This window comes from Pteropus medius, unplaced genomic scaffold (genome assembly GCF_902729225.1).
Source record: "Pteropus medius unplaced genomic scaffold, Ma_sr-lr_union100, whole genome shotgun sequence".
Taxonomy (NCBI): domain Eukaryota; kingdom Metazoa; phylum Chordata; class Mammalia; order Chiroptera; family Pteropodidae; genus Pteropus; species Pteropus medius.
The window spans coordinates 14,755,280-14,865,505 of record NW_024354499.1 but is presented as its reverse complement, the minus strand read 5'-3'; the positions used below and the strand labels follow the sequence as shown (position 1 = coordinate 14,865,505).

Here is a 110,226-nt window from a genome sequence, read left to right as displayed (position 1 = left end):
CCTAATCTTGGATATCACACACAATGACTTTGGCCACTTTCTATTCAAGAGAAGCAAATCACGAAGTACAGCATGCACTTAGGAGGACTTCACCTTTAATGAAAGAAGGAGCGTCAAAGAATTCGTAAACCTGTATAAAACCAGCACAGGGCACACCCAGGAAGTTGTACACATACCCCTTCTGCTCACACCCCATTAGCTAGAACTCAGTCACATGACCACACATAGTCCACGGGGAGCTGGGATATATTGTCTTTACTATAGTGGCTGTACATCCAACTAAAAATCGGTGATCTATTATTGTGGGAGAGAAATGTGGAAAGGATAAAGTCGCTACTTCAGAAGAAGCAAAAATGAAGATATGTTAGGAGGGGGAAAAATCCTGTCGAATATGATTTACATTCTAGGAGAGGGAAAACATGTTTTTCATCATTGGCATACTTTACGATGCTCATGACATATGGGTGAGTGAAAAACACAGGTTGAATAACAGCATGATCCCATTTAAGACAATTTATATACACATATCTCAATGGGTGTGGAGGCAGAGGGGCGACCGGGGTGGTGTTTGCCAACACAATAACGGTGGTTATCTCCAGGTGGTTGAGTTATTGACAATCTTTTTCATACTTTTCTATGTCATTTTTCTATATCGTCTACTGTTTCTTCAAAAACAGAAAAAGCTATAAAAAATATTTCTTTCTATGCTTCTAATCAACCCACCTCCCCCAGCTGGTCTAGAGAAGGAGGGTGGGTGAGGAATTCCTGAGCACGCTGCAGGAAGTCTTGCTGGGGAATCTCCCAGCTCTGAGGCAAGCCAAGCACAGGGCGGGCAGGAGGGGTAAGGCCAGGGGCCTGGTTAGACAGTCAGGATGTGCCAGTTGACACAATGTCATGGCACAAAATCACAGCTGGGACCATGGTCAGGGGAGGAGCGTGCCAGGAAGCATGAGAACAGAGGTCAGAGGCTGGAGAGTCAGGCCAAAAGCCAGAATGGCCAAGGTAAGGTGCCTGAAGGGATGTGCAAAGTCATATCTGGAACGAGGACAGTGTTTCTTGTTCCAACAAGCCCCAAGTTCCAGGAGGAAAAGAGATTCCAGAAAGTGATGCTCGGTGTCAGTGATAGGAGTCAGTGCAGGTTGAAAAGACCCCAGGTGCCTCAGCCAGGGCATAGGTGGGCAAGAACAACCAACTGGACTATAGCTCCAATGCAACCAGGAGGTCACCTGGGAACACGTCACTGACCCAGCAAGTTAGGCATCTGAGGGGCTGGTGCTGACTGCACTGCCTTCTGCCCAGGGAGGCTAGGTGAATGAGTTTGATCTTGCCTGCTAGTTCTGATCTGTGACTAGTAGCTCTCTGGACTACTGGATTAAGAAAGATTCTAAGGCCAAGTCTGGACTTAGGAAGAACCACTGAAGTGATTGATTAGTGATGTCTGTCAAGACACAGAGACTAGGGTTGTAGCCTGAGTGCCATCATTCCAGCAGCTCAGCCTTTTCCACTAGTGCTTCACCTCGCCTTCTTTGCTTGCTTCTCATAGTAAGAAAAAAATTACCCACAGTCCCTCCTTTTCATTTTGGTTGATTTACTGCTAGAGTTTCTATATACAGAGAGCCTTTTGTATAGCTGTCATCAAAAAGTACATCCTAATTGTAAATGCTTTTTCCACTTGACATTATAGCATAAAGATTTTCCTATGATTGTTTTTAATATCTTTTTTTAAAGTAACACCAGTTTACTGTAAAAAATAGAGAACCAACAGGGAAAAAAAAACATTAAAACATCTTTAGTTCCAAAACACATGAGGGACCCCATGGCATGTCAGGCAGTGGCGAATAGGGTGTTCACTCTAGAGCAGTAGCTCCAGAACCTTCATAAATATCAGAATTATCTGGGATTTTTTTTTAAAATGAAGATTCCCTCTACGAACTTGTAAGAAAAGATCAGTTCCTCGCCCCATCTCCCCACCCCCCAAAAATTCACGGAAATAGAAACTCAAGTGGTCGATAAACAAGAAAACTGCTCTTCTCTAATTAGTCAAGAAAATTAAAATTAAAATGAGATGCCTTCTCCCTCCTCCAGCACACTGGCAAGAACTGAATTGTGATGACATCCAGCACAAGTGGAGAAAACGGGCATAAGTTGCTATAACCTCTTGGAAATATAATCTAGAGTTGTTTATTAAAATTAAAAAAAACGTGTATTTGATAGAATAACTTCACTTCCAGGATCTACTCTACAAAAGTGAAAACACCAGAACATGAAAATGTATGTACAAGGACACCTATTGAAGCACCTACTATATTTGTTCAACAAATATTTGTTGATCAACTACTATGTGCCAGACACCAGGAACTACTATGCTCTAGACACTAGGGAGACAGTGAACAAATGAACAAAAATCCCTGATCCCATGGAGCTTAACTTCCAGAGGGAGGAGATAATCAATAAATAGATATATTTAGCATGTTGGTAATGAGTACTATGGAGAAAAATAAAGCAAAGAAAAGAGAGAGAGAATGCCTGAGGGAAGTGAGATGGGGGTGGGGGTTGCAATTTAAAATGGAGTAACCAGGGATGGCCTCAATGAGAAGCTGGCATTTGATCAAAGAACTGAAGAAGGTGAAGGAATAAATCATGAGGATATTCGAGGGTAAAACATTCTCGGTGGAGAGAACAGCCAATGCAGAGGCCTAGGGCAACCTGAGTCTGGTGTGTCAATGAACCACAGAGGACAGTAGTAGGCAGTGAGGTCAGGGAGATAACAGGTGCAGGCAGTGCAGGCCTTGGAGGCCACAGTAAGGACTTGGCTTTACCCTGAGTGGGATCTAGCCATCTCTGGGATGCAGGTATGCATTTGGAAATCAACAGCCTACACAGGGCGTAACACCCCGAATGAGGAAGGAAAGAGAAGAACAGACCTGAGGATGGAGCCCCAGAACATGCCAACAAATGAAAGAGGCTGTGGAGGAGCAGCCTGAGGTAGGAGGCAACCTAGAGAGACTGAACTCTAGTTCAAGGAGAGGGAAGGGCTGCGCCAAATGTGCCGAAAGGTCAAGTCTGATGAGGACTAAGGATGACCCTGGACTTGGCATCACGGACATTACGAAGGAGAACGGCTGGAAGATGCCAGCCCTGGGAAGGACTTTGAACATTGAGAGTGGGCCCTTGGGCAAACCTCTCAGGGAGGGGAGTGAAAAGAACTGCTGAGAACAAGGATAGGCAAGAGGGAGCAGCTGAGAGACCCTGATGAGCAGTTAGAGCAGGCAGCTGAGTTTCCAGAGAACAATGGAGCTCCCTGTGTCTCTGAACTCCCAAAGAGGCACCTCTCACAGGGCCAGGAGGAAGCAGATCCCTCTGTTAATTAAGTCTCATCAACAGCAAGTAGGTGCTTGCCAAGCTGACCCAGGCCCTGCCTCTGAGGAAGCGCCAGGCAGCAGGGACAGGCGCTGGCTCCTTGGGAAAGTGCTCAGGCCTGGAGGAGGAAATGAACCCCTGACCAAGGGCCCTGCCAGAGGAAGGCCACAGCCCCGGAAGGGGCCCAGAGGGCCTGGGGACAGACAGGCCAGGCGAGGCCATTCCTGAGTGAGAAAAGCAGATGGAATAAAATGCCCCTTCTTTCTCACTGTGGCTGATGCCTGCTGACCAGGGCAGTCTTAAAATGGTGAATTTAAAGTAGAAAGTAAGCAGAACTTTAACTCAGCCTGGTGATGAGTGACCTTTTCTAGAGAGAGAATTATGTAGCTGGAAGAGGCTTCAGTCATCATGTCCTCCAACCACATATTTTATAAATGAAGAAGCTGAGGCTCAGAGAGGGGAGTATTTTGCCCTGGGTGACACAGCCAGCGAGCAGCAGGGCTGAGAACCAGTGTCCGGGCCCCTGACACCTGTGACAACCTGCATGTCAGGGGATGCCTGGGAAATATTGCTGCCACCTGAATCCACACATTGAGGACAGCAGGCTGTTAAGGAGGAGCAGGACCCAGGAAAGGCAAAATGGGATCCAATAGAGGAGACAGAACAGAGAGAGGCCTGGCTGCGAGCAGGGTTGGGCTCTGTGAGCAGGGAAGAAAGATCCCAAGAACAGGCCTGGCCCAGGTGGAAGAGGGAGAGGGAGCTCTGTGAGAGGGCAGGTCTCAAGGTGGGCTCAGCATTTGGGAGGGAGGTGCAGACAGGCCTGGTAGAGGGACGAACACCGTCTACCTTGTCCTACGGGTGAGGCAATTCCGCTTCAATCCAGCACACAGCTTTGGGCTGGAGAAACTCAGTGTGTGTTCCACCTGGCTCCCGCTCCTTATTCATGTCACACTGCGAACACTCATTCGCTTACTACTTTTCTCCCTCACCTGTGTCTCTGCTGGGCTCTGCAAGACCACCGGCCAGTTGGAGTGCGATGGGCAGGACCCCTCACCAGGGCAGAGAATCCCAAGGTGCCCTCCTGGCCCAGGCCAGCAGCACTGCGCATCAATGCCTCAGGCCCTAAAGGCTGTCCCTACACTGGGGCAACAGCCAGCCATGCACACCACCCTCCAGGAGTAAATGATCGAGCTAGGAAGGTGGATGGAGAGGTAGGTAACAGTGCCATGAGGAGAAAAGGGGGTGCCCTGGGAGGCCCAAGGTGTATGGTGTTTGGGCAAAGGTTAAAGGACCTTTAGTTAAAAGGCAGGTCTGGGGTCCGAAGGGAAGATCTATACCCAGATTAGAAGGATGGACATTCATTTATTTGTAATTTCTCTAAAGATGCTTTGTTGTTTTGTTTTATTTAACAACTCCAGAAGGTCTTTGCACATTTAAATAATTATCTGGCTCAAAAGATAACCCCTCAGGAGGAGAAACAAAGCTGTTTCAGCAAGAGCATGGCTCAGGCTAGATGTGGGGTAGAGCTGCCATGAGGAGTTGTAACCTGAGCCCTGAGCCCAGCAAGCAGTTAGGACAAGAAAGTTTGGGGCCCAAGTTGAAAATTGCTATGAGGGGTCTTGGGTCACAGAGCCACTGTCTCCTTGTACTCAGAGAGGTCACATGAGGAGTTGAAGGTGAGGCCGTGCTGGACTTCAGGCCTTCCAGGTTCCCAGACGGGCCCATGTCCTCCCCCAGTCTCAGGAGGCTAGACTCTGGGCACACCTTCATTTGCCTACCCCAGACCCCTTCCTGTGGGAGAAGAGGGCTGCAGTGAGACCCTTTGAAAGGGGGATGGAGCCCAGAGGGCACACACTTTACCCCACTTGTCCCCAGCAGACCTGCCTGCTAGAATGGGGTCTCTGTGGAAAGTGCTGAAGGGGAAGGGCAGGGAGGGGCAGTGGTTCGGAACAGCCTGTCCAGCTCCCTGGAGGAGCAGGACAGGGAGCAACTGTGACGCTGCCAAAAGGGAACCAGGGCCTCTCAGGCAACTGCTCCCCTCAAGCTTGGCTGCTGTCCAGTCCTCTCATCAAAGCCAGGAAAGGCAGCCCTGAAAGATGTCACCAACGCTGAGCTGTCAGTCATCTCAATGGGTCCCCACAGCATAGCAGGGCCATGTGTCTTGTGAGGATTAGAGGACAAGGTTCTCCCTCGCTTTCCCCTAGGGCAGACCACTGACCAGCCCTCCTGGGTACTTGCCAGACAGCTTCACCTCTCCAGACTTCAGCTGCTGCCTTGAGTTTGGAGACCAAACCATTCTGGCAGTGTCTGGGGCAACTGCGTGGGTAAGACAATCCTGGCCTCCCCAAACCCCAAACATTCCAGTGGCTCCACACACCAGCAGTCCTCAAACTGTGTTCCAGGGACCCCCTGTTGTCCCATGAGAATTCTGGGCATAAAATAAAGGATAAGCTCTTTCCATTAACAGATGACTGGATAAACCAAATGCAGCATATCCACACGATGGAACATTATTCAGCCGTAAAAAGGAACGAAGTTCGAATCTGTGCCATGACGTGGATAGACTTTGAAAACATTATGCTCAACAGAGAAGGGCAAATATTGTATGATTCCATTTACATGAGGTATGTAGAATAGGCAACCCCACTGGAATAGAGGCTGCCAGGGATTGGATGGAGGCGGAAAGTGAGTGGTTATCCTTTAACGGGTACATAGTTTTATTGGGAATGATGAAAAAGTCTGCGATATAGATAGTGGTGATGGTTACACAACATTGCGAATGTATTTAATATCACTGAATTGTATACTTTAAAATGGTTAAAATTATAAATGTTATGTTAGGTATATTTTACCACGATAAAAATTTTTTTTTTTTAAGTAAGTACTCAAATAAGTTTGGGAGACATTCAGTTCTCAAATTTAAGTGGTTTCTTACTGCAGGACTTTTCAGAGCCTTTACGAAAGGAATATATTATGCTGTGATCCCCAATGGACAGGATCATCAAAGACTTTGTCTTGAGAAGGCCTGGTCCTGTCCGTCTTAGAGCTCTTCATCAAGTTGCAGCATTTGGCTTTCTAGGCTGCCTCTCACACACGGAAGAGGCATGAAAATCTTTGTCAAACCTCTTGCCCTGGGTTTTATTTAGAAAAGTCAGAATAGCTATCTCGAAGTGTACCCCAAAATTTGCTTTTTTTATTCTATTTTCTTCTCTAAAAATTAAGATTTCTTTCCTTTTCTTTTGGAAGCATTTTGAGTTATTTAAAAATAAAAAATTTAAAAAAATGTGTGTTTTGCATGCATGTGTGTGCGTGCAAGGGGAAATTCTCTAGAAACTTCTGGAGTTGGAAATGAAAACCCAGGGGATGAATGCATGTTGTCTGTGGGCCAGATGGCTCTGAAGGTGGTTTGGGGTATGGGCTTGGCACAGGCTGAGTTCAGGGCTCCGTGGGGGTGGGAGTGATGTGGCTGTCTCAGAGCATAACTCTCTCCTCCCAGAGGGGAGACCTGGATAACTGCTCAGCTGAGGGATGGTGAGTGCCCCGTTTGGTGACCTGGGGTTGGGTAGGGAGATGCGAGATTGAAGAAAAAAGACTGGATTCAAGCCCCAGCTGTGGGACAACTTTCTGTGAGTCACAGACCAGAAATGTAGTGTCAGGGAGTGAAGCCAGAGGGGAAAATAGTTTTAACTGCCGGAAACATGACGAACCTGTCAAAAATACATGAAATCAACTAAATAAACTGGGAAGAAAATGGCAAGGTCTTGGGGTTTGTGTGTGTGTGTGTGTGTGTGTGTGAGTGTAAACAGTTTAAAAAATCATTAAGAAAGAAAAAAATAATTGCTCTACACAAGACTGCCTTTTGTGAGGGATGTTTTGGAGAAATTAAGGAAAGTTGGCTGTTTCCTTAAGCAGAAGCGGGATAAAGAGAAGGCATCAGCCACAGGAGGCAGTTGAGAGAGAGATTATGAATTCAGAGGACCCCAAAGATCAAAGCCAAGGACAGCCTGGGGATTAAAGCCCCTGACGATCCTCAGAGATCTGGGGCAAAGCTGGGCTCCCCACGGAAGATGGGCAAGGGGAGATATTTTTCTTTGCATATGAACAAGAACACTTAGGATAGGAGGACAGGCACCTAGGCCGCTGAGGCTGGGGAAAGCTGGGTCTCTTTCTGCCCAGGTTCTGGCACTGAAAGAACCAGAGTTCCACCAGGGGGCCTGGCTGGATACATATGATGCAGAGGAAAGTTAGATTAAAAAGGAACTATTTCCATTATAGCAAATAGTAGGGTTCAGAAAGAATCTTGTTTTGAGGGCATCCAGAGAAAAAGAAACTGGGACATGACCTAGAAAGAGGGGGTGTTAGGATCTCAGGTCCAGATTTGGCCAGCGAGATCAAGGGGGTTGTGGAGATTGGGGAGCTGTTGGAGACACTGGAGGAGAGGATGGGACCACCTGTGGCAGGTCTGATGGGCAGCTAAGGAGACTGGACTTTGAGATGGAGGCGAAGGGCCGGGAGGGACTTCAGAAACAAACCTCCATAAGCCATAATGGAGGAAGGGTCAGCCAGGAACAAATTAGAGACAGGGAGGGAGGCCAGCCGAGAGATGGCCACATAGCCCCATGAGCGATAACGTGGGGGAGAGATGTCCTAAGAGAACCTCAGCCACATCACCCTGGTGGTGGCCCAGGAGGCTGGCCTAAGGGTGCTCCCATTGTAAATTACTCCAGGACAGCCCTGAAGCCAGAAGAGCAACGAGAGTGCATCTCTTCGGTTGGTTAATGGTGACTGCTTGGAGCACTGTCACAAACTCAGGCAGCTTCCAGGCCCTTGGGAAAAAGAACCACCACTGATTAGTGATGTCTGAGGTGGGGCAGTAAGGGAGTGTGGCAGCGCTCATTTATTCATCTACACGACATTCGATAAATGTTTATTCGGCACCTAGTACGTGCCAGGCACAGGCGCTATGAGGCTATCCTTTTTGCAGGAGCTCAGTTCACAAAGGCTCAGCCACAGAAAGAACAAAAAGCCCCCAGCCTGGACTCCACTCTGATCTGAACCTTCTCCCCGTGCGTCTCTTTCGGGCCTTGGAAGAGGCTCGTGTCCTATTCTCTCAGGGTCTTGAACAAATTAGCTGCTTGGTAGTTCTTTGTGGAAGGAAGAAAATAAATGCATGAATTACCACATTTCCCAAATTTTATTCATTCATTTAAACAAGAAACCAATATATACATTTTGCAAGACCTTTCCAAGGACTTAGGATGAATTAGACCCAATCTTCGCCCTCTAGGAATTCTTAGCGCTATTCAGAGATTAAACATGTGCCCGAATATCTGTAAAACAATGTCATCACTTATAAATCCAAGTTCCTTGGGGCACTTGGTTTCAGAAAAGCAGATATAGCTTGCCTGGGGTCCAGGGGACCAGAGGGGAGATTCATGGGAAGGTGAAAACCTATGGAGCAAAAGGTGAGGCCAGTTGCTCCTTCTCCCACCCTCAGCCCCACCCAGCCCAGGCAGGGCATCCTCCATGCCTCCCTGTCCCCCTGGAGCCTGGAAACAGAATGCAGTTGTGCAGGTGGGGTGGCAGCAAGAGGTCAGAGTGAGAGCGGCAATACAAACCCCCTTGAAGAAAACACCTGGAGATGTCCAAGTCTTGCTCTGAAAAGGCTGGGCTATTTGTCACTCCAGCTGCTGGCAGTGACCACTTCGTAGCTCAGGAAACAGCGCGGAAGGAGGAAGGCAAAATGCAGTCCCTTCTCTGGTCCCCTGGCAGGCTTACCAATGGCTGACCACAACACCTGCCTCAGCCTAATCAGCTATACCCACATCTGCCCTGTATCACAGGCACAGGGGGCTCTCTCTGTTCCATCAGCTCCTAGCACAGTCCCTGCACATGGCTATGCCACCACATTCTCAGCCCCTGGGATCTGCCCACTCCTGCCTCACTGGCTTGTGAGAAAGGGGAGATAGGTGGGTATGTGCATGGTAGGGGCAGTAATCAGAAAAAGGAATAGGGCCTCACAGGTCCTTGGAGGATATGGCGAGGTGAGAGGAGGGAAGGAGGAGGTCCTAGGACAGAGTGGTAGGCCATGGGGACAGAAAGGAGTACAGCATGGGGAGATGGAAACCACCTTGGACCCTGGCAAAGGTGTGATCCCAGAAAGGGATTTGTGGAACCCCCTCCCCAGAACTTAAGCCTCTCTTCTGAGGCGGTCTGAGGCCAGAATCAGGAAGCAGTGCAGCCAAGTGCACGAAGTTTTTGAAGAGTCTCGTGAGGCTCGGCCTGTGAGCTGGGGAGATCTCTGACTCTGGAGCTATTTTTGCGATTTCGTCCTGCAGAGAAGAGGAAGCATGCATGCTGCAGGAGCCACACGTGCACACAGAGGTACACACATGGGCCTCTCACACAGGTCCCCGGTGTCCCTGGAGAGAGTCCACTTGTCCCTCTGTGGCTGGTGGCTGATGAGCCATCACTGGCATGGGGGGCCAGGACCCAGAGCGAGCCATGAAGCAAGGAGTCTGTGCCCAAAACAAACCTGCAGATGGCTCTGTGACCGTGAACCCTCGGCTGGCCTGGGAATGCCGCACTAGGCCCCAGGAGGGTGGCTCTTCAAAATTCTTATTTTGGTGAGTGTCTTCTTGCACGTTGCTTACAGAACACTGTTTAGAGACTGCTGATTAAATTTGAATCTATTGAAATGGATTTCCCTTACCTGGGAATGTACACAAGTATGTGTCTGTCTAGAGATGCATGTACACACAAGAGGGTGTGTGTGTGTGTGTGTGTGTGTGTGTGTGTGTAGTGCACACAAGAACACAAGGTGCTGTACTAGGGAAGAAGCTGGAAAAGAACAGAACAGCATGGACTTTCAATCAGTCATATACACAGAGAGGTACACACGCACGCACACACACCCTCCACATTTTTGGCACAGCCTGTATCCCATATCAGTGATTCTAAATCATCTCTTTTTGTCAGAGACCTAAGCCTGCTTGAACTAGTGGCTCTCAGCCTTGACTGTACATTAAAACCACTTGGGGAGCTTTTACAAATCTCCATGCCCTGGCCACTCCAATAACATCAGAATTTCTGGAGACAGGACTATGGTATTAATACTTTATATCAATATTTAATGCTCTCCTTAGGCGATTCTGATGTCCCGCCAGGGCTGAGTATTCCTCTGAACAGAAAACTTCTATTCCTCCCTCAAGACCCAGCTCCCATGGCCCCTTTCTGATACCGAAGGCCTCCCTGATGCCTCCCCAGGGGGAGTTAGTCTTTTCTTTCCTGAAGCTCCCAACACCTTAATCATCTGACTGTATCGTAATTATGTGCTTGTCTGTCTGTACAGAACCATATGCTCTGTAAAGACAGACACTACATGGGTTCCATTTCTTTATTGCCAGCTCCTAGCTGATGATCAACAGATGCTTTGGAATGAAGGGGAAGTGTGTGATAAGGCCGTGAGCAGGAGAGGGGTGGGATGAAGGCCATAGGTTGTTTCCGGGTGGGAAGGCTATGAGTCTGGTCCCCTGGCACTGGGATGGGGGTTCTCCCCACCCTCTTTAGTAACAGAAAGGGTCCTCTGGTATCAACACGTTTGATGCTGATTGGTCCACATTTCCTGCCACCAGCGTTACTCAGAGGTTCAGAGGGACAAATGAGTAGGGCCGGGACCTGTGCCTGGAGTCCCAGGGTGACTGACCCTTCCTAATTGTCCCCTCTGAGCCCCCATTCCAAGCACACTCTGTCCGGCCTGCTTCCAAGGCACCTTTGAGCTGAGGAGCACTCTGAGCAGTCTGGGTCCCCTGCTTCTGTCCCAGGTCTTGGTCCCGGGCAAAGAGCCATGTGAGGGAGACACACGTGCAAGAGGAGGGGGCTCCCTACAGCCAGCTCCACCCACAGATAGACCAGCCCCCGCCCAGGAGCAGAGGAGCAGACAAGAGAGGGCAATGCTGAGTGGAACCAAGGTCAGACCTCATCACCTCTCCTTGGGCAGCCCTGCCCCCCTACACAGCCCCTCCCCCTGATAATGCTTTCCTAGTTCTCATCTTATGTCCCCCTCTCCCATCCCCAGGGGCTCTTGCTGTCCCTGTCTGAGACAGGACTGCTGAAGTGATAAGTCTCCTAAGGCTGAGCCCGGTGAGCTGGGGATATCACAGAGATGCGAACTGAGGTGAAGTGACGTGACAAAGCCACTCGAAGGCTTTGGGCTGGGACCGAACTACGGGGCTGGAAAGGGGTTCAGAACTCACAGGATTTGGACTGAAGCCGCCTTGATTTGAGAGCCAGCTGTCGCTGACTGGCCTGGCTCCTTACGGCCTTGGTTTCCTCATCTATAAAATGTGATGAAAAATACAGCTCACGTGTTATAAACTCATGGTATGGATTAAGTGAGGAACAAAGTGAAAGAGCTCACACATGTCCCTGACCAGGCCTCCCGGTCACTAGTCCAGGGTGAGGTCATGGTGAGAGCACCCCCCTTACACATGCAGACACACACACTCACATACTACCCACCTCCTCGAGGGCTCTCAACCTCTAGGCAGGGATTGACCTCTCCCCTCCCTTCCCTCAAAGCCCCCCCTCCCCCGCCGCCCCAATCACTGACCAGCCAAAGTCTTGGTCACCCACAGAGTTCACTCAACACAAGCAAGTGTTTTCTTTACATGTTGGGGCTTTTACTTCAATTTGAAGCAGATGGTTGAGCACAGATATGAACAGCTTTGGCCTTTTGAGCAAAGAAAGGAGCAGGCCTTGGCTTTGAACATGCCCCACTCTCCCACATACTGACCCATTCCCCTGGTCCCTTCCTCCCTTCTGCCCCCTGCATAACCAGTAACAGACCACTGACCTCCAAGCAGGGACCATCCTGTTTGCCCAGGCAGGAGGGCGGGTCACGGGCAAGGAGTGGCTGGCTGGGCTGGCTGGGGAGCAAAGACCCTTAGGCAGGTCACCATGGGTCAGGTCCCTGGGGTAGGGGACAGGGTGGTCAATATTGTTTCTTTTCCCCCAATTTCCTCCTTCCCGTGATGCTAAAGGCCCAAGAAGGAGCCTTGGCCCAGGGAGGGAACGTTAAGAATCAGGGTCAGAGACCTGGGCAGCCAGTGGGAGGGAGAGAAGGGCCAGGATCTCGGATCCGACTCCCTGCAGCACCCCAGCCTGCCTCTCGCAGCCAGCCAGCTCAGGGCCCAGCGTAGAAAGAGAAGTCCAGGTCAGACGGTCAGGTGCTTCCAATGGTCACCAAATGTCCATCCCTTCCGTGAGTTCCTAGTAGACTTGCTGACTCATCTTTGGCTTGAGTTGGAAGCCGGGCAACAGGAGGAGCAAAAGTCGTAGGGCAGCGTGCGGCTTTTCCCTGTGGGGTTTTCTCACCACAGTTTGTTCAGTGTCTCTGGAATCTTTGGCAATGAATTTCTGCAGCCGATGGTGGGCCTCGGGCCCCAGGCAAGGGGAAGGCTGAGCGCTCCTCTCCCCATCAGGCAGAGAGCAAAGTGCAAAGTCACTGTGGAGTGGCCGGGGGTGGGCAGGAGGGTGAGAGAGGCAGGCGTGCTTCTGTCTGACCCTGAGAGGCAGTGGTCTGAGCATCTGGCGGCATCTTGGAGAAGACGAGGCTAGACCTGGCGAGCCCACCTTCTCCACAGGCTCGACTGGAAAGAGGGTCCACAGCAGCATCCTTGATCTAGCCCATGGCCGGTCACTCCTGAAAGAAACGGCCAACCATCAGAATCTGCCCCTACTCATCCCGACTCTTGATTCCAGAAGGCTAACCCATACCAGGTGCTGGCACCCCCAGCACCTGCTCTCACTTATTCACTGCAGCTGCCCTGGGAGGGACTCTGTATGGCCCAGGCAGGGGCTGCATCTTGAGAGCTTCAGAAAGTGGTGGAGGCAGCATTTAGACGCAGGACTGGCTGCCTGCAGAGCCCACGTTGCCCCCGTACTCCTGCCTCAGCCTTTCAGAGCCACCGCTGATTATGCTAGTTTGGGGGACTGGGCAGGGCTGCAGGGGGTACACCTAGGCCTGAGACCACAATACCCTAGCCACACCTCTGAGGGATGTCAGAGTCAGGCCCGCTCCACAGCAATGGCCATCCGTAGCTCCTTTTCCCTACACTGTAGACAAGAGCACTGCACCAGGTGTTAAGAGGCAGACTAGCTGCAGCCCATCCACCTGCCAGCTGGATGACTTGAGACAAGTCACTCAGCTTTCTGTGCTCGGTGTCCTCGTCTTTAAAATGACACAACTGGAGCAGGTGAATAATGTCCAAATTTTCTTTTCAGCAGTAGAAATGACCTTAACTCAGAACACAGATAAACATGGTTCTAGTCTATTTGGAGTGGCAGGGGACACTCAAGAGGGAACACATGGAGATGGAACCCAGAGACCTACTGCATTCCCTCCAAAGTCGCATTCCCCGGGACAAGCCACTCAACTTTCTGTGACTTGAGAACCCAGGGCACTAAGGAGCACGATGTGAAAATCCCGAGGTTAGATCAAAAGTTCCCCTCAGTCCTGACCTTTGGAAACATCACTCTAGCAGCTGAACTTGGTGTTGCTGGTGAGAAAACTGACCAGAGGGTGTGACCTGCTACCAAGAAGGGACAGGAGACAGGGAAGGTCATGGGAGCTGCTGTGGTTTTAGTTTTCTGGGGAGTCAGAGCTGGTGAAGAGGCTCTGCAAGGGCTCCAGATCTACCCAGACACACAAACAAGTGACAGTAGTCCCTTAACCCATACAGCACACCCTTAATAAAGTGGTTCCAATACATCTCTCTTGATTTTTGCAACAGCCCTGAACAAACAGCTGAGCATTTATTTTTGAAGTGAACTCTGTCAGGCACCTCTGACATGCCAGGGAGCTTCCTCATATCCCCTCCCCAGAGGGGAGCAATCCCTGGCTCAGACAAAGAAGCACTAGATGTTGGCGGCATCAGGATTGAATCCAGATCGGCAATGTTTATTCTGCCACACAGAGGCTGCTCCCGCTGAAATGGAGGCTCAGGAAGCCTGGACAGAGCCAAACCACGAGGCCAAAGGGCCTGTGAACCACAGTCCTGGGGTGGCTGCGCTCGGCGGGCAGCCAAGGTGCAAGCTGGGGCAAGGCTGGGAGTGGGGTCCAAGGAGCGCAAGGGAGCTGGGCCAGGAGGAAGGTGTGTCCTCTAGCTAAAAGAGGCTAAGAAGGATAAAGGAAAAGTGAGAGGAGGGAGCATCTTGATGTGGCGAGTCCGGGCTCACGTTCTCCAAGCATACCCTGGGCTCGCTGGCCCCAGCAGAAATCTGCTTTTCGTTACCGAGTCTGAGGAGGAGGATTAAGAAGCGGAAAGGAAATCCATGGGGATGGCACTGGGTCTGTGGTCCGCGGGGTGATTTACAGCGCTCGTCATCCTGGCGCTGGCCGCCTGGGCGGGCCTTGCCAAGGACAGCCAAGTTCCTTCCTTGTGCAGCCTGCCTGTGGTCTGGGGGAAGGCATGGAAGTCCAGGTTAGATGGAGTAGCCGGGGCAGCGGGGCCCAGCCCCAAGACCTCTATCTGCTCTCACAGCCTACCGAAGCCACGGCTACCACCCAAAATAGAGGGAGACGGGGCTTTCTCTTGCCAAGGCCTGACCTTCAATCCTCGACCTCACCCTTCCCCTTGTGTCTACACTGGACCTGCCACCCGCCTGGGCCTGGGAATCCCAGCAAACATATCATCCATCCAAGGAAGCCATACATCAATTAGGGCGTGATGGGAAGAACCCTGGGAGGCCTTATGGGCCAGGACCTTCTCTGCAAGTAAACAGCTGTGTGACCTCGGGAAACTCACCTCCCTCTCTGTGTTTTAATTCCCTCACTTGTACAGCAAGCGGTCGTACATAGATTAACACTCCCCAAAAGGTACTCTGCAGAACACTAGCCAGGCGAGGTATATCCCATGAGTTTGGGAAACACCTCAGACCTCGGCCCCATCTTGGAAAGTCACTATGTCTATTAGCATTTAAATTCCTGCACTAAAGAAATTCACGCGACTACCCAGTATTTTCCAGACTCATTCGATTGATGGCGTGATTGCATCATGAGTGGAAACTCACGCCAATCTTCTGGTAAAGTGAAGTTTTTATAAGGCTGCAAAAGGGCATTTCAGAGAGGCCAGGACGAAGTCTCAGGAAAGGCAGCACAGGGCTTGGGAACCTCAGTAGGGGCAATCTGTGGCCCTTCCCTCTAGGCACCAGTAAAAAACAGCACAAGGTCACTTGCGAGTGATTTGCTTCTTTCCAGCCTGTCTACCGACTGGCCCAGCCTCTGGACATCCCAATCCCAAACTCCCAAGGAGCCCCTGACTGGTCTAGCCTCAGTCAGATTTCTCCCCCTGGACCAATCAACTATGGCTGAGGAATGGGAGACAAACCTGCCAATGCCACTCCTTCAGAAGGGGCTGGGGGGGGGGCGGGCGCGGGGGTAGGTCGTGAGTGCCTGAATATAATTGCAAATACAGGTGCGGAGGCTGACAAGTACTCCCCACTGTGACAAGCACCTGTGGCAATATCACACTATGTGAGAAGCACAGCTTGAGAGGGCCTCTTGCATCCTTCTGGCTCTGGCCTTTTGTGGGTGCCGTTTCTGCTATCGGCCAAGACTCTGGGTACAGCAGCGTAAGGCTCTTGGCTCACTGTCCTCAGGAGGCCCCTGCATCACAGCCCCTCACCATAGAAGATGCCTGTTAGACATAGGTTCTCGCTGCTAGCACACAAACTGAAAACGACCACAAAAGATGGCCTCTCAGTCTCTCTGGTCCCTTTCAGGTGGTCTGACGTGCTGAGTCCAATCAAGGTAATTTGGCCACTGTGGCAAAGTGGTTGAGTTTATTACATTTAGAAATCATCCTTTTATCTGTTCACTCATTTGTGGTCAAGCATCAGCTTCATGAGGACAAGGACGTGGTCTGTTTTGCTCATTGCTGTAGCCTAGTGCCTAGAATAGTGCCAGACACACAGTAGCATCTCAATAAATATTTATTGAACTAGTGAATAAATATTTCTAGTTGCAGGTATTTTATTTACTGTAGATTTTACATACCACAGAATGTTTCTCATTTCAAATACAACATTGAGCATTTTTGTAAATGTGCCTGTGCTTTAGGGGAACTTTTGGTAATTGTTGTGAACCTTGAAACAATTTTGCATCTTTTTTGCTTTTGTTCACTTCCGGTTTGTTTGTTTTGTTTTGTTTTGTTTTTTCCTTCTAATTATACCTCCTCTGCTTACTAAATTTCCCTCTGGCTTTAAGTGGATTGGTTTCCTCTTTTGGTCATTCCTGTGCGATGTGGGGTAATTTTACCACATTGGGGTCATTAAAAAAATTATATCTGCCTTCGAAGTTATTTTACCTTTTAAATTCATTTTCAGTCTCTGATATCCACTTTACCTACTTAAATATTTTTCACTATTTTCAATTTAAACATTTTCCTGCGTTGAAGCAATTTGGATACAGCTTTCTACCTGCAGAAAAAGTTGTCCAATGGGATTGAAATCCTGACAATTTTTAATTGGTTTGTCCCAAAAAGAGAAGTCAGATTTCAAATTTTATTTTAAAATTAAAATATGAAAGACAAGTAGGGAGGGCATGGGAGAAGGGTTCCTCAAGACCCACATATTAGGCATTATTTTACCTTTCACTTTTAAGTACACCAGTATCTGGGCTAGAAAGGAGCTTTCATGTTCCATTTTGAATGTTGAACACAAGTTCATTTTGGCGCCAAAGGTAGCAGGATGTGGGGCCCTGGGCAGGCTGTTTAATCTCTCCAATCCTCAGATTCCTCATCTTTAAAATGAGCTCAGTAATAGTTACCCTCCTTCTAGATCAGTTACAAAGAATCAATGAGACAATGCAGCCAGGACCAGGCCACTTTCAGGGTCTGGCCCACAGTGAGAGCACTGGAGCACGCTGGCTCACACTCCCTCAAAGAGCTAGATCCTTAGTTTGACTAACTGGTGTTTGAAAACATGGAATAAACACAATTTTTTAAATTACATAAGTCATGTCCATCATCTGATGAATGGACAACCAAAGTGTGGTATAGCCATACAATAGAATATTATTTAGCCATAAGAAGGAATGAAGTACCAACACACATGATAGAACGTGAACCTTGAAAACAGTATGCTAAATGAAAGGAGCCAGATGCAAGAGACCACATATTGTATGACTCCATTCACATGAAATGTCCAGAACAGGGAAACCTATAGATTGGTGGTTGCCCAGGGCTGGTGGGGAGCAGGGACAGAGGAATAGGAAGTGATAGCTAAAGCATACAGGGTTTCTTTTTAGGCTGATGAATATGTTCTAAAATTGACCGTGGTGATGGTTGTGCATAGCTGTGAAAATACTAAAAACCACTGAATTGTACACTTTAAATGGGTGAACTATAATCTCAATAAAGATGTTAAACTTTTTAATTTTTTTTACTTTTAAAAATACTACTTTATTTATACTCATGTATGAAAAATATGGTCGTACTATCATGTTTACATACATTACCAATATTGGAAACAGAGTTCGATAATGAATCACATCTACATTTTACAAAGGACATGCAAACATTAACACACTGGTTATATAAAGCAGAGTAGGTGGGAAAACAATTAACTATCATTTTCATTTTCATTAAAGAGCAGCACCCTCCGAGAAGAATCGAATCAATCAGTAATATTCATCTATACTGCAAAATAATATATACATAGGAAAGTTAGGGATTGTACTGATTTTATTACTTTTACTAAGCCATTTTATCTTCCTCATACTTACTGCAAAGAAATAAAACAATATGAAAAAGACATGTTCAATATTGTTCACAATTAAGAATCAGCTTCATGCTGCAGGTCTGGGTATATTGTACTATAAGGAACACTGCATGGCTCAAGCAGATCAAAGTACCATTTTGATTCGGACCCTCCGAACAGAACCTCATGCAGTTTTGGTGACTAGACTAACTCCACGGGAGCTTTGATAGACTGAACCATTTCTGTGGTATTCCCGGATCTCAGTAAATAAGACAAGACCCTATATGAAAAAAGGTAAATCAACCTCCTCATAAATTATATCTATAGGCTCTTTCTTTAGTGTAAGGTAGAAAAAGGGGCCCTTTCTTGTATCCATGAACACATGGATACAAGTATTGCTATGGTCTAAAGATTACTGGATTGCTATTGTGTCCATTATAACGAAGATAAGGTAGACATCAAAACCCCTGTCAGATTAAGAAACTTCCACAACTTGACTCGATTCTTCAAATAATGGAGCAAGTTCCTTTTCTAGGTTGACAATTAGTCCTGTATTGGCATTTGCTCCTGGCTCTAAAACTCACCACCAAAGGTAAAAGATTGAATCGAACCACCTCGTAGATATTATAGTAACAGATGATACTTTTATTTTTTGAAAGTCTAGGTTTGCTCCCTTGATCTATTGCACAGGCAAAAGTATATAAGAAACCAGGTCTCGAAGTATGTTCTGGAGCATTATCATTGGCCACTTTAATAACAGGCACTCTACTCTGACACAACACTAGCATGGAGCCCTGCCACACCTGGAAATTTTTTCTACAGGCATCGATTTACGTCATCTGCCATGTTGAACCCCTTTCTCTCTCAAGTTCAATATCCACGCCTCAGCCCACTCCACCTCTCCAGCCCCCAAGATCTAAGGCAGAAGTAAAGGAGAAGGGGTGTCCTCTCCTCTTCCAGCTCACCACCTGCACCACCCATGGGCCGAGGCCTGAACACCGGGCAAAGTGGCACCAGTTATCTGGTTTTCTGGGCTGCCTGGTTCTCTAGTCAGCAGGATTCTGGGCTGCCTGCTATCACTTCAGAGACAGCTTCAAAGGCAGGTTCCTTCGAAAGCCACCATCACATGATTTGTGACCTCTCCTAAAATTTTTTAAATTTGCGTAGGTCAATTATAGAAAAACTAGAAAATACAGAAGAGTGAACAGAAAAAAAATTTTAAATCACTTCAATCTCCCCACCAAGAGAAAACCACTGACAACATTGGGCGACCATTTCCCTATGCTTAGACACACCTATATAGTATTTTACGAAAGTGGAATTAATTATGCTGTACAAATTGCACCGAAGCTGGCATTTGTGTTTTCTCTAACGTTTCAGCCCATACATCTTTGTACTTGACAGATCTGCTTTAACATCTTCTCCCAGGGCCAGGCTTTGCTGAGGTTATTCTGGGCACAAGCACGGGCTTGGGCTTCCAGCCTCCTAACTTCCCAGGGAACTGGAAGCAGGTATGACCAACCCACCCCCAGTGCCTCCCACCCCGCCTGGCCTGGGCGCCACGGGTGACAGGCAGGAAATTTATGAGCAGCTGGAGTTGGCTGCTATTTGCTGAGGGCAGGAACATGGCATGAATCAGGGACCACACTGTGTCTGGGCTGGGAGGGCCCTCAGAGGGCCCCGGCATCTGAGAGTTGCAAAGTTACAGCCAGAGCCCCTTGTGAGCCAGGAGAATCCGCCTGGGGACCATGAATCAGGAGAAAAATTCATTTACTCAACGGAAGATTTATTGAGTTCCTACTGGGTGCCAGTTCAGCGACAAGTCCTGGGGTTACAGTCCCTGTCCTAGGGCCACTTACGGTCTGACCCCAGGGCAAAGCTGAAAACCACTGCTGCTGGTAAATGCTGTTGGTCCCGCCCATGCTGTTCTTCTCCTCAGGCTGCTGACCAGCAGACTGATTGAGCTGGCTGAGGGTCCCGGCTGTGGTGTGCAGACAGCTGTCTATGCTGTCAGAGGCCGCCCTGTCCCACAGGCCCCAGCAACCCAAGTTGGGGCCTGGGTGGGTCCAGCAGGCCAAACCCCTCATTTACTGAGGTCAGTGGGTATGTTCGAACCTCAGAGTCAGTCAACAACATACAGAATTCTCCCGCCAGTGAGAAACAACCACCCCATCAGACAGCGTCGGGATGAGAGCAGGTAGCCCTGCAGACCTCTCATGTGCCAAGATGCTAGGGCGGAGCTGGGTCTCAGGTACCCTGTCCCACGCGTCCACAGCCCACACTGTGCTAGAGCCGTACTTGGAGCTACCCCCACCCACTGGAACGCAAGCTCCAGAGGGGTGTGGTTTTGCTGGCTGTGTCCCTACTGTCTCCTCTGTCCAGGACAATGAGGGCCAGCTCCAGTCCAGACTCTTATCCCCACCACCCCTCCCCACTTCCCGGCTGCCACCTCCACTGCAGGCTGGGGAAGCGTGTTTCTGCTCTGAACCCCCGGAGCACTTCACACCCACTCCTTCTCCATCTCTCTGTGCCATGAATTATTGTTGGTGCGATCGCCATCATCCCCTGCTCACCCCAAGTCTCCACCAGAGCTCCTGAGGAAAGGAGCATGTCATCCTCTGCACCCCTGTCTTCCCAGGCCTGGGAATAGTAGCAAGTGACTCAGTGCTCAGAGCTACCACTACTGGGGCAGCCTCGGGCCAGACACCATGCCGTACTCCTTTGCGTCTGTTGTCTCACAGGTTGGGGAGGGCAGGGGGGCGGGGCAGTTGCTGCTTCCATTTTGCAGATGGGGAAATGGGGGGCTGAGCAGTTCCTCACCTTCCCTAAGTCGCACTGCTAGGACAAAGCAGAGCGAGGCAGACCCCCTAATCCCTAGAGTTCAGCTTCTTCACTGGTAAAAGGACTGGCGAATCTCCAAACCATCCACCCAGCTGCCACCTCCCTTGGCTCTAAGAAAACCTCAGCCTTCATCCCTTGGAGCCTAAGGCAAGGTGGCTGGCCATGGGGGAGTCCTGGCACCTCCAGAGCCAGGGCCAGAGCTCGTAAGGAGCCCACTAGGCCTATAAGGGGTGGCCAGGGAGACTCAAGGCCACCGCTGTGCTGACGCCTTCTTGGGCTGCAGGCCACTCTCTCTGGCTGCCAATTTCTCTGTTTCTCCATGCTCTGCCTGTATGTCTCTGTGCCAACTCTCTCTTGGCCTCTCCTGTGTTTATCTCTCCACGTCCATCAGCTTATCTGTCTTTCTTGGCCCCCACTTCATTCACAGTACAGGGCACTGTGAGGGTCTAGCTGGCCTGGGTGAGGCCTGAGGCCCAGCTGCTGCAGCTTCCCATCTGTTTCCCATCCTGTGATGTTGCCCAGCCAATTCCACTTGACCACATGCTGCTTGTCCAGACCCAGAAGCTCAAGGAGCCCATGACCTTGCCCCACACCCAGGCTGCAGGAGAGCAGACGGCTGGGCAGATAGGGGGCCACGCCAGGTGAAGAAGGCCATCTCCTTCACAGCTTCTCAGAAGTCTCCGACTCACGACCCTCTCCCATACTACACACACGGTGTCGAGGGATCCCCACTAGGCCTGCCTCCTCAGGGCTGGGAACCGCTCGCCATCACTCTTCTGCATCTTTCAGTAGTCCTCCCCTCCCCAATCCGTACCACAAAGTGGCAGCAGGAGTGATGGGGTACCTTCCAGACAAGCCAATCCAAGCCAAAGTGCTGGCCGGCCAGCCTTTGTACAGACCACAGTATGTCTCCAGGGGACCCCCAGGAAGGAGTCTAGCCCTGGACATTGCAGGAACAGCCTGGGTAACAATGGGATAGCTGGGAGAGGCCGTAAGGCCCCTGGGCAGACCAAATGATCAAATGATTTCTGCCAAAACAGAGTGAAAACACAGTTTTAAGATGAGAAAAACACCTCCCCGAGCCCTTCCCATCATCCCTAAGCCCTTCATAGCTAGATTCTGGAGCCACCCGGGAATTCAGGCAGGGGTGGGACATCTCTGATCAGGGCTCTTTACCCATTACCACCTGGCCATTAGTGACACCTCCAGCTGCACAGGGGAGACGCCAAGACTGGGAAGGGAAAAATCTCTTTCACCTATACTAATGCATACACACACATTCAAGTTCACACATATGCACTTCCCATGCACACAAGCACATGTACATGCACACCCACTGACAGGCCATTCAGCACAGTGGTTAAATGTGCCAGCTAGGGCATCAGACAGCCTCTGTTTGAATCCTGACTTCCCTATTCTACCAGCAGTGTGACTCTGAGCAAGTTACTTACCCTCTTTGTGCCTAGAACATGGTAATCATGGTGATCTACTGCATGAGGCGGTAGACAGGATTAAAGAACACAATGGCTGCAAAGCCAAGCACTCAACATTAGGCAGCCACGTCAGAGCACACACACGTATGTCTGTGTATGCATGTGTGTATCTTCCCCCATCTACCCATCAGTTTTTCGAGGCAGGAACTGTGTCTCCACTTCAGATTGCCAGGGCCCACTCAGTGCTGGGGAAAGAGGAGCTGCCCACTAGCTATCGTGGAAGGCAACTAAAGATCCCTTCCTTCCTGTGCCTCCATTCTTCCAGTCATTCGGCAAATATTTTCTGAGTGTTTAGACCAAGCCAGGCTCCACTTGAAGCACTGGGGATCCTGTAGTGAGCAAAACAGAGGAGGAGCCCTGCCCTGACTGACATCCTAGGAGGAGCAGCCCCTGTGCAGCAGCAGCATTCCCTAGAGAAAGGAAGCCTCTTGCTTTCTGTGCCAAAAAGCTTGGGCAGGTCCTTTCCCAATAACTGATGCACTTCCCTGCATTCTCAGCCAGACGTTACTGGATGTACTTTAGCTTCCTCTTGACCACTCAAGGTCAAGCCCAGAAACGTTAGTGTACGTAAGACTCCCCAGGTCCTGGAGGCTTCTGGGGCCTCTTGCCCCAACACTCAATGGCCCCAAGCCTCTTGGCTCTTCTCAGCCTCTGGCGTTGTTCCGTTTGTTGTTTCTTCCCACATGATTAGGCACTGGCTGTGATTCTGGGTGCTGTCACTGCACCTGCTCCAGGAGCTGGCCTCCTGCTTCAATAGGTGGTTTCTGTTCAGCTGCTCTGACCTGAGACACCAGGGGGGTCAAGCTTGTAAGAACTGTGCACAGACTGCGAGTAGTGGGCTCCAAAGATCTGGACCTGGCTCTCATATGAGCTTTCATGCATGGCCTCTGTCACTTAGCTCTTGTTCCAAAGGGTGGGACCTTTGTCTGTTTTGTTCTCTGAAGGGCCCCACACCTAGAACAATGCCTGGCACATGGTAAACACTCAAAACTATTTATTCTTAAATAAATGTGCAGGGCCATCATGCTTTCTTCATCTTTTTCTGCTCATGTAACTAAAGAGAATGAACAAGTGAAGAATCACTGTGTGTATGTGTGGAGGGGTTGTTTGCAAATGCAGGCTGCCCACCTACGTCCTGCGTGGTGGTGGGGACAGGGTGGCAGGTGCGCACCATTGCTACGGAGGGAGTGGGGTGATTCTCGGCAATGCCGTGTAGCTGTTCTACAGGTTCTGGGTGGACTCATGGGGCTGTCCCTGCGGGCCCAGCTGTCTGGCTCTGCCATGCCTGTGACCAAGGGATCATCTCTGAGGGCTCCTGGCCCCTGGGGGAGAAGAGCCAGTTGTGAAATCCTTGGAGACCTTCAGTTGTCTCCCAGTGTTTGCCCCATTCCCACCCGGACAGGAACTCGGCCCACCACATGGGAGGCCCTCCATCTGATCCTGACAGATGGTGCTTACGCCCGCACACTTGTGCAGGTGTGTACACGTGCACGCGCGCACACACACACACACACACAGCAGATAGCGGAGGGACAGACCTGGTGTCCTCTGCCTGGCAATGGAATCAAGTCCTCAGTGGGCAGCCCAGTCTGGTATCCACTCTCTAAGTAACTAGGTGGAGAGGGGACGCGGGGGTCCCTCTGCCCACCTTCCTGATGGGCTAGCAGTGTCTTCCAGTACCCCTCTGACTGTCAGCACTTTCTGCTGACAAGCCTTTTCATGGCCACTGTTTCCTTGAACTCTCCTCACCCACAGAAATTTCTATCCATGTTTTATGAGGAAAGTGGAGCTTGGAAGAAGTCAAATGCCTGAGGTTACAAAACTCATGAGTGGCTGGGCTGGGACTCAGACCATTGTCTGCCAGCCCCAGGCTCTATACTGCCAGACACACCCACGGCTCACACCTTCTCCTCTCGGGGGGAGCAGAGGACTGTGATGGTCTGGGTTCGGAAGCACTTATTCCATAGGGCTGGAAGAGCGTGCCTTGGTCCCGCCTGGCTGCACCAGCTGTATGATCCTGGGTGAGTTTACTCTCCGGGTCCCAGCCTCCTCATCTAGGCCCCGTGGCTAGTAATGTGGCCCTCCAGAGGCTGCTGCAGGAGTCAAAAGAATAACAAGCATGAGAGGGCTTTGCAGGAGTATCAGGTCACCAGTGGCCTAACCTGGTCACCTAGGTTCTCTGAACTTCCATCAACTGAAAATAGGGCTAATGGGGCTATTGGCACTCACTCTGCAGGGCTGCGGTGAGAAGTGGGCAAACTCGTGGAAATGGGGTTCTGCCATGTGGTTAAGGTTATGATACCAGTTAGCCCTCCTGGGAAGAAAACCACCTTGTCACAAATCATCCAAGCACGAGCCATGTGACTGTTCACCCTGCTGCCCTCCCCACTGAGAGAACTTCATGTCTTTCTCAGTTTCAGGAGAGAAGCACCCCTTCTTTCAGGGAAGGTAGGGGATGTCTGGGCAGGACTGACTGAACTGGTGAAGAGAAATGTTCTTGGAGGTAAGGCCCCGGCCCTGCCATTGGATGCAGTGTGAGGATGGAGTGCTCAGTGCTATGGCAGCCACTGTGCAGCCATGAGATGAGGACCAAAAGAAGCCTGGAGCCTCAACATCACTGGAGCCTTGGAGACCAGGAAGCTTCTGCTCCGCTTCAACCTTCTGAACTATGAGAAACAGGGGCCTCTGTTAGTTTAAACTGCTGCTTGAGGGTTTTCTGTAATCTAAAATGCAAAGCTTTCCTCACTGACTCGAGGGAACGAGAGTACAAACTCCCCCAAACAGGGGCCTGTGGGGAGCCCAGGCCTTTCTCTGGTGTGTCCTGAAGCCCCTAGTCCATTCTTCCCTAGAGTCTTTGCCTTCAGCACAGACATATTTAGCCCCACATTGTGGATTTTACTTGAAAGAACTGCGTGTAATTATTTGGGGGCCTACTGTGTGACAGGAGCTGGGACACAAAGATGAAAAACCTCACAATCTAGCTCGAGAGGCAGGCACCAAATAAACATTGTGTAACTAACTAGTGTATTGGGTCTATTGCATAATATATCATGTAACATATCACCTACAAATATAACGTAATGACATAAAATGAACTCTAATATAGCATATAATAGAGTATCGCATAATAGAACATCTTATATCATTACTTCATAGTATATTATGCGCTCCTGACTCAGACTACACACACCCCTGTGGTGAGGGCAGTGAAGTGGCCATGCCGGGGGCCCTGAGAGGAGGCTGGAGTAGGGGTCAGGGAGTGCTTCCAGGAGAAGCTGAGCCTTCCAGAATGAGCAGGAGTTAGCCAGACAGAAGGGGAGAAGGGCACGCCAGGCAGAAGGGGCAGCATGAGCACAGAGGCCATAAATAGCCCGTTTGGGCGAGGAGTTCCGTGTTGCTGGAGTATAAATTGGGACACAGGGAGTGACCGGCAGGAGCTAGGTCACTTGAGGGGGAGGGTCAGGTGTTTTTTAAGAAAGTCTGGCCTCTACCCTTGGCCTGTGGGGAGACCCTGTGGGTCCTGAGCAGAGAATTGAGGTGGTCAGACCTGGCTCTTAGCAGAGCTGCTGGGAGGAGCTCAGGTGGGGACAGACAGAGCAGGGGAGCAGCTGGACACTGGGCCAGCCAGAGTGCAGAAACTTTAAGAAGGGAATGGTTCCTACTTTGCCTTCTAGAAATATTTGTACTAGGAGCTCAGGCAAGGCAAGGATTTGTATTTCCCCTAGAGCCAGCTTTCTGATCTGCTAGGGCAGGTAGAAAGGGATGACCTGCTCAAGGACAGCGGGGAACCAGGGCTTGCTGGTGCCCCTCTGTTCCAGGCCTCCCACTGCGCTGGGGGCAGGGGATTAAGGCTGGCCGGTGGGCAGACCTCGTCACCTCTATCTTCCTGCCTCCCCGCTTTTCCTCTGGAAGCAATTTCTGGTCACTGGGCAAACTCCACAGCATCACCAGGGCCCTGGGCTGGTGGCCACTCCTCCTTCCCCAGATCTTCCTTACCTTCAGCCCCATGAAGACCAACTTCTCAGACAGGAGACGTGGGAGGAAAGATGGAGTTTGCAAAACAATTTCACATCCTTTTTTTGCCACGGACCCCTGAATAGATCTGGGAGGCAGACAGGGCATCTCCCAGATAATACGCTTGAACAGGGCCACCCAGTCACACAGAGCTGAGCCTCAGCGTCTAGACCCAGACATCCACCCAGCGAGGCCACAGTGGGGAGGGTGGATTTCGTCAGCCCATGTTAAGCCCTTCAGATGGTGAGATTAATGGCCCTGAAACTGTGATAAACATGAGTATTTGGTCCTGCTGGAGTTGCCGTCTCTCCAACTGAAACTGGGAGGAGAGGGGAGAGGACGGCAAGAGGGATGAAGTATGGAGGCCTAAGTGGGGTGCAGATGAAATGCACAAATACCCTGTAAAACCAAGAATCCTCACTCGTGAAGAGCTGGCCACCCACAGCAGCGTGGATGACAGGCTTTTTCCACTGCTGGGGTAAGGGGCTGCTGAGGGCAGTGGCGGGGGAGAGGAAGGCAGGCGGTAGAAAAGGCGTACAGGGAACGAAGAAAGTAAAGGGGAAAACCCCAGTCTCCTATCCGTGACCTGTGCCTCCCCCCACATCACATCACCACCATCTGACACTTGGAAGGCATCTCTCCCGCCACAGGCCTGACTCCCAGCTCCTACTCGGGGGTCCAGGGGGTTGTGAAGAACTTGCCCTCTCCTTTCCTCTCCAGGGCTGGCCTCCCAGCTGCCAGCCCTGCCTCAGCACCCCATGGGCCTCCAACAGGCCACCCAGTGACCACTCCCAGGAGGTGCCCAGATTCCAGGCAGACATCTCCCAGAAGTTTCTGGTGGTAGCGGTGGCTAGTTCTTTAAAAAGGCTTCATGTCATGCTGTAATCAGCTGGGGGGCCCAGTCCCTGGGGTGTGTATTAATGCCGCTCTTCTCCGAAAGTGTCCTGCGTTGCTCTCTGATGAGCTGATGGGGGTCTCCATGCCACCTCCGGCCTACACCCTCCCTCTGCATGGACATTGTTCATACAGTTATGCTCGGTATACGGCTTTCTGCTGAACACACTGCTGGGCCTGGGCCCTGCCCACCCCATGCCCTCTCAGGCACCTCTTTCTCGCCTGTCCCCTCCATCCAAGGTTTTATGAAAACAGTTGCTTCCAATTGTCCCCAGTTTTAACAGCTTTGAGAAGAAAAAGTTCAGCAGCACCCAGAGGAACTAATTAGGTAGCCTTTGGGCACCTTAGAGGAGGAAGAAAAGTCACAACTGGTGTTAAGAAGAGGAAGAAACAACATTAAAAGAAAACAAGGGGGAACAAAATAAAAACCAGAGATAAAAAGTCAAGAGAAAACAGCGGCGCCTGAGAAACAAGAATTCCAGCCGCCAACTTTTACGGCGTCCAGCCCTGTTATTCATAAGCGAATTTCCTCTCTCACAAAGGACCTTTTGCACGGTTTTCCCTGCTGCCTCCAAACCAGCTGCTCGCGCTGTTGTATCCTGAGTGATGATGAGGCTCTGAAAGGGTTTTTTGGGAACAGATGGCCAGGGGAGAGCTGGGGAATGTGCCAGCAGAGGGCTGGGCGGGCTGCCAAGGCCTGCGGTGACTGAGTGCTTGGGCTTCCAGCTCGCGTGCTTTCCCTGCCCTCTGCCCTCCGTGGCGCCAGCAGGCCTTCCCAGCGAGAGCTCGGAACATCTGGAGTCTGGGGCTGCCAGGAGGGGGGGGCCACAGCGGCGGCGGGCGGGGGACCCTCTGTTCCAGCGGAGCTCCCAGGGACTCACCACCAGGCCCGCCTCGGAGAACAGCTAATCAAAACCACAGTGTCCGAATGGGAACCAGGCGCACTCCCAGCTGCAGCCAGAGGCCGCCAGGCGACTTAACCCGGTGTCAGGCCTCGCTGGCGGCACATTGCTGGGGGTGCTCAGGGCTGATGACACCCCCTAGCCCACCCCACCCCAAACCACCCCCAGCGCCACCACCAGCAGGCTATTGGCTTCCCGCGGTTTAATGAAACCTCCACGTGCGTGCGGCAGCCTGGCTGCTTACATAAGAGCGGTTGCTCTGGGCAAGGCCCCGCACCTAGCTTTTGCTGGAGGCCTCTAGGCACAGGCCACCCTGCTGGGTGGGCAGCGTGTGAGCTTCAGGGCCTGGCAGGCTTCAGAAGTTGAAGAGCTAGGAGTTTGAAACCAAAGAGACATAGGCTTGAAACAGCTCCACCACTTCTATCCTGTGGCTTTGAGCAAGTGCCTCTCCTGGCCTCAGTTTCCTCTCTGTGCTATGCGGGAAGGGGTTAGTGTAATGTACGTAAGGTGCCTTGCAACAATGGGCACTCACCACGTGGTCAGTGAGATTGCTGGTGGTAATCTGTTTATTAACATATTACTGTGTACAACCAATGCTATATATGTTTGTTGGTATCAGTCCATGAACTTTAGAGGCCCAGGGATTTCTGGGTTGGCTGCATGCTCGGTCCTATTAAGGGTGCAGGAGTAGGGGTTTGCCCTGAGTGCTGGAGAGGGAAGAGTCTCCCACTCAGAACTATTTGCCCTAACCTGCATTTTGGCTGGTCAGCCATTCAGCCCTCCTCCACCCCCACTCGCCACCCCCCTCCTGGCGAGACTGCTCTTTTCTGAGATGTTCCTTCCTGATGTTCCATATGAAGTTGTTACTCTGCAGCTGTAAATTCATGAGATTTCCCTTCTGGTACTCACTGAGAAAATGCCAGTCCTTTCTCATAGGAGACCTTGATTAATCCTTCCAGCAAGGTGGCAAGGACGGTATGTAGGCTCTCACTTTAGGGATGAGTGAACTGGGGATCAGAGAAGTTAGGTAACATACCCAAGGTCACATAGGTAGGAAGTGCCCATTCCAGGATTCAAATGCAGGGCCCCAGCCACAATGCTCTATATTTCACCTACTTCGTGGTCCTGCCAAGAGTCTCCTTGTTGCATTTTTAGGTACCTTAAAGTTAAATGACAGCACCACAGGGAACTGAAAAGAACTGTAGTGTTCTCTCAACTTAACCCCCACCTACATAGACATTCTTTCTCCAGGGGCCAGGACCAAGGGCCACAGAGCCTCTGCAGGGGTTTCCAGGGGGACGCCTTGGCTCCAAGGGGGGTGTTTCTGAAGTCTCTGCATTCCCAAGGGTTAACTCTTAGAGCATTAGGGGGCCTCCCAAGTCTTCATGACTTTCTGAGCATGAGTGGTTGGTTATACTTGTTCGCTATGCCCAGGACCCCAAGTTTTCATTCATACACAGTATGTTGGGGAGAAGAGTGAAATGTGAGTGCTTGTCAGAAGGGGAGCAATTTGAAAAAGGAGAGAGGAGGAGGTGGGGTGAAAAGAATGAGAGAAAGGAAAGCAGCACCCCCAGCCTGTACTCCGCCTCAGGACCACCCGGGAAACATCAGTGGGCCGCGTTCAGCTGAGGGAGGGGGTGTGGCTCTGAGCTCACCTGTGAGGCTCCCCAGCCAATGATCCCTCCAGCCCAGGCCCTGCCAGACTTATGGACTATTGGTGTCAAATGTGAGAGGAGAAACGGCAGCTGAGAGAGCACTCCATGTTAGAACAAACAGCTGGCGACAAACGTCTATGTAATTGGAATGCCAGAAAAAATAAATTGCATCCATTTTTATGACTAGAAGGAAATTTGATGGTGGTTTCCCACCCACCTCCCTTTTTTCCCAGCATAGATGGACTCTGTGGGCTTTGAAAGCAAATGGTATTTAACTCAATAACTTGGCCAGAGGATTTTGAAGCAGAACCTCCTCTCACCCAGCGCACTTCCATGGAGGTTGGGGGCGAGGTGGGAGGCAGGACAGGAAGTGGCAGAAGCCCCACCACACCTCTTACTGGATGGGTAACCCTCGGCAGTTCCTCAGGCCCTCCGCCTTACCTTCATTATTTGTGCAGTGGGATAACACTAGCACCTACCTTGCAGGGTTGGCGGGAAGTCAATGAGGTCATATGCCAGCGCACTCAGCACCATGTCCCGCATGTTATCCAGGCTCTGAGAATGTCAGGTGTTATTAGTATTCTCAGGGCACATTGCACTGGGGTCTCAACAGTCTCTGTGAGCGACATTCGGATCTATGTGGCATGCCCGTGATGAGCAGAGGGGAAGTGAGAGTAACACATTTAGTCACACAGAAAAACAGGCTCAGGCAACCTCAGCTCAGACACTGGAAAGGGCCTTAGAAATCACTTCCAGGGACGACTCACCTTACAAAAGGAGAGACTGGAGGGGCCTCAGCGAGGGTGGCTGTGTACATGACAGGTGGGGACAGAGCCAGGGCAGTGGGCACTCTGGAGGTGCAGGAGACCCTTTATACTGGAGAGGCGGCGGGGGGTGGGGGGGCATGAATCTAGCTACAGCAGTGTGCCTCGCACACTCAGAGTCTCCACAGTCCACAGAAAGAGCAAGTGCCCCTGGGACCTATCCAAGGCCTGGGCTCAGCTACCAGAGAGTAAGGGGCCCCTCGGAACAGTCTCAGCTCCCATTGACTCCCCCCAGCCCAAAACCAATATGTCACCTCAGCTTGTCCCCATCACAAAGCTACAGAAGTCAGCACTCAAGATGTTGTTCCACAGAGGAGTCAGGCCACCCTTGGACTCAGAACTCAGCAGGGAAAGGGGAAGACACAGGTTGGGAGGGAGCTACACCGGCCGTCATGCCTCCTCTGGCTCCAGATCACCCACGGCGTAAGAAACCGCTGGCCTTGCAGAGCCAGCCTTCCCAGACTGTGCCAGCAGGCTAGTCACATGACCCTGGGATCCCTAATGGCTGCCCAAGCCTCTCCCCAAGCCCTTAAGTCAATGAATGTACCAGGATCCCTCTTATCTCTCCTCACTCCCAACCCTGGGCTTGAGAGCAACTTGAGGCAAGGAACTTACTGGCCATTTATCATCAGGGCTTAAACTTTGCCATCAGTGTTAGTAGCTGTTGTTGTTGTTGTTGTTGTTGTCAATGCTCAATGGCTCAAAATTGCTGGAAGGGGGTGGACTAGATTGTGGGAAATTGGTCCTTTCCTATTCTGTAGGTCTGGCAAGGCCCACCCAGCCCAGGTGTAGAACAGTTCTACTGCTTGTCCTCCTCCCCCTCCCCCACCCTCCTCCTCAGCTCCCAGGAGTTGCTGTTTTAAAAACAGGAGCTGTGGAAATGTGGCCCAGAGCCAGCTGCTTAATGTGCATTATCTCTGGCTGCAGCCGGAGTCAGAACTGAGCTCTCCAGAGCCCTTCCACTCCTCCCGCCGGTCTCTCTGCTGAGCGGCCTCCAACACTGGCCTCTGCATGACAGGGGCTTCCAAACAGGGCTCTGAACCCTCGAAGTCACATCCTGAGAGGCCCAGAGATGGAAGACTCACCAGTCAAGGAAGGCAGGTCCCCCATCCCGGGAGGAAGGGTCTGAGATGGGCAAAAGGATCGTGCCTGGGGTCTCAGGGATGTGCCACGTTCACTTTAAATCCCATTCTTAACATAGGTCTGGAGGGACAGGGCAACTCATCGGAGCTGCAAGGGATCTCAGAGGACCTGGGTGCAATCTCCCAAGGAGGCACTCTGAAAAAGGATTTTCCAGACTGTCGGGGCACAATAGCTGTGAGGGAGCTGTCCTCAAGTGGAACAGCTCACATCATCATCAATCCCATCGGTGATCATCACCATCCCAGCTGCCATTTATTGAGGACTTTCTTTGAGCTGATCACTTACAATGGCCCATTTTCTAGTCTCTCCCTTCCTTTACTTTTTATCTCCCTCATTAGAATGTAAGCCTGGCACAGTCTCATCCCCAAACCCTCAGGCTGATCTCAGTGGCTACAGGGGAAGGTTAATGGGGGCTTGATCTGATCCCCAAACTCACACCCCTCTGTCTATAGGGACTACAGAGGATCAAGCCTGCCCTGCCACAGACATCCCATCACAGTGCCCGGGTGTTCAGTGTAGAATTCCCCAGTGTGTAACTTACTGTAGGTGCTCAATAAACACTGATTGAATAAATGAATGAATGAACGAATCTCTAGAAATAGCATCCCCCTTGGTTCTGGTTAACGAAACAGAGGCCTAGCCCAGCCACCCACTCAGGTCCACCAGGCAAGTCACTGGAGACCATCCCTGAGGACACCCTAGAACTCAGCCACCTGCGTGATGACAGAAATGCACGAAGGCACAGCAGCAAGAGTAGGGTGGTCCTGTGAGCCCCCAACCTGTCAGGGCAGAATGCTGGACCCATAGAAGCCTTCAGAGGTCTCAGCAGCTCCAAGACCCTGTCCTGTCCCTCCATCTAGGTCCTCTTGTCTTGGCCCAGGCCCAGCACTTGGGAGATGGCAACCCCAGGACAGCCTGCCTGGTGGGAGGGTGATGAGGATGCAAGCTGTCCAGTGCTCTTCTGAGGTGAGGCAAGATGTCCTCTTGGAGAGTCAAACCGGAAAGGACCTTAAAAATCACTGATCATGTTTCCACCATCCCCATTTATTAACAAGAAAACTGAAGCTCAAAGAGGTTATGAATGGGTCCAAGAAGACACGGGTGATAGGTAGCAAGCCAGGACTTTGAAGTCAGAGATGTTTGGTGCTCTTAACCACAATCTTCCACCTCAGTCTCCCAGTCTGGACAGTGGGGGGATTGGACCAGATGGCCTCTAAAGTGTCTCAGATTAGAGATGATTTCGGGGGCAGCCAAAAGTTTGTCTCCACGGGGCATCTTCACCCCACTCTTCCCTCTTTCTCATCACCCAGACATCAGCCTCCTCTGCAACCCAGGACACTGTCTGCTCCAATCAAGAAGCAGGGAAGGGAGGGGCTGCAGTGCCCCTGTCTGGCAGGTGAAGGGAGGACCTGGGGGGAGGGTTAACGAGGGGCAGAGATGGAGAAAAGGCGCCTGCCCACTCTGCCCATCTATACCTCCGCACAGCCCGAATGCCAGGGGAAGTTCACAGAGAGTTTACAAACCTCCTTTGTCACAGAGCACTGCATGGAGCCATCAATCACGCCCGTAATTTACCCGTGTCACTTTCCAGTGGAAAGCCGCCCTGTGAGCAGCCAGTGGCGCTTCCTCTCTCACCCACTTGATGAAGATTTCATCTAACTGGTCCACGTTAATCACTCCCAGGAATGCGAGGCAGCAGCTGGCTGTGAGGATGCACCACAGCCCTCCCTGGTGTAGGCAGGAGAACCCATGGAGGGCCTCCCTGGCTCAGGGCCCAGGGGCCCCAGAGAAACCTGGAGAACCCCGAGAGGGTCTGTTGGGAAGAAGGAGTGGTGAACTTCAGGGATGGAGGAGGGGCAAGCCAGGAAGGAAGGAACCAATGGTAGGTGACAGTCATCCAGCTCCCCACACTCCCCATCCCCATGCCCAGAGGAGCTGACCACCCTCCTCCTGGATATAGACTGGGTCCCACCCTCTGTCCCTCTCCCTTTAGCCCGTGGGAAGAGAGATCCAGAGGGTTGCCATCGGCACCGCCTGGCACTGGCCCCCAACTGGAAATGCTGGAAGCACAGGCCATCTGGGAATCACAGTTATGCCCAACGCCTTTCCTCCTGCACATATTTCTCCAAATATGCCAGGCTTTGTACAGGCTGTTCCCTATGCCTAGGATGCTATTCCCTGCTTCACCTGCCTAGTGACCTTCACCTCTTGGTTGTCCATCCCACTGGTCCCAATTCAAACACTACTTACACTAAGATGCCCTTTCAAACTCCCTTGGGCAAGAGAGGTAACCTGTCCCTTCTCTGCCTGGCCTTCCACAGTCCCTAGCACAGGCCTCCAGGACCTCCTCACCACACTGTCCTGCCCTTATCTGTTGATAAAGAGGGTCCTCTGACCATCCCGCAAGGTGCATGGGGACTGGGACCATACACTCGGGTTGGGGCTTGAATGCCTCTAGAATGAATGAATGAATGAATGAATGAATGAATATGACCTGCCTTAACGCACGGACTGAGGTAACACACAAGCCAAGTCACATTCCCAAATCTCTCCTGGACTGTCACCTACTCAGGGGATCTCACCCTGATCCGATATCTCTCAAGGGCTATATAAGAGCTTCAGAGATAAACTGTCCTCATTTCAGTGACAAGCAAACACGGCCCAGAGGCCCTGGGTTACTGTCCAAGGTCCCTAGCAGCCCCATTACCAGGAGTAAGGCCATGTCCATACTCCCAGGGATGTGAAAAGCTCTGAAGCTGGGTGAGCCCAGCAAAGCTCCAAGAGGCTGATCTCACTGGCCCTCTGGAAGCCTGGGTAAGTGTGGGGCACCCCAAGTTCCTGTCCCCATCTCCCCTGTCGTCCCCAGAGGCTGCTGCCTGAGTGGTTGGCGCATACCTTGCGCTTCTTGGCACGTCCCTCGGCCTGCAGGGTGCGGGTGCAGCGCTGCACACACTCGGAGAAGCTGAGGTTGCTGCGGTCGGCGCTGTAGTCGAGGTCAGCCAGCCGCGCCAGGGACAGGATGTAGTTACAGGCAATCCTCAGGATGGCCAGTTTGGACAGCTTCTGCCCATATGAGTAACACGGCACCTGGGTAGGGGGAGGTGAGAAGGCATCAGGATGGGCTGCCAGGGTCTCTGTGCTGAGCACATCCCTGTGGGAAGCCCGGGCAGGCATAGGGCCACTCACAGTGACATCTGCACCACCTGAGAGGGGACCGCTAGGCATTGGAGATGGCCTATCTAAGCCATAGACCCGTATTTTATTCTCTGTTCTAAGCACCATCTGTATCCTCATACACATCTCAGCTCATCCACTCACAAATTCAGGGAGGTATCCACATTCCTGTTTTGTAGGGGAAGAAACTGAGGCTCAGCTGGGGTCCACAAGTCAGTCTGAATGAAGCACAGTATGTTCCCACCAGGACAGAGCTCTGTCCCCTGCCCTCCATGAGAAGAAGTCCATCTGAGAGAACAGACTTTTTCTTTCAGCTCTGATATTCCATTCATTCATTCATTCATTCAGTGACACTTGTTTTGCTAGGCACTTGAGGTTCCAATGATGCATAATAATGTGATTCCCGCCTTCAGAGAACTCATACTCAAGAGCGATGTTATGTCATCACAGAGTCAGGGACTCTGGGAACATACAAGAAGCAAAAGTGTCAGTGCTCAGCTGGAAGAGTACATATTTTTGGTGGTTTTCTTTTTCTTTTCTCTTTTTCTTGACGGCCTCTGAACCTGAGATGCTGCTGGGTATAAAACAGGTGCATGATAAATATTTACAGCCCCAACCAGACTTGACATGTTTGTCAGTGATTCATCACTAACTAGACACTAATTGCTCGGGGATTTGTACTGGGTGAGAGACAGAGCCTCTAATTCTTTAACATTGTCCACCAATGTTTGTGCTGCATGAACAAAAAGCTATGAAGACTGCAGCAGAGTTATCTGTTGTAATGTGGAAAGGTCTTAGGTCCATCCGACAGGGGCTAACATACAGAGCCACTGCTGCCATGAGGCATCTTTCATCTAAATGGCTGAAATGCACTCGCCCACCAACCGAGGCTCCAGGTTTCCTCCTCCCTCTGGCTCTCTAGGATCTGTACACAGCATCCATCCCTGCCACCAATATCTGGTACTGATTAACCTTCATCCTACAGAGCGGGACCCCCATGGTGCATCCATTCGACAATTATTTAGTGAGCACTCCTATACTTCAGGCACTGTTCTAGGCCAATGGTTCTTTACCAAGGACGATTTTGTCCCTCAGGGGACAATTAGCAATGTCTGCAGACATTCTTTTTTTTTTTTCAGCATTTTATTTTATTATTAGCTTCAATATATAGTACATTGGTTAGACATTTATATAGTGTATGAAATGATCCCCTGATTACCCTATCACCTGTCTGGCTCTATACCTAGCCATTACATTACTGCCGACTGTATTCCCTATGCCATGCTCTCCATCCCCGTGACCATCTATCAACTACTAATTTATACTTAACTCTTCACCCCTTTCTCCCGGCCCTCAACCTCCCTCCCCTCTGGCCTTCATTCTTGATTGTCACTAGTGAGAGCAGGTGGAGAGGTGCTACTGGCCTGTGGCAGGTAGAGGCCAGGAATGCTGCTATACATCCTACCATGAGCAAGATCCTCCGATGCTCCACAACAGAAAACTACCCAGAACAAAATGTCAGCGGTGCTGAAGTTAAGAAACCCTATTCTAGGCCTTGGAGATAAAGCATGAACAAGATGGTCACCTAAGATGGGGGCCCTAAATGTAACATCCACTTTGATCTCACTTTAAACTCACTTTGTCTGGGAGCTTTATCTGACTTTCCCACCCCAACCCTAAATCACAGGTTTAGGGGAAAGGGGGAGGTGCCCTTGATATGCTCTAGAAGCACCCAATCTGTCCTTAACTCCTGATTATTGTGACTCATTTAATGGTCAGTCTCCCTGTAACCTGTGGGAGAAGGCCCCTGTCTGCAAAGCCCAGCACAGGTCCTGCCCATAAGGGAACCTCAAGAGGGTTTGTTGAATGAGGGAATGAATGAAAAAATGAATGATTTCCCTCCATATTCACCAGGTGACTCCAGAATGTTTGGAAGTGGATTCAAAAATCTTTCTTCATTCTGAAGATAAAGATTTAGCTATTGGGCCTAGAGCTTAAGTATACATACCTTTTGGTTCAACTCTGGGCTTCCTTGCTATGAGACTCTGGGCAAGCGACATAATCTTTCTGAGCTTTGGAGTCCTCATCATGTTGCTAACAGGACTGACCTCACAGTGCAGTAGGGATTAAATGAGATGACATATACACTGCCCAGAGTAAGGCCTAACACATGTCAGCAAATTTAGTTCAGTCAGTGTCATGCATCTCCAAAGAGAGGCTCCAGAGAGGGTGAGAAGCAGGAAATGTGGAGACAAGACACAGGCCTGCCGATCCTCCACCCGCTGGGGGTCCTGAGAGACACCCACATCAGAAGCAAGGTTTGCTGTCACCTTTTAAAATGCTCCAGCAGCCAAGGAGTTGCCCTTTACCTGGCTAGAAAACCCAGGGAAGGGCAGGGAGGTGACAGAGAGATCGCCAAGTCCCATGCATTTCCCCTTCCCACCTCCCACTCCCAGCCTGGCTGCCGCTCCGAACCCATCCAAGAAAAGCCAGCAGAACAATGCACTTTGCCTGTTCCCAACTAGAGGCCAGAGAACCCTGCTTTATCAGCCTGAACAAATAAACAGGTCTGTGGGACAGAAAGGTCCCTGAGAGTTCTGGGACAGGGCACCCCAGGGAGAGAGTACCCCACTGGTAGAGGCCCTAGACATGGGCACACTGTTCCATTGCTTCTATCAAAGTCCAGGTGTAACAAGAAAAGCACCTGTTGAGCTTCGGTTGTATATCTGGCACTAAGGTCGCTATTTACAAGTAGTTTTATCCCATTTAAAACTTTCCCCCCAAAAAGATTATTATCCCATCTGCAGATGAGAAAACAGAGAGGTGACATATTGGGCCCCAGCTAAGGTCACTCAGCTAAGACCTGGATGGAACCAAGAAGCTTGTTTGTCTGGTGCCCAAGGCACATGGCTATAGGGCTCTCTGGGCTCCCACTACCAGAGGTGGCCACATATAGGACACCAGGGGCAACTTTCAGTCAAACGACTCTTCCTCCTCCTCCTCCCCCTTCCCTGTGTGTGTAGAGGAGTGTGCTCCTCATCCCACCTGGCTAATTCCAGGTCGTCCTGGTGCCCAAGCTCCAAGATGCAGCACCTTGGCCCCAAGAGCCCAGCTTAGAGGCACTCTGGGCCTGGGCATCCACTGCAAAGTGATAATCCAGCAGCAAGTTCTAGTTCTAGGAGGCCAAGGTCAGGAGGAAAGAGCTGGTCTGAATCCTGGGCACTTACCAGCAGTGTGACTTTGGGCAAGTGCCTTTCATCCCTGAGCCTTGGTCTCCTCATCTGGAGAGCGGGGCTAACACGCCCTGTCCACCCTGCAGGACCGGGATCGGGCCACCCCTTGCTGTTTATTGTGGTCTACTAAGCCAGGCAGAAGGCTGAGTATTTTGAATATAATACCTACATTCATCTATAAACAATCCCAAGAAGTAGAAAACATCACTTCTACTTCATGGAGCATTTGATGGTGGGGGTGTAAAAATTTCCTGTGACTCTCAGCTGGTGGAAGAATTTTTAGGTTTTGAACTCCCATCTTAGTTGGGTTCTTTCCAATTAGCCAGAAGCAACTGCTTGGGGTTTGGATGGGCGTCTACAGCCTAAGGTGAGGAGGTGGGCAGGCCATCTTTCTTAGCTGCAGATGGAGAGTTCTGGACTGGTCCCATGGGACTCCAGCCTTTGTGTATTACCTCTCTGAGCATCCACAGCAAGGTCCAATGTCCAGCCACCCCACTGCCTATAGAAGAGCCCATGCAGTCGTCTGCTCACCCTGGTCAGAGGACTCAGGTCGAAGAAGGCAGCAGGGTCACTTAGCTCTAACTCCTGAGGGACTATCCAACTTCCAGGAAAGAGAAGGAACCTGCCTCATATTCACCCCACAAAGATTTTTAGGCTTCAGAAGAGCAAGTTTGGGGATTTTTACAAGGTTTCAAATACCCCTCAGAACATTCCATCCCACCTACCCCAAGCTAGACGCTCTCCAGGTTCCAGGATGCAGGAAAGCGTGAATAGGGCACCAACACAGGAGTCTGAGGACCCAGCTCTACCCCTGGCCATCTACATTACCTTAGATCGGTGCATTACCTCAGGGGACCGCAGTTACCTTGCCAATTAAATGGACATCAGAATACCTGCTACCTCAGAATGGGATGCATTTGTGGCAAATGCAGGAAGATGCTACAGAGAAACAAAGCCAAGAATCTACCAGCCAATGTAAGAGAGGCCTGGAAGCCCTCTGCCCACCGGCCTTGGTGCCAGCTCCTAGCCACCCTTCAGACCCAGCCCAAGATGCCCTCCTGGAAGTCCACAGAGACCCGTGGACCACAGAGCTCCATCACTGTCCACGAATCACAACTCAGTATTTAATTCCATTTGAAATTACTATTCTCTAATCTCCAGTGTCAGTGAGTACAGACTTCTTGAGACAAAGCCATTCTACGCAGAGCTGCTAAAGATCCTTGTCAAGTTCTATTTAAATAGATTTTTTTAAATCCCAGCTTTCTACACAGCAAGGAGACTAGACTAGACCTTGAGAACCTAGGTCTTAGTAATTAAGAGACATGACTCCAGGGCCAGACAGGTCTGGGTACAAATTCTGGTCACTTGATTAACCTCTCTGTAAGTATCTCATCTATAACAAGGGAAGGTAGCACGACAGATATGCGACCACAGGCCCAATGCATTGAGGCTCCTAAGCTGTGGGCATGAGGGAGCTAGATAGAAGGGTCTGAGACTGAGGGAGGTGTGGGGGTAGGGGTACCATCCCCACAGCCCCTCCTGGGCCATCCTGAGCTCCCTTGGTGAAGATTCCCTGGAAAACCCCAGGGGTAGCAGAGGAGGGGGCCTGACTGCCACCTCAGGCCTCTGCCTGCAAGGCTGCCATTCCTCCATCAAGGCTGAGGGACTTTGTGCTTTCATGGGAGAGAGGAAATCTGCACGCACACCAGATGCCCCAAGGATGAGCACAGTCTGTGAGCCAGAAGGTTCTGCCAGAAGCCCAAGGCCCACAGCTCTGGCCCCTCCCCTCATCCACCCAGTAAGGCCAGGCTTCCACTTCAACCCCCTCCCACCTGGCCCCAGAGCAGCCCTGCACATGGGCCAGGCCCAGCTGTGCACACATGGCCTTCACATGAGGTGGCGGGGAGGGCTCTATGCAGCTGGGCTGGTGGCATGTGCTTCAGCCTGACCATCTGCCCCACATACCCACCACCCTGGCCCCGCACCCTCCCAGAATAGAGGGCCTGTTCCCTACCTGCACCTCTGTGGCTAAGCAACCCCACTCCCCACGATCCCTTCCTGGTTGAGAGGATAGTGAGATGGACAAAACAGAAGTTGCCTGGCTGCCCTGTGCTAAGGGTGGACAGCTCTAGGACATTCAACAGGCTGAGGATCAGAGCTGCAAGAGCCTGGGCACTGGAGCAACTCACTAACATTGATTCAAAGCCAGGCTCTGCAATGACAGTGGCACACAGCTATGCAGGCTACGACTGCACAATGCCAAGGAGATACCAGCACACTGGAGTCTAGTGAATGGCACACCAAGGAGGTATGCGGTACAAAACCCACAAGGCTTCAATCACCTGACATAGCTCTGAACTTCAGTCTTACCATCTGTGAAATATTTTCTTGGTGCTGAAAGCAGCAGCCAGAGGGGTAGAAAGGGCCTGAACTGGCAGTCAAAGGTCCTAGGTGCCTGCTACTCACCAGCTGTGATGCTCTGGGCATGCGGCCTCCCCAATCTGGGAAGGTTCTCCCTAGTTGCAAGGTGGACAGGCATCTCTCCGACCTTCATCCTTCCATCCTGCGGGAGTAGGCTGCAGGACACTCTACAGGCTGCTGTCCTCCCCAGGCATTCAGACTCAGACCACTGCCCAATGGCAGACTGAATGCTCCACTGGGCCCCCTGCCCAGGGTCCTAACTAGCACGGCTGTAGTCTTAACCCTTCCACCCCACCTCACTGAGCAAACATCTTACCCAAACCAAGCAAGACACTTTAGCTCAAAAGTCATAGGGGCTTTTATCCTCAAGCAGTTCAATTCCCTTCTCATGAATGGACAGAGGCACGACTGCCTACCTCACACGCAGGAGGAAGAGCACAGTGTGATCAAAAAAAAAAAAGGTCACGTTTTCTGACCTGTTTTGTTGTTGGCTAAAGCCCAGAGAGGTTGAGTAACTTTCCTGGAGTCACACAGGAAGTCTGCTGCTGAGCAAGGAAGAACCTGACTACTCAAACCAGTCACATCCACCCCCTACCCTTCCCCATGCCCTATGTGGGTTGGGGGTAGGGGCCACTTACCCTCTTAGATCTCCATTCTCTAAGAAAATGAGAAGCCTAGAACCCCAGGGCAATCTCAATCTGGTCTAAAGTGGAATTATAAAACTGCCTCTCCCCACCATGGATACTTCTTAAGTAAATATCCTTCCTCATTCCCCCACCCGCGACGCTGTCCAGCGAGGGCAGCCCCCACCACCCCCAAACTGAGACGCCCCTGACCCATCCCAGAACTAGACTCTGAAGGTACCTGAACTAAACAGTTTCCTCAGCAGACTCACCTGCTTCACCACAAGGTGAAAGGCAGCAGCAGAGGGATCTCCTGGAAAGGCTCTCACCAGCCAATTCCTGAGGCGCCCCTGGCGAGGGGGCGCAGGCCTGTAGCCCGGGTCCCTAAGGACGCCAGGGCAAGGGGTGCAGAACCCAGAAGCAACCTCTCTACTGGGAGCTTGGGGCTGAAGAAGGAATGCAGGGCTCTTATATTCCGGCAACCTCAGGCCCCTCCGCAGCGTTCGAGGCCTCCCAAGGTCCAAATGCCCAAAGGGGTCTTCCCCTCTTCCCTGCCAGAGACAGATTCCCACATTCCCCCTCTCCATTCTCCACCGCGCTCAAGGGACTCCGGCTGACAAATAGTCGCTGCCATAAAAGTGAACTATGAGAGCTGAAGTCAGACGCGCAGGCAGGGTCACCCCGAGGGGAGGGGCGGGAGGGACCACGGCATGCCTTGGGGGGACCGTCATCTCCACTTTGCAAACTAAGATCCCTACCAACTCTGTGTGAAGGGTCAATACCCCAGGAGGCCCCAAATCTGTTTGGGTGCTGGAGCTGACCGGGCAGGGAAAACTTGACCTTCATATACACCCTCATCCTCCCTAAAGTCCCCCGGCCACTCACCCACCCACTCAGGCAATCGTCCTCGGGCGCAGCAAAGATGTGCGGCTGGGAGACGGTACCTGCTTCCGGAGCGCCTCGAAGGCTGCGCTAATGGTGTGCACCCGCGTCCGCTCCCGGGCGTTAGCCAGGAGCCTCCGGGTCTGCTGCAGGGCTTTGATCTCCGAGGAGGCGGCGGTAGCTTCGCCTGGCCGTTTCCTAGGCGACGCGGAGGAATCCGGGTGGTTATTGTAAATTACGTGTGAAATTGACGAGTAGGAACTTTCCCCCGGGCGCGTGGGGGGCGCAGCGCGTACTGAGGTCTCCGGGGGCGCAGGGAGCGCGGACGGCGTAGGGCGAGCAGGCGGTGCGCACAGTAAGATGCGGGGACGAAGGCCAGGTTCACGGAAAGACTGTACCTCGGGAACCCCAGATACCTGGCTCTGGGGCGCTGGAGGCAGCGGTGGCGGCGGCGTGGGGAGTCCCGGCCCCACTGCGCCCAGGGCAAAGCCGCGTTTCCGCGCATCCAAGACCTCCGGTGCCCGGGAGCCCCCGCGCTCCCCGACTGTGTCCGCGGCCCCACCTGAGGGAGCGGCCGGCGCCACCGGGGCTGGCGCCGGGGCCGGGACCGGCTGTAGCCGCTGGGTCCTGTCCCGCAGCCCGTTGGTGGCGGAGGCGCCGTGCTCGGGCGCTTCCAAGTCCAATCGGAAAGTTTTATAACCGTTCGCGCGCCGCGCCGGCTCCTTGCCTTTCCGCTTGAGCTTCTTGAGGCCGTTCAGCTCCTTCACGCACACGGTCTTCCACGGCCCGTCCTCGAGAACCGGTATGTGCTTCATGGCGCGGGCAGCGCGCGAGGCAGGGGCGTGGGGCTGCCCGGGACGCGCGCCCGCCACGCTCGCTCTGCACGCGGCGCCCGGCTCTGCCTGGCTCCGCCGCGCTCGGCACCTCGGAGGCTCGAGCTCTCCGGTGCTCTCCCCCCAGCCCCCCACCCTCTCTCCCCCGCTCCCGGGGCAGCTGCGCCGCCGGCTCCGCGAAGCCGCCGGGCAGTCCGTTCCCGGAGCGCTCAGAGTGTCATCTGAAGTCACTGCCGCCGTGCCAGCATTTCTGGAGCACGCCCGCTGCGCTCCATCTGTGTTTGTTTAGCCTCAGTTTACACAGAAGCCCAGTTCGCGAGATCAGTCAGCGCCGCCGCCCGGAGAGCAGGCAGCTCCCGCCGCCGCCGCCTCCCAGCCGGGCCGCTCGAGCCGCGAGCGCCTTTAAAGAAACAGGAAGCATTTTTCAAAACAGCTGGGCTACCGGCCGCCTCCTTTGTCCGCGTCCTCTCTACCTCCCCTCCGCCCCCACCCCTTCTGCCCAGAATCGGCCTTCTCTGGCTCTCACTCCTCGCCCCTCCTCCAATCGGGGGCGCTGCTCTTTTCCAGAAGACGGTCAGCCTTATAGAACTGCCCCAGCACGTGGCTTCTGGGCCCTTGGGCCCTTCGGCCCTTCCTCAAATCACTGCTGGACCTACTCTACCCGGCCTTGCTGACCTCTCGGGGCCGAGGTATCGACCTTCCGCACACAGTACTTCCCGGTTCACCCCTCCACCCTAACACTAACCAATCGAGATAAAAACGGAGCAGCAACTTTTGAAGCGGGGGTCGATGGGGGAAGGGAAAGGCTCTGGAGTCTCCCTGAGATCTGCATTCCCACAGCACTGCAACCCTATCCATTCTACCACTTGCTGGAGCAATAAGGCCAAGAGCAGAAGGCCTAAGCGATGGGGAAACTGAGGCTGTGAAAAGGAATGTGCTTTCCTATAGTCACATAGCTAGTCAAACAGGCCTTCAAAAGGTGGAGTAGGGTGCAAGCTTCCGATTTAGCCAGACCTAGCATCTGTGAGAATCTGAAGTCATCTCACCCCAGCCGCTGCTAAGCTCGGATTTACTCATCTATGAAATGCAGAGAATATCAATACCTAAGTCACTGCATTGCTGTGAGGAATTAAGTACCTGGTACATAGGAGGCACTAATCAAATGGTTGCTTTGGTAGTTATTATTAATATAACAGAGGCAGAATAGCTCTTAGAGGCAGATTTTCTGGGTTCAAACCCCAGCTATGCCACTTACAAACTGAGTGACCTTGGGCAAGTCATCGAACCTCCCTGTGCCTCCTTTTCCTCATCCGTGAATGGAGGTAATAAGGGTGTCTTCCTCTCAGTATGCTTGTGAAGATTCATTGAACACATATGTGCAAACCACTTAGAACAGCACCTGACACAAAGTGAGGACTTTACAAGCGCCTGCTATTATTGGCAAGGGACAGATGTCCATTCCCCAGACCCTCTGTCCTCTGTGCAATTCCACTGGAGATTCTGGAAAGAAGAGGGTCAAACTAGTGAGCCCTCATCTGAGAGCCACATCCCAAGGCTGCCCTGAAGGACCAGCACAGGGCTTCACTCCTCACAGGTCCCTTCGGTGACAGTTTCTCCTTAAGGCAGTGGTGGATGCTAAAAGCAGTTTGGGAGGAGATAGACCCTTGACCTGGCCTTGAGCTCTGGCCTCTGCTGCCCCTAGGATCTCCATCTTTCTGGTTTCAGTCCTCCACTCCTGCCCCTAGACCTGCCAGACCTGGTAAGGTTTTCTTGTGAAAATGCAGGGCTCACACACAGTCCAGAGTCCAAAAGAGAATGCCCTGGGGTGGGGGTTGCCTGTGGCAAGCAGGGTCCCGAGAGGTTGGATGGGGCATAAGGTCCCAGGGGCAGGAACACAGAGCTGAGGCCGGGAGGCCAGGAGGCTGGGATGGGTCTTAGGTTTTCAACTATTGAGACCTATGACGCTAGCCAGGACATTTCATCCCACTGGGGTTCTGTTTTGTCATCTGTCCTTGAGGATACTTCTGTCTAGCCAACCTCTCAGGGTAGCTGAGCAAGTAAAAAGAGATCATGGATATAAAAGGACTTTGACATCTTTGACATAAGTCTTCAGATATATGCTCACACATCCACATTCCCACAGGGACACACACATGGAGGCATGCAGTTTTCTAATTATAGTAAAAGCAAAACTTCATTTTTTTTCCCACCGAGATGAGTCCCAGCCTCATAGTGTACATGCTCCTTGAACTCCCCCCTTCCCTGGACACCCAGTGTCATCCTGCACTTTATCTATGTCCTGAAAGCCAAGGGCGTGCCCCAGAGAGGAGCTCTCATTCTCCTGTTTCCCCACCTAGCCTACCACTACCCTAACGCACTGGCCTTTGCTCACAGGTTTCCCATGCCTCCCTTCTGCAGAGCACTCTCTTCCTCACCCTTTGATGACCAACTCCATTCTCCCCTCCTCTTGTAAGCCTTGGCTGATCATCACAGCCCCCTGTCGCCCTTGCTGGCCTCTGCACATGCTCACTCGCAAGTATTGCTGCCACTGCAGATCTGTCTGAGCTCCTGGGCTTGTGGGCTCCAGAAAGATTGCTGTTTCCTTCCTGTCTCCAAGAGTCGGTGCCCAGGAATCCTTTACCTAAGGACAACCAGCCCTCATGCCCTTTACATTCTCCAGATCCCAAGCGGAGGCTAAGACCCCAGCTTGCCCACTTCTCATGCATCCAGCCAATCAGTAGCAGAGATGGGGGAAAAGCCAACCCCCTTCTCCAGAGCTGCTAAGGTACTCTCTGCACCTCAGTGTTACCCTCTGGGGAATGGCAATCATAATAGTGTGCCTCACGGGGCTGACATGAGGGTTAAGTGAGGCTGCCTATACAGTGTTTGCCAAGGGGCATAAAGTAGAGTGAATGGTAGCCTTCAGCACCCTGGGTTAGCACAGCCGCCCAGGCTCCGTCCAGGGTCTGCCCCAAACTTGGGGTGCAGTTGCAGGCTAGCCCATGGCTACTTAGGGTTTATGGAAGTCTCTGGCAAGACTGAAATCGTCCCTAAAGAGGCCAGGCTGCACACCAGGAAAATCACGTCTTGGTTGCATATCATGGTCTCCACTCACTGATCTTGAGCCCCTCACCAACGCCCGCCCCCCCCTCACCCCCGCCAATAGAGAAGCTCCCTGAGATTCCGTGGTGTGGAATGAGGGGAGGAGATTGGATAGGGAGGTGTGCTGTGCTGGGTCAAGGTAGAGTGGGACACAGACCCACTCCTTCCCCCTCATCATACTGCCTCTCTTATTGGTCAAATCCTAGAGCCCCAGGGTTGGCATCAGGCAAGCCTAGGAGAGGTTTCCCACTTACCAGTTGTGTGACCTTTAGCAGCCCCTTCACCTCTCTGAGCCTCAGCTCGTTATCTGGGCATCATCCCCTTAGTCATAAGATGAAATGGCATATACAGGAACAGGAGGCAACCTGTAAAGAGCTCAAGTGCTGTGAAGGGTCCCTGTTGCCATTTCCAGCCCGCCTGGTGGCAGACCTTCTAAATCTAGTCTACCTGCCCATGGCCCCCTAGCATCCTGTGACTTCCACTGCTGCCTTCCCTCAGCCTCCTTGAGAAGTGGGAAGAGAGCCCAGCCAGGCAGTGCCCCCTGGTGGTATGACACTGCCTGGCCTGCACACGACATTGCTATCTCCCACAAGGAAATTCTTGCTGATTTTGGAGCCAAGGTGGTGGCCCTGCCATGACAGTAGTATGGATTTCGTGAATTCATAGTTGCCAGGATGAAAAGGCTCTTGAGGCTCCAGGTGGTCTCACCCTCTTCTTTGGATGGGACAATGCAGGCACCCCAAGAAAACCTATGCCCTACATTAAAAACATCCCCCACTGAATCAACCAGCATGAAGGTGCCACTAGGAGGTTCCACATCCCCTGGACAGCTGGTCCAGGGAACAGGAAAGAAACTAAAAAGGGAAGAGAAGGCAAGAGCTTAGGGCTAGGCCACTGGGAATAAAATGCTAGAAAAACAGGCAGTAATAATGACTGCCATCCAAGGAGTGATTTCACAAAATCTTTGTAACAACCCAAGGAGGTAAACCCATTCTACAGATAGGAAATGGAGGCTCCTAGAGTAAAGACCTTGCTAACAGAAAGGAAATAACAGATGTGAGATTTGAACTCAGGCCAACTGACCCAAAAATCCAAGTTTGAACCATGTGCTTCACTGCCTCCTGAGAACTCAGTGACTAATATCTGGGGAGGTTAGTAACTGGTCCACCTGTAGGGCTGGCCTGTTTGGCAGCCAGGCTGTGCCTGTATATGCTGCCAGCTTGCGTGAAATTATTGCTGTCCACCTCTCAGCTGAAGTGACTGGCCTCCGCTGGACCAGCCCAGTTCCCCCCAGCTCTTTCTAGGTCAGGGTTCAATGGCAGAAGCACCTCCTCTGGACGGTCAAGAATCTCAGGCATATGAACCCCAGATCTTAGTATCCAGCACTGGTGTCATCCCACAGGTGAGAACAGGACGGCTCTATGGGGTGGCATCCAGTGCTTGTCATCTCCGTGGCCAGATGGGATGGAACCTTGGATGCTTGTTCCATGAAGTTCTATATTCCTGAATCTAGAGTCTCTATTTCTGGATGTTCAGATTGTTCCAAAGTAGGTGTGTCACTCATTAGAGAAAGGGAAGAAGAATGGAAATTAGACTGCCAGAAGGAAACAGAGCACGTGTGATTGGTGCCCGCTGGAGTTGTAGTCACAGCAGCCCTGACCAGGACCACCCAGGGGAGTGAGCAGAAAGTAAAATACCATCAGCCTGGTGGCCCCCAAGTGACAGTGCCCGCACTGCCACCATTAACCAGCAAGACTTTGGATCCAGAGGACAGCAATGAGGCATCCAGGCAGGAAACTCTTGCAGACTTACTCTCCAGTCTTCCCTTTACTTTTCTTTATCCACGTGACCATCCCTATTACGGAAAATCGAGAGAGTCTTTGGGGCTGGGACGGGAGCCAGATGAGGGCACTGCAGGAGGGAGATAAGGAGGCCTTCAGCACTCTCTCCCTGAGACCTGATAGGGTGCACCTTCTCAGCAGAGAGCACGTGCTCTGCTGCAGTGGAGCAGGTTCCCCTGCAGAGGGCACGCCTAGAGGTTGGGGGGAGAGTAGGCCCTCTACAAGCAACAGAAGCCTGGCATGATGGGCAGGCAGGTGCCAGGTTTCCGCACAATTGGCCAGGTAGCCTGTTAAAACAGAGAACATACCACGTCATTCTTCTGCTCAAAACCTCCCAGTAGTCTATGGCCATGCCACACTGAACACGCCCGATCTCGTCTGATTTCGAAAGCTAAGCAGGGTCGGGCCTGGTTAGTACTTGGATGGGAGACCACCTAGGAAGACCAGGTGCTGTAGGCGAAAAAAAAAAAAAAAAAGACCCTACCAGTGACCTCCTATTTTTCTCAGGTGTGTTAGGGGATGCCATCAACTCCCTGCATGCATGGAGAGGTGGAATCTGTTCCTCCACCCCAGTGGATCTGGACTAGCCTGCAACTACTTTGGCTAATGGAACCCAGTGGAAGTGGCGCTGTGCTTTAAGGAGACTAGCTGTTTCCGATTCTTGCCAATTAGAGCCCTTAGTCACCATATAAGTCTAGATTGTTCTGCTGGAAAGAGGCCCCATGGAGAACTCCATGGTGCCAGACCTGTGAGTGAAGAGGGCACCCTGAACATCCTCTCCTGTGGAGCCTTCAGACACCTCCAGCCCCAGCCTCTATCTGGCTGCAGCCACATGGGAGAACCGGCAAGAACCGCCCAGCCGAGCCCAGTCAACCCACAGAACCATGGGAACAAATACTAAATTGTATGTTAAGCCACTTCATTGTGGGGTGGTTTGTTATGCAGCAGTGGCAAACTGGAATGTTAGAATAGGAGCCAAAGTTGACATCTGGTCCCCCATTCCACTCTAACTTTATCCCACCACTCTTTCCCACCCCCCACCCATCGCTCTGCTCCCACCACACTGGGCTCCTAGCTGCTCCTCAGACCTACCCAGGGAACCCCATCCCGGACCCCGGACCCCAGCCCCGGTCCCCCTGGCCCCACTTCAGGGCCTTTGCACTGGCAGTTCCCTCTGCCTGGAATGCTCTGCCCTAGGTCGTCTCATGGCTCACTCCATCACCGCTTTCCGGTGTTTCTATGTCACCTTCTCAGTGAGGCTGTCCCCGAGCACCCCATATAAAGTTTGCACCAGCCCCTTTCATTATTTTCTACCTCTTCTCCACTTTAAGTTTTCAAGCAGTTACTATTATCTGACTTTTTTTTTTCTGGGTTTTGTTTGTTTGTTAATTTGTTTCCCCAACTATAATGTCAGCTCCATGAGAGCAGGGAGTTTTGCCTGCCTTGTTCACTACTATATCCCAGCCTCTAGAACAATTTCTGGTACACAGTAGGCACTCAATAAATAATAAAGGAAGGCCCACTTTGGGTCGGACTAGGGCTTGCTCAGCTGTTCAGCCAGCCATTTTGATAGAAGAAACCAGTAGATCCAGAGACAGAATTGATCACGTCACAAGAACTGGTGGTCACGTCGCATTCACTCTCTTTTCTCTGACTTTGGGTCTTCTGGCCTGATCAGTTGAGTGAGGGACAATGGCCATGCATTCATTTGCCAAATCTTAGGCTGAGTCCAAGATGGCGGTGAAGCAGAAAGATGAGGTATCTACTGTCGGGAGCTCAAGCACTGAAGACAGACAATTCCCATCCCCAATTGGTCCATCTCTGACAACTTGATATGCATTTGTAGAACACCAACTGAGACTGGGGATACAGCAGTGAACAAAGCAAAAACCCCTGCCCTTAGCTGACATTCTGGTCCAGGAGAAAGATTATGCAAGTCTGACAAGAGCTGTAAGGCATGGCACAAAGTGATAAATGCTGCAGGAAATGCTGTGGGAATTCTGAGTATGGCAGCTCTGGGAGACTTCCTGGAAGAAGGGGCACTGAACCAGCCTGGAACGATAGTAGGATCTAGCCAGGCAAACCACTTCCCTGACAAATGCTCGTCCCCTGGCCTCATCCAAGCCTTTAATGTTATGTCACCTCCTCACTGAGACCTCCCCTCACTACTCATTTACAAAAGAACCACCAGGTTTTTTCTGCTGTAACACACAATATGATCTACTTATGCATCATGTTTATAGTATGTGTTCTTACCCATAGGGGACAGGAAGTGGCAGGGAGGAGCAGCGCCTGCTCCCTTGCATAGCCCAATGAGAGTTCTTCCCACTGGCAGGTAAGATGGCAGAGAGAAGAAGGGATGGTCACATGGCACTTCCCTCATGGTCGAGGATTTTCTGAGAAGAGACAGCATGATCTGAGCCTCAAGGAGACCTGTCCAAGGAAGAAACATTGCAAGCCAGGCCATGCTGGGCAAATATACCCCAAGAAGATCTGAGGGCTAACCCGAAGCAGCTACGACTCTCAGCTTCCTCTGACCAGCACATGACTTGGCCCTGTCCCCTTCTACCCCCCGACACTATACTGTCCCCCGGATTCCTTCATTCTAGTGGCCTCTGACGGGGAAGGCCCGGAGGCTTCCATCGTTCTCCTTTGCTCCTCTTCTATACCCTACAGGTTCTGCTTCAGCAAAACAATATTATCCATCATATTAACTTAATGTTGTTAATGTGAATTTTATCACCTCTGTGATTTTCTTTATTAATTTATTTATTTGTTTTGGTTTATAGTTACATAAGAATTAAAAGCATAAAGCATAAGAGTATAATTATGTCCTAGGGCTCTGTGACAATGTGCCTTTTGAGACAGTGGCATACATTTGTCAGGTTTGAGAAGCTCGGGGTTGCCACTATCAGATTTTCCTGCAGCTTTGACTTGCTAGTCTGGGAGTCAGAAGATTCATTCTCTCCCCCGGACCAGCTATGTACCCTTCCCTCTAGCACCTGCTTCCCCTGTCCCCCACCACCTGCGAGCCTGTTTCTTCATCTGTAAAATGGGAAGAATGAGGAGGAGGTGGAGGCTACATACCTTGGGACCCTCCCATCTCTAGCATCTTAGCATTTGTCTTAAGCCTCTTCAAAGCCTCTCCAGGGCACCATTGGGGGAGAGTGAAACATTAGAAAGAAAGCTCTCCTCCATGCCTAACCTTCATCACAGGCAAGACAAGCTCTCTCATGGAGCCATCAAGCCCATTGGACCACCGGAGCTGGATCAGCCGGCGGGGCTGGTGAGGAGCAAGCGGCTCATTAAGGCTGTCTTCATCAGGACCCAGCTGTCGACCAACAGCCTAACGAGACGGGCTTGAGCCAGTGATCTCCTGGGAGCTGTTACCAGTCCTCACAGTTGCGTTCTGTGGCTTGATGTGAAACCAGTGTGATAACTTTTTATTATTATTATTATTTTAAGGAAAACAACTTTAAATTCCCCCAAGGAGCACATTCCTTCATTGTGAAGCATTCCCTACTCATCTCCCCCATTCCCTCAAAAAAGAAAGGAAACAAAAAGGCTTGGCTGCTTCTTCTGTGCAGGCTCCTCAAAAAAACTATTTTTACAGCTCTCTGAAAAAGTCCCTGCTGATGGCGGCAGCCGGAGAACAGGAGGGGGCAGGACGGAGCTGACGCAATGCACATTTATTAGCAGTGAGGAAAATTAATAAGGCACCAGCTCAGGCATGGCCCTGCTCAAGGGCAGCACCACAGACCTGGGAAGCCCCAGGGACAGCTGGAGATCTGGTGGTCTCCAGGCTGAGGCCTCAGACACCTAATCAGTTGCAATTCTAGATCAGCACAGCTGGAGGGACGCTTGGAGATCATCTAGTGCCTGGAGGACAAATGCTTTTTATCACACACGTCAAATCTAATTGATTGGTAGGGGCTGCCTGAAGCCCTGTATTGAAAAGGATTCTGAGGCTGGATATGGGTCCCAAGGGAACGAGTACTGTAATTGATTAGCCATGTCTGCTGTGGCTGGAATAGTAAGGGTTGCAGTATTCGTGCTATGTGTTTGCTGCTCTTGGTCTAGTCCAACCTTTCCATTTTATTGATGGGGGAGACTGAGTCCCAAAGCCCATTGTTCAGAGGGGTTTTCCCAGCCTTCTTGGGGATCTAGCTGTTGTCGGTGAAGTGGTAGGTGGCCTGTCTCTTAAGGACCAAAGACGTCAGATCCAGACTCTCCGATAAGCCAAAACGGTTACTAGGTTTCGTTAATTCAGTCAATTGTCTGTTTCTTGGAAATAATTGGTAAAAATCAGGCATCTCACAGAACTGATAAGTCCGTTCAACCAATGTAGATGATCTGGCAGGCCTAGGTGACCCCTAAGCCAGTGTCTACCTAACACTAGTGGTCAATTAGGTCAAAAAGAATCAATGAGTGAGACCAACCGACCAACTATATCAGGACAATAAAATCCCCAGGTGATCAGTGAAATTGTTCTAACTAGATAGTTTACTATCTATCTCATCTCTATCCAACAAGCTCAGCTCTACCTGTCCTGAACAACTCACGCGACATCTCTGGAAAGCAGTGGCAGCTCCAGGTCTCCTGACTCCAACTCTAGGGTCGTGCTGGTTGTCCCGAAGAAATCCATTCTGTCTGATTTGCCTAAGTTTCATGCACTACTCAGAGTAGCAAGAATAATTTCTGAGGACCCCCAAAGTAGGCAGTCCCAGAGCGAACCTCTGGGGTAGGAAAGAACTTGGCATGTGAAGGGGGTCTGCTAGGAAGTACGAGAGGGGACATGGGTCACTGACGAAACAAGGCAGGGTCCTCTCTGATCTCCAAGCACTTTCCACACTGCCGTCTGGGGAATCCACCTTCAACTCTTAGATCCCCCTCTTGAATTTAGCAGTTCTCTTTCCAGGGCTTTAGAATGGAACAGCCCTGGGTTGAGCCCTGGCTTATCACTTCCAAGCTGGGAGCTTGGCCAAATTCCCTACTCTCTCTGGGCCTCAGTTTCCTCATTTTCAAAATCTATAGAAAGATTACTGATCCTTGTGAGGTTGTTAGGAGGATTAAAGGGGATCATGAATGTAAAGGTCTTAGCCCAGGGCTCAGCACATAGTAGCTACTAACGGTATCTTGAACACATCTCCTTTCAAAGCAATACTTCAGGACCCTACCACACCTCCTCCAGGAAGCCTTTCCTGAACACCCTCAGCCATTTTTGCAGCTCTGGAGAGCTTCCAGGCTGGCCTGCCTGTGTTCTGTACCAGGAGCCTTGTTTCTCCAAAGAGCCCATGAGTCACTGGGGGCCAGGCTGGTTTGCATCTCCCCTTGCTCCCAAGAGCCCCAGCTCCAGGCTGAGAATACAATGGATGCTCGATAAAGTGGCTACCCTGATCCTGGCACCCTCCCTTCACCCCCGCCCACCTAATCTCTCCAGTTCCCCTGATTTTCCAACCCCCTGTCTAGTTTCTTCCTAATGCTTCTGTCTCCACGTCTCCAGGGCTCTGTTTGCATGAGGGAAAAAAGCCTACACACACACACAGCCCAGAAAGCATCCAGTTGCTCCCGGGCAGGCTGCCAGCAATTGAGTGACCTGCAGCTTCCCCCCCAAATCACATTCCACTGGCACGGATCTTGCCCCGCCTGACGCCAGCCTCCGAACTCGCCCCCAGAGCAAACATTTCCAGTTGGCAGCTCAGCCTTGTTTTTCTGAGGCCCTGATTCAGGCTCCCTTGTAGAAAACAGAAAACAAAATGCATGGAACCAAAAATGAACTAAAATAAAATTCGAAAGGAGGGGGTGAGGCAGGGAGGCATTTGCTCCAAGGCACATGGAAAAATAGCTTCGGGATGTGCAAAGAGTTTCTAAGAAGCAAACACAAATGCTCATGCTAGCTTTGAGGCTCTGATCAATTCATTCAGGCTGCTGCCTTCTGCTAAAAGACCGACTCTGTTCTCATTCACAGCTGCCAGGGGAGGACAGGGGAGAGGGTGGTCCGTGTTACAGGACTGGTGTTTGTTCTAAAGGGGAAATGAGAGGAAGAAAAATAAACATGGCCAGCCAGATTTTCACTCCAGTGAGTGAGGTGTTAGGGCGAGGAGGGATGCGTGTGTACGTGTACTAGCGTGTGCACATGCCTGTGGGCGCCGCCGCGTTTGCCTTCTCAAAATAAGAGTCGCTCAGTGGAAAGATGTCATAACCTAGTCTCAGGCAGTGGGAAGGGGACTGGGAGGGGGCCAGCCAGGGAGGGCCGAGGCTGGCGCCCAGGCCTGCCCGTGGGGTCAAGCAAAGGCCAGGTTTCAGGACAGGGGAGCTCGGCCAGGGCCCATTAGTCATGGGTTAGGCGTGTGGGGACGGGGCTCAGAAGGTCAGCCCCAAACTGGGCGCTCGGTTTCAGGGGGAAAAGGTAGGCTGAGGAGCATTACTAGGAAGGGATGGGCTCGGGCCTGGAATATGGGTGTTCTTCTGAGCAGGGGAGGCCGTGAAACGAGGAGGGAGGGACCAGGAGAGGCCCAAGGGACAGAATCAGCTAGGCGAGGTGGCAGGGCGGGAAAGAGGACAGTGAGGGTGGTTAGCAGACCCTCAAGTGAGGGCAGACCAGCCACAGATCTGGCTGAGCCACAGAGCTGATCAGCAGGGCTGTAAATAATCTCCTGCCCAGGGACAAGGGTTTCATGAGGGCACCAGCAAGGAAAGAGGGACCCCAGGACCCAGGGCAACTTGGAGCCTGGGCTGAAAGGCCCAGGCCCAGCAAAGCCCAAGGAGGGTAGTCAAGCATCAGGGGCGAGGAGAGAGTGGGCTGTCACAGGAGAAGCCGGGCATGTCAGAACAGCGTGGGAAGCTGTGAGAGCGAGGGTGAGGGCAGGCAGCTCAGAGCTCACACCGGGACCATGTGGCTATGTCCTTTCTCCACGGCACCAGCTTCTCCACACAGGGAAGGGCCTGGTGCCTTAAAGGGACCTGGCAGTAGGGGCCCCAGGGCGAGGGGCCTGGTGAAGCTTGCAGAGGCTGGAAGTACTCAGCTGTGTCAGTCCAGCACTGCCAGAGCAGGAAGTCACACAGGCCAATAAGGGGAGCTCCAGGAGCCCTTGTACAGTGTCCCCCAGAAAACGGTGGCAGGACAACATGTGTCTGAATCCTCCGGGCTGTGTAATAAAATGCACATTTCTGCCATTCTTTCCACTTGCCAGATCAGACTCCATCTGACTGGGCTATCGAGGACCTGAACTTTGAATGGCGGGCCAGGGAGTTCTCCTGCCTTCTGTGACGTGGCCAAGCGCTTTGCCCCTCCCAGCCCATCCTCTCTGGCTATACCCCTGTCAGTCCAGACCCCAAGAACTATAAGACTTATCACTTTTCATCTGTCACAATCTGTAAGGAAAGCAGTTAACAAGCCTTTCACAAGGGTATTTTTGCTTTGATTTAGGACACTTTTTAACCCAAAGAAATGAGTCTCTAATGGGGGAAATTCTGGCCTGAAGAAAGCCAGAGGGAGAGTTTGGGGAGTAAATGGGAAGCTTTCCAACTAGCTCTCAAATTCACTGTATCATTAGGAGGCCCCAAAGTTAGCTTTTAAAATGCTTCTTTCCCTTTATTTATCAGTTCTCAGAATGGTTAGTTTTGTCTAAGCATCCTCCGAATGTCTTTTTTATTATTATTATCATTTTGAACCTGTGCATTTTTTAAACATTTGATGTGTTTCAATTCATTGCAGGGTTTTGTTTGTTTGTTTAGTTTTGCTTTTGATGCACCAACGATCCCCTTCTATCCAGTAGGACCTCCTTCAAGTCGGCACCTGAGTCCTTTTGACATGACCCTGGTGGCGTTTGGTACTTTCTGGAACATGATGTCTAGGCTCATCTTATATATTTGTGCTCCGGACCTGAAAACAGCCAATTCTCCAAGAAGCCTGAGTTCCTTTGAATGAGAAAAAATATTTAGAGACCACAGTTTGGTCACTATATGTGCTCAGTCAAAGACAGCTTATTGTCTTTTAATTTCTCAATCTTCTCCAAGAAAGACTTAAGTTTGGACCCAGGAGCATCTGAAGGATACCACACCCTGCCCCATTAAATGTGTTTCTCCTGGACTCCGGGCTGTTTCCTCCTTGGGGGTAAGTTCTCTATCCACCTGAGGCAGCCTCCACCCTTCCTCTCTCCTCCCCAAAGATTAATCTCAGCTGGCCAGGGCTGGCCTGTCAGACTCCACGTCCTCCTCACCATCTCTCTTGGGTGATACTATAATGTGAGAGCACAGACACGAAATCAGACCTCAAAGGAATTGCTTACTTCTCTATGCCATAGTTTCTTCTTCTGCAAGGTGAGGTCGAACGTATTTTAAATGAGGGAATTCAGACAAAGTTCTTAGCACAGTGCTTGGATAACAGTAAGCACTACAAAACTTTATGGATTTGTATTATTACCAAGGGAATTATGAAGTCTTGGTATGTGCAAACAGAGCTTCCAGCAGTCTTCTCTGACATTCTCCAGACAAGAGGGCCTGTAGACTCCACCTTGCTGTAAGGCAAAGACACAAAGGTGACTTGTGCTATGTGCTTTAGGCTATAGGCTTTTGAGGGAGGCAGTTCCCAGTTGAGAAAGGAGCGATCAAAGGAAATAAGAAGTCCCTGGATTACGTTGCAAGGAATAAGCAAATGTGTGTGTGGAGGGTGGTGGGCATTGCAGGGCATATGTGGGGCAATAGGAATGGTGAGGGGTTTGTATGAGTACAAACCAGGACCACAGCATGGCGGGGCCTCATGGAATGTGAACCTGTGGGATCTGAGGCAGCTCTAGGGACCAGCTTTCCTCTCTGTGGACATCAGCAAGGCTGGTCACAAACATTCCTATTTCTTCTCTTTCCATACACACAGTGGCATCTTATGACTTCTCTACCTTTAAAATTAGGCCCAGCCATGAGACTTGCTTTAGCCAATGAATTTCCAACAGAAGGGACATGTGTCGCCTCTGGACGGAAGTCTTAATAGCTGGTGAGCACTTTGAATTTCCCTCTTCTGCCTCTACAATTGTGGAAGCATGTGTCTAGGTGGAGCCTCCATCGGCCTGAGTTCTCATGCTACCGGGGTGCGCAGTACCTTCCTTGCTGACCTATAATGGACAGGTCATGTGTGGTCAGGAATAAACTCTTTTCGGGTTAAGCCACTGATATATGGGGGTTGTTTGTTTCCACAGCAGAATATAGCACATCCTGACTAATTGCTCTCCATCTCCTTCTCAGTGGTACACCCCCTTCTCAAGGAGGACTGTTCTCTCTGTGAATCAACTCCATCTCCTCTCACTAACAACAAGCTTATTCTTCCCCTGGACTCTAGGACAGTTCTTTCCCTGTAGCCTCACCTGCTCCTCCTTTCTGCTCCTGTGTAACTTTTGCTGGCTTAACATTCTCCCATAGCCCTGTCTCTGCTTTGTGGCTCTGTCTATAAATACTTCCTTCAAGATGTGTTAGTTCAGAGAGACAAAGAAAGGCTCTGCTTGCCCCAGCTCATCTCTTCATGCCAGGCCACACATGGGCTGTTGCCCAGCCTGGCTCTCTGGGATAATCACTAATCCCCAGCACAAACAACAGAGAAAGGGGACAAGTAGTAGTGGGGAGTACCACATAATACGAAACATGGCACCTGTCTGAGGATTGGGGTGGGACATAGCCACCTGGAAGGGACTACGAGTGGACAGCACTCACTAGATAGGGGCCGGGAGAGGGGAAGGGCAGAATGTTTGCTTTTAAGCATTAAATCATGTTAACCTTCCATCTACAAGATACTCAACATCTGGCTGAAACAAGAACACTTTAATGGGAACATCTGGATGCTCACTCTGCACAGTGTGAAGCAGCTGGATCCATGGCAGCGTCTGTGTGAGTAAGCAGAGTAGGGTCTCCTCTGTGTGTTTAACACCACAGTTTTGCTTTCCTGTGCCTGTAACAGAAAACCAGACTCAGACTGGTTTACATTTTTAAAAGGGAAATTTTTAGCTCACTCGGTTAAAAAGTCCAGAGATGAGGCTGGCTTCAGGTAGGCGTTAATCTAGCAGCTGAACAATATCACAAAAGACCCAATTTCATTGTATCCTGCTAGCAACTTCGTCCCAAACTGGCTCTTCTCAGAGGTCCCAAATGGGCTGCCAGGAGTTCTCATGGTTACACTTACCTTGTTCAATTATAAGACTGGGATCATACCTATCCCAGCATCCCTAGCAAAGGGCTTGACATCTCCTCTGATTAGATAGGACTGGGTCACATGCCACACCGATCCCATCACTGTGACCTAAGGGTACTGGAATGTGCTTAGTGGCTTAGTCACACGCTCCACCCTTGGAACCAGAGATGGAGCCAGCTTCTTCAGAACCCCAAGGATCCCCATGTCAAACTAGAGCACTCTGGGAAATGGCAAGGGGACAGAGGTTTATGTGCTGCTAGACACAGGGTCGGGACTAGGGTGAGGCAAAGGGGGAAACTAATGCACAAAATTTAAGGAGGTGCTCATTCTTGGGGTGGGGCCTCAAATTTTGTACCCCGGGTTCCTCTCTTGCTTCACTCTAGTCCCAGCCCTGGGTGCATGACAAACAATAAACATTTATTATCTCATGGTTTCTGTGAGTCAGGAATTTGAAAATGGCTTAGCTATTGGGGTTCTAGCTTGGGGTCTGTCATGCGGTGGCAGTCAAGATGTTGGCTGGGATTGCAGGTGTCTGAAGACCTGACTGGGACTGAACGATCCACTTCCAAAATGGAGAACATAGTGCTTGGAGGTCCAGCTACCATCTTACAAACAGAAGGAAAAGCTATGAGAATTTCTGGGAAATGAGACCAGAGCCCAGACATCACGGAACTGTCAAATATCGACCCTGGAACTGCCCTCCTCTGGACTTCTTGTTTTGAGAGATGATAAATGCTCTTGTTAAACATTGTGGTTGGGTTTTCTGTTACTTGTGGCCCAAAGTGACCTAATTGATGTGTGAGCTGGTCCCACGTTTTATGTACCTTTGCAAACCTTGAAGAAAAATGGACAAGTTCCTTCCTTATATCTGAAAGAATACGATTCAGTATGAGTCGTCATATCCTTCTTTACACCACCAGAGACACTCTGAAGCCTCTTCTTAGCTACGAGGAAAGTAAATCCCTGCACTTTGTCTTCTTTCCTTTCATTAGCTGCAGACCTTTCTCCAGAGACCCTCACGAACAGCCACTTTGGATCTGTGCCCAGTAGCATGTTAATCTCTAGGGAAGGAAAAGAGCTCCAGGACCCCAAGAAACTTGCCTCTGACAAACCCCTAGACCCGGTTGCCCTGGGTGGGACCAGGTGTGCTGGGACGTCAGGTCTGACTGTAGGTGCAAGCCGCTCCAAAGAGTCTTTCCCTCCTTTCCTTCCTGCTTTCTCTATCCTTTCCAGAGCTTCTCTCTCTCTCTTTACTCTCCTCTGCCCAATGTCCACTGTCCACTTTTTTCTTTCTCATTGAGCTTTTCACCATGGACACATGGATGCTCGGAACAAAGACTATATTTCCCAGCCTTCCTTGTAGCTCAATGTAGTTCTTGAAATTTCATTCTAGCTGGTAAGATGGCAGGGAAGTGAGGGGTGTGCCTTTCCCCCACCTTGTTCTCCATGATGCAGCCTGGGATTGCTGGGCACAGTGTGACAAGAGGGAGCCTGGGTCCCAATGCTGGCCCTGGACCACCCACCTAAAGCTGTCTGCAAGAGAAATTGCTATCTTGTTCAAGCCACCGTTATTGTGGGGTCTCTGTTACCTGTAGCCCAACACTTCCTCTCGCCTCTTCTCTCTTCCTTCTCCCTTTCCCTCCTGATCTTTAGATCCCCTCACCTTCCCCTTCCCTCTTCTCCCCAACCCACTGGGCTCTTCCAAAGTAGCTGGCAGCAGGGTCAGACAGCAGAAGGGATCCCGCTCCCCAGTCCCTGGAAATGCATAACTTGTCCCTGGAAATTTGTACCTGCTCCGAGAGCCCTGACCGGTGGGAGTTTATTCCCACCCAGAGGAGTCTCTGGCCATGTCTGGCTCTGTGCTCTGAGGATGGCCTGCTCCGGGGGAGAAACAGAGAGCCAGCCAGGGTGCCAACCTCAGGCAGCCTATCCTGTGGCCTGATGCCCAGTGCCCAGTTTCTGTCTCATGATTCCATGATGACCCTGTGATGCCTGGAACTGTTGCTCACCTGGGATGGAAACCATCTGGCTGTGCCCTCTGGCTTCCCCAGAAGGGAGTGATCTTAGATGTCAGGGAAGCGCGGGCCAGCCTGGGCTGGGTCGGGGCTGACCATCTCTAACTCTTTTCTTCTTCAATCTTAGGTCCAAACTCTGCGCAGGTGGGTGACAGTAGCAGAGGAAGGGGGACAATAAGGGTACTGCTTCACTAGGGGGACTTCAAAACCACTGTGCATGCCCCTGTCACTTCCCCCTCCCACCCTGCCCTCTGAGCCCCAGTGCCAGCCTTCTGTCCCTACTCAGAACTCACAGGCAACAGATGGTGCCTTGGAGACAAGACCTGGGCCTGGGCCCAGGGTGCGGATGTCAGCTGTGGCAGGGCGCTCCCCTTTCATCCTCCCGCATGCTGCTAGGGCAGTCCCAGCTCTTCACTGGCTGAGTGGGGCTTAGCAGAGCTGGGAGGGCTGAGCTGCAGAGGCCACATACAGAACCCTACCTGCTCTTTGGGAGTGGGGGCCTGGCCTGTGAGGAGAGAGGTGGCCTTGGCCAGGGGTGGGGTAGGAGAGCCCAGAGCAGCACAGCTGGGCTTCGCCCACAACCAGTGATGTGAGTGCAAGGCCTCTACTGGGCTCAAGTCACAGGGGATGGGTGAAGGGCATTCGTTTGACTCCAGGCTGCTCTCACTGATGGTCTTGACACCCAGACCTGTGCCACCCCTCAGTTCTAGATTTCTACCCACCAAGCTGAGCTTCTTGATCTCAGCCAGCCCTTGACAAGAAGCAAGGTTGGGAATGACTTCACCTGGCCACTCCCAGATCAGTTACAGTCAGTGCAATGTCATGATGAGGTGATGTCACATCAAAATTCTCGAAACACTTTCCATCTGGAGTCAACACCATCCTTGCAGCTGCTCCAAGGGCCGTGCTCCACTGCCAGCCATGAGATGGGATCAAGTGTCCTTCTGGAAGCCAAGCATAGGACAGGCTTAGGAAGAACCAAGTAAGGAAGGGGAGCTGCTGAGGGAACAGAGAAGCACTTATGGGGCTGAAGTGCAGAAGCTCTGGGCCAGAAGGTAGCCGGGAGAGGCCCATAGAGTTCAGAGTCTCGAAGGGGAAGCCAGAGACAGAGCGAAGATAGAAGAACTCAAATAAGAGTCTCTCTCATATACACACAGACACAGACATACACGTACTTTCCTACCCATACCATACTTTAAGTGCTATGTACTCCCAAGCTTTGAGCTTTGCTCATGCTTTCCCCTTGCCAAGAAAACCCTCCATCTGCCTGGTGAATTTCTTTCATCCTTCAGAAGGCAGCTCAAATGTCTCCTCCTCAGTGATGGGTCCCCCCATGCCCTACTGACCCCATCCTCTGCCCCTCCTCCAGTAACAGATCAGAGAGCCCTGGTCTGAGCTCAGGCAGCTCTTTATCCACCCTGAGCTCACACTGCTGTGTTAGCAGAAGGGTTCACAGCCTAACCGCCCATGTCCCCATTGACAATCCCCACTGACAAGGGGCGCCTCAAGGGCAGGCTGAGGCAGTCCGGCAGAGCTCAGGAGTGACTCGGTCTTTTATAGACAGGTGGTCACCAGGGCCTGCACTTAGGAGATTTACAGGCCTTGGGGGGTTTACAGCCAGGCATGAAGACCCACTGGAGGAGCCCACTTTGATTATTTGTTTGCCCCTTGCAGAGCACACATTTGGGGCTCAAACAAATAATTACTTTGAATGCATTTTAATAGGCCTTTGTCATAGACCCACACACAACCCAGAGGTCTCTCTCTATTCAAAGTCTCAGGGTGGGGAAAAGATGCAAAAAATAAATCTGATTTTGTTGGAACAAACAAAACCAAAGCTGGCCTTGTGTTTCCCACAGCACAGAAGTCACCTGAGAAAGGGAGGCCTGGGAACCAAGCTCCAGGAAGCGTGGTGGAAGGCCTGCTCTGCCGCTCACCAGCCACATCAGTTTCTTCCTTGGTCCAATAAGACTATCTCTGGTAATAATATTCCCAGTGTTGTTGCAAGAAACAAATGAGGTGACATGTGTGACAAAGTACTTGGCCAAAATATATTAAAAAACCATTCACAGATTCTCATTCAGCCCCATCTCTCACTTCTTTGTGTCAGTTACACAGGCCCTGAGGAACTCTGGGAACACTGAGGAAATCATCAGCTGTTAGGGTGAGAGTCCATTCATGTTCTGGAAATGACAATATAAGGAAGAAAGATAGGCCCATATTAGGTATCCATTAAATGCTTATTGATCACAATTTCTAACTCCAAGAGTCTAAAATTTTTAATGTATTTAACCAGAACGGTTTGATTAACCAGAGCACCAGCCTCTGAGCATTCTGGGTGATCAGAAATTTTTCTCTCTGGGAGAACCGAGGGGCCAATTCACAACAAGCATGACCTGGCCCTGTGCTGCCCAGGGCTGCAGCATGGGGACAGGAAGCCAAGGGCAGACATCACACTTCTTCCAGGAGAGTCAATTTTATGCGGAAGTCTTTTTGGAGGCTAAAAACTACTGATAAAGTTTTCCCTAATTCTAAGATGTACATTTTTTCATATGTTAACATTTCTAAAAATCTGAAGGCATTGACGTGTTTGTTTAATGTGGCTAGTTCCTTGCTCCTCAAAAAAAAAAAAAAAATGCGTTGCATATCCTTAAATCCATGGTGCTTCTTGCAACTGACAGCATCTTAGAACCAAAAGAAAAAAACCAGCCATTTAACTCACTTTAAATGGAATTATAAGTCATTTCAAACATTGTTTTTATGCTAGAACTTACCAGGACACACTAAAAAACAGAAGGCAAAATGCGTGTGAACCTTTAAGAAAAAGCATGAGTACAAAACAATGTTTTGCTTGTGGCAGGGCTACTGTACACCGAGTGCCCAGGCCCGGGTGCCCTTCCCTCTCCTTCGCCCTCAGCCGTGCTGAGGACAGCTGCTAAGCCACCATCCGGGATTAGTCTGCACAGAGGAAGATGCTTGGACATAAAATTAAAGACTGGCAAAGCAGGGGTGTCGCATGCAACACAGGCATTCTGTGGCCATGGGGCGGCACACCTATGTCCACAGTGACATGTGGCAGGCATGACTGAAGGCTGCTGGGCTGCAAGGGGCAAATAGAGTTGTGTCAGTGTCTGTAGGGTCCCCACTTTCCCTTCCAACCCCATTCCCTTCTTAGCCAGTCTTGGGAGAAGACAGAGCTTCAAGGATCACACAGGTTATCAGCTAAGAATGAGTCTAAGTTGTCAGTCATTCATTCAGCCAGGCCCATTTCAAACTTTTGATGGGAGAGAGTGGCCTCGGTGAAGACCTGGAATCCCACTAGGATAACCACGGCTGGGATAAACCTGAGAGGCTGGGTCCTTGGCTTAGAGAAGGGAACATCTGGGCTGGGCCAAGCTCTCCTGTTCTCCTTAGAGATGAAGGACCATGGCGGCTGTGGGCCTGCTCCAGAGGTGATAGACAAGGCTGGGTCTCTTCCCCAATAATTTTGCTGGGTCCTGGAGCTCACCAACCACAACAACCTTCTAACCACCCTCTTCTACCCTCTCACACCATCTTCCTGAGCCCAGGTTGAAACTCCCGAACCCACACCCCAACACAGGATTTAGAGATGCAAACTTTATGATTTCTAGAACATTTAACATTCTCTTGGCATCCAATATTGTTCAACCTGGGACCTTCTACCTAACACCCTCTTAGACCAGAATTCTCAGCTTCTTTCTCTGCTTCAGCTCACAACAAAGATGACTCTTGCTGGCAGACATGCTCCCTTGGGTCACCTCTGAGCTAAATCCCTAAGTTATAATTCTGCCCCTCTTTCTCCATTTCGTGCTGCCACCAAATGTCATATGTATATCTGTTATTGCACCTTACACAGTGTGCCTTTGTTATTTGTTTATGTAACAGGCTCTGTTGGGGGCAAGATCTGTTTTTTCGTTTTGTTTCAATCCCAGTGCCCAGCCCAGCATCCACCATGCCATCTTCAGGAGTCGTGTGTCCCAGAGCTCTTCTCACCAGCCAAGATAGGACCTGTTGGAGGAAGATGGAAAAAGTGCTCTGTGAGCAGGATTGTAAAATAATCGGGATGACGTGAGGGGCTTTTGAAACTCTATGAAGGAGTACTCATGTAAATTACAGCCTCTTGCTATTCTTGGCCACCAGTGGTTCAGGTTTTGACTCAGGACAGCTGCAAGAGCCTGCAGTCAGGTGGGGACAAAGCAGCCTCACCAGAGCCGGCCTCTGCTGCCCCCTGGTGGTCTCCAGGGCCTGCACTGAGCAGAGTCTCCAAGAGCCCCCAGCTTCTGATGTCTGAGAAACTTCTCCAGAGTTTTCACTGGAGCTCCCATTCCACAGTTGTCCTGGTCATGCTGCTTTGCTAAGAACGGGCCTCAAGAATTTTTCAACTCAGAGCTTTACAGTTTATCTCATGGTGTGACCTTCGCGGCCTCTTTCACCTGTCTAAACCTCAGTTTTCTCCTCTGTAAAATGGGGGTGATAATATGGATCCTACCTCATATAGGTTTTGTGTGGATTAAAGCAGATAATGCATGAAAATAGCTTAGCACAGTGCCTGGCACATAGTAAAGACCCAAAGCAGTAACTATTGCTATTATTATAACAAAGAAGATCTTGGTGACCCTCTACCTCACTCCTGCTCTCTTTGCCATTTCCTTTCTCCATGAGACCCTCTCTCCATAAGTCCATCCTCTCCACCTTCACCTTGGCCTGCTACCACTTCCCAGCGCTGGCAAAGAATCTGCACTCAAGGAAATAATTATGATGCACATGGCGGCCTAAACATGTGCAAGATGAAAATCAATGACATGTGAAACACCCTAGGGACCCCTGGCTGGGCTGGAGAATCTGAACAGAACAGCCACACTACCCCTCTGACTCAGGCCGCCCACTAAAGGAAATCAGGCCAGGTACCAGCATTTTGCACCTTGGGTGGTCTGAAAGCCCAAACCTTGGCCAGTTCGGGGAGGTGAGGTTGAAGTCATCTCACATCACTCATTGCCACCACCACCCTGAGAAGGAGAATGGAGTCAATTGGGGAAAGGATGTATTTTTCTCCACCACCTCCCCTCCAACTTTCTCTTTCTTTATACTTTTCCCCACTAAAATTTTTTAACTTATTATTATGATACAAACATGTTTATTGTAGAAATTTTGGAATTTATACAAGAAAGTATAAAGAACTTTTGAGCAGCCACCAGATTCTGGGAATAGAATGGTGGATTAGAGACCCCATCTCAACCCTCCCAGAAATCACTCTCAGGGAGGGAAATCCCATCACTAGACAACCACTTACAATAGTTTAGTGTTCTTCTTTCAAGTCTTTTTCCTAAATATACCTAAATCTATACTTAGTTATTTTAAACAACACTGAGCTCATACTTTCTACCTCTACACATCCTATTTCTTAAAAAAAAAAATCCTTACATGAATTGTTTTAATAGCCAGAAATTCCAACATAAAAGTGTAATATGATCTAACCAATCTTAGACAGTCAATTATTAGCTCATTCTCAACTTTTTGCAGTTCTAAATAACACTATGATAAAATCCTTTTAGATAATTTTTCTGATCTGCTGTGATTATTTTTCTAGGATATTTTCTAGGAAAAGAATTATTAGATCAAATGGAATAAACATTAAAAGCAAAACAGAAAAAACCCTACTCAATCTTGATTATGACATAGTATATACATTTTGAAAAATAACTGATAAAATATTGAAAAGTACAATGAAGAAAGTAATGCTCACCTGTAATTCCACTACCTCCAGGTAATCACTGCCAATATTTTTGATATATATTTTTATCTGTGCATAAACATCTTTAAATTGTTTGACAGTCTTCATCTTTTAGCTAGAATAGTACATTTTTCTGTGCACATATACATATTCTTTCCAAAATGAGATTTTACTGTAAATATTTTAATTCTGTGCTCCAATATTTTGATGATATGTTGCGAATGACTTTCCATTTACATGAATACATTTCTACCACATTTTTAATGGCTGCATGGTATTCCACTGTTGTCATATACTATGATTTATTAAATTATTCCTCTATTTTTAGACAATAAATTTTCTGCTATTAGAAACCATGTTGTGATAAACACTCTTGTATGTGCATCTTTATGTGCTTTTAAGATTTTGAAAAACTACTTGTTTCTAAAGTTTTCTGGTTATCCATTTCAAAAATAAATCCATATGTACTGACCATCCCATGATGCTGAGTATTATATTTTTTTGAAATTTTTCTCTATTTCTTGTGTCGTCTTCAGTTCCCTTGTGCTTGTTCATTTGCTTTTGTTTGGCTTGTTTTTCTCTCTTACTTATGCAGAGGCTTACCTCATTGTTTGCCAAACTCTGGCTCTCTGTAAGAGGGCGATAAGAAAAAGCTGATTGAAGCTTCCAGGTTACTATGTCAGGTTGAGCACACACATTCACCATTTCCCCCTCCTGAAACCCCACACACATTATAGTAAAGAGATTAAGGTGGGAAAGGGGGAGAGAGAAACCAAAAGAAATGGGAAAACGTGAGCGGGGACCAGAGCAATCAAATTTTGGAAACTGGAAAGCGGATGAATGAGTAGGGCCTGATTTACTGCAGTTGATGCCAGAGGTGAAGCTAAGAACCACCTCACTTGCTGTGAAATTCTCAAGAGATCAGTCCCTGGAAACTCTGGGAATAGAATGGTGGGAGGGGATGCTGTCCTTAGGGGATAAGGGGAAAGCTGGGTGAGAGGTGGCAGCTCCCTGGCCTCCTCCCTTCCCCTGCACCACTGAGCAGATGCACTCCCCCACCTTACCGAGCCCAAAAGTGTCTTCTCTGGAGAGGAGAAAACTGGGGGTCTCTGGACTAGAGGTCAGCTGGCACAGTTGAGGGTGTGAGCTCCAAAAGAGAAACAGATGGTTTTTCTGTACACTATGCTGAACTCTGAAGCCCCTGGCTCTCCTTCCCCACTGGGCCCTGAGAGTCACCCAGCCAGACCTTTACCTCCAGGTGGGAGATTTTAGAAAACTTCAAATCTGAGAAGCCTGTGAGGAAAGACCTAAAGCCCTAAATACAAACAAACGAACGAACGAACGAACGAACGGAGGGAGGGAGGGAGGAAGGGAGGGAGGGAGGAAGGAAGGAAGGAAGGAAGGAAGGAAGGAAGGATGGAGAGAAAGAGAAAGAGAGAGAGAGAAAAAAGAAAGAAAGAAACAAACAAACAAACAAACAAACAAACAAACCTGGGCACAGCAGAGAAACTATAAACTAATTTAAAAGGTATCTTACCTAACGGGAGAAAATACTTGCAAATCGTATATCAGGTAAGGGGTTCATATCCAAAATATATGAAGAACACATGCAACTCAATAGCCAAAACACTACAATTTGATTAAAAAATAGGCAGAGGATTCAAACAGACATTTTTCCAAAGAGGACACTCAGATGGCCAACAGGTACATGAAAAGGTGCTCATCATCACTAATCATAGGGGAAATTCAAATCAAAACCACAAATGTAATAACACCTCACACTCATTAGAATAGCTATTATCAAAAAGATAAAAAATAACAAGTGTTGGCAAGGATGTGGAGAAAAGAGAATCCATGTACAACGTTAGTAGGGTTGTAAATTGGAGCAGCCACTATGGAAAACAGTATGGAGTTTCCTCAAAAAATTAAAATTAGAACTACCATATGATCCAGCGGTTCCACTTCCGGGTTTTTATCTGAAGGAAACAAAGACACTAACTTGAAAAGATATCTGCGCCCCTGTGTTCATAGCATTATTATTTACAATAGCCAAGACATAGAAATAACTTGAGTCCATTGATGGGTGAATTAATAAAGAAAATGTGATATATAGATATATATATTATTCAGCTAGAAAAGACAAGGTAACCCTGATATTTGTGACAGAGAAAGACAAATACTGTATGACCTCACTTAATTGTGAAATCTAAAAAATAAACAAAACACAATTCACAGAGAACAAATTGGTGGCCGCCAGAGACAAGGAATTGGGGTTGGGGACAGGTGAATGGATGAAGATGGACAAAAGGTACAAACTTCCAGTTATAAAATAAATAAATCATGAGACTGTGATTAATGTACAGTGTGGCGACTAAATTAATAATAATGTATTATGTATTTGACTGTTGCTAAGTGAGTAAATCTTGAAAGTTCTTATCACAAGAAAAAATTTTGTAATCATGTGTGGTGATGGATGTTAACTAGACTTATTTGGCAATCATTTCATAAGAAATACATATATATAAAATCATTATGTTGTACAGCTGAAACTAATATAATGTTAAATGTCTATTTTACCTCAATTTTAAAAAAAATCAGCACATGAGAAACAACAACCTGGGAACAGGCAATATGTGTGGATGACAATTACTAATGTTAATAGTAATTTAACATCTTCAGAGATATGAGAAAAGCTACCGTATCCATCAGCTAGGAAGAGATTGCTTTTTTAAAAAAGAGGATTTGTAGAAGCTTTTAAAAGTGAAAAAGAAATCATAGCAGCAATGAAAAACATGACGGGAAAATAAATGGAGGAAATTTCCCAGAAAGTAAAGCAAAAAGCAAAAAGGTAGAAAAGTCAGAGAAACTAAAACAGGAAGTCCAATATCCAAATCACTCTTTCTGAGTTCCAGAAAGAGAGATCAGAAAAAAATAAAAGGAAGGAAGCAGAACTGAAGGATGTACATTTACAGATTGAAAAGACCTGTATGTGCCCAGAAAAATGAATAAAACCGAACCCACACCAAGGCATTTCAGAGCACTGGGGATTAAGGTTAGATGTGAGAAGCTTCAGGGAGGAAAATCAGAACGAGTAAAAAAGGATCAGAATCAGAATGGCTTCTGATTGCTCAAGAGCAACCTTAAAAGCAAGAAGACAATGAAGCAATTTTGCAAGGAAAATTATTCCCAGTCTATATTTATAAACCCAGAAAACTCTCAATAAATTGGGGGGACATTTTCAGACACATGAAGTCCCAAAACATTTACCTGGAGTACACCCTTTCTCCAGAAGCTACTAGAGGATGCACTGTACCACAGCAAGAGAGACAGTCTGAAAGAAGGGAGGCAGGAAATCAGGAAACAGGTGCTCTCAGGCAGGAGCAAAGCGGCCCAGGAGTTGTAGCCCAGGGTGATGGAGAAGGGAGAGAGGAGCAAGGGAGCTGATGACTTGATACAGAGGACAATGGGTGCCAACGGTACACAGGCATGGTGAAGGTTGCCATCACCAAGATGCTCACCGCCTTACACCATTTGCTTCACCTGAGGAGAGAACAATGCCCAGGGAGTCGGGCCCAGGCTCAGCTGCTCATCTGGACTTAGCTGGTCATGACCGTGTACTGATGAAGTTCCTGAAGTTCCTATTCTCCCTTCCAGGAGAGGTTCAGCTGAGGCCCCTTGTTTCGCTCACCAAGTGTTCCGCTCTGACCTGCTCCTGGGAGCCGGGGATCGACCACAGTGAACAGCCGTCCTCTGACCACGTCTCTACTGGAAATTCACCCTGGTCCACACAACAGCCCAACCAAATCCCTTTGCTGTGGTGGCCCTGAGTTTTCAAGGTTCACTTGGGACCTCGCTCAATGCCTTCCTCAAAGGGCCTCTCGGAAGCCCTCAGGAGGCTGAGGTAGACTTTGTTCAGCTGCTCCTGTCCTAGGAGCTTTCATCCAATGGTGCAAACGGCCTTCTCCTCACACAGCGAGGTGTGAGCTGGCTGCTGCGTGTTCATTAACAGTATGTTGCTTAGATGGGAACAGATATATTGGGGGTTAAACTACAGAGGAAGGAAAGAGGATGATGAAGACAAAGGTCCAGATAGTGGTACAGGGGTGAGGAAATGGGATGCCACATGGAGGGGACCCTGGGCCCTCGAAGGTACTGGGGAATATTCTGTTAGATTTTGCATTCCCCCACCACTGAGTTTTTGTTCCATTCATAAATGTCTCATCTTCTGAATTTGCTGACATCTCATCTGGTTGTCTTTGCCTGTTTTCTGTTTGGCTGGCTGCTCATTCTCTCCAAAACCTCATGGTGAAGAAGTTCTCGTCCCCTCACCCTCTTATTTGTCTACACCTCTTCCTGAGGTGAGCCCACCCATTCCCAAGATGTTAATCTTTCCCCACTGATGACCTCCAACAGTCTGAAATATTGACCTGAATATCAGAGACTGGGGTTCCTCGGAAGTGAGCATGCTTTTGGCAATGCTCTAGAGCAAGCGGTGATGCTCAAGGTCTTGTCTCAGAAAGAGGAGGTCTTTCAGTTGTTTATCAGCCCTCATATCCTACGTACATACTCACAGGTGTGGCAAAGGCATATGATCTAGAATACTCATCACCTTGTTTTGTTAGCACAAGATTGGAAACAACCAATTTAACAGAGAATTGGTTAAAATAAATTATGGTACATTCATCCGACAAAGTGCTATGTAGCCATTAATAATCGCCATGTAATATTATTAAGTAGGAACCAGTACAGAATAGTACATACAGGATGCAATAATTGGGGGGAGGGAGGGATGGCATGGACATACACATATGTTCACATAAGCACTAACAGTTTCTGAAATGGTACATCAGAAACTGGTAACAAGGTTCGACTATGGGAAGGTGACCTCGAGGGACTGGGGGTTTGGTTGAGACTGAGATTTACATTTCCTTATATCCTTCTGTATCTTTTGGATTTTTTTTTTTTTAAACTAAATTCTGTGACTTGTTAGCTCTGTGACTTAGACCGTGGGCCCATTCCAGGAGTTCCTGCCTCTGGGAGCAGTGGCCAGGATGTACTTCACACCCCAGTGAGCTTGTACCTTCTGGAGTCAGGATGCCTGCTCCCTGGGGTGTCCTGGGGCTCTCAAGCATCCTGTGGTCAGAAAGGGCAACAGCCTATCTGGACATGTGAGGGTTCTGCATGGGAGTGCAAAGGGGGCTGAAACAAAATTCTTTGGGCAATTCTTTCCCCTGGTGTCTCCTGGTTTTTATGTAAATGGTACAGCAAATACCAATTTAGACATGAAAAATTCGAATATAATTCAATTTAGGGAACGTCTATTTTTTTTTTTTTTTTTTTTTGCTACCCAGTATTGACTCATTCTTTTGGAATTTGTGCCTTAATTTCCCTCTAGGATCAACTCGTCTCCAATGGAATTTCTGGAGTCATTGACCCCACCTTTAGCTCTAGGGGCCATGGGCAGGCTCTGGGATTAGTCCAAGCAAAGAAAGAAACATGACCCAATGGAAACAATGATAATTCTACTGAGATTCCTAGGAAAGAAATTCATTCCCTTACTAGTTTGCACAAAGAAACAGGCTGAAGCTGAGGCCGCCATCTTACCTCCTAGGGAAGACCTGTCTAATGAAAGGCAAGGAAAGGGGGAAGAAAACCAGCTCAAGGGGCATCATTCGGGCCTAAATTGGTTGCACTTCTCCACTGGATTGTCTACATATGCCATATCCATTTCCAGGCCTCCCATACATTTCTCAGCCCACATTAAAGGGTTTTTTCCTTCCACTACTCTTTCAAAAACTACACGTGTCAAGTCCAGGGTCACTTTTTTTCTGCCTCATCAGAATGCACCTATTAGCAGCCTCTTTTAGGAAGCCCGTGCTCTCGTGGCATCTATGGTGCACATTCCTCAGCTTCCCTCCTATCCCTCCGGCTTCTCTTCTGCCTGGACACCCAAATTTGTAACCAACCCAAACCTCTTTTCCAAGCTCCAGGACATTTGCATAATTCAATTGCCATACTTGAGCACACCCAACTCCAAATCTTTCACTGCAGCTCCACTCAAAGCTTGTTTCGCACCCAGTGTTCTCCTTAGCAAATGGGACCATCAACTAGCCAGATGTGTAAATGACACACCTGGGAACCATCTAGACTCTTCCCTCTCTACATGTGACTCATCAGGAAGATCTGCCATTTTTACTTCCAAAACATGTCTTGAATTCCTTTATGTCGCTCCATCTTCACTCTCATGGTCTATAATGATCCTTAGTGTGGTCCAGCTTTTCTCCTCCTGGGTGCATGATAGGGTGGCAGTTTCTCACCCGTCTGAAATTAGGCACACCCATGTGATTGACTTGGCCAACAGTGTGTGCAAGGAAGAGATATCTGTCACTTCTGTTAGGAATTTTAAGAGCCAATACACTTTCCTTCCTCCTGCCACGGGGATTATAGAAATAGTGTTGAGATGGGGACCCTGTCTGCCTGGATCCCTGAGTGATTAAAATGAACAGAGCCCCTCTGCTGACTTACAAAAAACTAAGCGTGAAGGAGAAATAAATATTCATAATGTTAAGCCATTGAGGTTGGGGCTGTGTGTTACTACATCACAACCTAGCCCATCCTATCTCACACACTAACGTAGTCCAAGTCACCCAAAATGCAGCAATAGTTTCCTGTTCCTACTCTTATCTCCCTCCACACAGCAGTCAGATTAACCTTTCTGGAGTGTAAATCAGACTCCATCACTCTCTCCTTAAAACCTTTTGGCAGCTTCCCATTGTACCTGGAAGAAAATCCAAACATCTTCCTATAGCCTAAAAGACCCTGCACAACGAATGTGAGCCATGCCTGTCACTCCCACCTGGTTTCCCACCATTTCCTCACTCATTACACCCCAGTCCTCCTCGACTTCTTGCTATCTCTAAGGCACTGGACCCTTTCCTGACTCGACTGTTCTTTCTCTCTCACTATTCACACAGCAGACTCTTTCTCATTCTTCAAGCCACAGTTTAAATGACATCACTGTACCCTGTTCATTTCCTTGTTTGCTCTTACCACAAGCTTGCATTGCATTTGTTTTTCATGTTTATTTACTTGTTTGTTCACTAAATCATTAAGTTCTCTCGGGGCCCCATCAGCCCTCAATAGTATTGATTGAATGGAGGAATGACTGAATGAGAAGGTCTGCAAAGGGTAATACATTACACACCTGTAAAGTTGTGGTGGTGATAGGCTAGTAGATATCACTGACCATCTGACCAATCAACCTCACCCTACAGGGTGGCTCCTTTCAGGTGACAGGGACCAATCTCCTCTCAAGGTCTTTTATTCCCCACAGAAGTTAAAGTGCCTCTGATACTGGGGCTTCTCCAGAGGGCCAGGCTTGGGCTCTGTGCTCCCTCTCAGCTCTGACAGCTCACCAGGTCGAGCCAGGCCCAAGGAGCAAGGAGTGGGCAGCCAGCCCCACTGGGGAGGCAGCCAGCTGCTGCCGTCATGGAGAGAGTGGCCTAGCCAGCTCTCCAGAAATAGCCCAAGGTCAAGGTGGGGTGCTTCCGTCCACTACAGATGGAAAAGTATAGGGAGACTCCAGTGCCGGATTTCCCTCCACCCTACTACTAAGATCCCTGACCCTGGTCTGGGGTTCCTTGACTTCCAGCCAGCTCTCCACAGACCCCTCCATTCATCACTGCTCTCAAAGAACCCCCAGGGCTTCAACCCCAGCGCTTCCCATCATACTTCTGAGGTGGAGAAGGCAGGCTTTATCCCATCTCACGGACAGAACACTCAAGGGTCTCTTTCAAGGTGAGTATTTACTAGCCCATCACCACAACTTCACATGGTGAGTTGACTGATGAATTAGAATTCAAATGTAGAGACCCATCCCAGAGTCAGTGCTTCATCCCAGCAGAACGTTCCACACGAATGACACGCTTAACAGAGTCTCACAGTCTCTGCCCTAGGACCCGTCTCATCTACAGGTCACTTGTTCTTGTGGGCTTTTTATCCTGTGGACTCTGTTCCTATTTTCTGGCATTGAGAAAGCAGTTTAGCATCTTCATCTGCCAGCCTCAGCTGATTTTCCCTGGATTCAGCATTTTTCTGCCTGAATCCATGGCATTCATTTTCACTTCTGGTCCTGGATACACTGACTGCTTGCCCAGCTCACTTTGCCAGACCTCCCAGCTGACCCGACCACCCAATCACTGTCTTCACACCCACAAAACACTCCCTCCTCTAACAAGGAAGCCTGAGGACTTTGGGGGAGGTCTAGCCACCAGCTTCATCAGCCACTTGTTCCGAGCAGGGTTCCTGGACTCCGTTCTCTTGGAGCTTCCCACAGGTCTGGGAGTAAAGAGCAGGAGTGTGAATCAGGGACACTAAAAAAACTGGCTGGAGCAGGTGCAGGAAGGGAACCACCTGAGCAACCGGGCAGTGGCAGGAAGCTGGAGGAGGGCAGGGAGGAGCCCACAAAGGTGGGTGGCTGTCCCTTTGAACAGGACATGACAGGGTAGCACCTAGTAAGTTTCTACTAATCAGATTATAGCAGGCAAAGGAGATATAGGAATTAAGAGATAATTAAAGGTAGAATTTGCGGGGATGGGGGAAAAATACAGTGTTTATATTTAAAGGACATTTGATATGTCCAAGTAAAAACTGGTAGAAATGTGGAGGGGGAGGGCCAGGGTCCAGACCAGAGTCGAGGACCCCAGTAGTAGGGTGGAGGGAAATCGGGACCAGAGTAGACAACCTTCGGAACCTGAATAAGCCACACTTTGTGAGCATGAGGTTCCATGCACACAGGCCCCACGAGCACACTGCTCAGCTCTAGGGCCCCCTTCCCATTGCAGTGATTGTGACTCCAACGTTTATTACAGTTCTCAGCAGGTGGCAGCCAGGTGCTTTAAAGAAGGAAGGGCATCTTTTCTGATTCTGTTGGGCTAGTGATAAGACTTCAAAGAAGTACTTCTAGGAAGCTCAAAATCAACTTTTTCTCCTCAGAAGTTAAAATATCTGTAGTGTAAATTTGCCTACTGTATTCATTTGCATGATAGCCCTTTCTTCCTAGAGTATGCCAACGTTGAAATGAGTTAACATCTACTCTTAATGACTTAGGTCCAAATTAAGTAGAACAGATTTTCATCTCATATGCTTTGGAGGTGTGGGGAAGTGGGGACCGTATCCCACAACGCTGTGCTGTCAACAACACCGATGATTCCTAGGCCTTATTTTAAGCCATATATGAATGTGGGGATTGTATGACAATTTCTATTTTGAATACCTGAACATGGAAAGTTTTCCAAACTTTTCTGGAGTTGTTTTCTTCACTAGCTGCCATCATGTTCAACCCAGCACACCTATTTCTCAATTTTAATTGAGCATTGACTGTTAAGAACCCATTCACATATAACACTGCAAGCTGTTAACAGACATGCTCCGAAAAGAGTGTTCTTGGAGTCATTTCCATACTCGCGTACACTGAGACTCACCCAAAACAGATGTAGCAGGCAATGTTTCCCAAACATATTTGAGCACCGCAAAGGTAAGAGTATCCAATGAGCTGAAGAGAAGCTTTGTACATAGACCAGAGACGAAAGCATTAAATGAAGGAGAGGCTGAGGAGGGTTTAGAATTATGGGGTGCCTATTGGCTCTCCCCAGGGCGCTCTGTGTCATCAGCCACAGTGACCATCTACGTGCTTCCAGACCAGCAGTTCCTGGACGACATGAAATTTCTCTGGAAATTACTTGAAGATAACATCTGGAAAGCAAACAGGAAATAGGATTATTTGCTGTCTTATACTAAGTAAGAGGGAACAGTTCTCAGGTGACCCAGCTATCAGCTGCAATCCCCCCAGCCCTGTTCGTTGGGAAATCCAATGTTGAACCCCAACGTGCCAACTCTCCACCACCACCACTAACACTCCTATTTGAAGCTGGAGACTGCTCCCCACAATCCCCTTCCTCATATGCTCCCAGGTTAGACTTTGCTGATGAGAGGATCTCGTGCAGGATTTAGAAAGCAGAAGTGAAGCAGAAGCCATTTTTCTCATGGGCTTGTGAGAACAAGCACAGAGGCTTCATCAGATGCAAAGGCATAGCAGAACTCTGAGAACTTCCACCTCGTGCCAGTTCCTCCCCTCACGCTCCAGGCTTCAAGCTGAAGTCTTCAAGACACAGAATGGCTTTCGTTTCCCGATCTACCCTGACGACTGACTGACACTGCCCTCAGGGTGTTCTGGGCTCCAGCTTCCACTCAGCCCTTAGCCTCACACAGGCCCCCTCCTGACTCCATTCCCACCGCCTGCTCAGCACTGACCCACACAGAGAGCTCGGCCCTCTTCTAGAGCTCCACAGGGCTTTGTGTGCATAGTGGACTTCACCGAACGCTTAGAGGTGACCAGAGTTTGCCTCACATCAACACAAATGATATCATGGAATGTCAGACAAAATTATCCTTAAAAGTCGCTCCATCCTCTTTTCCACCCTTACTCTGTTTCAGGCCTGCTTCATGAGTTCTGTTAGAAAACAAGTCATCTACTCTAGGCATCAACGGAATGAAGAACCGCTGGATATCTTGAAGTTGCCACCTTTTTATATGAATATAGAGAGTGGTCTTCTCGCCACCCAACTTTATCCTCCCCAAGAAAGAAAATGCTGCTATACTTTCTATTTCTTTTATTGATTTTCTCCCACTCTTAGAGTTTCTCCTTGAATTATATTATTGACTATGAAAGATTATATTTTAGGGTGATGTGTGTATTTGTTATCGAGTGCTGCATAACTAATTACCCTAGAACTTAGCTGCATAAAACAATAAAGTCTGATTATCTCACTATCTCTGTGGATCAGGAATTAAAGAGTGTCTTAGTTGGAGCATTCTAGCTCAGGGATTCCCATGAGGTTGCCGTTAAGATGGCAGCTAGTACTGCAGTCATCTGGGGATGTGCTTGGGGCTAGAGGGTCTGCGTCTAAGATGCTGCCCTCTCAAAGCTGTTGGCAAGAGGCCTCACCTTCACCACATGGCCCCTCCATAAGGCTGCTTGCCTGTCCTCATAGACATGTCCACTAACTTTTCCCAGAGCAAGTGATCCAAGAGCAAGAGCATTTATGACCTAGTCTCAGAAGTCACAAACCGTCAGTTCCCCCATATTCTATTCATTAGAAATGAGTCACTAAGTCAGCCCACATTCAAGAAGGAGGAAACTAAGCTTTGCCTTTTAAAGATGGAAGTATCAAAGAATTTGTGGGCATGTTTTAAAACCAACAAAATGTGAAAAGAATACAGGATGAGAAGCCAATTGCTTATGTTCTAATTTTACTTCTAAACGCTGAGGGACTTGAACACATCCCTTCGTCTCTCTCGATCTGATTCCCCGCCTGCAAAATGAGAAGACTGACTTCAGTGACCACTAACGTTTCATTTTCAGTTAGTATGTGTTTCAATGTTCCAACACTCAAAACCTTAGGCCTTAACCCCAGACCTCAGGCACCTTTCCCCTCTCCTCCCCTTCCTTCTTAGCAAGTCTCACTGGCACTTGGCCACAGATGCTGCCGCCACCCATCAGCACCCAAGTTCATCGGTATCTCCAGAGTGGGGCCCAGGCAGGCATCAGGAGGTTTTACAGCTCCCCAGTGATTCTGACACGCAGCTCTAGCTGTGCTCAGTGTAAATCCTTAGTAGTGAATTTTTTAAACAAATGAGATAACATCACGTATGACTAATTACTGATTTGTGTATTTTCTTGAATATATATGCGCTTTGGGGGATCTTACACTGCTTAGAGTACAGGTATTTCATGTTCAGTTAATCACATCTGGGTTCTGATATCTCTAAGACAGGGGTCCCCAAACCCCAGGCCATGGACTGCTACCGGTGCCAGTCCATGGCCTGTTAGGAACAGGGCCACACAGCAGGAGGTGAGCGGCAGGCGAGCAAGTGAAGCTTCACCTGTATGTGCAGCTGCTCCCCAGCATAGCATCACTGCCTCAGCTCCACCTCAGATCATCAGGCATTAGATTCTCATAGGATCACCAGTCCCTGGTGTCAAAAAGGATGGGGACTGCTGCTCTAAGAGATCGCTTTGCTCTGTGTTACTTCAGAAAAATAATTAGAGAAGTTTAGAAAACTAGAGAAATTTAGAGAAATTTTTCATAGCTGGGATAGAACCTTTTATAGAATTGTTTCCTTTGCTCAGTGTTTCTCACGACGGTATTGTTTCTGTAGGAAAATTGACTCAATTTTTATCTTTTTGACTTATACCACCTTTTCCTAGAATATAATCTGCTATAAGTTTAAACAATGCCTCCCTTGTGTGTGTGTGTGTGTGTGCGCGCGCGCGCATGCACGCTTGTGGGTGTGAGAAAAGTCAACATTCTCTGAAACAGGGCAAAGCCCAGAGCTGAGAATGATGCAAGACTTGGAACACCCTGGCAAGAGGCACCTCTGGAAGGCCATGGGTGTGGGCTTGGGCAGGTGCTGGCAGCAGTCAGGTGTCTCTTTTGACCCTCAACTAAGCATCACTGCACACGTGCGCCCCACCTCGGTTAGGCCCTGGCAGTGTGACCTTGCCCCAGTTTGTTCAAGACTGAGGGGTTTCCTGGGATGCAAGACTTTCAGTGCTAAAACTGAGAAAATTCCAGAAAACCAGGGCAGTCACTCTAAAAGTGTTGTGGACCTGTGAGCAACACCTGCACCTTTCAATATCGCTAGAAGCTTCCAATAGCCTCCCCACCTTGGCTAATGCCTGCTAACTAACTGAACACCTAGTAGAAATGGAATCAGAGTTGCCCTGCTAAGGGGAGGCAGCTTCGCTAACAGAAATGGGGGTAGCGAAGGCACCCCCCTGCACCATGAAGCTCTTAGATGCAAGCTCCCAGGGCCCAAGGCCCAGGAAATGCAGCAAGCTCTGCCACGTTGATTTCCATCAGCAACCTCTAAACATGTGAGTCCCCGTCGTAAAGAAAAAGGACGTGACCTGTTGTCTGTCCTGATACCAGTGATTCTGGCCCTGGAAGCACATGGGAATTATCTGAGGAGTTTATGTCGCACCTCCAGAGATTCTGATCTCCTTGGTCTGGGGTGGAGCCCAGGTTTGCACAAATATACACACTGCTTGACCTCTCTCTCTGGTTTCTTTCTAGACAGGAAATTTCTCTCCTCGCTATGAAAAATTTTGTCACTCCTAAACTTCTCTAATTCTCTCTTTGAGGTTATCTTGAGCAAAAATGGCCTCCTAGAGAAATCAGAAGTTTTTGCTCTATCAGTGGCAACCAGATTATAGATTATTTTCATGGCAGATTCTAACACAAAAGTAAACCGTCCAGCTCCTGGACCCCCTTCTCTCGCAGCGCCTTCCTGGGCTTCTTGTCACCTGGAGCCACAGCTTCAGAGGTTTCCTCGGCCCCCTTCTACAATGGTTCTGCCCAACCTCCTGGCCCCATGGCACCCTTGCTTCTGTAGTTTACCTCTCTGGGTTTGGAAGTGGAGGGCTCCCACACTCTTCTTGTCGCCTCACCTGGCCAGCCCACTGGACAGGGGTGAACCTCTGGCCTAGGCAGGCTAAGCATTCTCCCTCTCCTTAGAATCTGGGGCTCCGGCACAGGGTCTCTGGTGAGCCGGCTTCCTGTGCTGTATCTAGAAGGTGATGAGTCTCAAATGCCTGTAGTTGCCATGTGGGAAAAGGTCATCTGAGGCCACAAGCAACAGCGATCAAACTGGGGGAGCAGGTCTACAGACATACGACGACAGGGAACCGGACAGTCTCCTGAGGCAGGCTGACAGTGACCCTGAGCCTGACGTTTTCCCCACACATTCCTCGGTACCTGTTCTCATCCTCCTGATACTCTCAGGTTCCGTGAGATCCTTGCTCTAATTTCCTCTTTAGCTAAGCCAGCAATAACAGAATTTTGTCGCTTGCCACCAATCTCATCCCCGGGAGAGTCAGCAATGTCCACTGCTCCCATAGGCCCTTCTTGAAACCTAAATCTGGGTCTTTCCTGCTCTCACAAGATCCCCTGAGCCCCTTCTTTTCCGGCTCTTTTTCAGCTCCAAAAAGGACTGGCACCCACCTCCCCTGTGATCTGTTCCCCAGAGTTCCAGAAGAGATGGCCTCTTCGCGAAGGCAGGCATCCTGGCAACGGCTTCTGTGGAGCCGGGTCCTCGCACTCGTCCCCAGTTCCCATGGCTCGGGCCTCACCTCCCCCGCAGTCCACTGCCTAGGAACATATTTTGGTTTAACACTTTTGAAAACAGAGTAAACAGTTGTTTCCTCACATTCCTGTCAGCTTTTGTCCTTCAAGACTAAAGAGTCTTAAACTGGAGAGCTCCCCACTCCGCCACACTGCATTCCCTGGCTCTTGCCCAGGCCTTGGGGGGAAAGGGGGCGAAGGCTAGGGGACTGCTCAGGGTTGCTGGGCTTACACAACAGTTTCAAATCATCTATTAAGCCATCAGTGTCCACTTCCATTGTCTCCATTCCATCCTACTCTGGCCCTGGAGTGAGAGTCAGAGTCTAGTGACAGGCCGGGACACTCAGAACAGAGCGTCCTTGACTCCAAGCTGTACTGCTAACCAGCACACCACCCTGCCTCCTCCGGGCCGCAGCCCCTGACAGGCCCCGGGCCATATCCTCAGCTGTGCCTCCACTTTGTCCCAGCCCTGTTAGGGCCCAGGGACTCCGCTTCTCCTCTTCTAGGATGTGGTGTAGGCCTCAGGGGAGAGCTAAAACAATGCTGGGCCCCTTATCAAGGCTAATCCCATCCTGGCCGGCTCCTGGACTTCCCTTCTCAGAAATGCCAACTCTTATTTTAACACATGGTGTGTTCACTTCTGAGTCACCTCAGCCCTAATTGTGTGCAGCCAGAGCTGTAACAGCCCCTCCCTAACACCTCAGCCAAGCTTGTCCAAGAGTGTAAAGAGCAAACACCTTCAAGTCCATCCGGAACAGACCAGGCTTCCTTCTGCCCTGTCATAAGCTCCCAGAACTACAAAATGTGGGAGCCAGAAAAGACCCTAGAAATCACCAGATCCCACTCCCACATTCACGCCTGAGTTTACCACAGCCCAGGGAGGGTGAGGCCCTGCTAAAGGTCACACAGCAAGGGCAAGACTCCTGGACCAGTTCCTTGCTTCCATAACATACACTTCTCAAAAGACAAGAAGAGGTAGAAGGAAACGGGAGGAGTGTGTCGCTGTTCAGCTTTGTTCCTATTTAGGTTTCAATTCTATACTTGCCCAAAAGGGGTGCTTGTCCCACCTCAGAAGTCAGCACTGGGCTCCCCCCCAGCAGCAGGAGGAGTCTCAGTCACCCTAAATATCAGGAGAAAAGTGCTAAAAGGGTGGATAAATGACTAATCAGAAAAGAATTGGCATAATGGGAAGTCCGCACAGCAGCCCCTCCAGTTACATCTACAGCCCTGAAAAATTAGAGCTGGGTCCAGGGTGACCTCTCAGAGGCCCTGTTCTTAGATTCAGTGAGAAGGATTTGTACCAACCCCCAAAGGGGTTTGAGTTAACCTCTAGTTAATCTTGCATTCAGCACCCACAACTCAGCCCCCCACCCCCTGCACATGCTCATTCATCAGCATGTGGGCTCAGATGCAGTCTGCCTGGGGTCAGATCATGGTTCCACCGGTCACTAGCTTGCATGTGAAACAGAAAGATCCTGGTCAAGTCATTCGTTCTCTCAGTAAAGTGTGTAGAGTAACACACCCTTCCTCCAGGGTTGGTTTAAGCATTCAAGTATTTGGAACACTGCCTGGCATGTGATTGCCTACCTGTCATTGTCATCATCATTATTTCAAGCACTCAGCAGATATGACCTGCTTCCTTTAGCCCCCTTAAGTGTATCACCCAAGGGCCAGCATTGTGAAAGCAGGAAGTGTAAGCCCTATGATCAGGGTCACACTGGGTGCAGCTTTGGGGATGTCTGTGAAATGTAGAAACATAAGCCAGAAGCTGGGGTCAGAACATTCTGAAACTGGAATGGAGGGTTTGGTCAGTCTGATGTTTGTTCTACAATTCAGCTAAAGCATCTAGTGAACAAGTTTACCTGTGTGTTGCTTAATATTTGCCCAAATACTTCCCTTCTCCTTCTGTGCTGTTACACACATAGAAGTCGGACAGAGGTTTTCATGTGACAGGTAAAGACTGAAGACCAGAGAGTCTGGGCTCTGGCCTGAGGGGTCTTCAAATTTTGGCTGTCAAAATCCTGATACACATTGTAATGCCTTTTTTAAATGTATTCTCTATATATACATATTTGATTACAAGATTGTTTTTTAAATTTTTAAATAATTTTAGACTTAAAATACATTGCAAAATTGGACAAAAAATTCTTATATAGGCTTCGCCTAACTTTTCCCAAGTGTTAACATTTATATAACCACAGGATATGAACTTCGATACAACACTATCTCCAGACCCTCTTCCAGCTTTGCCAGTTGTCCCATTGAGGTTCCTCTTCTGCCCCGGGATCCATCCAGGCTCACACATCACACTGAGTTGTCGTGTCTCCTTCGTCTCCTCCATTCTGGGACAGCTCGCTCAGTCTTTGTCTTTCACGATCACAACACTTTTGAAGAGCAGTGGCCAATTATTTCGTAGAATATTCCTCATGTTGGATGTGCCTGGTGTTTTCCAAGATTAAACTGAGCTTATGCATTTTTGGCTGAACATCACAAAAGGGATGTTGTATCCTTCTCAGTGCATCACACCAGGAGGCCAGTGAAGCTGGTACATCTCATTCTTGGTAATATGAACTTTGACCGCTTGGAGAGGGTGCCTACCAGATTTATCCACTGCAAAGCTACTATTTTTCCTCTCTGTAATCAATAAGTATCTTGGGGGCAGATATCTTGAGACTATGAATATGTATTTTTCTCATCACATTTTTATCCACTAATTTTAGCATTCCATTGATGGTTCTCACCTGCAACAATTATTACTGCGTTGTTAGCCAAATGGCGATGTCCTACTTCCATCATTCCTTCTACAGTTATTAATTGTAATTCTACTGTAAGGAAGAGCTTTCCCTTCTTCCTAATTTATTTATTTGTGCAACTATTTATTTATATCTGCATAGAATCATGGATATTTGCTTTATTCTACTAATTATACTCTATTACTATTATTATTTATTTGTTATTCAGATTGTCTCAGATTTGGCCATTGGGAGCCCCTTCAGTGTGGTTTCTATGTCCTTCGGTAATGCCCTCACCATTTTTGAGAACTTTTTTCTAACACCGCAAAATCTTCCAACCTTATTTATATTTTCCCTGTTCTAGCCGTAGAATCAGCCATTTCTCCAAGGAGCCCTAATTCCTTTTATTAGAGAATAGTATACTGAGAGGCCAAGATCTAGGAGCTAATATGCTCATAGTCCTCTCCGTGCCTCAATTTTTTCACCTCGCCACTTTCTAGCCCCTCTCAAAGGATAAAGCTAGAAAATATGTCCGTAGGCACACGAACATACACATACACCTAAATCTACTTCTATTTCCATATCCAGCCACCTATGTGTATAAAATCATAAATTTACACCAATTCCTCTGATTCCAATCTAACACTATAGGGTACATTCTAACCCTCTCCCTTTCCATTTTTATGACTCCAGTTTCAACCAGGGAATACCTGTTTTTCACTATCCATAATATATTTGCTTATTTGCTTAATCATGGAGTACCCTTGAAATTTTTCAGGATTGATGTACCTTTTTTTTTTTTACGTGTGTGCTACTTTCATTAAAAAATGAAATGTGAATGATCCAGTGTTACAGTTAAAGGTGAGGCAAGACAGCCTTGTGTTTAACGGGGTGAACTTTGGAAGCTGGCAACTGTTTAGTTTTTCTGAAGCTCACCTTCCTTATGTGTAAAATAGAGATAATAGGTACCCAGAATTCTGCTACCATTGGGGTGATCTTTGGGCAGTCTCTAGGCTGGGCCCCTATTCCTTTGTTCCCCTTGTCACTCTTGTCTGACTAGCTGCCTAGCGTGAAATAGGGATAATGACATTTAGCTCATAAGATTGTGATGAGAATAGATAATGTATGTAAAACACTTAGCACTTAAGAAGCCCTGGATAAATATCAGACATTTTATTAGCTATTAATTAAGAAATAAAGCAAATTTTTCCATTGGTAGCTAATTCTTTTTATGAAAAGCTGACCCACAATAATACCAGTTAGTATGAGGGAAATAAGAAAGAGACTGGGTGTTTTGAGGTTTGTCATAAAATTTTTCACATGGTTGTGATGAAAAGTAAATTTTCCTCCAGTAGGTGGCAGCATTTGTACCACTGACTTTGAGTCAGGTTCCTAATGAATTTTGGTAATAAAGTGATCACAGATCACCCCAGACAGCTGGAAACGGGAAGCAACTTTGGAATTGATAGCCATATATAAAGTGTGAAAAATAATCCACAACCTTAAAAATTAAAAATGCCCCACATCTAAGCACACTTGTGAAGGACCAACAGGGAATTCAACTCAAGCCTGGCCAAACCAGGTTGGGGCCACAGGGGACATGCTCCCCCGGGTGGGCGCCAGTCAGGTCCCCCCAAGCCTCCGAATGAACGTCATCCCTGGGATAGGGGCAGAGGTGGTAGGGAGTGGGACAGGACTTATTGAAGGGCCCATAGCCAAGCGTGGAGCTGAGTCGTTTCTGGGGTCCTTAGGAACCTATAAATGGACATGAACCTTCTGTGCACCCTCACGGCCTCAGGCTAGAGAAACAAGAGCCTCAGTCTGAGGCAAGAAACAGATCTACTCTACATGTCTAAAAAAGGATTAGAGGAGGAGGATGGGGCCCATGGTGGAATCCTGTGGCAATACAACCGCAGAACAAGACATATAGACTCAAGAAATAAAGGTGGCTACAGGGAGTCACTATCTCCTGTCACCCTGCTAGCGCTACCAGTCTTGCTTCCTTGAGTGGCAGGAGGGGGCAAGAGATGGCCCAATCTGCTACTTCCGAGCTGTAGGCCTCGACCAAGTTATGGGCCCTCTCTGTGCCTCAATTTTTTCACCTAGAAACCACACAGGGCTCTCAAGTTTTCATGAGAACTACATGAGATAATACTGTAAAGCACTTATAGACTGAGCCTGTCATATAGAGAATGCTCAACAAAAGTTAGCTTTTATTTTTATTACTATAATTATTTTGTTTTCATTTTCATTGACTGCTTCATTATAATTTCTGGTCCCCCATAGCTCCTGCTTGCTTACAGCCACTATGGCTGCCCCAGCCCCCAAACTAGAACTATCAGCAGCCCACTCCCTGGGTCTGCTAGTTCCAATTCCAGAGCAAGGACTCTGATTGGCCCAGCACATCACTGTGCCCCAGGCCACAGGATAGGCTCCACCCATACGGATGGACTCCTCCCAGTCCAGTCAGATTTGGCAGGTGCCAAGGTTAGAAGGCAGCCAGCACCATAGCAATGGGTTCTTTCCAAAGGGTAGACGGCCAGAAATAGACCAGTAACGTCCTAACACATAAAACATTTTTCAAAGATAGGTACATGCTGTTATGAATACAATATAAATTCATTTAAAGGTGTTATTGAATGTAGTAACTTTCTTATTCGTATTATTAATACTGTTTTATATAATCTTATATTATAACATTTTATTAATATTTATATTTTTATTATAATAAATATTAATTACCTTAATTAATTAATACAACTAAAGGTACAAAATTTATCATGTGGTCGCCATAAAATGTTTTGACTATAAAAATGTCTTCATCCTCAAAAATGTAGGCTACAACCCCCACATACTACACTGGGCTGCTTTGGACCACCTTTAAAGGAGATGACTGAGCCTTAAATCCTTGGATCTGTTCATGCTCCCACCTCATCTTGTCACCCAGGGCCCCCCTGGCCTGGGGTTCACACCCCTCCCTACCTTGACCTCTACCCCAGTACCCAGCCTGGGTTGAGCTAGAGAGAGAGCCACTGCCTGGGGGCTCTGCGAGTGCTCCACTAGAGCATCAACCTCACCCCCAACCAAAGCATCACCTTGAGTAGGAATGACCTGGGCAGTGGGGGAGGGACATCAGACAATGAATCTGAGGATACAGGGAGGCTCTTGTTCTCAGGTGAGCACTAGCAGGATCTCAGCCTCTAAGGCAGACACATGGAGTAAGGCTTGTGCCTTAGGGCAAGAGCCTACCTCCAGGCTTGGGGTTCCAAGAATGGGCAATAGGGAAGGTGCCAGACTGCTGGAACAGGGGCCAAGTCTGCAGCAAGGCAAACCGATGACCCCAACTTCTGTCTGGGGCACAGCCTTCAGAGAATTGTTATTCACTGGACAACCACAATTCTAATATCACCTCGTCTTCTGCCTAAAACTGGCTCCCCAGCACCTGCTAGGTAAATTCCCAACCTCATAGCGCAGCTTACTTATACCATGCTAAGCACATAGGCGAGTTATTTCCACAGCATCAGCAGGAATTCTTGTAAGAAAGTGTTGTTGGTCCTGTGTGCCAGATAAGGAAGCCAAAGACACAAAGGCTGGCCAAGATCAACATCTATCAAGCAACAGCATCAGAATAAAACCCACCCTGTCTGGGGCACTGGGTTGTGCCCTAGGCCACAGGCTGGGGCTCTACCCATAGAAGTTGACCCTCCCTGGGCCAAGGTAGGACCCTAAGAAAGCCTAAAACCTTTATCGGCTATGTTCTCTGAGGAGTATTGCTGGGGGGAAGGTGGGCCCCCACAGGCAGTGATTCTGCTTCTGGGAGAACTTTCTCATTGGAGCTTGCTTACTGACTACAAAAGGGCACAGAAGGAATGCTCTGGGCTGATAATATTGTTCTGTATCTTGATAGGGATGGTGGTTACTTGCAGACGTTGTGAAAACTCACTCAATAGAGCACTTCACTGCATGTAAATTATATTCGATTTATAAAAAAAGAACTATGAGGGGGAAAATTTGGTTGACTGGAAGCTGGGCTAGGCCCCTGAGAACCGTGGCTCCCCAGGGTGAGATGGCTGCGTTCCCTGGGCCTCTCTCTCCCAGCAAGTAGTTCCAGACAGATGAGATCATCCTTTGTGCTGAGAGACCCTCAATCTTAGAGTAGCACAATCTTTAGTCCCTAAAAAATGTGTTTTCTCAATTGAAGCTGATACATATAACAAAAGAGAGTTCCCAAGTAGTCAGCTAGGTCCAAAGGTCAAAACTGTGCAAAATGAAAGCCTTATTCATCCATCTAAGCCTCACGACTGTGACATTCACAAACCCAACACATCTCTGGGAATGTCTCCAGCATTCCTGGCAGCACACTTCACCTTTATTTCCCACTTGATACATTATATCATACTGCGGCATTATTTTAGAGTTAACCTTGAAGCTTTTATTAAAAAAAATTAATCTCCCACAAGTTCTGGGAGTTTTGCTCTGAGTAGTAACACGTCAGTGCTGATCCTTGACTCTGACCTTCACTCATATTGTGCCACAGAGCACCAAGAGGGTTGAGAGCATTGCCCCAGGGACGGGGGGCACATCTGCTGGCCCATAGGAGGGGCTCTGGAAGTCTGTTGAGTAAATGTCAAGGTTCTCAGCCTGAGTATGTATATGGGAAAACACAGTTAACTTCAGTGCCGGCAAGCCCCCAGAACCCGGAATCTTCAGCTCCTAATTCTTGTTACAGAAACGTGTTCCTTTTTGGAAGTACAACAGGGATAGCATCTACTTGTCATTAAAAGCTGCGTGACACTGTTTGGCCACATAGTAGCTACTCCTCCCTAACATCACTCTAATTTTCTCTGGGGAACTATCTGGCACCCAACCATTTAAATTCTCTGGAAATTGACCTAGTGCATAGACTAAGTGTAGAAATATTTTTTCAAGAAAATCTACTAAAACTCAGTAAGAACTACAAGAGTCTGTGGTATTTGAACCAAGAACCACCTTCTCCCTCCCATTCCCAGCTCAGGGAAATGAAAAGTCCACTTTTCGTACAGACAAGAACACAAGGCAGAAGGCTGTCTTCCTGAGATGAAGAAGACATAAGCATTTCTTATACTACCCCCAGCTACCTGTTGTTAATGTTAAGGGTAAAAAATTTTCAAGTGAGCCAACTAGCTAAGTCAGCTACAGGGAAGAAATATCTTTAGATACCAGAAGTTGTCCTACTTGCTTGTGTGTGGTTTAAGAAGTGTATTGTATAAAATATGAAGATGGCCAATGTCTACTTCTGTAATCCATTTACTTGTTAATTAAGGGTGTTGTTTCGGGCAAAGATATGCTAACAGCCAACTTCCACTTCTGTAATCTGCTTGCTTGTTCAGGAGACCACCAGGATATGGCCTTAAGCTTTATCAGCTGCCTCCTCTGAAAGCTCAGGGCTGATCTCCTCTATCCCTGCGTGGTAGAGAGTCAGTCGCCGGCTGGCTAATAAAGGCTCATAATTAATCTCAATTGGCTCCATGGGTCTCAGAATCGTTCGCGCCATAACATTAAGACCAAGTCCCAGGTGAGGGCAGCTAACATGTGGAGGCTGTCTTTTTCTGCTCAGCCCCCACTAGTGGGACTGAGGCTCTGCATTGAGCATGGCATGGCTGAGAATATTAGGGCTACAATTTCCTCTTGGGCAGGGAATTCCCGCCAAGAGAGGCAAGTCAAGGAGACCTGGGGCTGCTGCTGCCTTATACTGAGCACTCAGCTCCCAGATGGAAATGTCGCAGAGAGAGAAGCACATCATTGTCCCCACCTCCAGCACTAGAGTTTTGGCTCAGAGATTTCCCCCAGGAAGGACAATCAGGCCATAAACAGAGAACTCCAAATCCCTCTCTAAAGGAATTGACTTCATTTGCAACTGAATGTGGAGAGATTCAAACTTCAGGGTATTCTCAAAAACAGTGGAAGTGGTTATAGAAGACATTTGGAGAGAAATTGATAGATTCATTGGAGATATAGGCTAAACTGTAGGGCAAGCCAATTTGCTAGAGAGAAATGGGGAAAGAGAGAGCTGCGAAGTCTCCTTGGGTCAAAACAAATCTCAAACACCGACCTCACATACTATCCCTGCAAAAGAACTTGGATTTTATTGGATTCCACTGTAAAGCAATGTATGCCCCGAGGCATTGTTAAAAACAAGAGAGCGATTAGCTAGGAATTTGTGGAGCTTAAAAATTGATTTTTGCTAGAGAAAGACAAAGAAAGCCCTGCCAAACCACTGTCATCATAGGGTAATTGTGGGCATACTCAAGGATGCACCCCTTGAGATGCAAGTCAGAGGCTTCACACTGGGAGGAGTAATCACTAAAATAGCCAGTCACTCAACAAGCAAATAACAATAACTGGGAAGGTGACCAGTACCCAGATTTGTTACAATATATTATCTAAAATACCCAGTTTCCAACAACGACAACAAAAATACAAGACATAAAGCAATAAGAAAGCATAACCATGCGTAGGAGAAAAAAATACAGAAAGAAAACAGAAACTGCCTATGAAAGCAACCAGATAATCAAATTTAACAAAGACTTCAAAGTAGCCATTAAAAATGTTAAAAAAAAACTGAAGAAAGCCATAATTAAAGAAATAAAAGAAAGTATGATGTCTCATCAAATAGAAATATTAATAGAGAGATAGAATTATAAAAAAGAACAAAATGGAAACTGGAGTTGAAAAGGACAGCAACTGAAATGAAAATTTACTAGAAGATCTCAATATTAAATCTGAATTAGCAGAAGAAAGAATTAGCAAACATGAAGATAAATCAATAGAAATCAAGCAATCCAAAGAACAGAGAGAAAATAGGATGAAGAAAAATGAAACAGAGCTTTAAGGAACTATGGGATACCATACTTGCAGCAATATATGCATAATGGGAGTGCCAAAAGGAGTGGAGAAAGTAGTAGAAATTTTTTTGAAGAAGAATTTATCCAGAAATGCAAGGTGATTTAACACCTAAAAATCAATTAATGTAATTCACCGTATCAACAGAATAAGAAATAAAGCCACACGATCCCATCGTTTGACAAAATTCAACATCCCTTCATGTTAAAACATGCAACAAACTAGGAATAGCAGAGAAGTTCTTCAACCTGATAAAGGGTATCTATGAAAAGCCCAGAGCTGACATCATACTTAATGATGAAAGATTAAATGCTTCCTCTCAAACATCAGGAACAAGATTGGAATGTCTATGTACTTTCACTATCTGTTCAATATTATACGGACAATTCTAGCCAGGAAAATTAAGTAAGAGATTAGAAAGGAAAACGTACCACTATCTCTATTTGCAGATAACATCATCCTGTCCATAGAAAATCCTAAGGAATTTACCAAAAAATGAATCAAAACTGAGAAGTATCTCGATACCATAGACCTTCATTTTCAAAATTATACAGACTGTCCAACACTAGAGTTCACTGGATCGAAATTATTCATTTTTGTGAATAAAGTTGATTAAATTGACTTCGGGGTCATTTTTGTGTAATCACTTTAAAATCAATATAAAAATCATGCTAACAAGCTGCACTTAAAATAAAAAATTTTGTACCCCTTCTACTCACATGGATATCCAAATATATGGACCACTTTTGAGAAACTTTGCCTCCCTGCTAACCATCTCCTGCTCTTAAGACCATACGTGAAAAAGTGCTCATGAAATAGACTTTAAGTTTCTTCAACAAAAGGTACTATGAAAGTTGGATAGCCACAAGGAAAAAGTCAAATAACTCAGAAAAAAAAAATCAGCAAAGGGCTTTAAACAGACATTTCTCCAAAGAAGATATACAATTGGTTAACAAGCATAAGAAAAGATGCTCAACATTACTAATTGTTAGGAAAATGCAAGTCAAAACCAAGAGATATCAAACAAGTGTTGATGAAGATGTGGAGAAATTGTGTGCTGTTGTTGTAAAATGGTGCAACCACTATGGAAAACAGTATGGAGGTTCCTCAAAAATTAAAAAGAGAATTACCATATGACCCACCAATTCCACATCTGGGTATATATCCAAAAAAATTGAAAGCAGAATCTTGAAGAGGTATTTGCACTATTCCCAATAGCCAGAAGGAAGCAACCCAAATGTCCATGGACAGATGAATGTATAAACAAAATGCCATATATGTAATATATAAAATGATATATTATTCAGCCTTAAAAAGGAAAGAAATCCTGTCCCATGCCGTAACATGGATGAACTTTGAGGACATTATGCTAAGTGAAATAATCCAGTCACAAAAAGACAAATACTGTATGATTCCACTTATATAATATGTCTGGATGATCAAATTCATAGAGACAAAAAGAAGAATGGTGGTTGACAGGGGTAGGGAGGAGGGGAAAGGAGAATCGTTTAATGAGTAGGGAATTTCAGTTTTGCAAGACTAAAAAGTTCTGGATATCTGTTTCAAAACAATACTAGACACTGCTGAACTATATATTTTTTAATGTTCACAATGATAAATTTTGTTATGTTTTTTACCACAATTTAAAAAATGATGTTCTCTGATAAAATGAGGCAGTTCAACTTTCAACTCGATCACACAAGTGCTATTCCTTGAAATAACTATCACACATCCAAATGCAGCAGAAGTGTTTTATGCATACTTTATATTTCATCACAGAATACTAAAAAGACATCAGGGGATTCAATTTAATAAAATTAATAACTTTTACTTCTTCTAATAACAAAGATCTCATGAGCTAGGTAAATTTAAGGTGGCATTATTATAATTTTTTAGATTGTAAGTTGCTTGAGGCAGGTTTCTTATTTCATTTGTTTACTATTCTGACACCAGGATCTAACAGAGTCAGGACTTTATCCAGTGAAAGGTTCTGTGAAATGACACTGGTGCATTCTCCCAAGAAAGTAAGATGTGGTTTGCATTTTTAGAGAGCCTTTGACTGCTCTGTGGAGAAAGGAGTGTCGGGGTCAGGGGCGGATGGAAGTCTGAACACCACTTGGGAGGCAGTTTCAGGGACCTGGCCTGGGCTGGCTGAGGTGGCTTGGACGAAGACGGGGGTAATTCCAAATTCCTAGAGAGAGTCATTTGCTCTAGCTTGCGTTAAGAGTCTATGAAGTGGCCTGGAGGGAGAGGGGTGAGGGGGTCACATGATACAGTTTGACATCCAAGGGCTACCCCAGAGGGTAAGAAAGGTAATGTTAGAGAACTGAGACAGGACTAGGGATGAGCAGGTTCCTCAAAGCAGTCTGTATCACGAAGCCAATGCACTCACACTCCCTTCTGAGAGATTACCAAAAGCCGGCTCGGCCCTCTGTCCTTTACTTGCTTTTATCCCTAAGAGTGAGTCCAACCCCTAATACTCCCACCTTTAGAAGTCCATGCTGACCCTCCTTTGTGCCCTGGTCCCACCCTGTCCCTTCTCAAGGCCTTTTCTGTGCTGTTCTCCCAGCTCTGTCTTACACCATCAGCCATTTCTATCAGAATGCAAACACCTGAGACACAGACCCTACCTCAGTCTCCACCTGGCCTCTAGGTATGCCCCATTTCTCTCCCACCCTTTACAGTAAACCCTTAATAAAGCTGTGGAATCATGCCAACATCGCATCCCCGCCTCCCACTCCAGTGCAGTGTTGTCCCCTCCTGGTCATGGAAATGGCTCTTATCAAGGTCACCAAGACCCAAAGATATCCAAACCATTGGCCAGTCCTCTGTCTTCTGTTTTCTTGACCACCCAGCAACACTGGACATGGTCAGCCACACCTTCATTCCGGAAACATTTTGTTCTCCTGGCTTCTTGGCCCAACGCTAGGTTTTCCTCCTGTCTCGCTGGCTCTTACTTTCCAGGTTCTTCGCTGGCTTCTCCTCCACCACCACCCAGGCCTCCACATGTTGACTAGCTGGTCTGTCTTCAGACAATGGCTTTATCCTTCTGCACTCACTCCCAGACCAATTCATCCAATTCCAGAACTTTAAATGTGGACCTTGGCCCAGTTGCCCCCCCGCTCAACCCAGCGTGTTTGACATCTCTTTCTGGTTATCTGACAGATAACCCTCACATGGCTAACTCAGAGCTCTTCATCATTCCCTCCAAATCCACACATCCACATATCTGCCCCACCTCAGTAAATGTCACCACCATCTATCCATTCGCTGAGGTCAAATTACTGTAAGTCATTTACTTTTATTTTAAAATAATGTCAAATTTAGAGAAAAGTTGCATGACTAGTGCAAAGAGCTCCTGTTTACTTTAACCAGTTTCCCCCACTGTTAATATTTTACCACATGTATGTGGTATATGCCCTATCAGAGTCTTTCCATACGTACACATTACCATTTCTTCCAAATCATTTGTCAGTAAATTGCAGACATGATGCCCATTATCCCCTTAATACTTTGGTGTGCATTTCCTTAACATTGACACAATATTATCATCACAGATTCCAGTCACATGTCATAGTAGTCCTTTATAGATCTGGATCCAAACCCACATGGGTACCTACATTATGTATGCGTTTGGTAATTGTGACACCATGGACCCACACACATGTGGTTTAGATTTTCGTTCTCCTTTTTTTTTTTTTTTTTCTTTACATTTTTCCTTGGAAAACTATGATGAGACAGTCCAAAATGAAATGTGAGATGGTGCTGAAACATGAGCCTCCCAGACCAGAAAGCCCTCAGTTACTAGAGAAGAGCTGAGCCATAGGCACAAGTCTAGAGGAGCTGAGTGGGGCTATTGAAGAAAGGACACTGTGAAAGTCACTCATTCACAGGGTTGCCAGGAGTCAGAACTGACTCTACCGCTCTTGATACAAATCCGAGCTAGATCCTGTGTTGCAATTAGATCAATGTATCTCTTTCATCTCCTTTGATCTGGAACAATTCTTCCACCTTTCCTTATCCTTCATGATCTTGGCATTTTTGAGAAGTACAAGCCAGCTACCATGTAGAATGTCGGTCTGGATTTGACGTTTCCTTGTGATTTATGCGTTTTTAGCAGGAACAGCAATAAAGTGTCATTATGTTCCTTTCAGTGCATCATATCACAAGGCCCCTGATGCTGATTTGTCCCATTAGTGGTGACGTTAACTTTCACTACCTTCTGCCTGTTTTCTCCACTGTCAGTTTAGCTAATAAGGGAATTTATTATTTTTTATTATTATTTATTATTATTATTTATGCCTACAGCACCTGGTCTTCCTAGGGGGTCTCCCATCTAAGTACTAACCAGGCCCGACCCTGCTTAGCTTCCGAGATCAGACATGGGGCTTGTTCGGGGTGGCATGGCCATAGACCATGAACTGTGGCTCCACTGGGGCGTGAACCCAGGACCTTCTGTGTGTAAAGCAGACACGCTAACCACTACGTTATGGAACCACGTCCGAATTTATTATTTAATGTCAAATTACTAAGGATTTGGAGGGATATACCGTGTCTACATTTACTAGTAAGATAACACTTGCCCTTTTCTCTTATTTCTTTATATCTATATAAATTAATGGATTCTAATTTATTCAGTGGGTTATAATCTGTTATTGTCATCAACTACTTTGATACTAAAATTGTCCCAGATTTTACCATTGGGAGTCCCTTTGCACTGTTTTTTTGATCTATCCTGAGTGATACACGATTGCTTCTTGCAGTGTCCAGCATCTAATTTTCCCCTCTTCCAGCAAAAATCTCTTCCCAGATTTTCATGTCCATTCTCAACCAAGTGATTAGGGTGACATGGACCCCCACCTCAGCCCCAGGAGTGTGTCCTGACTTGTTTTATGCTAATCAATGTGTCCCATGCTCCTCCTGCACCTAGTGATTGGTTCAAGTGGACGCCTGAGCCATTCAGGCTGGTGAGAACTGAGAAGAAATCTGGTGTGGTTCCTGAAAAAGAAGCTTCTTTTCTCTTGCAGCTACTGGAAGAGAAGCTACCAAAGACCTCTCTCTCCCTCCTGATGACATACTGCATAGATATAAATTTTTGACCTGATGTAGCCATTTCTGCTGCCAAGAGGGAAGCTAGCCTGAGGTCAATTTCAGTATGCAAAAGTGGGAAGAAATGAGAGAATAGCAGAGGAACAGGTATAGAGCTCTGGTGATATCATAAATTTCTGGGTCATTCTGTGTCTGAAGCTATCTGTGAATTGGTTAATCATTTGAGCCAATAAATTACCTTTTTATTTAAGCTAGAATGAGCTATCATAGAAGTTACTTGACACCAAAAGAATCCTAATAATATACTCATTTAAAACAGCAAAAGAAGGCTGGCTGCCAAGAGAAGCAAAAGGATAGGTTTCTGTCCCTTATGACCAAAAGAACTCTGACTATGACCCTGCTGGTCTCCCCAGCCATTCTGAGAGCTTCTGAGGGTGTACTTGCTGTGTACCTCAGCCTTTATATTAATGGGTAGCTCTTGTGCATGCTCAATCAGTATTTCATGACTACATGTGTGAGAACTGCTAGGGTTGTATTGTCCACCCTTAGGTCCCTGGCATCTAGAGCAGTGTGGGGGACATAGAACAAACATTTACTGAATGAATGGGTGAGCCATCCAAGCATACCTCTGAGCCCCTCTCCTTAAACCCACCAAAGGAAAAGACGCTGCACGAAAGTCTTGCATGACATTTTATTCTCCTGAGAGGGGAAGGCAGTGGAAGAGTGAGGTGAGCAAAAACGGAGGGCAGACTCTGGATTTAGGAAGGAGGAGCTGGCCACGTGCTTTCTCCCCAGGGTGGGATCAGAGGCCCCAGAGGCCCAGATGAGACTTGGAATGGAGAGAAGAGCCAGTTGTGGAATGTGTGGGCTCTACAGGGTAAATGGAGACTCAGAGTCACCTGTTCCTGCTGAACACACCAGATTCGCAGCCTTGAAGCCAGTTGGGAGGCTGTATGTGTTGACGAGCTTTAAAAATAAAAAGCACAGGCCTTGATGACAGGAAATGATGGGGACTGAACACTAAGGGGCAACCCTGGATCTGCCAGCATCAAGTCCCGAAGCATCAGTGAGGAGCTGCCAGAGCCAATCATGGGCCCCTTCCCGCCCATCTTCTGCAGCCATGGCCTGTCCTCTCCAGCACAACCGCAACTGCCCTGGAGGGAGAAGCCAGGAAAGCCCTCCCTCCCTAGTGAGATTCCCAAGCCAAGCTCTCAGGCCCCTAGGATCACAGGGGAGGATGTAGCCTCAGCTTCTGTCTTCAAGGCTCTTGGCTGGGCTGGGGATTGGAGTTTGATCATGGCTCTAATGTCTCTTGAATATCATCCCAGACTGAAGGCATTTCCTGGGTGTCAAGCTCTTTATACATGAAGAGCTCATTCTGTCCTCATTCCAACCTCAGAAATAAGGATTATAATCCTCCCTTCACAGATGAGGGAACTGAACTCAGAGGTTAAATTATTTGCCCAGGGTCACATAGCTGAGGAGAGACGGAGATCTAATTTTACACTAGAATTGCCTGAGGTAAAAAGCCCCAAGATCTTATGAGTATTTCTCTATGTTCTTAATGAGTATTTCTCAAACATTTCTAGCTAAAGCCCACTTATTCAACTTCTGCACACTTTCCTGTATTGGAAGCGAAGGAGTAATGTGTCATAACAAGGAAGCTTAGAGGGACACGTATGAGCTGCTTATGAAGTTCTCTACAATAGACGTATTTTTGTGTTTTTAAACCACGTCACACATGCTTGGGCAGGCTGTCTGGAGATCTCCGGGAATGCTGTCACTTCTGCACTCACCTGCTCAAGGTTTGCACATCTTGATGTCCACACAGATTTCACTGGGTGTTTTGCCAGCCATGATGTCTTTGGAGATGCGACGAAGAAACGTCTTCATGATCTTCTTGCAGAGGCCTGTCAGCAACCTCATCTTGCTGCACACTCGGGACGCAGCCTGGGCGATGCTGTCCTGCCGCGGCAGCACCATGAGAGGACATAGGGATATGGTGAGCCCCGCTCAGCTCTGCTATCCTGCAGGCTCCAGCAGCTTGAACCCTGGGCAGCTCTAGCAATGGAAGCACTGGGTGCGAGAAGCTGGTGCCAGGTGGCCAGGACAACAGAGAATCGAGAGACAGGACCTGCCCCCACTCCCAGTCCCCAAGGCCTTGGCCCAAGCTTGGCCAGTAGGGACTCTTGAGAGAAGGACAGTTGGCCTCGTTAGGGTTTCAGCCCCCTGTACACCTGCCCCTGTCTTCTGTATGGAGAATGGTGCCTGTGACTTCCAGACCCTCATTAAAGGCTCTGCTTATGTAGCTTCCTGAGTTCAGGGACTGGCTGGATTCTCCACCTACAGGAGGTGTGTGGAGAAGTTTAGGAGGGAATCAGAGCTTGGAGCCTTCGCACATTTGATTTTAAAACATCTTCTGCTGCCATCCCAGTGGAGAAGGATACATCTGAGTACTCAGGGCAGAGGGTGGACCCTACAGTACCAAGATGCTGACCAGAAGGATACATCTGAGTACTCAGGGCAGAGGGTGGGCCCTACAGTACCAAGATGCTGACCAGGTTGGAGGAGCAAAGAAGAAGGAAGAGGGAGGGAGGGAGGAGGGAAGGAAAGGAGAAACAATGGCTCTTGGTAGTGACATATCCACTTGTTGAGCATTTACTCATTGCCCAATGTGGCACTGAGCACATCCCACCCTTCTGCTCCTTTAAAAAGCTTGGGCAACTTGCCAGGTAAGAATTATTATCCATCTCATTCCATGGATAAGAAAACGAGGCTCAGAACACATTACTGGCAGCTAGGAAGTGGCAGGTCTGGAATTTACCAGTCCTGACTCAGGTCCCTAGGAACCAGCCTCTCAAAGCTCTGTCCTGAGAACTGGATAGAAACTATGCACACTTTTCCTCCCACTTTCACACCCCCAGAGTGTCTCGATTTCCCAGAGTTCTCTGAAGTCCATCCACAGACATGTGAGGAGACCTGCTGAGAAGCTCTGGCCCAATGGAGATCAGCCCTTCCCCAGTGTCCCCGTCCTGGGCAGATGTGCTTGGTGCCCTGGGCTGCCACTCCATTGACCAGCAGGCCAAAGGCTCCACAAGCCTCACCTTGTCAGGCTGCTTGCCCACCATTTTCTCCAGCTTCTGGATTATCTTCGTACAAGACCAACAGTTGATGCTCATCCCCTCCCGTGTGATCAGCAGATCACCCTGTCAGGAAAGGAAGCCCCTCGAGGTGGTCTCTCTGACACCCTAAGGGCCCTTGGAAGGGCCCCAGGAAGGGGCCTTTGGGTGCTTTCAAGGCCAGCAGGATCATTTATGATTTTTCTGTCCTGAAGGGTCTGACCAGGCTGCTGGCCCCTGCCCACTTTTCTAGTAGTCTTAGAGGGGCTGAGGGACCCCAGACTCTGCCTCACACCCACACCTCCCAGGGCAGCACGCGTGCCTCTTCCATACTCCAGCAGACCCCAGAGATCCCTCTTGTGGAGGGCCCAGCCAGATTATCATGGCGCCCCTACCACCACCAGGCATGAGTATGAACAAAAGCAGTGTCTTAAGCTCACAGCCTCTTCTCCTCCTCCGCCTATCCCTTAGAGACCTCCAGCCCTCGCCCCTGGCACCACCCAGGGAGGAGAGGGACTGTGAGAGGCGAGCAGAAAGCTGTGTACCTGGAGACCCTCCTGGGCCAAACTCTGGCAGAACTGCTCTCCATCATGCAGGTCAGCCATCACCAGGTCATGGTGCTCAGGGGTCAGATGAGTAAAGGCCAGACCTGGGGAAGAAATAGCTTCAGCATTCCTCCTTAGGTGGAAGGAGTGGGAAAGTCAGTTCTCCTGGCTAGTGGGGAGCCCAGGAGGTGCCCGGGGCCCAGGACAGGAGTGGGGCCTTGTGAAGAGTCCAGGGGGCCCTCTCCTGCCTCTCAGCCCTAAGGCTGTTCTGACCCACTCTCAGGGAAAAAACAAAAAACAAATAAAAAAACACTTTCAAGCTTTTTCAGGAAAGCCAGAGGGAAAGACCGACCCCCTCTCTTGTATTCACATGCCCCTTCCCAACTCGCACACGCGCACACACAGGTTTGGGGTTGGTCTGCAGGGAAACTTCTTTCCCCATCTCCTTTCTAGGGATTGTCTTTCTTTTACTCTTTCCTTCCAAACTCTGTCAGGTGGCACAGCCCAACCCATTCTCCCTTCCAGAAGTGTCCTACCCTCAGCTAAGCCCTTAGAGCATCGTGGAATGACTTCAGGGCCTGGGAGAAGGGAGAGGTGTGTGAGTCTTGAACAGTGAGAGGTCCCCATTTGCTCACAAGCCCTGTCATGATTTTAGCCAGTGTGGCCCCGAAAAAACATCAGATCCTCTGATGAGGGCCAATAACCTCCACGGCACAGACGAAGAGTCAGAGACCCAAAAGGAGAAGGGGACCGTGCCACCCGGCGTGATAAGCACAGCTGGTGCCAGAACCGGCCAGGGCTCCCTTCCTTCCCACTGGCTTCTCTCCTCATCAGCCAGGTCACCGACAGGCTGGGGCTGCACCTGGCTCTGAGGGAGAGGCTTTTGTGATGACAGCGAGAAAGCTGGTGAGGGTGCGGGGAGCTGAGGGGTCTGCACTGAGGGTGATGTCCTTACCTGGGGTGGCCAGGAGCTCCAGGGCAAGGAGCAGGAGGGACCAGGAAGCCATGGTGAGGCAGCTGCCCAGGTAGCCTCGATGCCCTGTTTTATGGAGCCTGGGAGCCCGGCAGTCTGACCTTGCCAGGTCCCTTTCCTCTGCTAGGCCACCTCCCCATGTCACTGGGTTTACCACAAACACCAGCATCAACTTGTGGAGAAGTGTGGGGAGAGGAGTGGTACCACAGAAGCTCCACCCTCCCCGCCCCCCACGCACCCCCCACTACATCCCCACATTACTAGAGCTTTCCGAGCTGAGAGGCACATTGCTGAGATGTGGTCATGAAAGGAAAGTTCTGTGCCAGCACTTGGCCCCTTCTGCCCCTTCGTCCCCTCCTCCTCTCCCTGCCTGGGGCCTAGGCAGAGTCCCTGCATCAGCCATCTCCTCATACCCTTGCTCTCCCCACAGCCATGGACTCCACTGCAGCACTACCAGATGTAGAAAAAGGCCCTCTCAGTGTAGACCCTGACAGCTCCTCTCGGCACTGCTTTCTCAGGCTTAATGAACCCCAAGCATGAGCAAGTTCCCCCAGCCCCCCACCAGCCTTCTCACCACCATCACGGAGGCTGGGGCTCTCTCTCAGAGCCAGGTGCAGCCCCAGCCTGTCAATAACCTGGCCAAAGGAGAGAGACAGCCATTGGGAAGGGAATGAGTCCTGGCTGGGCCTCTTGCCCCAACTCCTGGGCCACTGACTCTTTATCTGTGTCATGAAGGTTGTTGGCCCTCATCTGTCATAAAAATACAGGCTGCCCGAGTAAATTTGAATATCAGATATATAATAGAAAAATTTAGTGTAAGTATGTCTCACCTATTGCATGGAAAATACTTATACTAAAAATTATTTATTGTTTACCTTCTTCCTGAAAGGCATTTTGAAGGAATAATTGGTAGGACTTTGTTGCTTATTGGATATAGAAAATAGAAGAGAGAGGAAGCAAAAGTTTGACAATATTTGAGGTCTGGGAGGCTGAGGGACTGGTTTTGAAGCAGGGAAGTTAGGAGCTTGTTTGTGAAGATTTGAGTTTAAGATGTTGCACTTGTGTCCAGCTATGTGTGGACTGCTTGAAGGTAGGATTGCCTCTCCCCTCCATGCCTAGAACAGCCCTCAGACCAAATGGTATCAGACTGAATTCACAAGGAAACCAGGATTCAGAGAGGTCTAGTGAATTGCCCAAGGACACACAGCTCCATGAGGATTGGTCTGAGGATTTGAACCCAGGTCCATTTGACTCCAAACTCCAAGTTTTTCCCACACTCCGCACTGTTTCTATCTCTAGGTTTCCAGTGCAGAGCAGCTACCCCTCTTGCAGGCAGCTCCAGCACTGCTTCCTCTCCTCTCAGCAGGCCTCCTCTGCTCTAAGCACTTGTGGAGACCTTGGTCTAAGGTGTGAAAACCACATTAAAAATAAGGAAAAGGCCCCGGAAGGTGACTCATGTCTTTCTTTGTTGTGGGGTATTCAGTAAGACCAGATATTCCAGTAAGTCCTTGCCTGGAGTGTTCATATAGGACTCATTTCCTATAGTTGATCACAAGCCTCCACTCAGGCCTTAGGGTTGCCATGTCAAGAACACCTGGGCAGGTCCTACTGTCTTCCCATTCCTGGAGTCCGTGGACTGGCCCATTGCAAGTCAAGCCCAGGCCCCCAGGAGTTCCTATATGAAGGTTTTGCTCTCTATATCTTCTTCTAGAACTCTTGCTTTCTCCAAGGTCACAGAGATATCCTCTTACTTTCTTCTAGAAGTTTTATAGTTTTAACTTTTACGTTTAGGTTTACAATTTGTCTCAAATGAGCTGGGTTGAAGCTCCATTATTTCAGATCAAGTGTGAAAATATTTTCCTTTTCCCATTGAATTGCTTTGGCACTTTAGCTAGAAATCAACTGGCCATATAAATGTGGGTCTTTATTCGTGAGCTCTTTATCATAGCAACTACTATTTCATTAATAATAAAGCAATCCAATATTTGAACATTAATTCACAAAGGAAGATAAGAATAGCCGATAAACACCTGAAAAAGTGCTCAATATCCTAAGTCATGAGGAAATTCTATATTAAAACTACAATTAGATGATGGCATCAACATGACTATAATTAAAAAGATCTCACTTATACGTGTGGGAAGGGGTCAGCGAAACGGGTGAAGGCTGTCAAAAGGTACAAACTTCCAGTTTTAAATAAATAAGTCTGGGGACGCACTGTACAGCATGGCGACTATAGTTAATTATACTGTATTGCATATCTGAAAATTGCTAAGAGAGTAAATCTTGAAAGTTCACATCACAAGAAAAAAATTTGTATCTATGTGTGGTGATGAATGTTAAGTAGACTCACTGGGTAATCATGGCATAGTATATACAAATATCAAATCATTATGTTATATACCTGAAACTAACATAGTGTTATATGTCAATTATATCTCATTTTTAAAATAAATAATAATACCTATTGTGCCAAGTTGTGAGATATTAAAAATCATATTAAACATTTGGCACATAAAGGGGGAAAAAAAGTACAAAACAACACTAAATGTTGATGAGGATGTAGAGCAACTAGTACCTCAAACATTGTTTGTGGGAGTATAAAATGGCACAATCATTTTGAAACCTGGAATGACAGTTTTTCATGGGGGTAAGCATCCACATGCCCTATGAGCCAGCAATTTCACTTATACATCTTTACCCACACTAGATGAAAACATATGTTTTCATCTATGCAAAAATGTTCAGATATATGGCCCAGCAATTACATTCCTAGAAATCTACCCAGAAAAATTAAAAACAGAGATTCAAAGAGATATTTATTTATCAGTGTTTACAGTAGCATTATTCGCAATAGCCAAAAGTAGAAACAACCAAAGTGTCCATCCACAGATGAATGGGTTAACGAAATGTGGTATATAGACACACAATGGAATATTATTAAGCCATAAAAAGGAACAAAGTTCTAACACATACTGTAACATGGATGAAACTTGAAAGCATTATGCTAAGTGAAACAAGCCAGACACAAAAGGATAAATATTGTATGATATCACTTACATGAAATATCTAGAATAGACAAGTTCATAGAGACAGAAAGTAGATTAGAAATTCGGGCTAGGGAGAGAAGAAATGAGAAAGTTTCTATTTGGGGTGATGAAATATTTTTTTTTTTTTGGAAATAGGTAGTGGTGATGGTTGCACATTTCAAATATAATTAATGCCATCAAATTGTACATTTAAAGTGGTTAAAATGGAAAATTTTTTACGTTATACACATTTCTCCACAATAAAACAATCAAAGAAAAAGAATGCTACAAAAACTTTTTCATAAGAGCTAAAAATTAGAAATAACCCAAATGCCCATCAACAGGTAAACGGATAAACATTAAGGTGAAGGTGTACAGTAAATACTACTTGGCAATAAAAGGGAACAAACTAATGATACACATAACAAAATAGATGAATCCCAAACACTGATCAAAAGGAAGTCAGACACAAGAGACTACAGTCTGTATGATTCCATTTATATGAAGTACTAGAAGAGGCAAATTTCATCTGAGGTGGAAAAAAAAGCAGAAAAATGATAGATGAGAAGAGGACGTGGGGATTATCGGGAAAGGGCACAAAGGGGCTTTCTGAGGTGTTGAAATGTTCTATATTTTGATTGGGGTGTGAATTCCATGAGTGTATGTGTCTCTGAAAACTAATCAAACTGCACACTTAAGAACTATTCATTTCACTATATGCAAATCATATCTCTATAAAAAGATTACCTAAAATATTCTTAAGTTACAAACAATTTTACCGTTCTTAATGAACATTATCAAATACTTTCCAAAAAGACTCTATCCGTTTAAACCACCAGTACAATGTCCCCTGCACTCTCGCCAGCATTAAATATTATCAGTTTTAATCTGTAAATGTAATGAGTTTTTACTGTTAAAAACAGCAGCTATTTTTTATTTCCACTTACAACTACAAATTAAGTTTAATATTTTCCCTTTTTTTTTTTACTATTAAATTTATTTCGGGGGAATTGTCTTTTTGTGTCCCTTTGCCCATTATCTATTGAACTCTACTTTTTTTGGTTGTAAGAATTCTTTATATAATAAATATATTAACGGTATGATGTATTTGCTCCAAATACTTCGTCACTTCTTGATTAAACTTTAAACTTTGGTGAATTTTTTCTTATGTATGGAAATTTTTCATTTTCAATAGTCAAATATGTCTCTTTCCTTAAGAGATCTTTTTTTCCATTTAGAAAGTTGTCATTACCCCCTTTTCCCTAGGAAATAATTATTTTTTTTCTAATTTTTGCAGTTATACGTATATTTTTAATATAACACTTTAATCCTCTGTAACATTTTTGTACGGTATGGGAAAACGAAATTTATAGTTTTCAAAATAGGATTCAGTTCATCTGAAATCGATGATTGTATAAATTTTCCCCTCCTCCTCCCTACTGATTTGAAATGATTCTTTTATCTTATACTATTATACATAAGATCAAATTCTGAGCTATCTATTCTGTCTTATTGACCTGAACATCTAGTGTTTTGTTGTTTAACTACCGAAGCTTTCTTTTTCAGATTTTCCTTTGACATTACTTTACTTTAAAATTATACTTCAGATATTTTCTATACTGCAGTACATTATAAACCAAAGTATACATAAATTATACTCTATATACTAAATATAATACTTTATAAATTATTTTGATAAAATATCACATTGTAATTCTTATTTTCAATTTTGTTAGAAAATTCATATAGAAAAAACTAATCACTTTCTCAACCATGAGTCTTCTGGTTTTACAAGTCATCTTTCATATCTGTCAAAAATTTTTTTAGGAAGAACTCTGAAATGCGGGGACATCAAGTGTGACCAGGGTAGCGTGGGGAGCTGGTGACACCTACGAGGTCAGCAGCACAGAGACGGCCAGAGGAGAAAGGTGCAGGGAAGAGGACACACATTTGCTCTGTCTCACACTTGCGTGCGTGGCTTGGAGCTTACTCCATGGCCTTGTGGCACAGCAAAATGAACTCAAGGAACTGAAAGATAATTGAAGGCAATAAAACTGAAATGAAAAGGGGGATCATCAGCCAAGAATGACCCAGTGGAGAAAGCAGAGGGTGAAAATAAACTGCTTTGTGCAATTCCAGTTACATAAAACAAACCAGCCCCTCGATGGTAACAGTCTGCTATTCTTGCTTATACTTGGAAAAGTATTATTAAAGACCCTCGCTCTTGGAATGAGAAGGCACTGATCAAAACTGTAGGAATATTTTGCATTTCACTAGCATTCATCAATCTTTCCCTTTTGGTAGACATTTCCATTACATCCTATTTTGGGGATTTTGTACTATTACACATCGGGTTTGCTAAATACATCTGCCTATTTACTCAAATTATTTACTCAGGGCTTTTTGCTTTTATCTAGTTTTCTGATAGCTCATATAGGTTATTATTTCTCTAAAATCACCACGTTTCCATTTTGGTGTCAAATTATTTTTATTTCTTTAGAGTAATTTTAATTTGAATTTCAGTCTTTATGTTTTGGGAGACGCAGCCTGAAGGCACGGGATGTATCTTTCTGATCAATGTTTCTTCTACATCATCACTCAAAATGACTGGCTGTCATTTTCCACAGTAATGGTTTATTTTTTGGCTATATAACCGGTGGTCAGAAGTTATGGCCTTGGTATAAGCTGTTAAGATAACTATATGAATGAAACTATCCCTAGTTTCCCTTTTCATCCCACTGCAGTTATAACGTGAGCTCTAAAAAATAATCTTGCCCAAGCTCATACTCTGTTGCCTTGGTACCTGGTTAGCATTTATACTACTTCAAATAATCATCTTTTTTACTTAAAGTACAGCCTCCAGTGTATTTTGAGATGAACATTCTCTGATTGTGCTTTGTCAATAGTTTTCTCATTGCTACAGTTGTTTGGTTTAATTGTCACAAGCTTAGTTTAAGAGACATCACATTGCTTGGGGTTCCATTCGTCAACCAGAAATGCTGCTTCATCCCCTTACAAGTCATAGTCTTAGCAAACTAAAAATCCTATATCAATAACAATTTGTTCATGTTTTTACAATTTAGTTTTAAAGCTAATTGAAACTTAAAACTACAATAAGAATCATAACTTTTAAAATGGGAAATGGTGATGATTCGGGACATATTTTTTATATGAAAAATGAACTGAAATAAAGCTTCCTCCCCTCTAAATTTCATACCTTCTCATAATGTATCTTTTGTGTCTATGATATTATTTATTAGTGTTTTCTTTTAAAAACAAAATAATTCCAAGAAAAGTGTTTATACTTGTTCAGGAAAATTGTATAAATGTTAATTTGATATCAACACAAAAGGTGAATGAGTTAACATTTAACCACACTGATCTTTGCTACCCAAAAAACTACCGGATGCAAACTTATCTCTAACTATGAGATTCGCTGCCAACTTTAAGATACAAATTGAAACATTTTTATTGAATTAAAACACACACACACACACACACACACACACACACACACACACACACACGAACTCTCAGCAGCAGCTTACCTCCCAAAATGTGAATGTAGGAAGGGAAAGCAAGACAAAGAAAAAGACCTTCAGGTGGCTACTGTAGTTAGACTCTCTCTCACTCATTTTCCCTTTCTTCTAGCTGTAGGAGGTGGGAAGATCCACTTGCACTTCCCAGAATTCACTGCAACTTGGATCTGAATGTGAAATCAGGTTCGACACTCAGATGCACTCAGATGGGATTTAGGAAGCTGACCGTAAGGCCATATTTCTGCCCCCTTCTGTTTTTGCTGGCAAGCACAGTCATGGAAATGTAAGTTTTAGGGACAGGAGCATTTCTAGTACCAAAAGGCTTCTTAAGTTTGGTTTAAGCTGGCTCATGGCCCCCTCCATCTTCAAAACCAGCAATCGCAGACCAAGTCTTTCTGATGCTTTGAATCTTCCTGAAGTCCCTTCTGCCTCGTCTTCCTACCTCCCACTCCACACACACATATTCACATATAAACCCTTCCTGTTCTTTCTTCTCTGCTTAGATCCTCACTTCAGCACCTGCAGCTGGGGAGCCTTTCCTTTATCATCTATGAGTTCATGATTTAAAGTTTCGAATTTTATTTATAAACAGCATAAAAGTTTAATTTTTTTTTTTTAGTTATTAAAAGCATAAAGAAAACAAATATAAGCCCCCACTTTCCCATTACTTCATAGTCTCTCCCCTCAGAGGAAACTACTGTTAAAACTTTCTTTTTCATCTTTCCATACAAGCATTGTACATATACAATTGCTCTGTTCTTAATTATGAAATGTAAAACATATTCAGAAATGTGCACAAAACAAAATGGACAGCTTACTGGTTCATTCTAGAGCAAATATCTGTGTAACCACCACCCAGGCCAAGAACCCTGCCAGCATCCAGGGGCCCTTCCCATCCCCCTCTCTCTTCTCCTATCCTGACCTGGGTGATAATCATATTCTTATTTTTCTCTGTAGTTTTACCATCTAAGCATATACCCTTAAACACTACGGATCCGTTTTCTCTGGTTTTGGAATGTATGTAAACAGAATCACACAGAATGGATTCTCCCGTGTCTGACTTATTTGGATCAACATCAGTGTGTGTGTATGTGACAACTTCTCACATGTTGTCGCGTATATGAGGAATTTGTTCTTTTCCACTGCTGAGCACTATTCTATGTTGAATATTCCATAATTTATCCATTCTCCTGTTAATAGATGTTTGAGTTGTTATCAGTTTTGGCCTGCTGATAACACACTAACTACTTTCTTTTATTTTCCAAATTTGTTGAGATACAATTAAAGTACACTTGCCTGTATACATCTAAAGTGCACAACATTATGAGTTTTGACACATGTGTCCGTACACCTGTGAAGTCATCAGGAAAGTGATCATGCCCATTACCCGCTTGTGTCTTTTTGGCTGGCTGGCAGGAGTTGTTCTGCAAGGAAGAAATAAAGGAAGAAAATCTTCACGATGGATGGAATGAATGGATGGATGACTAGAGGAGCCTCACATGGTAGACTTTTCTCTCACCATTTTGGATATACTTCCCTGGATGCCTTCTAAAATAGATGCTACAGAGACAGTTCATGTATGAGCTGACTCTAAGGGCCCATTCTGGTGCTTAGCCTGCTGATACTGAAAGCTCGACTGGTGGTTGAGAAATGACAGGCATGCCTGCTTTGTGTCTTGGACAGAAACTCCTGAATGCACCACTTCGACCAACTAAAGACAAATCAGATGGTGAGGAATGACACTTGAACCTCTTCTTGTTGTTGTTGATCAGAACTGAGATTATACTCCTGACCACATGGCCAACCCATCTGAGTCACACTTCAGAGTATGACACAAAGGAAAAATTAGTAGTTTCTCAAGGGGTTAGCAAACCTCATCTGAGCTGCCCAAAACCAGTTCTTAAGTTTCCAGGCCACAAGAGGGGCCCAGCCTTCACCCAGGCCTCTGCTCTCAGAAGTCAATTCATTTACATCACCTTTTCTTCCTCATGTCCACCTTTTGCTCTCCCTCGAATAACTTCTCATACTCTCCCAACACAGCACCACTCCTACATGGGCTTCTTCCTTTCTGAAGCTCCAAAGTCACTGACAACTTCCATCTCTGGCTTCTAGGGTTGACAAGACGTTGTATGTAGAGGCCTTCGAAATGGGGTTCTTACAGCCCACTCCTAACCCTCTCCTCCCACCCCCACCTCACACCTACCTGCTCCATCCCAGATGACCCCTGCAACCTCATTTGGATGTTGGCTTCTGTTGCTGGGTGTCCTGGTACCTGGCTCCTGCCACATCCAGTGCCACCTCATGGAACGGGACTGGGAGCATTGCTCTCACCTTCGGGAACTTTACGGCCCAGTCCAACCCTCCATGTCTGGGGCATCTGCTTCTCCCTGAGTACTGTTGATTCGCACCAGCCCTGCCTCACCGCACAACCGACATAGGGTAGAATCCATACTAACTTGAATTGTTTTCTAATAGCTGCTTGTTTGCTAGTATATACACTTGAGGAGGGAGGGATGTGTTTTTTTGTTTCATTTTTTTATGTCCATTTTACTTTTATTGAAGTGTATGTATCAGGTCTGCAGAAATCAATATGAGCATTAAGATGTGGCCAAACATAAAATCTATCAAATTCAATGAAAAGTTGCTGACTTTTAATAGTAGTGGTATGTTTCATTTTTTAGGCCCATTTTTTTAAAAGTACAGAAACAATGAGTAATAATCACACATAATTCTACCAAGAAATAGTCATTATCAACAAAACGGTATATATCCTGCCAATCTTTTACCTGTATTTGCTTTTTTTTTTCATTACTAACCTAGTTTCCCCAGGTACACCAACACGTGAGTGAATTCAGGATAGTGACATTTAACCATATTTTATTGTCTTTTACCTTAAGGGCTACTGCAGGACTTCATAGCTCTTAAAACTGCCCTCCAACTATGTCTGCGATTCATTCACCTACAAGCTAGGCCAGCTTCAGTGTGGCAACACCTGCTCCACTTCTGCCTCAGAGGATTTGGTGGTAGGCTCTGTTCCCTCTGCACTGCCACCAGGTCCTACTGGATGTGGCCATCTCTGCCGGGGGTGCAAAGCTGGGCTGTGTCCCCTGGCACCCTGGGGACCCCAAAGCACTGAGTGTTCTATCTGGAATAAGGGGAAGCCCTCGTGCCACTCTAGCTTCTCAATTTGTTAGGCTTCATGAACCAACATGTCCCAGGGCTTTGTCTGGAGCATCTCTTTAAGCGTTTACTCACAGACATCCGTCTCCGCGGAACTTGGTCGAGAATCCTTGGGGTCTGGGCTAGGGGCACACCTGGCCGTTTTTAGAACTGACCCACACTCTGAGCAGCCTGGAACACTGGGACGTGGAGGCTGCTCTCATGGAGCTTACCTTCAGTGGGAGACAGTCACACAAATAAGTGGAAACAGAAACAATGGCTAAGATGCTGTAAAGGCGCAGGTATTTGGTGCTACAAGAAATAACAGGAGGGTTTTTTTTTAAATATGCCAGCAACAAAAGAGAGCCTTTCTCAACAGAGCACGATGACATCTGTAGGTATGTAGGACCTGGCGTGCAAAGAGACTGAACCCCCAAGGTGCTCGTGCTCAGCACATTAAAGCCGCCAAGAAATGAGGTGTGTTCCCAGGGCTCAGCGCCACCGCTCCTGCACCTTGTTCCCTGTCTTCACCATCTGGTCAGTGGCAGAATTGCACATCCTGGCCACCTCATGTGTAGGCGGGGCCCTGCCAGGCCTGGAAGATGCATCTGAGCAGAACTGAAGTGTGTCCCGCAGCTGGAGCATTTGCCAGCCAGTATGAGACCTTCCAGAGTCCTCTTTTTCCCTGGTTGGTGAGCGACAGTGGTCAGGATGGTGGCTGTGTGTCAGCCTGTGTCCCAGTGGCTGTGATGAGCAGAGCTCCTGGTCACCCACTGTGCACATGAGTTTGGGGAAGAAACAAATATTTGTAGTCCTAAACCACAGAAGCCTTGGGGTTTTGTGGTCAGAATTTCCTGACACTGAGCCTCCTGGTGGCTGAAGAAGTGTTTGTTGTGTTTTCTCAGCAAGACATCAGACTTCCTAAGAGCAAGGTGACTGCTTTGATTTTGTCCCCACGCAGTGTCCAGCACGGCGTTGGTCCCAGAGTCAGGGCTCCATTAGATATAGTGACTTCACCAATCTCCCCAGGAAAGACACTTGTCCCTGAAGAAATGGCAGCTGGCACCCTTCCAGCAG

At 48.1% G+C, this 110,226-nt stretch overlaps 2 protein-coding genes, 2 long non-coding RNA genes, 1 other non-coding gene and 3 pseudogenes across 12 annotated transcripts; 3 read left to right on the top strand and 5 right to left on the bottom strand.

Moving 5' to 3' along the window:
• Positions 1-12,017: 12,017 nt before the first annotated feature.
• Positions 12,018-43,860, bottom strand: ATOH8 (atonal bHLH transcription factor 8). 6 transcript variants are annotated; one of them, XR_005650647.1, is made up of 4 exons: positions 42,282-43,527; positions 34,782-34,973; positions 33,410-33,699; positions 12,018-13,063 (listed from the first exon to the last, which is right to left on the bottom strand). XR_005650647.1 is itself a non-coding variant. In XM_039852780.1 (4 exons), the coding sequence occupies exons 1-3, from the start codon at positions 43,032-43,034 to the stop codon at positions 33,556-33,558; spliced, it is 1,089 nt and encodes a 362-aa protein (XP_039708714.1). In that variant the 5' UTR covers positions 43,035-43,527; the 3' UTR covers positions 12,018-13,063; positions 33,522-33,555. The 6 variants fall into 6 exon arrangements, 4 of the variants coding, with proteins under 4 accessions (XP_039708714.1, XP_039708713.1, XP_039708715.1 ...); XM_039852780.1 differs by having other exon boundaries at positions 33,522-33,699; XM_039852779.1 differs by lacking the exon at positions 33,410-33,699 and adding an exon at positions 14,655-14,819.
• Positions 14,826-30,392, bottom strand: LOC120594613 (ragulator complex protein LAMTOR3-like; annotated as a pseudogene).
• On the top strand, positions 42,884-58,918 carry LOC120594614 (uncharacterized). 2 transcript variants are annotated; one of them, XR_005650650.1, is made up of 7 exons: positions 42,884-43,021; positions 50,258-50,330; positions 51,212-54,404; positions 56,015-56,111; positions 56,905-56,987; positions 57,775-57,871; positions 58,701-58,918. It is a non-coding gene; the product is annotated as an uncharacterized LOC120594614 (long non-coding RNA). The 2 variants fall into 2 exon arrangements; XR_005650649.1 differs by lacking the exon at positions 51,212-54,404.
• On the bottom strand, positions 48,074-52,695 carry LOC120594615 (uncharacterized). The gene is made up of 3 exons (XR_005650651.1): positions 52,558-52,695; positions 50,252-50,428; positions 48,074-48,282 (listed from the first exon to the last, which is right to left on the bottom strand). It is a non-coding gene; the product is annotated as an uncharacterized LOC120594615 (long non-coding RNA).
• LOC120594705 (5S ribosomal RNA) lies at positions 48,336-48,454 on the top strand. The gene has a single exon (XR_005650663.1). It is a non-coding gene; the product is annotated as a 5S ribosomal RNA (ribosomal RNA).
• Positions 58,919-94,035: 35,117 nt separating the features above from the next.
• LOC120594696 (uncharacterized) lies at positions 94,036-94,151 on the bottom strand (annotated as a pseudogene).
• Positions 94,152-95,462: 1,311 nt separating this feature from the next.
• On the bottom strand, positions 95,463-99,554 carry GNLY (granulysin). Of its 2 annotated transcripts, XM_039852406.1 has the most exons (5): positions 99,405-99,554; positions 98,450-98,553; positions 97,890-97,991; positions 96,582-96,750; positions 95,463-95,751 (listed from the first exon to the last, which is right to left on the bottom strand). In XM_039852406.1, the coding sequence occupies exons 1-4, from the start codon at positions 99,454-99,456 to the stop codon at positions 96,586-96,588; spliced, it is 423 nt and encodes a 140-aa protein (XP_039708340.1). In that variant the 5' UTR covers positions 99,457-99,554; the 3' UTR covers positions 95,463-95,751; positions 96,582-96,585. The 2 variants fall into 2 exon arrangements, with proteins under 2 accessions (XP_039708340.1, XP_039708341.1); XM_039852407.1 differs by lacking the exon at positions 95,463-95,751 and having other exon boundaries at positions 96,612-96,745.
• A 4,947-nt stretch (positions 99,555-104,501) lies between these two features.
• Positions 104,502-105,490, top strand: LOC120594491 (probable G-protein coupled receptor 160; annotated as a pseudogene).
• Positions 105,491-110,226: the final 4,736 nt, after the last annotated feature.

Excerpts from the sequence above, each read along its gene's own strand:
- ATOH8 (XM_039852779.1), bottom strand. The coding sequence starts at position 43,034 with ATGAAGCACATACCGGTTCTCGAGGACGGGCCGTGGAAGACCGTGTGC. Across the intron at positions 34,974-42,281 it reads TCGAGGCGCTCCGGAAGCAG|GTGCCGTGTTACTCATATGG; the intron begins GTACCGTCTCCC and ends CCCCCTACCCAG. Across the intron at positions 14,820-34,781 it reads GACGTGCCAAGAAGCGCAAG|ACCACAGGCAGGCTGCACAA; the intron begins GTATGCGCCAAC and ends GCCTTCCCCCAG.
- GNLY (XM_039852406.1), bottom strand. The coding sequence starts at position 99,456 with ATGGCTTCCTGGTCCCTCCTGCTCCTTGCCCTGGAGCTCCTGGCCACC. Across the intron at positions 98,554-99,404 it reads GGAGCTCCTGGCCACCCCAG|GTCTGGCCTTTACTCATCTG; the intron begins GTAAGGACATCA and ends TTTCTTCCCCAG. Across the intron at positions 97,992-98,449 it reads TGGCCCAGGAGGGTCTCCAG|GGTGATCTGCTGATCACACG; the intron begins GTACACAGCTTT and ends CTTTCCTGACAG.